General features: G+C 45.9%; 18 protein-coding genes and 1 long non-coding RNA gene across 26 annotated transcripts; 8 read left to right on the forward strand and 11 right to left on the reverse strand.

Moving 5' to 3' along the window:
* Positions 1 to 1,293: 1,293 nt before the first annotated feature.
* On the forward strand, positions 1,294 to 27,652 carry rst (irregular chiasm C-roughest). The gene is made up of 8 exons (XM_002133947.3): positions 1,294 to 2,063; positions 11,070 to 11,182; positions 21,942 to 22,498; positions 22,619 to 22,819; positions 23,610 to 23,807; positions 24,151 to 24,253; positions 24,339 to 24,887; positions 25,027 to 27,652. The coding sequence occupies exons 3-8, from the start codon at positions 21,950 to 21,952 to the stop codon at positions 25,767 to 25,769; spliced, it is 2,343 nt and encodes a 780-aa protein (XP_002133983.3). The 5' UTR covers positions 1,294 to 2,063; positions 11,070 to 11,182; positions 21,942 to 21,949; the 3' UTR covers positions 25,770 to 27,652.
* Positions 27,653 to 31,559: 3,907 nt separating this feature from the next.
* LOC4815300 (estradiol 17-beta-dehydrogenase 8) lies at positions 31,560 to 32,573 on the reverse strand. Its single transcript, XM_001354623.5, has 2 exons — positions 32,425 to 32,573; positions 31,560 to 32,364 (listed from the first exon to the last, which is right to left on the reverse strand). Exons 1-2 carry the CDS (start codon positions 32,465 to 32,467, stop codon positions 31,658 to 31,660), a joined length of 750 nt encoding a protein of 249 aa, XP_001354659.5. The 5' UTR covers positions 32,468 to 32,573; the 3' UTR covers positions 31,560 to 31,657.
* A 372-nt stretch (positions 32,574 to 32,945) lies between these two features.
* On the reverse strand, positions 32,946 to 33,498 carry LOC4814606 (uncharacterized). The gene has a single exon (XM_001354622.3). It carries the CDS (start codon positions 33,462 to 33,464, stop codon positions 32,946 to 32,948), a length of 519 nt encoding a protein of 172 aa, XP_001354658.3. The 5' UTR covers positions 33,465 to 33,498.
* A 42-nt stretch (positions 33,499 to 33,540) lies between these two features.
* On the reverse strand, positions 33,541 to 35,585 carry LOC4815060 (uncharacterized). The gene has a single exon (XM_033383611.1). It carries the CDS (start codon positions 34,722 to 34,724, stop codon positions 33,732 to 33,734), a length of 993 nt encoding a protein of 330 aa, XP_033239502.1. The 5' UTR covers positions 34,725 to 35,585; the 3' UTR covers positions 33,541 to 33,731.
* A 1,198-nt stretch (positions 35,586 to 36,783) lies between these two features.
* On the reverse strand, positions 36,784 to 38,509 carry LOC6901281 (transcription initiation factor TFIID subunit 11). The gene is made up of 2 exons (XM_002133946.3): positions 37,735 to 38,509; positions 36,784 to 37,658 (listed from the first exon to the last, which is right to left on the reverse strand). The coding sequence occupies exons 1-2, from the start codon at positions 37,793 to 37,795 to the stop codon at positions 36,853 to 36,855; spliced, it is 867 nt and encodes a 288-aa protein (XP_002133982.1). The 5' UTR covers positions 37,796 to 38,509; the 3' UTR covers positions 36,784 to 36,852.
* A 103-nt stretch (positions 38,510 to 38,612) lies between these two features.
* LOC4815100 (GRB10-interacting GYF protein 2) lies at positions 38,613 to 40,076 on the reverse strand. The gene is made up of 2 exons (XM_033384479.1): positions 40,041 to 40,076; positions 38,613 to 39,404 (listed from the first exon to the last, which is right to left on the reverse strand). Exons 1-2 carry the CDS (start codon positions 40,074 to 40,076, stop codon positions 38,652 to 38,654), a joined length of 789 nt encoding a protein of 262 aa, XP_033240370.1. The 3' UTR covers positions 38,613 to 38,651.
* Positions 40,077 to 40,458: 382 nt separating this feature from the next.
* On the reverse strand, positions 40,459 to 41,535 carry LOC6901280 (PH domain-containing protein DDB_G0287875). The gene is made up of 2 exons (XM_002133945.2): positions 41,366 to 41,535; positions 40,459 to 41,309 (listed from the first exon to the last, which is right to left on the reverse strand). Exons 1-2 carry the CDS (start codon positions 41,433 to 41,435, stop codon positions 40,459 to 40,461), a joined length of 921 nt encoding a protein of 306 aa, XP_002133981.2. The 5' UTR covers positions 41,436 to 41,535.
* A 2,252-nt stretch (positions 41,536 to 43,787) lies between these two features.
* LOC6901279 (uncharacterized) lies at positions 43,788 to 45,009 on the reverse strand. Its single transcript, XM_033383311.1, has one exon. It carries the CDS (start codon positions 44,896 to 44,898, stop codon positions 43,921 to 43,923), a length of 978 nt encoding a protein of 325 aa, XP_033239202.1. The 5' UTR covers positions 44,899 to 45,009; the 3' UTR covers positions 43,788 to 43,920.
* A 4,408-nt stretch (positions 45,010 to 49,417) lies between these two features.
* On the reverse strand, positions 49,418 to 52,270 carry LOC6901278 (probable serine/threonine-protein kinase kinX). The gene is made up of 2 exons (XM_002133943.3): positions 52,112 to 52,270; positions 49,418 to 51,933 (listed from the first exon to the last, which is right to left on the reverse strand). The coding sequence occupies exons 1-2, from the start codon at positions 52,263 to 52,265 to the stop codon at positions 49,484 to 49,486; spliced, it is 2,604 nt and encodes an 867-aa protein (XP_002133979.3). The 5' UTR covers positions 52,266 to 52,270; the 3' UTR covers positions 49,418 to 49,483.
* Positions 52,271 to 57,727: 5,457 nt separating this feature from the next.
* LOC4814967 (uncharacterized) lies at positions 57,728 to 58,827 on the forward strand. The gene is made up of 2 exons (XM_001354619.4): positions 57,728 to 57,816; positions 57,949 to 58,827. The coding sequence occupies exons 1-2, from the start codon at positions 57,756 to 57,758 to the stop codon at positions 58,719 to 58,721; spliced, it is 834 nt and encodes a 277-aa protein (XP_001354655.2). The 5' UTR covers positions 57,728 to 57,755; the 3' UTR covers positions 58,722 to 58,827.
* Positions 58,828 to 60,955: 2,128 nt separating this feature from the next.
* LOC6901277 (glycine, alanine and asparagine-rich protein) lies at positions 60,956 to 64,917 on the reverse strand. Its single transcript, XM_033383614.1, has 2 exons — positions 64,400 to 64,917; positions 60,956 to 62,989 (listed from the first exon to the last, which is right to left on the reverse strand). Exons 1-2 carry the CDS (start codon positions 64,470 to 64,472, stop codon positions 61,107 to 61,109), a joined length of 1,956 nt encoding a protein of 651 aa, XP_033239505.1. The 5' UTR covers positions 64,473 to 64,917; the 3' UTR covers positions 60,956 to 61,106.
* Positions 64,918 to 94,812: 29,895 nt separating this feature from the next.
* LOC6901276 (E3 ubiquitin-protein ligase KCMF1) lies at positions 94,813 to 96,310 on the reverse strand. The gene is made up of 2 exons (XM_002133941.3): positions 96,174 to 96,310; positions 94,813 to 96,117 (listed from the first exon to the last, which is right to left on the reverse strand). Exon 2 carries the CDS (start codon positions 96,095 to 96,097, stop codon positions 95,498 to 95,500), a length of 600 nt encoding a protein of 199 aa, XP_002133977.2. The 5' UTR covers positions 96,098 to 96,117; positions 96,174 to 96,310; the 3' UTR covers positions 94,813 to 95,497.
* An 8,943-nt stretch (positions 96,311 to 105,253) lies between these two features.
* On the forward strand, positions 105,254 to 106,245 carry LOC6901274 (salivary glue protein Sgs-3). The gene has a single exon (XM_002133939.3). It carries the CDS (start codon positions 105,337 to 105,339, stop codon positions 106,015 to 106,017), a length of 681 nt encoding a protein of 226 aa, XP_002133975.2. The 5' UTR covers positions 105,254 to 105,336; the 3' UTR covers positions 106,018 to 106,245.
* Positions 106,246 to 107,426: 1,181 nt separating this feature from the next.
* LOC6901273 (involucrin) lies at positions 107,427 to 108,671 on the forward strand. Its single transcript, XM_033384019.1, has 2 exons — positions 107,427 to 107,541; positions 107,636 to 108,671. Exons 1-2 carry the CDS (start codon positions 107,460 to 107,462, stop codon positions 108,571 to 108,573), a joined length of 1,020 nt encoding a protein of 339 aa, XP_033239910.1. The 5' UTR covers positions 107,427 to 107,459; the 3' UTR covers positions 108,574 to 108,671.
* An 8,427-nt stretch (positions 108,672 to 117,098) lies between these two features.
* On the forward strand, positions 117,099 to 118,385 carry LOC4814940 (uncharacterized). The gene has a single exon (XM_033383104.1). The coding sequence runs from the start codon at positions 117,156 to 117,158 to the stop codon at positions 118,227 to 118,229; it is 1,074 nt and encodes a 357-aa protein (XP_033238995.1). The 5' UTR covers positions 117,099 to 117,155; the 3' UTR covers positions 118,230 to 118,385.
* Positions 118,386 to 121,063: 2,678 nt separating this feature from the next.
* Positions 121,064 to 122,088, forward strand: LOC4814751 (anaphase-promoting complex subunit cdh1). Its single transcript, XM_001354617.3, has 2 exons — positions 121,064 to 121,288; positions 121,349 to 122,088. Exons 1-2 carry the CDS (start codon positions 121,210 to 121,212, stop codon positions 122,083 to 122,085), a joined length of 816 nt encoding a protein of 271 aa, XP_001354653.3. The 5' UTR covers positions 121,064 to 121,209; the 3' UTR covers positions 122,086 to 122,088.
* A 1,872-nt stretch (positions 122,089 to 123,960) lies between these two features.
* Positions 123,961 to 125,325, forward strand: LOC6901272 (mediator of RNA polymerase II transcription subunit 19-like). Of its 2 annotated transcripts, none has more exons than XM_002133937.3 (2): positions 123,961 to 124,117; positions 124,180 to 125,325. In XM_002133937.3, the coding sequence occupies exons 1-2, from the start codon at positions 124,052 to 124,054 to the stop codon at positions 124,570 to 124,572; spliced, it is 459 nt and encodes a 152-aa protein (XP_002133973.2). In that variant the 5' UTR covers positions 123,961 to 124,051; the 3' UTR covers positions 124,573 to 125,325. The 2 variants fall into 2 exon arrangements, with proteins under 2 accessions (XP_002133973.2, XP_015041540.1); XM_015186054.2 differs by having other exon boundaries at positions 123,974 to 124,105.
* Positions 125,326 to 125,744: 419 nt separating this feature from the next.
* On the forward strand, positions 125,745 to 127,031 carry LOC6901271 (mediator of RNA polymerase II transcription subunit 19-like). Its single transcript, XM_002133936.3, has 2 exons — positions 125,745 to 125,900; positions 125,977 to 127,031. Exons 1-2 carry the CDS (start codon positions 125,859 to 125,861, stop codon positions 126,793 to 126,795), a joined length of 861 nt encoding a protein of 286 aa, XP_002133972.3. The 5' UTR covers positions 125,745 to 125,858; the 3' UTR covers positions 126,796 to 127,031.
* Positions 127,032 to 133,170: 6,139 nt separating this feature from the next.
* Positions 133,171 to 134,596, reverse strand: LOC26533644 (uncharacterized). 7 transcript variants are annotated; one of them, XR_004470498.1, is made up of 5 exons: positions 134,450 to 134,587; positions 134,363 to 134,386; positions 134,105 to 134,275; positions 133,960 to 134,046; positions 133,176 to 133,901 (listed from the first exon to the last, which is right to left on the reverse strand). It is a non-coding gene; the product is annotated as an uncharacterized lncRNA (long non-coding RNA). The 7 variants fall into 7 exon arrangements; XR_004470500.1 differs by having other exon boundaries at positions 133,171 to 133,901; positions 133,985 to 134,046; positions 134,101 to 134,275; positions 134,363 to 134,593; XR_001452715.2 differs by having other exon boundaries at positions 133,173 to 133,901; positions 133,985 to 134,046; positions 134,363 to 134,589.
* Positions 134,597 to 138,013: the final 3,417 nt, after the last annotated feature.

Below are 138,013 nucleotides of genomic sequence, written 5' to 3' on the forward strand. Positions count from 1 at the left end.
AGATTCTACCGTCTCCCGCTCTCACACCCGCCCTCACACGCGTAGTTTAAATTGCGCTCACAGCAATCGTGCCATAAATTCCCCCCCATCCACGCCTTTCCGAAAAGTTGTTTATTTTTGGGTCTAGGAAAATGTCTCTGCTACTGCTGCTGCTGCAATCTTCTCATCTTTCCATCTTCCAGTCTGCCTATACATGTGTAGCTTCTACCCCACCAGAGAGACTCTGTGTTTGTGTATCGATTCAATTATGGAACATTTCCGAATCGACTCATCATGCAGTCGATTGATTAACAAGTATACTGGGAAACCTTCTTTGGCTCCCACAGCGCCAGATCAAATGGGATATGTTTGTACATTTGTATATATGTATATGTTTGATCGGCTTTGGACCTGTCAAGGAAAATCAAAGCTCTACTTCCCACAAAACTGGAAAGCTGGACCATATGTTGTTGGGATCGCACTCTGCAATCCACACAGTCCAGAGGTTAGGCCAAAAGGAGAGCACACTGCTTACCTGCGAAGAGGAGCACTGCTTACCTGAGGGGGAGGAGCACTGATTGCGCCAACAGAAGGGATAGACTGATGTGGGTGATTTGCCAAAAAGGAGAACAGCTGCTGCTGATGCCGCAGTGGAGGTGTCATGACAGCATTGACCTCTGAAGCTCCTCCAGTTGTTGGTGGTCCACACTCAGTCGCGGCGGAAAGTGGCGCATCTAACAGCAAATCAGTTGGCAATTAGGGTACAACCCCTGCCAGATGGCCAGCGAAAGGAGAGAGAGCGAGAGGGAGAGCAAAGCCCCAACTTGAGTTTCATCCACTTCCCCCCTCCCCCGACTACGATTCCTTATCAATAGCGCCAAGATCTCTTGCACCAGAATAGCCATCGAACCTCAAACGAACCTCGAACGAACCCCTGTTGCGCTTAACAGTGGCCTAACAGTCGTCTAACAGCTGTCGAACCGAAGCCTCTGCCATGCAACATGTGTTTTGTGTCAAGCATGTTGGCATCAAACCCCTGTACTGATTGCAACGCAATTATGAGCCCAGCCGAACAAATGGGCTATGGAAAGGTATGGGCAACGAGGAAAAACGGCACAGCAACATTTAAGAGTCCCACGAACTCCACCTCACCGTGTTTGATCAACAATGTGCTGTGATGGCCTACAAGTATGTTGAACAAGAGGGTGAGCTCAGCCTTGCATGCGTTGTATTTTCTGGGTCGCTTGGCCTGTGGTCCATACCCTTTTCGTCATCAGCAACACGCGCTTGTTGCCGAGCAACATTTCCGAGCAACAGCAACATTTGCAGGCGGGCGGTTTTGAAAGCCGGCCTTGCCGCCCCAATGTATTTCGTATCTCAGAAATTTTTTGTTAGTGACATGGTCGAGACACGTCCATTCACGTTGTGGGCTGCGGGTGTATTCGAAATATATTCGTCGTGTTTATCGTGAAGCGTGAATTCTTTGCATGGAAACATTCGTGAATGAATATTCTTTTTTTGGAATAATAAATAAAAACCTAAGAAATAAATAAAAACAAGGGACAGCAGTGAGCAAAAGAACAAAAAAAACTTCCTACTTGGATCAATGTGTGAAATTTTCAAAATATATTTGAATAAAAGTGGAAAGATTTCAACGAAAGAACGAACCTACAAAAGAGTTTGAGTGGCATAAACAAATGTGGCAAATGCAAATGTCAGTTCAGTTCAGTGCAAAAAATAATTGAGTTTTTTTTATAATTTTTTTATTTTTCTGGAAAAATTCAAATACACCCCAAAATAATACAAAGAAAAGAAGAAAAAAAAATAAACAAGTGCAAAGCCAAAAAACGATTTTTTTTGGTGTGGATTACCAGTGAAGGAAAGTGAAGTGATGGCTTAAATGGATTAAACATAAATAAGAAAACACACTGAGAGAAAGAAAGAGAGAGAGAGAGAGAGGGAGAGATATTATGCAGTGTCCAGATGTGTGCGCGATTGTTCCGGCACTAAGATCTATATAGTACTAATCGTAGATTGAAAAAACCGAATATCATTCGGTGAAAGGAACCCGTAATACGGCCACTGTGAGTAGCAATTGTGTTTTGTCTTTTATTTATGGTAATAGTATCCCAAAACCCCTACCCGGAATAAGCCGCACAATTTTTGGATATTTTATTTCTGTTCTTTTTTGTTTTTTGCTTGGGAAAATGCTCTGGAAAATGCACTAATCCCCCCACCAGTAGCTGCACCTCAACTTTGACCTTCTTGTGTTTGGTTTGGTTTTGTTGATTAAATACGGTTAGGGGTCCCAGCCCACCCACAGTTTCGGGCCTCTGACATTTTCCAGGTTTCGGTGGGTGGTGCACGAATGGATTGGGATTGGATGTTCCTTAGAATATTCGAAGAGATCCATTAATTACGAGATCCATGGTGTGCCAGGGATCGTGGCAGATATTTCTTTCCTTATGAGTGGATTCAAATCCAAATATAGGTAGATTCTGTGCGAAAAAGATCGCAGATTAATTGGAGAGTAACAATTTCTGGCAATGAAAAATAAACATTTACAATATTCCCTTTAAGAATTTTCAATAACAAAAAATGTACACGTTGTAGTCTCATTTGTTGTATTTTTAAATATTCAGCGATAATTGAAAATTGGGATCTGATTTCCTATTCACGTTTTACACTTTCCTCTGGGATAGATCTGGTTCTGGCCAGACCCTAATTGACTTTTTGTCCGTCTCTACCATTCCATCAGAGCATCAGAGCACCCCCCTCCCTCCCTTTTTCGTGGGGAAAAGCAAATGCTCTGCTTAGCTCTGCTCCAATCTGTTCATCTTTTGCTCTTCTGGCTTTTGCATGATTTATGATTGCCTCAAAACGATTATCATTCGTAGGCCATTTAGTAGAAAAAAAGAATTATATAAATATATTAGAGCTTGGGGGGAAAAACAAGTTTTCCTCACTTAGTATTGTGTGCCTTCGATTTGCCTGGAGGCTGCAGTGTCAATGATGCCACTGCCACAGCCAGGGCCCAGAAGCACACTCCACACACACACAGATAGACGGATGTACAGATACACAGATGCACAGAGGCTCGGATCTGTATCTCACAGATACACCGAAGCACACGCACCTGTCCCTTGTCATTACAAAAAAGGCAAGAAAAGTTTCATCTCTGGCTCTGGGCCTCGGTTCCGGGCTTCTGGGCTAACCTTTTCCTTGGCTCCAGCTCCAGCTCCGGCTCCAGCTTCTGATTCTTCACCTTTTTGCTGCTGCTGCTGCTTCTCGTTATACCCTGCACTCGCTGGGGTACAAGGGCCTCTTCAGTCAGGAGAACCCTTTCGAGCTTGGCATCGCATTGTATATATTTCATAATTTGCAACAGGGTATCCCCACAGTCGGGAGTCCAGCTGCCATTTATGGGTATATGGGTGTGTGTGTTGGGGTTTTTTGGATTTTATAATTTGCCCCAATTTGCTGGCATTGCAAATTGCTGAAAACGTCTGAAACAATCGACAGGCTGAGCGGGGGGTGGGGGCAGGCGCAGGGGCAGAGGCAGGCTCAGTCGGCAGGCCGACGGAAGTGCAACATGCTCATGTCGCAACTTGCTGTGGCTCTTGTTGTTGTTGTTGTTTTTGCTGTAGATATTGATTGCCGGTGCAGAGGCAGAGGCAGGGGCAGTGGCAGGGACCTCCGCGTCCTTTTGCCTCCTCGATGGCAGTGGGGCATCGGCACCCAACATTTGTTGGATCGTTTTGACGCGTCCTCGTCAGCATGTCGAAACTTATTTTTCCTTTTCAATTTCAGCTTTCTTTCTTTTTGATTTTTGCTGCTGCTGTTGTTGCTGCTGCTGCGGCTGTCGCTTTGTTAGTTCTTTGCATGCCACAAATTATGTTTCGGTGCTGCCGCTCGCCGCCTCACCTTGAGAGCTGTCAGCCTTTTTGACAGTTTCTGCTGTGGCGTTGCCACTGATTTGACTGGCGAAGGAGGCGCCCCATCATCCCCATTCCCCACTCCCCATTCCTCCTGGAGCCCTTTAGGTTGGGGCTTTTTTTTTGGCTTGAGCACAAAGCCATGATTGGCTGTCTTTTTATACAGTTTGCAACATTTTCTTTTTAATAAATAATAAACACGATTTTTCCATTAAATTCAAGAAATCCTGTAGGACTAGTCCGAATCCATTCAAGCCCCTCAAAGTCCGCTACAGATGGGTCCTCCATCGATCAGCATCCAACAGCTGTTTGGCCATTCATTTCTCAAGTCATTTCCAGCCAGAGACGATGCGAGACAGAGGCCGAGTGAAGAATGGAAAACAATTTATCCCTTGGTTAATTTGGTTAATTGAAGACAATTGAAAGCCGCTTTGCAGTTCATTAAGCCTCATCAGGCGATGAAAAGCGACTTGCAGCCTCCCAGCCTCCCAGTCCCCAGCCATCAGCCTCCAGCCATCAGCCTTAGATCCATTCAGCCATCAGCTTCTTGTTTCTTCATTCTTTTCCATGACCTCCGTCCGTCCGTCCGTCCGCTCTTCCATGCTGCTTGTTGTCTTGTCGCCAGACTAATTAAAATATTTGCACTCAAATGCTTAAGCAATAAATATTTGTCAAGCTATCATCATTAGGAGCCCAGAGAGGGGGAGGTTGGAGCGGCTCTGATGGGGCATGCGGCCTGACCCCAAAAAATAAGTGGAGGCAAAAGAAGAAGCAGCAGCTGAAGAGCTCCACCACTTTGCACCAGGACGGGGTGGGGTACAAAATGGAAATGGAAAATGAAAATCTATGAGAGCGGCATTTTTAAAGTGCCTCCTCCCTCGTCCGACCCCGCACCCCGCACCCCGCACCAGCCCCCAGCCTGCTGCCTGCCGCCCCACTCTCCATCCCCCCCATTCGGTTTGGCCTGCATTTTTGATGAGCTTTAATGGCGCCGCCTTAATGCAAGTGAAGCATACCGCACACACAGCCTTGCCCCTGCCCCTGCCCCTGCCCCTTCCACTGCTCCAGCCGCTCATCGATACGTAGAGAGATCCCATCGAGAATGCCAATTAATAGTCATTGATGGGAAAAGTTGTACCAGAGCTCCAGGGCCAAGAGCCAAAGGAGATGGAGGAGGAGGACGAGGAGGAGGAGAAGTGTGCCGCCGGGTACCTCCTCAAGTCAATAAGTGACTCGAGGGGGGGGGGAGGAAGATTGCTCTTACGGCCCCGGCCATGTGTGATTCCGTTCCGGGCTTTTGATGGCCTCCCTTCCGCACCCGTCCGCTCCCTTCTCCCCTTCGCAGTTCCCTTTTCGGGGGTTGGCAGACGGCCCAAAAAAGAACAGGCCACGCGGAATGGGGACAAACATCAAATTAGTCTAAAAATCGCAGCGGTACAGGGCAAAGGGGGCGCCGGGGGGAGGATAGAAGAGATCCAGAAATACTGGACTCAAATGGGCATAAAATTTCCTTATTGTCGGTCATTGAATGCCGCACAATAGTTTTTGAATGAGAGTCGAAGGCGAAAATTTATGCCATATGGCCTAGAAATTGGAATAGAAAGAGGATTGTGGACAGGGACAGAGGGTGGGGGAGGGGAAGGGGGAGGGAAGATGGCAAAGGGAGGCAAGATTTGGGGAAGAATTGTTTGAAATGTGATATCAGGACCAGGGGACTCTGGAATAAGAGATCTCATCGCCCCTCATTCCCCTCACGGGATCTGTTTTCGCATCTTCCACCATGTGGCAGCCGTTTTCATGCGGCAATTGAACTCTGAGTCAAGCCGAAAGAAAAGAAATTGAAAGAACTTATGAAAATGTTTTACAATATCCTTTTCATGTTATTACAAGTGTATGTCCTTGTCGTCAGCTTTGTCAAAATGTCTGGCAACGCTTCTACTTCCTGCGCTCTTCCTTCTTGCCCTATGCCACCCTGCCACATGCCCCCCCGCACCCGCACCAATCCAAGAAGCTTCTTGGTGTGGAACATCTCTACTCCTCTGGGGCGTCGTCAAGTTCGCGCTGCGTTTGAATATGTCATTATACCCTGCCAGCGGGTGGGTATTATGATTTCCATCCGATGTTTGTCACAAGCAGCCAAAAGCCAAAGAGCTGTGGAAATAAACACACCAAAGTCGATAGCCTATAGTTTTTCCATCATTGTTCTATCATAATCGGATAGATTTGAGAATCGATCCCAAAAGACTTCATGAAAATATTTAATACATGCACAATTTATATTTTAAATCTTTATTTGTACATACAACAAATGGAATAGATTATTAAATTATTTATGGTATGAAACATGAATCCGAGAGAGTATCAGAGTACTCGACCCTTTTTGTGGCTGGTCTGCTCTCCCTCTCTCTCTCTGTCTCTGTCTCTCTGTCTCCACTTTCAGGAACAACAATGTTGACGCGTTGTCGTCGTTGTTGTTGCTGTTGCTGTTGCCGCGTGCAACCCTTCGCTCCTTTCCTTTCATTTTCCTCCTCCTTGGAATGAAAGAACGAAAGGAATGTATGCTGATGTGTGTGTGTGTGTGTGTGTGTGTGTGTGTGTGTGGGTGGATTGCCCGCCTGACGGAAGTGACAGTTGAACATTCATTCATTCATTCGCTCATTCATTCAGCAACCACTCACTCCTCCCCATCCCATCCCATCCTGTCCTGTCCCTCCCTCCCTCGCCCGCTCGCTCGGGGAAAGGGGAAAAATCAAGCCAAAGCAGCGACCGAACAGTAACCATAAAGGAAAAGCTTGACGGGCCAGAAGTAAAGTGAAGCAGGCAACACACAGCACAAAAAAAAAACGAAAACGAAACGAAGCGAAAGAAGAAAATATCTACAAAAAATTTCTATGGCAATTTGGCTTCCGAATTTCAAGAGGGTGAAGGGTGGGGGTTCGAGATGAGCGCGTGATCGTACCGAAAAAAACCTCATTAAAGATATATATATACAAAAAAAACCCTCTAAATCTCTAGGAAATATCTGTAAATATTATTTAAAAATTTCTAAAGTAATGTAACAAATAAACGAATCAATTAATTAATTTTTCAATATTTTTTTAGTCAATATTTTTTCATAAATGTGTCATAAATGCTATGGCAACGTTTTTTTCACCAATCTCAGGCTTTATCCCTATCCTTAAGAAAAGGTTTCTATTTAGAAAATTTCGAGGGCAGGACCCTATCTTTTCCATCATTCTATGGCTCGTGAGTTATGTCTGGCTGCCATCTCTAAGCGCATCTCTCAAAATAGGAGCCGGAGCCGGAGCAGGAGCAGAAGGAGGGGCAGGAGGAGGAGCAGGAGTTGGAGTCAACCATGTGCGATGTCTTCGCCTTCGTCCGTCGCGCGACTCCCCGGCGGAAACACAACGCAATGACTGAACGGAAGTTTTTTGGAAGCGCATAAAATTATTATGGAGTCGTCTTCCACTTTTTTGCTCCTTTTTGTACGTTCTGCGCCTTCGTGGACGTGGACGCGGACGCGGACGTGGCGCGTCAATTGCGGGTCCGAGAGTCCGGGGCTAGGAGAGACAGGACCTTCGTTGCGGCTCTGCTGGCACTTCATAGTCCCTGGCAGTCGCAGTCAGCTTTTTATGGCTCGACGAGCTCATGTCCTCCCCTTGGATCCGCCGGCTGCCCCTCGCCTGCTGCCGGCGGAGACCTTTGTGAGAATTCACTTTAGTTTTTGGCAGTTACTGGGCGATTGGTTTAGTTTGTCTATCTGCCGTCCATGTCCGTGTCCATGTCCAGCCCTCCCTCACTCCATTTTTCCATCGTTCCTTCCCGCAGTCCCCTCTGCCCCTGGTTCATACTATTATTTTTATGCGCAAATTTAATATTTACATTTAGCCAAAGTGGATTTTGGTCTTCCACTTCCACTTCTTCCTCCACTTGTCTATCGTTGACTCTATTTTCTTCGTCTCCGTCGCCGTCTCCGTCTCCGGCTACAGCATTTTTATCAACTGACAACTTCTGACCGCAGAATGTTCCCTCTAGCTCTGCTCCGTCAAAGATGTATCTACAAGATAAACAAGAACAAGCCCAGAAGAAGAAGCAGAAGAAAAAAATATAAAATGGCATTTAGATAAGCCGAAAAACTTTTCCCTCCGCCGCCTGCCGCCTGCCCTCCAGGATAGGGGCTATACGAATGTAGGGATGGGGAAGGGGAAGGGGGAGGGGCCTGCCTGCATATGAAATATTTGTGGTCTTGTGTGGGGCCAAACAACTCTCACGAGAGGCCAGAGACCGACCGAGTATAGCCGGACACTCCGTTCCGGACGGAGGAATGAGATCGAATTTGCCGGAAAAGATCCCAGGCATGCTGGAAGCAAGGGCAGGCCGAAGAGCAAATCCCATTGAATTTCCCAGGAAAATCTTTCAATCTGATTGCAACAAAATTCCTTCATTGATTAGAGGAAACTTTTGTGGCTCCCCCCATCACATTTTACATGTGCATCCGAAACAAAAACAAAAACAAACAAAATGTACAACAATGTTTTGCAAAAATAATCCCGATGATTGTTTTTGCACAGACAATCAATCAATTTAACCATCAATTATCGCCTCGATGGCAGGGCAGCCCATCGATATTAATTTTCAATAACAATAAATGGAGAACTGTAATTATATTTTTACTTTTATTTTATTTTAGGCTGTCTTTTTTCTTTCTCTTGGGAATGCTTTAAAGCCTACAGTTTTTGGTTACATATTTTATTTATTCCACTTGGAATTTTCGAAACATTTATTTTTATTTAATTATTTTTTATTTTATTATTTAATATTTTTATTGTTTTTTTATCATAATTTTTTTTTTCTATTAGTATTTAATTGTTATTTATATAAATTCGTTTCTGTGTTTATTATTTTTATTTTTTATATGAATTTATTTATTAATTTTAGAATTATGTATACAAATTTTAATTCGTTTTATTATTATTTTTCCTGTGTTCCCAAGAATTCTTTCATTTCATTTTGGTTTATTATTTTGTATTAATATTTATTTAATTTATAATTTTGTTTCCTAAAATATAAAAAGGAAACGAAGCGCACTCTGTCCAGGGGGTACGTGGGGAGGAGGGGTTTCTAATGTCTCTAATAAATAATTCATCTATTTTTGTTTGTTTTTTTTTTTTTGGGCTATGAGTCACTATGCAGCCACCCCTGTAGCCCCCCCACGCCCACGCCCACCCACCTCTCAAGGGTTCCAGCTGCCTTTGTGCTCTAGTTTAAGTTTCGATTTTGTTTGCTGTTCAGTTTTTACGAGTAAAACCGTATAGCCCGCCCTCGGACAACCCCCAAAAAAGCGGAAAAGCGAGCCCAATCGCAGTCCACCCTCTCCCGTATGAGTCATGCAATTGTCTACCATCTGGAGGAACCCCCTCCTGGCTATCCCAATCCCCCGTTGTGGAGGATTTTCCCTGGGTAAATCGTTAAATTAGCGCATTTTCGACAGCAGCTGACTCGGGATCTGGATCTGCCCCGCGGCTGAGGGCGGGGGGTTTAGGAAACAGCTGACGTGGCAGCTAGGGGAGTCGTGCGGGGGTGGTTGGTTTCCCCCCGCTCTGTGTTGATTTCGATATTTTTATTTATTCCCATTTTGATACCCGCCCCCTGCCACCGCTCCCGCTCCCGCTCCGGCTGCCGTTGAATTTGTAAAACATTTCCAAGTACACGAGCGACAAACAGGCAACCACTTAACGCTTGTTGCCACGTTCATCCATTTTGTAGCCCTGTCCTGCCATGTCCTGGAGTGCGTTTGCACCACCTCCTGCCCCACCAGCAGCGGGGGCAGCAGCTGGAAAAAGAGACAATCGCCTGATTCGGCTTTGGCTTTCCGTGCCACACACGTTTTGTACTTTTGTTTTTTTCTTTTTTCATTCATTCTGCTCCTGCTCGACTCGCTGGCTCTCTGTATATTTACTTTTATTGTGTTGCATGTTGTCCCTGTGTGTGTGTGTCGGAGACACAGACACACACACACATACCTAGCTACATATATCTTTTCTAACCCTCGCACTGGCACTGCCACTCCTGCTGCCTCCTTGGAAGGGCATGCAAAGGGAATAATCGGAGAGAACGTTCCATGAATCATGGCCTGCAGTCGGTCGCTCGGTCGCTCGGTCGGTCGCTCAGGTGTGTGACGAACAGGGTGGGGGTGGGGGTGAGGGTTAAAATAGGGGGGAACTAGCAACACACATATGTGCGGTTACACGGGGGGTTTGGGGTCTCATGCATGAATCAATTTCTCAATTTGTTGCAGGCCTTTGCAGGGCATCGGTAGTATGCACATGATACAGTGCGTACCGAAACTATCAGGCAGTTGCTACACTCCGATATTTGATAAATTGTTTTCTTCATTCGGTTGCCATCGTCTGCCCATTCGTAATTCGCATCTCATTCGGATACCTTTTCAATAAAAAAAAAAACCGATAGCCCTGGAGCACCATCGGAGCACTTCCCAAGTCCCACAGCCATTTCCTCTGTAATATATTTTCATTGCAACAATTACCGAAGATCATAATAGAAAATTAAGTAGAGGAAAGGACAGAGACAGAGACAGAGACAAAGGTCCTTTCTCCAAAGAGAAACGACTGGCGTGGGGTAAAAGTTGCATAAAAATGTCGATTGTTGACTTTTTATGCGAAATATGCGTGATTCCCGACAAGTTTTTTGGGGCAGGATGAATGAATGGATGGGTGGAAGGATGGATGGGTGTACGGGGGTATGTACTGTGGGCAGGGGTACATTATGTCTAATAAACATTTTGTGCCCTATAAAAGAGCAATGAATGCGGAAGCCCATCGCTGCCAAACACGGGACCGTGCGTGTTTATGGCCGAAAGATGAAGACGAACGAACAGAGCAGCCATCAGCCAGAGGCCAAGCGGAACAAAAGCAAAAACATAGCCAAAAACAAGTAGCAATAGGAACAACAATTAATATGTACACACACACACACACACACATACATGAGAATCCAGCTATGAAAACAAAAAATAGCCAGAAGTCGAAACACACACACAGACAGAGACACGGCCAGAGACACAGACACATCAGGAATCCGGAATCAGGAATTAAACTAATAATCTGACTTTTCCGCCTTGTGTTTTCCTTGCAGATCTCCAACGGAACGGCAGACGAAGCCCCAAAGAGAAAACAAAACAGAGAGAAAAACACCCAGAGAGGGGCAACCGCAACCCCAACCCCCGCCCCAGCCCCCTTTGCACAAAGGTAAATCCATCTATAAGAATCCCAAAAGCTGCAAAAATGTTTAATAATGAGAGCATTTTTAGCTTCAGACAAAACATATTTTCCAAAAGTTAATGAAAGAAAATGAGTGAGGAAACCATACACTCAGAGAAATACAGCCATATTTAGGTTAAATTAAATTTGAATATTAAATAGAATTCACTTTGACTTCAATATAAATATTTTTAAAAGTATTTTGACTACGTCCCATATTTAATCTAATATTAAAACTAAAAAATAATTATATTTCATAATATTAGGAAATATATTTCAATTAAATATGAAATTTAATGTAATATATTTTATTTAAATCAGTTATTTTCCCATAATTCTTTTAGTAATTTTCACTGGCAATTACTCGCTGCAAAATCTTTTCGATTCTCAGAGCTTTTACAACAAATACTCTTTAAATCTTTCAAAATTCTTCTACGTGGATGATTTCTTGCTGGAGATTTCTCATTACAAATATGGGGGTTGTAGCATTTTTGCTACGGTCATACGTGTGGCATTACACAATGTCGAAGCGAAGGCTTCGAGTCGAATAATAGTAGTAAAAAATACGAAAAAGAAGAAAAAAACAATTGTAAAACAAACTGCGAGAAAATAAAGACACAAAGAATAGCCCACGCCAAGCCCTTGACGAACCGAAATCAGTGTGGCAACCCTGTCCCCTGCTCCGCCTCGAGTTTCGCGTCCATAATAATTAGTTATAATCGGATTTGGTCGACATAGACATAGCCATAGACATAGACACAGGCTGAAGGTGTCGCCAGTGGAAGTTGTTGTCGTCGTGGTGGCAGCAGCTTGTGGTGCATGTGTTGCAGCACACACAGAAAGATAGATACGGAGAGGTATAGAGGAGTGCGGAGTGCGGAGTGGGGAGTGGGGAGTGGGGAAGGAACGCCCACACAACCCACCAATATAACGGTCGACCACAAAGCAATCAAACGAAAAGAAAAGCCTGACAACTCTGAGTGGGTCGCTGGAACCGAAATCGGATTCGGAATCGGGAAAACTGTATCTGTATCTGTATCTCAGACACTGCAACGGGTGGGTCTCTGTCTCTGTCTCTGTCGCTGCACCTTTTCCCTGTCTCTGTCTCTGGCTCTGTGTTCATTATTATTGCTCTTTTCTAACACGTTTCAATACGATGCGATTCGAGTCGAATCGAGTAGAGTCGCGTAGCGTCGCATCGCATCGCATCGCGTCGCGTCTCTAACTGAATGCACTAACTAAACCAAGTCGAAGTTTTTTTGTGGGGCCCCACACAGCAGAATGACAGAATGGGGGGAATCGAATGGAGTGGAGTGGGGAAACCCACCTGTATCTGTACGGTGAAAAAGGTCTCTTTTTTTTTCTGGCATCTCGCATCTGGCTCTTATTTATTGAATTGATTTGTATTTGTGGATATTTCTTGTACGATTTAAAATAGGTTGTTTCTCCTCTCTCTTTCCTTCTCTTCTGTTGTGTTATCTTTCCTTTTCTGCTGTCCCGGGCCCTGCACTTGCTGCAGTGTCATGTGGCTGGGTCTCTGGATGGATGGGGGATACTCGTATAACTCAATTAGCCGCTGGAAGGCAGGGCCCCCAAAAACGGACAAAAGAATAACCCATTCAGAGCCACGGCCACAGTCACAGCCACAGCCACAGATGAGGTAGCAGCCGGCCAAGATTGTTTATTCTTCTCGTTACGTTACGTTGCCCTGCTCGTTCTTTCGGCTTTTGGGGTACCCAAACAGGTACCAGGGTACGCCAAAAACAACAAAAACAAATAACACCAGTGACAGCTGTCAAGTGAAGATTTTACAGATTTCTGGTCAGGCAATTGTCGTTGTCGCAACGTTTGCTGCAGCATTTTGGGGCAGGCTTAGGTGGTTGATAATTTGAAAGGAAAACACTAAGCATTTGAGCGTTAAACTATGGGAACTTTGTCAATGATCTCAAAGATATGGATTGGGTATCGTCTAAGGAACGGTATTTTATTGGTTTCTCGGGATAATTGAAGGAATAATCTTCTTAATCTAGTAATACTAATTTCATCTTCTTACATTTTACTATTTGGAGTTTATTTTGGAAGGTCGTACAACTCCTTTTCCCAGTTAGTTTGTCTCAGATCATCCTCAGCTGTGGGCCCCGTTCCAGAAACACCTTTCGAGCTCGTGCTGGTCCGAAACTACTATTTCGACATCGACATTTTTCACTCTGTTTGCCAATCGCCTGGCTTTGACTTCGACTTTGACTCCGACTCCGAGCCTAGCTCCGGCTTGGATTGGATCCATCTATGTCAAAGCGTCGGCCCACACGCTCCTCTCCGTCCGCTACGAATGGAAATAAAACGAAACGAAACGAAACGCAACGGAATGAAGTGAAATAATAATAAAAGAAAAAAAACACGCTTGGATGTGTGTGGGCGAGCTTGGACTTGGAATGGAGCTCGAATAGAGCATAAAATATGTTAATAAGGCTTAAAGTTATACAAATCTCTGACTCTCGACCAAAAGTCGCCGGAACAGGCATAGGCACAGGCAGAGCCACAGGCACAGGCACAGGCATAGGCACAGATCGCTTGTAATACAAAACCATAAACATGAATTTGAAAAAAATGCTAAAATAAAGTGGAGAAGCCGAAGTCGAAGTCGAAGTCGAACGGGGAACCCAAAACCAAAACCCAAAACCCAAAACCGAACCTGTAGCTGATGCCGATGCCGAACCCAATCACAAGACAGACCCCAAATACTGTTCAAGAGACGACAGCTGCTGGCCTGGTCTGGCCTGACTGCCCCTCTTCTGAGAGCCGCTTCTCTTTGTCATTGTTGCAGTGACAGTGTATCTTAGAGCATCAGAGTATCTTTTCTTGGCCTGGCTTAATTTCCTGCTGCCGCCGCCGCTGCCCGACCTCAACTTGTTCTGCCCTTGCCTTTTGTTGCTGTCGCGGCACACAGCACACAGCACACACATCTTCTTCGGGCCCGAAACCCCGGACACCCAAAAAAAAAAAAGAACAACACAAAAAACCAACCACGAAATCAGTTAAGTTCAGGTGTTCAATTTACTGATTGAAATTCAGCTTCGATGTGGCCAAGCAACTTTCATTGTGGCTCTGACTCTCCCCAATCTCCGAGCCCCAATCCACAGTCCCCCCTCCACAGACCCCCTCCACAGACCCCGTGATACAACCACCACTCGCACGAGTGTACATATAGACCTTTTCCTGCTCGTCTGTCATCATTTTCTCTTATGATTTTATTTGGAGTTTGGGCTGCTGCTGGGCACTGCGACTGCCACTGGGAGCGATGGCTGTCCGTCCGTTTGTCTGGCTGTCTTCTACATCTATGGGTTCGTTTCATAATTTTATGCCCGGCCATGTCAGGAATTATGTTAGAATTATGCTAATGAGAGTCAGATCGATTCCAGATGCTTTAATTATACACGGTTAACAAGTTTTTCTTAGTTTCTTCAGCCTTCCGTCGTCGTCTTATCCCCTGTCCGAGCTGAAGCTGCAAGACTTGATGAATAACTTAACTGGTCGTCGCCGGGCAATGCTCGGTCATGATATGATAGCCATGCTAACCGTGTTAGCCAACACTGGTGGGGGGTTCGGGAGACGGAGGGCCTTGTCTCGAATTGATTCAAAATTAAATTGATTAAACTTATGAAATCTGAGCTGCGATCGAGTCTTGTTTTGCCATCATTAATCTTTTATGCGTTTTTGGAACGGAGTTTCCGAGAGACTGTTGAAAAGAGTGTTTAACAGTGCTGTAAAACAACTAATTACAAAAATCTTCAACATCCATGCATGTTTAAATTATGACCCAAGTTAAGAGTTACCATCCAGATGTATAGTGTTGATTATGTGATGACTGTTATAAGGTGTTAGCCAACACTGGAAAACATAACTCTTTAAATTCCTTACAAAGTCCATACCTTAATCAAAGAAAGATTATCTACTACATTTCATTTCCTGCATTATCCAACACTCTTCCGTTTACAACCAGAAGAGCTCTTAATTTATAGATCAACTTATTTATCAACTGTGATTGTATTCTGTATATTTGACTAAAAAAATATAGTCATTATATTATAGTCATTATAGTTAGTCAACACTGGAAAACATAATTGCTTAAACTCAATCCTTAACCACTCTTCGTATCTCTTACTTCAGTCCTTGAGAGATTATTTAATACAAAACTATTTTTTTTTAAATTCCCGCCTTAACCAACACTGTCAAACTTGTTTCTGTGGAATAGTGACTCGCCTCTCTCCTTTTTATTTGTGTTGGCGCCCCACATTGATTGAGTTCCTCGGGAAGGATGAGAGCGATGACCTTTTTATCTGGCGTTTACTGTTGTGTTAACTTTTGCTGACTTTGTAGTCCTTGTAAGGACTTCGGCCCCGAGGTTCCTCTGAATGGCTCTGAGTGTGCGTGTGTGTGTGGGTCATTAATAGGCGATTTAAGTTTATTTTTTGGCCGTTGCCTTTTTATTGACACTGGACCCGGGCTCGGGCTCGGTCTCGGGCTCTCTGTGATCCCGGTACTCCATTTAGCCGGGCTTTTGCCTTGGGGCCCACACATACACACAAACAAACACACATACACACAGACGCACTTGGGCTCCTTTTGGCCTCTTAATCAGTCGGGGATGCAGAAGAGGCCGATGCGCCCCAAATTGAATCCCTCGCAGCCATCATTGTTCGGCCTCATCCTCTTTGGCTGCTCTTCGTCCGTTTCCTCTTCCTTTGGATCTGCCTTTGGCTTTGGCTTGGCTTTCTCCTTTTGCCACTTAGCCGTTGCCTTTTAGTTGATTTGTTCGAGCAAACAAATTGTCAACAGAATCACCGAGAAGGGGGTCCCTCTCCTTGGAGCAGGGCCCCAAAAGGAGATACGGTCAAAAGGCGAGAGGCCGGGAGGCCGGGAGGCAGGAAGACTGGGCAGACACAGACTAACGCACAAATTGATTTTAATTGTTAGGCATTCCCTTTTTTAATTGTCCTAATCTCTGCCGAACTCTGGGTCCCGGCCGACCAATATCCTTTATGCCGTTTCCCTTCCCCTCCGCACTCCCCCCTCCCCACTCGCTGTATCCCTTTCGGCTCTTCTGTTTGTTGCCATTTTCATTTTGTCAGCACAAGTCCTTTAAGTAGCCTTGCACGTACTTCTCCCCAATTTTTTCTGCCCCGCTTCCTCTTTCTTTTTGGTGAAGGGTTAACCGGTCCCCGAAGAGCAGTCCAGCCATGGCTGTTGCATGTGTGTGTGTGTGTGTGCGAGGGAAAGAGAAAGGAAGTGGCATTTAGAGTGAGACAGATTGAGGCATCCTCGTTGCGGCTTTCAAGTACAGTCGACACTTTAACTGGCAGTTAAAGTTGGAGCCTGCAGAGCCAGATGGGAGCATCGAATACACATACAGTATGTGTGTATATGACGGTATCTGACCGACTTACCTGTTGGCTAAAAACAGACAGTGGCCTCTGATAGGTGGACCATAAGTTCAGCTAAGTTGAGAGTTCAAATCTACTGCTATGACACTCTCGGTTCGATTCGATACTCACGACTTTTCGAATAGGATTCGCACACGCACACTTCAACACTGTGCTGTGCCTGCTGTCTGTGACACACACACTCGTATGCGTACAGCTTTCGTCAATCGTCAATCGTTAATCGTCAACAAAGATTGATCGTTATCCCGCCGGCAAGCAACTGTTTTGCAGACAAAAGCTGATTGCTTCGCCTTTTCCCAAGATAATACCCGCTTGATGCCGCAATCCGGCACTTTAGAGGCGCCCCCCTTCCTCTGGTCTGGGCTCCGAGCAGCCGCCAAATGCCAATCACTGGGAAAACAACAAGCAACAAAAAAGAAGAAATATAACAAAAAAAAAAAAAAAAACATTTCCGTTCCATGCGCTTTCCGCTCCAGTTTTCAATTTTCGCTGGCGTTCGGTTCGCCCGTCGCCCGTCGCTCGATGTTCGATGCTGGATACTGGCTGGCAGACCAGACCCAGATACAGATACAGTAATTATTTTCAGGCGACGCTTATCACACATAAATCTCGGGGCCGTGGCTGAAGCTCTGTAGCTCTGTAGCTCTGTAGCTGTGGCTCTGCTCGAAATCCAATCGATACGGCAGCCCCAGCAGGGGGACCGGGCACAGCGCTTCAGGAGATTGTTGCTTGTTTTGTCAGGCAGACAGCGGCGGCGGCGGCGGCGACGGCGGCAGCAACTTCCCTCGGCCAGTGGGCTTCCTTTTGCGAGCATGCAACTCTTGGCAGCTGCCTCAGAGGGGCAGCCATCGCTCCCCATCTCCATCTCCATCGCCATCTCCATCTCTGTCCATTGCCGACGCTGACCACAAGAAGCTGTGGGGCAGCTGTGCAGCTGCAGCATGCGTGGCATGGCAGCATCCTTTAATGCCAGTCTGAGGCATCTGTTGTGATATTTATAGTTGCAACTGGAAAATGGAAACTGGAAACTGGAAACTGGGGAACAGGTGCTAAGGCAACGCCCGACTGCACCATCTAGAGACGGTCCAGCGATCCCAGTCAGGGCATGGATCGTGTCACGCAGAGAGCCACTCCTGCTCATGCAGCATCTCTGCAGCCACCGATCCGATCCGATCCGATAGCTGGGGCTAATGACGATACTTCCCCTTCTCCAAACCAGTTTCCACGATACATCCATCCATCCGCACTTATTATCGTCAGCTCTGTTCGGTTCGGTTCGGCTCGATTCGGCTCGCTTCGCCTTGACGCGCCTCGGACTGCAGTGATCTTCGGGTGGGTTCGGTTCGGTTTGGTTCGGTTTATTAGATGCAAGCTGCAGCGGATGTTCAGCTTCCTTCGACGACCAGAGAAGACTTTTGTCATTTACAGTTTATCTTGTGCTTTCGCCGCCTCTCCCTCTCCCTCTCCCTATGCCTACCTCCCTCTCTCTCTCCACGTTAGTCGCACTCCTAGGCACGTCGAGAGTGGCTCTCATAAATCAATAAAGAAAGGCCCACCTGGTACAAATAACTTTGAAAAATTTATATTGAACTGAACACTCGTCCACTCCCCTCCCCTCCCCTCCCTCCATCCACCATCCTCCCCGACTTGGACTTGGGCAAAAGTTTTTCGGCATTTGCCGACCACTCCCCAGCCCCAGCCTCAGCCTCAGCCTCAGCCACAGCAGGTGGGCCGAGGCCCAGAGAGGAGAGGCCCCCTCACAACTTGAGTTTCAGTTTTTTGTTTGAGTTTTAGAGAGAGAAAAGCGGGGAGGGGCCAGGCGATAGGGGTGGGGGGAGGGGGCCAATTGCAGCTGCTACTGCTTTGGCTTCCAGGCTTGGCTTCATCTCTCTTTCCAGCTACTGTGCATGGACCTGGCCAATGAGTGGAGTGATTTGTTTTGTTAGCCAGGGCCCACTCACAGTCCTTCTGCAGACCACACCGAGCCCCTGTCGGACGGTGACCTATATGAAATGGCCTGGAAAGAGCAAAAGGAGTGAAAGGATGGAGCACTTTTGCCCAAAAGTCTCCAAATGTTTCTGGCCCTGGCCAGAGATGGCTCTTTAAAGCAGACAGCCACTGCCTTGAAAAATCACCCAGCACCCAATCATCATTCGGTGGTAATTTCCATCGAAAAAAAGATAATCAATTTCCCCCCGCCGCCGACGGCTAAGAGCCGATAGTTGAGCCGCTTTCCCAGCCACAGCCTACTCCCTCTCCCTCTGCCCCTCTTCAAGCCCAAGTCCAAGCCCAAGAGCCGATGAAACCGAATCTTTATCGCCCATAAAGAGGAGTGAGAGAGCAGCAAAAAGAAAACTCTGCACCGATGGACCTAGCGTGTCTATAATCGCCTTTAATTACCTAACCAAACGCAGCGTCATCAGTCCACCCCAGCCACAGCCCCAAACCCAATCTCAATCCCGATCCCAGCAACAGCAACAGCATCGGATGGATCCCTAGAATCAACTGCCCCGGCACCTGGCATCTGGCATCTGGCACCACCATTTCCATCTTTCCATCATCATCATCATCACCATCATCTTCTCCAGTCGGGGTTTCTCTCCCACAGCCTCATGTGGATTTGGATGCCAGCTCTAATTTCGAGTCATTTCCAGGCCCCTCCCTTTAGGTTCCGTTTTGTGGGGCTCTATGCCGGAGCGGAAGCTCGCTAATCTTTTGCCTCCGTTTGCATCTTTTTTGGGTTATTTTTTACGGACCTTCGCCCTGTGCACCTTCAATGCTGCTCTTCTTCTCTTCTGCTTCTTCTTCTTTTTATTTTCTGTTATAATTTCGTTTAATTTCTGTGCATGTGTGTGTTTGTGTGTGTGCGTGTGAGGGGCGCCAATTTCCGTATAAATGCAATAAAAAGAAATAATAGCGTACAAGAAAACGAAATTAGTCGAAAGGCCCAACCACTGACGGAAGCGAACCACAAAGAAACGAAATAGAAAAACCTAAACTCCACAGAATATACAGAAATAAAGAAATACAGAGCGAAAATAAACTACAAAAAAAAAAGAAACAGAAACAGAAATAGAAATAGTAAAATAGTAGTTACAGGAAAACAACAGCAACAGCCACAACGAAAGAAAAAATGCGTGAGAAAATTCAAGTGGAGCCAGCACCTGTAGAGAAGACGACGACAGCTACCGAAAGGGACGCACTACTTGTACACTCAGAGAAAAATTGCATACTAAAAAGTCACAAAATTTAAATTTCATAATCGGTTTCTAAAAATACAAAAATAAATACGACTTAAACATAAATATATTCAAGATTTATTTATTTGAAATTATTATAAACTTCGATTAAATTATTTGAAATATGAAATATATTTATATTATCTATTGTGCATACATTTTTAAATCCAAGTCGATTCTCAGGGCTTTTTTCTCTGCGTGTACTGGCAGGTGTGGGGGCGGGTCTTCCCCGGTCTCCTCGGGCTTAAATAAATACGGTAGGGCAGGGCAGGGCTGGGCAGGGCACGGTAGTGCCGGTTGATTGGTTGAGATTGTGCTTCATACGATATATTGTAGCTGCAATTTATTAAGCAAATCTCCCAAATGGCACTCGAGTAGAGCTCAGCGTTTTGCTGGAGCTAAAGGTGGAGCTGTATGTGGAGCGGTGGAGCTCTAGTCAGTGGAAGTGGAAGTGGAAATGGAAGTGAGTGGCAGAATGGTGAGAACATGCTCTCAGATTGAGTTACGGACAGGGCGATGAAACAGAGTGGTGTGGATAGATGTTACTGGGATTATGGATAGACAAATATATAGTATAAGCCTGTCAGCACAAGGCTCTATATTTTTGCTTTCGCTTTCCATTGGCTTTCCCCCCCTCAACCACTTTCCAGGCCTCTTCTTGGAGTGTCCCTTGGAGTGGTTCAGCCGCAGAGACCAAACCAGAACCCTTAGCCTCTATTCGGCACCCCCGTGGCCTGGAGTACCTACCCTCCCCACCGCCCTCTTCCTGCCATCGTTTTCCCCCCCACTTTCGGTTCGTTAGAACATTTTCATATCTGTGTTTTTGTGTGGTTTTAATACTCGTGTTTTACATACCATACATAGCCATTCTTTGCTGAATATTTACCAAGATTTTTACACATCGTAAACCCGTTTTCCTCTCGGCTTGAGCCTTCTTGCGGTGGCGTCCGCTCTGAAGGAGCACTCCTGCTCCTATTTCTTTGCTCTCCCCTCCGAGCAGCTGCTTTGACTAATTTGAATGTAATTCGCTTTGGCGCTCACGTACTCCGGGGCGGGCCCTGCCCTGTCGAGAGCCGAGTCCGCCGGATGGCTTGAAGAAACATGAATAAAACCAAATAAAATGCGAATGAAAATAAAAATGAGTATTAAAAAAGACACGCGCGCTAACAGCAAACCGAACCAAACCGAAAACATAAACAGAAAACAGCAAAAACAGCAAACGGCGCACACAATAAACGCAATAATAAGTAATAAGACCCTGAAGCAATTGTTCCGTTTCCCCAACAAATTTGTCCAACAAAACGCGCGAAACGCGATAAAAAAAAAACATACAGAAAGAAACCCCCAACAAAGGGGTATAAAAAGGCACAACAAACAAACAAATAAATAGATATGTGAACAAGAAGAAAAGACAATTTTGTGTGTGTTTTGTTTGTGTTTGTGGTGGGTCTTAAAGGCGCCAGCTCAAGGCCCGAGCAAACTGGGTTCCGGTTTTCATAATAATAATCGCTTGATGATTGCCAAAAATGCAACAAAATCAAGCGATTCGCTTCAAGCTGCAAGCCCAATCCGCTACAGAGATATCAAGGCTAAATGAAAGCAACAGTCCCCCCCATCCATCGGCATCCATCCATCCGCCATGAATCCAAGCGATAGAGAATGCATTGCAGATCTGGCCATCTGGCGTACCGTATACGTTATAGATCGTTCGAAAAAAAAATAGAAAAAAAGAATGTTGTATTCCTGCACGTGGAGAAAAAAGCCCTGAAATTTTTAATATTTCTGCCATTAATTTATTTTACATAAATATTCAAATAATTGATTTAAATATATTTGATTTATAAAAACAATTATAAAAACCATTAAAATACAGGACAAATTTCGAAATGAATGAATATGATTTAAGCAGAATTATGTATGTACATATATTTTGACATGCAATGGTGAAAGTTTCTATGGAAATCGCCATACAGCACCTTAAAACTCCATAGTAAACTTTAAGGAGAAAACCCAGTGAACCCTAACTAAACCGCAATCGCATTTGTGCCTCCCTTCTGTCTATTGCAGCCACTCGGATGACGCAACGGAGGAGACATCAGCCGCCCACGATGCAGACACTCGCGATGATGCTGCCGGTGCTGCTGCTGCTGGTGTTGACGTCAGTGACGGTCCTGCCGGCCCATGCCTCGCCTTTTACGAGCTATCAGAATCAGCGATTCGCCATGGAGCCGCAGGACCAGACGGCCGTGGTGGGGGCACGCGTTACGTTGCCCTGCCGCGTCATCAACAAGCAGGGCACCCTCCAATGGACCAAGGACGACTTCGGGCTGGGCACCTCCCGCGATCTGAGCGGCTTCGAGCGGTACGCGATGGTAGGCAGCGACGAGGAGGGCGACTACTCGCTGGACATATACCCGGTGATGCTGGACGATGATGCCCGGTACCAGTGTCAAGTGAGTCCCGGCCCCGAGGGACAGCCGGCCATCCGGTCGACATTTGCGGGCCTGACAGTGTTGGTGCCGCCGGAGGCACCGAAAATTACCCAGGGCGATGTCATCTATGCCACCGAGGATCGGAAGGTGGAGATTGAGTGCATCTCTGTGGGCGGGAAGCCCGCAGCTGAGGTGAGTCGTCCTGCTGTTCGGGTGGCAGCAGAAGTCAAGCCGCATATGTGCATAGTCGAAACGTTGCTCTAACCTGCCGCACACACCTTCCGCTTTCTATTCCTGCCTCGTTCCCCGCAGATTACATGGATTGATGGCCTGGGCAACGTGCTAACGGATAACATTGAGTACACGGTGATACCGCTGCCCGATCTGCGCCGCTACACGGCCAAGTCGGTGCTCCGGCTCACACCGAAAAAGGAGCACCACAACACGAATTTCACGTGCCAGGCACAGAACACGGCCGACCGCACCTATCGCTCGGCGAAAATACGTGTCGAGGTAAGCGAAAACCAAACGAACCCCGAATCCCAGACCCAGACCCAGCCCCAGACCCAAACCAAACCAAAGCAAAGCAATGCTGTCCACACAGACAGACAGGGGAGGCCAGGCCACCTCTCCGCCCACCCCAGGACATTGCAGTTTTCTGCATGTCCGAGAGGGGGAGAGACCTGCACCTGCACCTGCACCTGAGCCTGAACCTGGGCCTGGGCCTGGTGATGAGGCTGCCTTATCTATGGACGCTGACGCGTCGCAGTCAACGCTCTGACTGGGCTATGGGTATGGCTATGGCTATGGCTCTTTGGCTCTGAGCCTACTATCAATTTTACGTGATGCGGAGGCCGATTTATGCAGCCCGAACCCAGGAGCACAGAATGGCACACTGAATGGGGCTTTTGTGTTGGACATGGACATGGACACTGACGGGCTAATTCATGCTCAAGCATAAAGGCGAAGGCCATCAGGCCATCCAGCCATCCAGTCATCCAGTCATCATCTCGCATCTCCCATCTTCCATCTCCCATCAGGGTGTGAAATTGAGGCATGGCATGGTCCAGGCCAAACAAAAGGCCCCATCAGCAGGCCCCCAACTTGTCGTTGTGTTGAGTGTCAGGTGTGTGCACAGCTGACAAATCCCTGACGAAGATGTCAAACCCAAAAGAAGGGACATCAGTGCAAGCCCTCGAGCCCTCGAGCTCTCGAGCCCTCAAGTGTGTGTGGGATTGATTGACTTAACCCCAAAAACTAACGTCATCTTCGATTTTCTCTCGTTTCTTTCTGTCCATCACAGGTTAAGTACGCGCCCAAAGTCAAGGTGAATGTGTTGGGAGGAGGCCCGACTGGGGGCTCCTCTATGGGAACCCACCAACGGATTGTGGAGCATGCCCAGGTGCGACTCGAGTGCCGGGCAGATGCCAATCCCAGCGATGTCCGTTATCGCTGGTACATCAACGACGAACCAATTATAGGCGGTCAAAAAACTGAGATGGTAAGTGGCGCTCCCATGGTTCCTCGGTGACCGGTGACGGTGCCTGGTCTTGGTCTTGGTCAACATTCCAGAAGCGAGGCGCATAATTAGAGCAACTATTGCGATAAAAATGCCTACCTGTTGCCTGCTGCCTGCTGCTGTGTTGTATAATGTTACTCAAGACCAGGACGGGGACGGGAACGGGAACGGGGACGGATGGCAATTATAGGAACCAGTTAGGCCTGGACCGGAAAGGCCTAACGTTCCCACAATTTGCTAGCCAGCTAGCCAGCTAGATGGCTGCCTGTGGAGCTCTCTATTAACCAGATCTCCCCCCCTTCTCGTATTCCGTTTCACTTTGCAGATCATACGCAATGTGACGCGCAAGTTCCACGATGCCATTGTCAAGTGCGAGGTGCAGAATTCCGTGGGCAAGAGCGAGGATAGCGAGACCCTGGACATAAGCTGTAAGTAGAGCTTTATATCAGACAGAGGCCCACATGAAACCTCATCATCCCCATCCCCATCCCCATCGCCATACACCAACAACAGATGCCCCCAGCTTCCGGCAACGTCCCCAATCCCTGGAGGCGGACATCGGCAGCGTTGTGTCCCTCAGCTGCGAGGTGGACAGCAATCCCCAGCCGGACATTGTCTGGATCCAGCATCCCAGCGACCGCGTTGTCGGCACCAGCACCAACCTCACCTTCAGCGTGAGCAACGAGACGGCCGGACGCTACTACTGCAAGGTGAATGTGCCCGGCTATGCGGAGATCTCAGCGGATGCCTATGTCTACCTGAAGGGATCCCCATCGATCGGCTCCCAGCGGACGCAGTACGGCCTGGTGGGGGACACCGCACGCATCGAGTGCTTTGCCAGCAGTGTGCCCCGGGCCCGTCATGTCTCGTGGACGTTCAACGGACAGGAGATCAGCTCAGAGTCTGGCCATGACTACTCCATTCTGGTGGACGCCGTGCCCGGCGGGGTCAAGAGCACGCTCATCATCCGGGACAGCCAGGCCTACCACTACGGGAAGTACAACTGCACTGTCGTCAACGACTACGGCAACGACGTGGCCGAGATACAGCTGCAAGCCAAGAGTGAGTACCAAGACCTTTGCCTCTTTGCCTGTCCAACAAATTATAATTACCATAAATCAGAAATAATACCATATTTATTCCGTTACTCATGTTGCATCTGTTTCCCCTTTCCGCTGATTCTCTTCCCTTTCCATCACAGAGAGCGTTTCCCTTTTAGTGACAATTGTAGGTGGAGCATCGGCCTTGGTCTTCCTGGTGGTCCTCATTATCCTCCTGGTGATGTACTTGAAGTGCAAGAATCGCACCAAACTGCCGCCCGCCGATGTGATCAGCGAGCATCAGATCACCAAGAACGGAGGAGTCAGCTGCAAGATGGAGCCAGGCGATCGCACCTCCAACTACAGCGACCTCAAGGTGGACATCTCCGGCGGATATGTGCCCTATGGCGACTACACCACCCACTACAGCCCACCGCCCCAGTATCTGACAACGTGCTCCACCAAGTCCAATGGCAGCTCCACCATCCTTCAGAACAATCACCAGAACCAGCTGCAGCTGCAGCAGCAGCAGAGCCACCAGCAACACCAGCACCACCAGCAGCAGCAGAGCCACCAGGCACCGCACCACCAGCAACCACCCGGCCAGAGCCTGCCCATGACCTTCCTCACCAACAGCAGCGGGGGCAGTCTGACGGGTAGCATCATCGGATCCCGGGAGATACGCCAGGAGAATGGTCTGCCCAGTCTGCAGTCGACGACGGCCTCTGTGGTGAGCTCCTCGCCCAATGGCAGCTGCAGCAACCAGAGCACTGCCACCACCACCCACGTGGTGGTGCCCAGCTCGATGGCCTTGAGCGTGGATCCGCGGTACAGCGCCATCTACGGTAATCCCTATTTGCGCTCCTCCAACTCCTCGCTGCTGCCGCCCCCCACAGCGGTCTAAGCGATCGAGTAGTTCGATCGAGCAGCCCACTCGAAGACTGATCTCAAGGGACACGGGACACGGGACAAGGGCTACGCTCTGCACTGCTCCTGGCCTGTCCTGGATCGTTCAATGGGGTAAGATTGGGGCGTCCGCGCCATTGGAAGATTTTCAGCAACCAAAAATTCGAATCGAGTAACGAGTAACTTAAAGATTTAGCTTAGAAAGAGCTCACACACACACACATCTGATCGTAATTGTATGACTAGGCTTAGGTAAACCAAACCCCCCCCCCCCCACCACCCGGCATCCAGATCCTTCGTTTTCTAATCGTTATCCTGCCTAGCCCACTGGAAAATAATGGAATGTACTTTAGCTTTAGCAGAGGGAATGATCTTTTTCGAAACCGTAGTGTGCTTTCTGCTTCGGTTTTCCAATCTAGGCTAAGCGCAGTTCTATCTAAACAGAGACTAAGCTTCAAAGAATCAGTGTTAGGCATTTACAACTATCGAAGGAAAGAGAGAGAGAGGGAGAGTGTTAAGAAACGCCTTAAAAAAATACATTAACTGTTGGCTGCAGGGGCACCTGTTGAGTTTTCCGCGCAGCGAAGGGATTAACGGCACTGCGAGGGCATTTGTTAAGGGTTCATCATTTAATGCCATTTGGAACTGAAGATGGAATAATAATCAAACACACATCTTTTATATATACCTACCGATCAATTTATCTTTGTGTTTTTTCATACTAATTTTTACCAGCTTTCACTTCAATCTTTCACTTTTTTACCTATATATTCTACTTCATATGATCTAACTTGTATCTATTAGCTTTAGCATGAAATTATCTCAGTTGGTTTCTATCTGGCTACTCCTTCGACCCAATAATAATAGTCTTAACCATTTTCCATGCCTTAAACAAATGCCCACGAAGTGCCACAAAAAAAAATCAACAATATATACGAGTATATATAAAAATGTAGAGAAGCAAAAACAAAATTCAATTATATATGTTTAAATGGATTTATATAATCTAAATATATATAGAAATACAGACAGACAGTAATTCAGTTGAATGGATAGTATTTAAGGGAAAAAATATGCCAAAGTACCTGATAGTATTTAAGTCGAGAGCCAGCCGAGACCCTGACACGGCGCTCTCATCAATTACATTTAAAAAAAAAAAAAAAACAATTTAAATTTATTAATATAATTTGTAATATTTTTTTTTTTGAGCTATAACTAAACGTATGAAGATAAGTATTTCGATATAAGGATATGCCGATAGAGAATATACAAATGATAGATGTTAGATCTTCGACAGTCGCCTTAACTTATGACACGCCCACACACTCTCGAGACAGCGCCCATGCTAGCAGCCACTAAGAGATAGAGGATAGAACATGTATTCAATTCGTCAGTTCAATTGTTCTAAGTGTACTTCTAAGTGTATAACGGTCTAATTATCCTAGTTGTAGCCTAAAGAAACACACACACCCACACACATCTACATAATGATATACCTAAATATATATATATATATATATATATACATAGATATAGCTATACATACATAGTATTTACATTCATACATACTATATATACAAACAATTTTTTTGCATAGACCCTAAGCATTATATTTTGATAAATGAACAATTCGAAGTAATCATCCAGCAGACGTGTATAATTCTTGTATTTCTTGTAATTCCTGCAATTCCTGTAATTCCCGTTGCCCCAAGTTCAGTTTAGTTTCTCTATATTTATCATAGATCCGTGTATTTGTGGATATCGCGCTTGTCAATTAAGCGACAAACAAATATAAGTGTTTTTACCTATACAGAATGCAAATTATAAAAACAAATAAGCTAAAAACAACAAAACAAAAACAATAAAACACACACACACAAAGTTAAACACGAAAAAAATTAAATAAAATGTATTGAAAAAAAAAAAAAACAGAACCAAGTGGGGAAAATCATTCGGAATTTGACATCAAAGCGCGCGGCCAACAGCAACAAATGGCTGCCGGGTAGTCCCCAAGTCCAAAGACAAATAAGCGGGGAAAAACATTTTTAATTTGAACCAGGACATGGGCAGGGATATAGACAGGACACACAGGCCGGACCGGACCGGACCGGACTTGGCCGGAAAGGGAGTTGAGTTGGCCTGGCCATGGCCAACTGTCGAGCAAACTGCAAAAAGCCAAAAATCAAACAAACAAAAGTGAAATTAAAATGTTGGCAGGCCACCAGCAGCACCACCACCACCGCACCATGTGTGTTAATTTATGGCCAGTCGGAGTCGAACTTCCAGCTCTCTCTCTCTCGCTCGGAGTTGGTGGGTCAGAGTTGACAATGCAAACAAACGGCTCGCTAAGCTCGACTAAAAATGCTTAATGAGAGTGCGTAAGGGTGGCTCTGTGCCACCCGGCGCCACCCACAGAGCCACCCCACTTGGCCACCAAGCCACCCGCTCTCGGGGCCGAGAGTTGGCCGCAAGAAATTCTGCGGCTGTGGCAACAAAGTCGCGCACGACGCCCATTAAACTAAATTAGTTGCCCTTTGTCACAGAGCGACCCTCGAAGCTGTCACACATGTTGGGGTGCTGGGGGTGTTGGGGGTGCTGGGGTGCTGGGGGTGGGCCTGGAAAAGGTTGGGAATTGAGTGGCATGGAGTGGGGGGGTGGGTCATACGTGCACTTAGTCAGAAGGAAGTTGCAATTGCGGTTAGCTGTGTTAATTAGCATTTCTTTGTTGCTGGAATGCTGTTCGGGGGAGAACACCTGAAACCTGGGCTGGACGCACACACGTGAGATCGCAGGCCGCCCAATACTCATGAAGAAAGGCCGAAAAGAATGGGCCACAGTGAAAGCTCTCAGGGCAGAACCATCCATGAAAATTCGCCTTCGAAATAAAAGACATTTTCCTGCAAAAGGGAGACGCTCTTGAGATCGCACACAAGAAAAGAGATGGATGTGTGCTGCAGTGAAAGCTATCCAGGGGGGACTACCATGATTCTTCTCCTCGTTTTTACAAAACTGTCTCAGAGCTGTACAGATATTTGTGCTTATCAATCCGTACACCTTCAGAGTATTTACTGTTCGAAGCGTTGACAGGCGGGTTTCTTTTGTGGCACCTTTTGTTCGCACACGACTTCCTGCCTGCTCCTCCTCCATAGCCCTACTGCTTTTCAGTGGGAAGAACTCTCTCTGCTCCCCAACCAATCCCAAAGCAATCCCCAACCAATCCCAGACCTCTCCCCTCTCCCCTCTTCCATTGTCCGGTGAATTCGTGCGATCTGAGGAGCCATCCTTCTCGGAGCCACCTCAGCTTTTCTTTTTGTATCTTTTTAGGGGAGTCATCCTTGGGCTGGGCGACAGAAAAGAGGGGACAAAAAACGGACACGAGGCGCACGAAGAGTTACGATTTCATTAACATGAGATATGGCAAGTGCCAGGGCTCCAACTATGGAGTGGGTCTGGTCCTGGTCTTGGGTCTTGGGTCGGTAGTCGGTTGTGTTGAATGTGGGCCTGGTGTGTGCTGTGGTGTGGTAAGGTGGGCGGATTGTGGGGTCCTTCCTGGGGTCGTGTGGGGCTGGTTTACGGCTCAAGTGTTGGCTTGTCGTCGCTACTTGTGTCGCACTGCGTTGTTAATTGCTGGAAAGAGACGGCTACAGCGTGGTGGAAAGAGACGGCCTCAGCTTGGCGGAACGAGACAGAGAGAGAGAGGGAGAGGGAGAGAGGTTGAGGCTTTGCTAGAACTTTTCCCCCCTTCATATGATTAGCAAATGTTTTGTTTTTCACTATGCACTAAAAACGAAGCAGGGAAGTGGGAAATGGGAAGCGCACTAGAAAGCCATTCAGAAATAAGGGGTGTGTGGGCTGCTGGGTGCTGCTTGGGCGGTTTGCCTGGTGGCTGGGTGGTTGCTATGTTGAGGCCATAGCCCCAAATGCCTGGAAAGTTTTCTGTGGTGGGAGGTTGCTTAATGTTGGGCTGCCGCTGTAATTGCTACTCTACGCGTGTGTGGCTATGTGTGTGTGTGGTGTGTGTATGTGTGTCTATGAATATGTCAATGTTTGTGTACGGAAGTATCTATGGGTGTGCGGGCCTGGGCCGTATTCAAGTATGGGCGAGTTGAATTTCTTGAATTAATAAAATGTCTTCATTATTTAAATTGCACGCACGACCACAGCCCAGGATCCCCTCTGCAGCTACCCCTCATCACTCACCCCTGCCCCTCCACCACCTTCCACAAACATATGTGTCGGTTGACAGCCTTGTATTTATGTATGTGTGGGTATTTTGTATCTGTGTGCATGTGTGTGCATGTGTACGCTTCCAACTGAGTTAATTAGCAGCTGGGGAATTGTGAAATATATTAATATTGTACATTTCGGTGGTTCCACACACCCCACAACCCACAACCCACACCCCATTCGAGAACCCTCCGCAAAAGGACCCCGTGCCACCCCAATGACCACAACAAGCCGTGTCACGAATTCCATTTCCCACTTCGATGGTCCTTTTGTGGTTGAATGGTCGCTCGGTCGGGTCGGGTCGGGGTCGCGTTTTTCGATGGATACGGGGGCCCGACCGAAACAATCAAGGTGGTTTCAAGGCTCCCAGAGACAGAGACAAAGAGAGAGGGAGTGAGAGTGAGAGAGAGAGAGTTCGGCTTCAGACGTCTAATAGGAATGCTTCTCGTGCAATAAGGACAACAGTCCTAGCCCATCGCGTGGTAAGTAGATCCTCAATCACTAGGTCCTGGAATTAGGCTTGAACCATTCAAATAAGAGGTTAAGTATTCAGAAATAGCCACCCTTCCTCCTCTTCACTTACTAAAACTAGCACACCCTTCCCGTAATTAGTATGTATTAGTATTTGTATTTAGAATGCATGCTTATCTCTTTTAGTTCAATTTAGCTAAAATTTCGAATCCTCAAATATTGGTCTAACATTTATACATATATCTTTCCTGGTTGAACTCGACCAGTTCGGTTATACGCGTCGCGCGTCAAGCAGCAGCGCCCCTCGGTCGGTTGGGCGGAAAGAGGACTGCGTTTTGGCCTGGTATCCGATCTGCCAACCTTATTATGATTCTCATTCCAAGCGAATAAATACTATTATTACATATTAAATACATACATTTACATATGTATGTACTGCAGGTCTACATATGTACAAATATTTCCTTTTATTTTCAATGTAGCCTAAAAGTATGCAAGATTCATGAAATTGTTCAAAAACGAACGAAAAAATATATTTTATATTATTATTATTAATATATTATTTATTATATATTAATATATTATTATAATAATAATAAATACAATTGCAACATAGTAATTAAGTTTATTGATTAAAAAAAACAGCATGGTGTCCTCTGCGTACCCATCCTGGAGTATTCAGTAGACTATTATAGGTAAGACTATTATAGGTAGAACTAACGTCAAACATCCTATTTTTTAAAAGTCTGCACTGGGGGAAATTTGACCCCCCCTTTCCGGCTTAAGCCCATGTTTCAAAAGTAGTTAAAATAATACATTTTAGTCGCCAAACATTGATCTTTCATGCTACGCAGTCAAAAATTCAACAGAACGCACCACTGTTAAGATGCAAGTTGTTTAACAGTGCTGTTCGCTAGAGAGAAGCATGCGCTGTTAACCGCCTGTCTGTAGTTTGAAAAGCTCTACAATTAACACAGAAGCTCGCCCATAGGTGGCGATGCAACGATCATGTTCGTTCCAATTGGAGCAGGGCCGCAACAGGTGGCAGGTGGTACGTGGGAGCTCAACCTATTAAGAGATTACACCCTTGTTAGGTCATCACAAGATCAGTTCTATTAAGAATACAACTTCTGAATGATGTTATAACAAATAAATGCAAAGTTCTAGCTCTACCCCCTAGCTCTTGGATCACTTGAGGCCGCCAGTGACCTCAATGGCTGCGCCATTGACATAGGCTGCCTTCTGGGAGGCCAAAAAGGCAATAACCTCAGCGATTTCCTCAGGCCTGCCCATGCGCCCGAGCGGACAGCGCTGTACCACCTCCTGCTTGATCGGCTCCGGAACTACGGCCACCATGGGAGTGTCAATGTAGCCGGGAAGGATGCAGTTGACGCGGATGCCGAACTTGCCGAACTCCTTGGAGGCCACCTCCGTGAAGGAGATCACTCCAGCCTTGGTGGCCGCATAGTTGGCCTGTCCCACATTGTTCATGCGAGCCACAATGCTCGAGAGGTTAACAATGCTGCCGCCCTCCAGCTTCTGTTCGATCATGGCCTTGGCAAAGTATTGGGTGACGAAAAAAGTGCCCTTCAAGTTGACGCTGTACACGTCGTCGAAGTCCCTTTCCGGCATCTTCAACAGGTAGCCGTCCCGTGTTATGCCCGCCGAGTTGACCACGATGCTGGGGGCCTGATCAAACTTCAGCAGCGCCTCGGCAACGGCTCCCTGGACACTCTTGGCGGAGGAGACATCCACCTCCAGAGCCGCAGATCGTCCTGCTCCCAGCTCCTTGGCTGTCTCTTGGGCAGACTGCAAATTGCGATCGGCGGCGATTACCTTGGCACCATCGCGGGCCAGCAGACGGCAGGTGGCCCGCCCAATACCAGATCCGGCGCCTGCAATTCACGGGGTAAGAATCATAGAATAAATTTGTTGCAAAGCTGAGCGACACGCACCTGTGACCAATGCCACCTTTCCCGCAAGTATTCCGCCGGTCATTATGCCACGAGCTTCAATTAGATTCAAAATCCAGCACAAAACAACACGCCACTCTGAACTCTGATTTCTGGCTGAATGTGACTCTGTGGAAGTAATAGTTATCGTTCACGCAGCGCTGATCAGCTGGTTGGATTAGATAACAGATGGATGGGGAGCTTCTGTGAAAGCTTAACTACAGCTTTATTTGACACAAAGCTTATGCTGAAAGCTTTATCATAGCCCAATGTTAGCCGAACAGTTCGAATGATAATATTTCTTATAGAAAAAGGTCCACTCTACGAACGCTAAATGATCAGCGAGAGACAACTTTGCGACAGTGAGAAGCCTGAAAAACTATGGGGACATTTTATGAAAGCTAATGCCTCAAAATTAATTCAAAGACTTCCCAAAAATTCCCGAAAATGTCCCAGTCGGAAGCAACCCCAAAACTGAAAAAATGTAGGAAAATATTCAGTTATGAATAGTCGTATCATTTATTTCACTCCAGCGGTATAAGATAGTACTCATCAGCCCGAGGAGCCAAGTCCACAGCCCTTACATTACTGCCACCGATGTTTCGAGCCAATCCAAACTGGCGGAGTAGTTTCTTGAGATAACGCTTCGGTATGCGCACCAACTGGCGACGAATTATGCGCTGGATCTTGTTCCAGGGTCGACTGCTGCCCCGATGGTCGTCCTCATCCTGCTGTAGGTCCTCAAAGTCCTGATCCTCAAGCGATTCTTCTTCTTGTTTGGTCTGTAGAACGGCCAACTGTTGGACCAACTGCTGCAATTGCTTCTCGCTCAGTTGACTGAGATCAATTTGGGCCTCTGCCTTGGCCACATCGCTGGCTCTCAATCGGAGCCTACCACTGCAGCCGGCGGCTGTACTGCCGTCGAAAGAAGCGACGAAGAAGATCGACAAGATCATCAAGTAGTAGAACGGCAAGCAATCCATGTTTGTTCTCGGCCCGAGGCGGGCCACTGTCTTAAATACGAAAACTGCCTGCGGGGGCATATTTTCCGCCCCATCATGGCGATCACCATCACCATTTGCGATCTATCCAAATTTACATAAATGTGGGTCAAGTACATACTTTTCAAAAAGAATTCATTTATTCTGTGTATGCCCAAATAGAGTGGGGCCTCAAATCAAAAATTAGCTACAATAAATTAGAAAAAAAAATCTGTGTGTTGTTCGTGTGGAAGGGATCAACGATCTCCGATCGAGCCTGGGGGTGGGGGTGGGGGGAGTAGCTCACCCTTTCTCTCTGTGTGTCACCGCCTAGACGGCTGTGACGCGACGCTTGTTGCCCTTGTTCCTGTTCCTGTTCTTCCTGTTGTTCTTCTTGTTGCCGCCTCCGTTCACACGGCGACGGTTCTGCAGCTTCTTGTTCTGGACGCGCTTCCTTACCACACGGCGCTTGTTGGGGCGGCGGTTGGTGTTGAGCATCACCTTCTGGCCGTTCTTGAAGTAGCGACGGTAGCGAGGAGGAATGCGGACGCTTATCTGCTGGCCGCGACGAGCTCCCTTGCGGCGCAGATTTATAAGGTTGTTCTGGGTGGCCTTGCTCTCGGTGGCGCCGGTGCCCTGGACCTCCGCATCGGTCACAACCTCGTATTCCTGGGCTCCGGCGGCAAGGGCTGCCTCCAAGGCTTGCTCGTCGAGCATCTCGGCATTGGCTGCCAGGGCGCCGGGATAGGCCTGGGCCTGAGGCTCATCGGCATCCGCTGGATCGTCTTCTTCCGCATTGGCTCCATAGGGTAGGGCATCGCCTTGGCGAGCTGTGGTTGTGCCTGTTGTCGTGGGTGAGGTGGTGATGGTTCCCGTGGCCGAAGGAATGGTACCCGTGGAAGTGACGGTCACAGTGGGACTGGCGGTGCCGGTGGTGCCGGTGGTGCCAGTGCCAGCTCCAGTGATAATGATGGGGATCACGGGCTGGCTGTTGCTGCTAAACATGTTCTTGAACATGAGGAACTTCTTCAGGAAGAGGCGTCCACTTGAAGCGTCTTTGGTGCCTGTCGAGCTGCTGCTGCCCTGAGCCGCCGCACCACCAACGGTCAGCTTATCCTGGTCGGCCTTCTGGTCCAGGGCCACGGCGAGATCGGCGTCGTTCGATCTGAATTTGGCCAGGGCCGGCTCATTGAAGTAGGAACTGCGTCGGGCCTTTAGCAGCTGGGCCGCCGACTTGGGCTTCTCCTGACCGGGGCTGGCCTGGACGAGGCAAGCAGCCAGCAGGCAACCCAGCAGGACCAGGGACACTTGGTGCTTCATCATTGACTGTGCGGCGAAGTTGCGGCTGAGTTGGAAACTACTCTGAGGCAGAGAACTTTTCTAGCAACCCGAATGGTGGTGGAGGCGGCGGCGGTGGCGGAGATGGAGTCGTGTGTTCTCGCCCGGATGGGTAATGAATGTTTGATACATTACCGCCCCAACTGGATGCCTTTTATACCCGAGACCCGATCCGACCAAATGCAAATGACTTTAAAGTACCTCACACTTCTGGCTCTGGGCAACGGTAAATTGCCAAGGGAGTCAACGGTTCGCTCGGCACTCTGTGTACTTTTGCCTATATACACATACACCAGCACCACCACCGAGACCCCAGACCCCAGACCAAAGACCTATACCCAGGCCCAGGCCCAGGCCCATCATTCGCGCAGATTCATTCAATTCACAATTGAATTGAATTGAATTTCGGTATTCATTTTGGAATTTTGCCTGAAAAAAAAAAAAAAAACGCTTGCAGCTATTTGGACCCCGTTCAGCAAAGTTCTTCACCGTCATCGTCTTCGTCGTCAACCTCTTGTTCTGCTTATCATCTTTGCGGACAGTCCGGCCACAGTTCCAGTCCCAGTCCCCTGTCCGTTGAGGCGGAACGGCTCGGAGAGGTTCGGAGGTTCGGAGGTTCGGAGGTTCGCTTTCTAAACAGAGGCGGCTGGCAGGCAAATGTTACATACCCGTACGCCATGGTCGAAAAGTGAAAACAAATTTGGCCAAAAAACGAATTTCTAATTGAAACAACCGGGTCAAAGGGTGTACGATCCCGGCCAGAGGCTCCATGACCTCCATGGCTTAGAAAATAGCTATCCCAAGTTAAGTAAAATCGGATGACTACTAGATGTCTTGGAGCTCGAAGTCAGGCCTACTGGTTTGTTTACTCAGTTGTATATTTGTAAGTTGTGGAATAATTCTCATAAGTCTTTCCATAATTCTAACTTTCGATTAGCTTTTGTCTGGAAAGTCGCTGTATATTTTCTACAATCGCAATCTTATTGAATTGGTCCAGGGTAAAGCTTGTCAGCTGCCGCATCCAGATCGATTGTGAAAAATATTCCGCACCACTGGACAGAATTGAAGCCGATTATTCAACGCAGCACCCTACTGGGTGCGAGGGCCTTAAGGGTGCACTTCGACTTTGCCAAGGTGGCTATCGATGTGGTCCTGCTTATCTTTTTCCACGTTTTTCATTTTGAGACTTTGAGGAAATTGGAGCTCCCTTCCGAGACTTGGAATATCCAAATGTTGGTTTCCTTTTTTTTTAGTACATCGTTTGTTGGTCGCCATCGATGGTCGTCATTCTCAGGCAATGAGGCGGCGTTTGATAAACTTTGCTGATGTAAATTATGCATCTAATTCAAAAGTTTTTTCCTATTGCGGAGCTCATCAGATGTCGAATCGTAAATGGAGATGCATCATCGGAGAAACCTGTTTCAGATAATGATGAAACCCGATTTCTGTAAATGCATAAAGGATGCAACTTAACGAGGAGTCAAGGTTCGAATCATTACCGGCACTCCGATGATCTCGCTCTATGGCCCGCTGATCCTGAAGCTCTGGAAGCCTATACCTTGAATTTGAATTTTCTATATTTCGATCTAAAACGGGTCCAAACAGCGTTTAGAGAGCACATTTCGTCAGACTCTGTGGGTCGAAGTGTCCATAAGTCGAACGTTTTCTTTGGATAATAGTGTTTCGAGTTATGGAAGTTATGATGGGTGGTGTACAAAGAAAAGATAATGTTGCAGGTTTTTGAGGATGATTGGATCTCTTTTAAATAAAAAAGTTTTAAGTCGTCGTCCTGGCCCGATATTTGACTCATATCGGTGCAAGCTACCGAAGCGGAAAAAGTGAGGCGGGAGCTCGCTGTGGGCTTGCCCTCTAGTGTTTTATATTCGTTGACCCAGAAAGATCTATACAGAGGCCACTTAGTGGACGTCATCTCTGAGAATTTTCAGTGGATCAATGAATGTTTCGGATACATGCGGGATTCAAAGTCACCGAGTTCAGAGTGTTCCTCTGTTCCTCCTGGGATAAAATTGGACAACAGTGAGTGTTTCTGTATATTCGGTTTATTCATCACTGATTCATTTGGGGTCTACAAGGCCAAATATCCGATGTGGATCTAGTTGCGGCGGTTGCGTCTGCGGTTGCGACGGATACGACGTTTGGCGTTCTGGCGCTGGCGGCGGCGGGCCGCACGGTGGCGACGGTTGGCACGGCTGCGGTTGCGACGGCTGCGGCGACCCTGACTACGGCGCTTCTTGTTGAGGCGGCGGCGAACGCGGCGTCGCTTGGCCTGGGCGCGGCGTCGGTTCTGGGCGTTGCGCCGGCGCATGGCCTGAAGGCGCCTACGAAGGGCTTTGTTCTGATCCTGCTGGCGGCGGAACTCGAACTCCTTCAAGATGGCGCTGCTAGAAGCCTGGGAGCCGGATCCGGAGCCGGGGCGGCTGCCGCCTCGACGGAGGCCAGATTCGGCGCGATTGTGCTGGTAACCGACCAGGTCGAAGCTGTCCTCCTCGCTGTCCAGATTGTCCTCGTCGTTTTTGGCACTGGCCCTGTAGGCGCCCACATACTTCTCGTCCTCGCTGTTGTCGTCATCCTCGCCGTCGTCGTCATCGTTATCTTCTTGGCTGTAGTCGGTAAGGGCACGTCTGGACGGTGCTGCTGTTGATGTTCCTGTTGGTGATGCTGTCGCTGTTGGTGTTGTTGGGGAGCTGGTGGATGTTGAAGTAGTTGGTCCCGTAGTAGTAGCAGTTGTGGTTGGGGTGACGGTAGGGGAAGTAGTGCCAGTGGTTGCTGTGGGGGGACATGGGGGAGTGCCGTTCTTCAAGGCCAGCAGCTGGCTAAGACTCCGGGCCTCCAACTGGTTTGGTTGCTTTAAGAGGCGGTATCTCAGCCGGGCGACGCTCTCCTCATCGCTGCGTTCCGCTGTAAAAAGGAACCGAAAAGTAGTGTCGGCCAGGGATAAGTGGTCCCCGATAATCAGGGGTAAAGGGTCACTCACCGGCAGCCTGGGCCACGGCTGTTGCGGCTACCAATAGCAAAGCGCAACATAAGAACTTCATGGCTCGACTTGGGGCTTATCCTTCTCCGCTGGTACTGTTTGAATCTCAGTCTCTGTCTATAGCTCTGGATCGGGGCTGTTGCTCTGCCTTAGGGAAGGTCGCTGTTTGACTGTGCCATTGCCAGCGGCCACTCTGGATTATATACCCAACCCGGGCTCAACGCTTCAGTTACTGTTGACTCTACAGAAGCAACAAAAATTTGCCGAAAATGTCTCATTATCATTTCTTTTCGCAAATTTGCAAATTTAAAAAAGTTTTTGCATAAATTTCGGTGACACCACCAGCGTCTTCATCGCCACAGGTCTATCGCCCATCGCCCATCGCCCCTTTGCGGTTGAACTAGTTTGACCCTCGTTCTAGTATCTAGCATCTAGAATTGATTCTGGTACAGATTCTCGCTACAGTGCAGACTAATGATTCGAAACGGTATTCTATATTGGACCTAGCCATTATTTTTCTCCAAGAACTATTGCATATCCATTCATCCCATGCTGAATCAAAGAAATCACAAATTTTTCTGCTGTTTTAGGAGCTATTCCATAGCGAACCAATTTTCTACAGATGGATGGCATGCCTTCATGTTCTCCATAAGAACTTATGTGGGGACAAGCGTTTTGGGCAGCAAACAGAGTGGTGCTTAGTAGTCCTCCCAAGCAAGTTTGCACTGAAAATGTTTTTTGTTTTGTTTTCGGGGCCTTTTTTTTTGATCAAATCAATATTGTGGAAAGATTCCTGAGCTTACGATAAGGGCCTCTATTTTGAGGACAGTAGTAGTTCGTGTCATATGTAGGTTTTCTTTATTTGTGCTCATGGATGGTGGTCACATGGACTGTTCAGGGAGTCTGGGCTTTTGGGATTAGTTACGCACGCGGATACGGCGGTTCCTGTTGGGCGTGGCCTGGCGGAAGCGCTTGATCAGGCGTTGGTTCCGGCGACGGGTGCGACGCTGGCGCTGGCGATTCAACTGCTGCTTGCGACGGCGCTGCTGCTGCTGACGGCGCTTCTGGCGACGGCGCTGCTGCTTCTGCTGCTGGCGACGGCGGCGCTGGTTTAGCTTGCGACGTTGCTGGCGGCGCTGGCGACGGAGACGGTTCTGGCGACGGCGGCTTGAGTTGTTGCGGGTGGCCCGGGCGGCGGAGGCAGCCACGGCATGGGAATCGTCCCCCTCCGCATCCTCATCATCGTCATGCTCGAAACCGGCCAACTGGTGCTCATTGAACTCCTCCTCCTCTTCGTCATCATTGCTGTCCAACTGACGGGACCCGGTGCCGGTGCCGGTGCCGGTGCCAGTGCCAGTTCCAGTGGCAGTTGGGCTGGCGGTGGTGGGGCTGGTGGTGCTCGTGCCAGTGCTTGTTGTGGGTGATGTGGGTGTGACACTGGTGGTTGTCGTGCCGGTACCGGTGGTGGTTGGCGCCACCGTAGTGGTGGTGGTCGTGCCCTTCAGGCTGTTGATGATGTCCGTCAGCTGAGTGGCACTCAGGCGACCCTGTGCGTTGGGCTCATCGCGCTGCCGGCCAAAGAGCTGATAGTTCTGGCCACTGTTGGCCTGGTGGGGCTTTGCTGCAAGTGTTTTGGGTTCAGATTTGGCGGTTCGTTGTCTTGGCTCAAGCTGTGAGCACTACTTACCGCTGGCAATGGCTGCCAGGCAGACCACTACGAGTAATCCCTTGAGCATATGCATGTCCTAGACGATATGATTCTACTGGGCTTGGCTAGGGCGGAATCTGGCTGCTTGCGAATCTCTCTCGATGGCTGGGCTCGGTGTGACTGACTTCGAAGGGCCCAGCCTGGCATATTTATACATATGTCACCAACTTACAACGCCAAGGCCCTTCGTGGCCCTCAAAGATGTAACACTTACGAACGCTTACGCTTACAACAACAAAAATCGCACTCGCTCAGGAAGAGGAAAAGAGATAGATGGATGGATGCCATAGAGTGGGTCCATGGTTTGGTCCAAGTGTGGTCCGAAGAAAGGGCACAAGAAAGCGCTGACCAAGATGTAAGTCGTTTTGCATAAAGCCATAAATAATCAAAGCCAGAGCCAAAGCCAAGCCGAATCCGCTGACCCCTCGCAAGAACCTCGTAACCTCAGCAGCGATCGCTCCCCATTTGCATAGCTCGCGAATCGATCCATCGATTAGCATTAGCATATTCATACATGGAGTCAGGCCAGAATCTCCTCAGACTTCTACCTAAGGGCGAAAGTGTAGTCGATGTCAATGAACCGCTGTCTGAGCCCAACATAACCGTACAGATCCAGTTCATTAATGATTCGCATGGGGAACAATCAGCTCTGTTGTACAGAGGAATAGTGGATCCAATGAAAGCTTAATTAGTTCCTGGAATTGGTCTCCAAGAACAATTAGATATGGAATATAAATCCTTCCATAAGATGGCACTATGCATACTTTTATACTAGTAGTATCCCCTGATCTCTGCTTGGAAGATCTTCAGGATGTTCAGGAATACGCAATTAATACAAGATCTTTAAAGATTTCTGCCATTTCTTCACTAGATCACCAATATTTTTGAATCAATTCCAACACTCTTAATAGATCTCAGAAAATCTGGAGATGGAGATAAACGTTTGATTCGCATACAATATTATTTTATTTCAGGCGCTTGGTCAAAGTCGAATTGGGGATCGGATTTCGAGGGTCCTAGAAACGGACGACACGGCGACCGCCACGACGACGGCGCATCAGCTGGCGCAGGCGGCGACGCTGGTTCAGGCGCTGACGGCGACGCTGGCGCTGGCTCTGCTGACGGCGTCGGCGGCTCTGGTTGTTGCGACGGCGGCGCTGGCGCTGGGCCTTGCTGCGGCTCCGATTGCGACGGTCGCGGCGCGTCGAGCGACGGCGGTTCTGCTTCTGGATGCGGCGCACGCGCTGCGAGTTGCGACGGTCGGCACGGCGCTGGCGGCGCAGAAGGGCCCGCAGTCGCTGGTTGTGCTCCTGCTGCAGACGCTGGATGCGACGACGGTTGCGCTGATCCGCCTGGAACTGGCGCCACTGCAGCTCGGTGGGGCGCGCCACGGCCGCGTTGGAGTTGGATTCCACCTGTTGGACGGCATTGCCTCCGGATCCAGCGGCAAGCAGATAGTACTCGTCATCATCATCGTCGGTCTCATCGTCGTCTTCTATGTTGCCGCTGCCCGCCTGCTCCTCATCGTCCTCCTCGTCGTCGTAGGCACGGGCCAGCTCCTCGTCGGAGTCCCCATCATTGTCATTGCCAAAGGCCCGACGTGTAGTCGCGGTTGGACTAGTAGTCGGCGAGGTCGTCGCGGTCGATGTACCTGACGTTGTGGTGGGAGAAGTAGTAGGGGACGTGGTTGTGGGCGTTGTCGGCGAGGTTGTGGTCGTTGTCGCAGCCGCCGTGGTGGTTGTGGTTGTGGTGCCCTTCAGGGAGCTGAACTTGTTGGCTATGGAGGAGGTGAATCTGCCCTCCGGCTGGCCATCCTCGAGGCGGCCCGCGGAGCGCAGGCCCAGGCGATAGCTCTGCCGGCGTTCGGCTGCAAATTGGAGGTTGTAGTATCCCATGGACCAGGAGTGCTCTGGGAGGACTTACCAAGAGTGGCTGACGGGGCTAGAACGGCGCAGAAGGCCAGCGCCAAGCACAGCTGTAGCAGGCAGTGCATTCTGGGTCGGATTGGATGTTGGATATTGGATATTGGATGGATGAAAGGACCTGGAAAGGATTGGATTCAGCTACTTGTTGTCTCTGAGCTGGCACTCGCAACTGACTGACAACTGACGAGAGTCCGGCGATTATATAGCCCGTCAAAGTCAAAGTTCTGGTCAGAACCGTTGATCGATTGCCATCACTCCACCTCGTCCACCCCTCTCTCTGGCAGTGCTATTAGCTGGGCCGAGAAGCGCCCCAGGCGGGTCAAAGTGAACAGGGGCCATGGTTCAGCAGACGAGTGTTATGCTAATTCTCCACACATTTCTCTTGCTTGCCAAAACATTCTCTCCAGTTGAACCAATGATTGATTGACGTCAGATTTGAGAACTCAACTTGGAACTGGGAGAGCTTCGTAGAATGGCACAACAAGAAGAGCTTGACCCCTACCATCGGTCACAAACTATTTCGCACTTGACTCAGTTGGTTTCTTCGTTGCGGCCACTGTGGACACAGCGGACACATCCAAAGAAATGCCAGTAGTGGCATCCCCCTTCATTGCAAGTGTTTCTTCGTAAGGATATGTATGGAATTGTATACGTATCATGTCTGGAATTGTGTTGGGTTCTAGTTATACTGTCCCAATCGTCAGACTGATCCTAGCTCTGCTCCTGATCATACCATAAATTTTTCCAGTCCTATAAAAAGACAGTTATTGCCTAATTTTGATGTTCAAAGGTAAAAGTAAGGTGATGAATATGGTTCGTGTTATTCGATTGTTAATCGATTAATTAATAAATATTTTGCTCCACTGAACAGATTAGTAAACAGTAAATGTTCAATAAGTGTAATGCATGGAGATCTACTATCATATGAATTCAGTAGAATTGAAGTTCTGAGATGACATGAATTGAGAATAAAAAGCTTGGTAATACGTCAACATTATTATAAAACAAAATTAGTGCAATCTTATAGTCATTTCAGTAATATCCATTAGGTTAAAGTGCATTTCCAGTATACTTCTACAGCTACTTACTTAGAAAATGCGGTGTCCAAGGAGATTTTCTATGTATCTTCTTCCGAAATTATGAAATATGTAATGCAAATATTTGTAACATCAAATGAATAAAATTAGAAAAGGTCCATAGATTGAAGTATCAGGACAAATTTAGTCGAGTATATAAGTGCATACATGTATAATAAATATATAAAATATACAGTTGTTTATTATGTAATTTTGTGCCAAGCTATTCTTGAATTCCCACATATCTGAAAGGTCGATTAAAGCCAAGGAAGTCCTTGGTTTCATTAAAAGCCGGTCTATGGCATTCCTGGATCATATTACCCCAATTTTACCACAATATGTCCCTCCTGTTCCTGCTGATTGGTCTCCTCTGTGCCTTAAATGTTTCAAAATGGGCTTCTCTTGAAACCCTTTCTTGGGTCTTATTAACATTCACTCTCTTGAAAGCCGAGTAATGTGCCACGGAATGCCTTTTCTCTACAAACTTCTCTCCGTTTTGGAGCCCTCAATTGCCCTCATCGGTCCACTTAGTAGGCTTTACTTTCCTCTGCATCTTCTAACTACACGGAACATTATTTTTTTGTCCATAGTCTTTGCCATAATTATAATAAATTTCTCTATTTGCTTTTCTTTGTGCACTTTTGCTTTGAAGGTCACAAACACGTTACTGATTTACAGAATTTAATTGAACTTAACTTTAAACTTATTTTGTTAGGCTTTGGGCTTTCCCCTGACCATAATTGTCTCTCAGTTAGGGCCAATAAATCTGTGCCACCGGGTCAGAGTTTTTGCCACAGTCTTTCTTAACTTGAAATTTAAAATGCATATACATATACATATGTAAGAACCACTATTATCCAAAAAATAGTGCGGCTAATGGGGACTTCGACTTAAAGAGTTGGACGTAATGTGCTCCCCAAATGCTGTTGCCACCCATTTTAGTTGGAAATCTATCAAATTCCAGTCACAGACGTTCGAGTTATAGAAGTTCAACTGTGGCTTTGTTCAATAATTGTTCCCTATCATTTTCTAAAAAAAAAACCCAGACCTTAATGGGGAATAAATGGGAACGCCATTAATAAATTCAATAAGTTGGAAATCGGAGAATAATCTTTACCAGAATATGGCGATTTTTTGGGATCTGTTGTCAAAATATTCTAAGAGGTGTATATGAATATACGTAAACGCCCTATAGCTTAGTCACGGGTATAAGCCATGGGTACAATGCCAAAAATAAATATGTAACTTTGAAAATTTGTGAGCTCTACCTGCAAGCAGTCATTCCCCAAATGGAAGGCAAATAATAAAAATAGATTATTTTCATATCACATTTTATTTCGTCATCAAATCGTTATCAATTTTTCGCAGATTTCTTGTCAGGTGCAGAGGTTCGGCTTAGCTCTTAACTATAATACTATGGAAATGGGATCGTCAGAGAAAGGACCTCTCTCCTTAATCCTCCTGGTAAAAGGCGTCGTTAGCCCTGCAGGACGACTTGACCCCCGCGGCGTCGCTGGCCGCGTTGCCGGTTGCTGGTGGGTCGGATTACGCGTACGTTGCGCCGACGGTTGCCACCGACGCGGCGTCTCCTGTTACCGGAGGCACCACCACGACGACGACGACGACGTCCGTTTGAGCCGCGACGGCGAATATTGCGACGGCCGTTATTCTTGCGGCGGCGGACAACGACGCGGTTGGCGCGCTCCTCCTCAACGGCATCGGAGTCGGCGGCGGAGGCCGAGCGCTCCATGAGGGCGACGACGGCGCCGTCGGGAATGGCATCAAGAGCGGCACGGGGTACGAGAAGGGCAGCCTTGCCAGTTTTCTCATCGACGACGCTCTGGCCCTCGATCTCAATGATGCCGTCGGGCACCATGATGGCACCAGCCTGATCCCTGGGGATCACCATTTGGGTGGGCTTTGCGTTCTTCAGAAGCTGCTGGCCGCTGGGCTGGCCGTTGGCCTGGTTCAGATTGAGGTTGAGGTTGGGGGTCTTGCGGAGGTTAACCAAGGCCTGGGCTGGCTCATCGTCCTCATCATCATCATCCTCGATATCCTCGTCCTCCTGGAAGTTGTTCTTGTTCTGGTTGTTAAGCAGAACCAACTGGCCGTGGCGGGCAAAGTTGAGGCCCAGCTGGTGCTCTAGCTCATCCTCATCATCGTCGTTGAGCTCCTCACCATTGTCATCATCATTATCATCATCATCCTGAGGATGGACAGGCTGCGCCACATCGTCGTCGTCATCATCATCGGCCTCCTCAACAATCTCAAAGCCTTGGACAACGGCACCAGCATTGGGTAGACCCCTGGGTATGGACAGGAAGAGATACGGGTGCTGCTGCTGGAGCTGCTGCTGCTGCTGATGGCGGAGGAGCTGGCGCTGCTGAAGGCGTGGCTCGGCCAAGGCCAATGCCAGCAGGCAGCTCAGGGCGAAGAGAGCACCGAGCTTGGACATGTTGCGTGGAAGGCGTGGGCGATCCTCAGAACAGCAATTGCACAAACTGGAATCAGTCGGTGAGTGTATGGATGGGTCCTAATTGTAAGCAAAGTTCCAGAGAACTGTACAGCTCGCTGCGATGGCATTAGGTTTTTATGCGAAAAAGCTCTAGCCGCCGCAGAATGGAAGAAAGAACTCTTCTGGACCCGAACGAGGGAGAAGAAAGATGGAATCAGATGGAATATTCAGAATTGGGCTTAATTGCGGTCGATGTCGGCATAATTTCAAGTGGCGAAATTTGACCGGCACAAAAAAAAAATGGAAAAATAGAATAGAGAAAGAAAAGAACCGAAATATTTCGTGGATGGGTATAAATGTGGTTCAGTGACCCCAAAAAAACAAAAGAAAGAGCTGGGACTCGAGTTGAATAAATAAGCAAAAGTTTAAGTCAAATGACCAGAGCCCAAAAGGCAAACCCGAATCAGCTCCGTTGAACCCACGGGCAACGCCACAGCCACAGCCTCAGCCACAACGCAACTCCAGCGTCATGCTAATGACAAAACAATCAGAGACACGCACCAGAGCCGATAGAAGAAGCCCATCATCCAACTTTCAGCCTCCAACATCCAAGAATAGCCAAGAATAGATGCCCAAAGCCACAATAGCCTCCCAATCAATGGGCCGCCGAGTCATGGACCTGCTGCCCAAGTCAGCGACGCATGCGAAACTGCTGGGGCACCAGCCTAGGCCCCCGATCATATACTGCTCAAGAGTGCTCTCGCTGATACCACTCCATAAATCGCACAGGTCGAAGCCACACGAAGCCAAGATGGCCAAGATGGCCAACTATTCGCACGCTGCTCGTGTGCCTTCAGTGACCCCCTTCCGACTCGGCTCCAAGAAGAAACCTTTGCTGATTGATTGCCCATGGTATAGGGCCCTCATTGTGATTTGAAATATGACTTTTTCTCAAAGCAGGCCCAGCCCCAGCTGGCTGTAGCAATGGGCTTGAAGGAGGAGCTACGATCATAGATTATAGAATAAGAGAAATTGCCCAAAATTGCCCAAAATTGCCCAAAATTGCCAGTAATTTCCATAGTGGCACAAAGCAGAGAGGATGTGTCCTTGGACCAGGTATTTCCTGGCCAAGCTTGAAATGATTGGCAATGCATTATCTTACAGAGCTAATCATCTGTAGAGGGAATGGCGACCTCTGCTCCGGCCACAGAGCAAGTTTGATTTCTCAAAGGTAGAATTGAAGATTCGTGATTTGTTAGATACAAGTTTTGGGGAAATGTCATTCAGTGCCTCGTGTTTTGTATATGGTTCTATTCTATGGTACAAGTTTTGTTTTTGTTTTCACAGACGATTATTTGATAAATTCTTGTAGATAAGCCACATTTTCTTTCAGTCTCTATTAAGTCTCTCTATTATTATAAGCTTGAAAGAAAACTTTCCAAAATATAATAGAAGCCAGAAATCTATTAAAACTAATTTAATATACTTGTAAATCAATTTTTGAAATCAATTAAATACACCAGGCCTATGTTTGTATACCCTTGAAGCCCCACCAATAATATCACCAATAAATCAGCATCTTAAGCTGACAGGCTGACAGACCTAGGTTGACCCTTCCCACGCAATATACGCCATCATTTATGCTTCTTTACTGTGCCAGATTTTGACAAAATTTTAATGAGTTATATAAAAACATGATGGTTTGATGTTATATAATGTTCACAGAACGAAAGAGAAATACTCGTTTATTTATTCGCGCTCTAACACCAGAAGTACATGGTCTCAGAATCCTTATCCTTATCCAATTATGATACTTAGCTTGTTTCATATTTATTTTGGAAATATTATAATAAGAATTACTTTAAAGACTACACAGTACATATTAAAGGCTTTGCAAGGTACTCATTCAATTCAATCCGCCTTGGTCATTATCGGTCAGGGCGCTGTAACCCCAAACCTGATGACCCTCTCCGTAACCGTGGGATGCTGCCAAAATTCAACCATACGTTCGAGCTACAGAGCCTGGCATCTGTAACAACTGTCTCCAACTGGCCCTAATGGATGTCATCTGGGGCTCAGCCCACTCTGAGACAGAACCTAGACAGGGGATGTGATGTTAGTACCTTCGTTCATCCCCATTACCCAATGATTCACTTAATTATATTTTTTTTAATTTTTTATTTTTTCCACTCGAATTTTTCAGTCTGTGCAAAATATGGCATTTTCTCTTAGCAAAAAATATCTTAATTCAATAAAGATGAGTTCTATGAATGGTTTATTTAATATTTGCACTCAAAATTAGTTCATGTTGCTTTTCCACTTTAAAAAATATATTTGCCACCCAGTCTGTAAGTTTATCGCCAATTTTCATGCGACCCCCCCTCAGCAAAAATTAAACCGCAAAAGGAGAATATTTGATCCAAGCAGACATATTTTATTAAGCATGCAATTGAAAGACATTCCTGAAATGGTATTTATCGAAGTAGTTTCGAAGCCGGGGCCGAATCCGCTTGGCAACAGGCGTCGGAGAAAACTGCAAAAAATTTCTAATACGAACAAGAAACGGAGAGGTGAATTAGGGTTCATTTCCATAAGAATGTGTGGGGTCAAGAAGCGTTTGTCAAAGCGGCAAAAGTCATCTTCGGGACGGGCGAAAACATAGGCAAAAGAAACGGCACAAAGAAAGCTGCTGTCCAGCTCTGCCAAATGGCTAATAAATTGATTAAAGCCTTAGTTATGGGCCGGGCAGAAAAGATCACAACATTTTGGGCAGGGCAAGTCTGGGTCGGGGCTGCGGACCGCGCAGAAAGTTGAAAGTTCAATGGACGCCGTCCGGGCCAGAGCCAGAGCCAGGCAGGGCCAAAGCGGCATCTTTTTGCACAGAATCGAGAATTAATTATGGAAAACCAATTTGGAAGGTGCCCGATGGCTCATGGCCGGTGGCCGGTGGCCGGTGGCCGGTGGCAGGTGGCCGGTGACCTCTTCGTTGGGGAATTTATCCGAGCATCTATCTGCATATCTGCACATGTGTAAATATGAATATGAATTAGAATGAATGTTTACGGTTAGGCGGCTCGCTGAATTTCTTTATGAGATTCGAAATTATGTTCCAGCAACGAGCGAGCCACAGACCGACCGACCGACCACTTGGCTGATCATTCACCCCGTTTTTGTTGGATAGAATTATTAATTTTCCGATCGGTAATGACCCCCTCCTTCCCCCTTTGTGACGAATGGAACAATGTTGTCAACGCTCTTTTGTGGGCTCCGCTTCGGTGTCGGCGATCGATGCTCTGGCGTCCACTTCAAGCACTCGCATGTTGGCCTAATACTGTCCCAAATAATTGCTGCTTCAACCGGCATGGAGCATGATTATGCAAATTCCGATAGACCAGTGTCCAATGAAGGGTCCGACGCGTAGTGCCAGGGGCCATGCCCAAGCCTCAGATCTCAGATCTACGGGGGAGGAGAGTGTTGGCAGCGCTTGACTGGCTAAATGGTCCCCTCGGGGGGTCATCGTTGGCGTGAACAAAGCTGTAAGAGAATTTCTTATACGAGTATATTCGATGCGTGTGAGTATGGCCTGATATTCCACTTCGATATTGCCCTTGTCGTACTTCCAAAAGTATTCCTCGATTAAAGCTCTTTTGAATGATTTCAGAGCTTTTCCTACGATCTTGATGGCCATATATATCCTTTCTATAAAGCTCAAAGCTTTTCATTCTCAGAAACACTCCTGCTTTCATGTAAATAGATGGCTGATATGACACTCCACTGAAGGTAAAACTTTTCTTCATGCTATAAGAAGCTGCTGGCTATGAAAGGCAGAAACTCAGGGTTGCTGTGATCGATGCTATCAAGCAATTGCACCTACATTGAATACCTTTCAATCAAGCAATCAATCAACTAGCTAACGGCTTTAGTCTGAGCATGAATCGCAAAATGAATCTATCTATCGGTTGCCGTTTAACAGTCCCCAGATTATCTAGATTAATTATGCATGACCTCGGCGCTGGCTTTCTTTCGTTCCAGGCCAATATTAATTATGGAATTAATTAGGAATCTGTTCAAGAAAGAATGAGCAAAACAAGAAAAAGAATGAAAGAAATATAAATCGGTCAAAGCGCACGGGCCCCATTAATATGCCATCGTTATGGGTTATTTTTGTCTATTTGCGGCTTCTCCTCATCTTCTTCCATGCGAAGGGTCAACGCACTTGACACGACACGAAAATCTCACATCGGAATTCATTATCAAGGTTCGAAATAGCAACAACACAATGCTCCCGATTTGGCTTGAACTTTCAACTGGCAAAAAACAAAGGAAATACCTGAAATTATGCTAATACATTTCTCTCAATCGTTCTCTCTTCTCAGATCTCTTTCGGGGCTTCGACTTGGGCTTTTTCATCTCAGGCAACAACACACGCAGAAAAAAAACATAAAAAAAATTTATTTCTTTAGTTTTGTTGTTTTTGTTTTGAAGTTTCACGTGGATTGAAAATCGCTTTTTTGGTTGATTATTTTTGTTCATTATTCATTTCTTCATTCATTCTTCGGTCTTTTCGTTTCTCGTAACTCTAAAATTATTCGGAGACCTTATCGGATGCAGTATTTTCCTGTTCCTCCTTTGGGAGCTGCTCTTCAATCTTCTGCACTATTTGTTCTTCCTTTGGAGGTTGTTCTTGCTCCTTCTTTGGAGGCTGGTCTTGCTCCTTGGTTGGCTCCTCCTTGGCAGCATCCTTGGTCGGCTCCTCCTTGGTCGGCTCCTCCTTGGTCGGCTCCTCCTTGGTCGGCTCCTCCTTGGTCGGCTCCTTCTTGGTCGGCTCCTCCTTGGTCGGCTCCTCCTTGGTCGGCTCCTCCTTTATTGGCTCCTCCTTGATCTGCTCCTCCTTGGCAGGCTGCTCTTTGGCAGCCTGATCCTCCATCAGCTTCTCTTCGGTCTGGGGTTCTAGAGATCGTCCGCTCTTGCGCAGGGCAAAACGACGGTTCTGGTGGAGGAGATCGAAGTAGGGATGGAAGTCACCGTAGGACACATAGCGGGCATCTCCGTAGGCGGGCTGAACATGACGCGACAGTCCCGGCTCATCGTCATCGCCGACGAGGATGAATTCCTGATCCTGGTTGGCCTGGGGCACCTCAGTGGAGACGGCTATCGGCATCGGTATCATCTCCTTCTCTTTCATTTCGCTGGGCTGGTCCATCGGCTGCATCTCGCTGGCCATGGCCTCGACGGCGGGAGCCTTCTCAACGATTGTGCCTGGACGGATCCGGGTGGGCAGGAGAGCGGCTCCAGAGCCGCCTGCTTTCACGGGCTTGGCGGCAATGAGAACGGGCTGGGCGGAGTTGGGCTTGTTGGTCGAGTCGGTGCGGGAGGGCGGGATCTGGGGTGGCTGGAAGATGTCCATCAGCGAGGCTTCGGCCAGCAGGGGCACCGCCGAGGCCGTCAGCTGGGGACGCTTCTTCTTCTTCTGCTGCTGCTGTTGGGTGGCGGATCCTGATCCACGCACCGGGTTGATGGCGCTCTGGGGAATGTTAAGGATCAGGGGCTGGGCCTGGATGCCCTCGGCCAGAGAGACCATCGACTGCTGCTCGGGCGGAGACAGACCAAGCTGACTCCAGGGGATGGTGATGTACTGCGTGGGTCGTCCCTGCCGACGAATGGGCACGGTGAGCGGGGGCTGGGGGTAGGGTCCTACGGGGTGGCGCTGCTGCTTCTTGGACTGGCTGGGCACGTAGGCGTAGGGGTAGGCGGGGCCGAGGTTCAGCAGTTCGGGAGCCACATAAAGGGTCTGTCCGTTGCGATTGACGAGGAGTGTGGTCTGCTGGGGACGACGCGCCTTCAGAGAGCTGGAGGATCCGGATCCCGACTGGGAGGTGCGGCGGATATTGGTACCCAGCTCGGCAGGGCTCTGGCCACGGGTGAACTGCCGGATCTGGCTGATCAGGCTCTGCTGGCCGCGCTGGATGAAGTTGGGCTGGTTCTGAGAGCGACGCGTTCCCGACTGCCCGAAGAAGGTCGGCTCTGGCGCCTGAGCCGCAAACTGCTCATCGCTATCATCGTCCACGCTCTCGTTCTCTTCCTCGTCATCATCATCCTCGACATCCTCATCGTCATCGTCGTCCTGGTGCTGCTGGGGCTTGTTTTGGGTCACCTGTTGGCGACGCTTTGTTGGGGCAGGAGCCACTGCCTCCTGCTGGGTGGTGACCTTCTTGCGCTGGGAGCTGGACTGCTGGGCCTGCTGCTTGCGGCGCGGCTTCTGCTGGGGGCGGGGCTTCTGCTGCTGCTGCTCCACGGACTGCTCGTCATCGTCCTCGAATTGCTCCAGGGACTGCTCGTCGTTCAGAGCCAGATCATCGGCCTCCTCGTCATCGAATTCCTCGTCGAAGCGGTTGCCCTGGAAATAGTCATCCTCGTCGTAGTAGTCATCATCCTCGAAGGAGTCGTCCAACCGATTGTTGTTGCTGTTGTTGGGGCGATCGTTGAAGCGATTGGGACGCTGGCGACGACGATTGCCGTTGCCATTGCCATTGCCATTGCCGTTTCCGTTGCGGTTGCTGTTACCCTGCGCTGGACGCTGTCCCCTCTGCGGGCGCTGCTGGACTCGGACCACAATATCCGGACGCTGCGTCGTCGTAGAGCTGGTGGTGCTAGTCGTGGTAGTGGACTCCCTCACGGGTGTGTCGACAAGACCAGGAAGCTGCTGGCCGGCGGCGGCCAGGCGATCGTTGAACCAGCCGGACACGGAGCCAGCCAGCGTTGAGAAGGAGGAGCCCAGGCCTTGGGCGGGATTCATGCCGAACAGCCAAGTGCCCGGCGAGGCGGGGGTGGGGCTGGAGCCGCCATTTGCCTGTTTACCTTGGAGCTCGTCGAGAGCCGCCTGGCGGGGCTTGAAGGCGATCAGTGGGTGGATGATGAAATCGGCCACGGTGTGGGGCTGAGGGTCGGCTTTCTCCTCGGCCTTGGGCTGCTCCATGGCCTCCATAACCACTGGTGGCTTCTCCGTGGGGCTCTTTGGAGCCATGGGGGCATCCTCTACACCATCCAAATTCACATTTTCGTAATCACAGCAAAAAAATATTCGAAAGAAAAAACATTCACAAAGTTGTTTGGCACATGAAAAAAATTGGAAGAAAAAAGCGCAAGGCAAAAAATTAGTGGTTTTTTTTTGGGATCTGAAAGCGGCTCTAAGGCCGGGCATTGCATTGCCTACCAATTAGGGCCATATCCGCTATGGGGGACTCGGTGGACTGCTCCACCATCACGGGCGACTCGGTGACGGCCTGAACCGGAACCGGAGCCTGGGGCTGGGCCTGGGACATAGCCAGGGCCAGGGCCAGGCACAGGCACAGCACGATTTTGGCCATGTCTCTGTCTGTGTGTCTGTCTAGCTGTCGTTGTTGTTGTTGTTATTGTTGTCGTTGCGTTTGTTCTTGTTCTTGTTCTTGCAGTCACATACACACACTCGCACACACACACACCAACACACACACACTTGATATTGAATTTGTATCTTTCGGTTCGTTCGATCGCCTCGTCGGTCGGGGTCCACAGACAGACGTATCTTTTGCTGAACTGTTTAAGCGTGCGCGCCGACCCGAGCTTTTTATGTGCCGTCTAGAATCACTTTTTGGCAAAAGAGCCAAAAAGCGCTAACAGCCAACAGCCAACAGCTGCTGGCGAGCGGCAGAGTGGGAGAGCCAAAGCTCTTGGTCTTGGACGGTTAGCCTAACTCTCTCTCTCTCTCTCTCTCTCTGTGGGGCAGCTGGGGGCTGTAAATCAATTTGTCGTTTGTTGACCGCCGATCGGTGCTCGAAGACCCCCAGGTCGCAGGTCGGTCGGACCACCTTTTCAGCCTCGGATGATCATCTGGAGACATTGATTAGATTCAAGAAAGTTTCAAAGAACTAGTTCGTGGTGGGAACGTACGCATCCATATTCATACATGTATCAAACTCGATTTCTGCATATTTTCTACTATCTTTGTTCACTTGTAATAGAGTAAGTACAGTAATCGGGGCTCTATCAAATGTATTTTAAACCAAGCCCATCGACTATTACCTCTTGTGAAGCATTCGATTAGAACCAAATTATGACAGAAAACTGGCTCGATTCTATTGAGTAAATACGGCTAATAAGCTCCATATTCCAATATTTTTTATATTCTATATTCCACGAATTCAAACTGTATAAATAACGTGACGTAATAACGTAACCGCAATGGTAATAAATACTTTAAAAAATTCTATATTAAAGTTTTTAAGCCGAAACTAATAAAATGGTTTATTTTCAGTCGAACTTATCATAATTAATCTTGAAAAAGCCTTAAAATAGAACTCAGGGAAGAATGGTACATATATTAAAGGAATACACACCTACGTTTCAATGAAATAATCGGTTTTTTAAGTACAAACATATTGCAATTAATATAGTTCACACTTATTTAAACATAAATCTATTTATTTAATATATTAAATAATATTTAATCAAAAATCACTTCAAAGCTAATATTTGATTTGTAGGATATATATTAAATCTAAATAAGAAATATATTTAATTAAAATATACAAATATATTGATATCAAATATTTTCATATTTATGCTAAAATATAAGTGAAAACACTTTCTTTTTACATTTTCCACTCTCGGTGCAAATACATTTTTATTATTTATTATATCTAAATGAAACTTTTAAAATTTCTGGTCTATTTTCTCGAAGCTTAAAGAAATGTTTATTATTTTTTTTAGTAAAGTTTAGTAAAATATAGTGAATATTTATTAAAAAAAAGATTTTCTTGCAAAACTTCGTTTTGTTGAACAATTGCTACCATGGAAGCTATATGAAATACCTGGTCGATTTGAACAAAGGTTTTGCGTATTCGTAAAAGAAGAATATGTGTATAAAAAAACATCATTCAAATTAAAAACTGTGAGACTGATTTGCTATAAAAGCCCGCATATTCATGCTAATCAAGAATATAAAATACACATATACATATATATATTTTTTTATTGGGTTTAAAATGATCCCTTCTATACGCTGCAAGCTTCTGCCCAATTTTCATAGCCTCTTCAAGGGTTTAATTATATGTAGTAAAAAAGCGACAGTAAAGGCACAATAGTACATTTTTTAACTATTTTTATAGTCATGTTTTATTTTATTACTATTTTATAAAAGAAAGATGATTACTAATAAAAGTTTTCAACTCTCTTTTACACAGTCCACCATCTAGACAAAATCCCAGAAAACTGTGCGTTTTTTTTCGGAATCAAAAGCAATTTAATTACTTTTTTATTCCTAACGCCAGAATGAATATGCATCTATTTCTTTTCCACGCAAAAGATACATGCAATTTTTGGCAGAGGTAAAATGAATATTGATTGTATGGGCCTCCGAGGAAGAACTTGTTGAGTCCTAATGTTTATAATTTTTACTTCCATTACTTCCAGGTATGTAACTATTGGACATCTGAGACTTGGGTTTGAGTACATAAAATCGTGGTGTTTGGTAGGTTTTTTACTATCTTGAACCTATATACATAGGTATAGTAAAATGGAACTGCTGGTCTTCTAGAATCTAGATGAGGTTGAGCCGAAAAGTATATCATTTTTCACACATCTGAGCTCTGTCCGTCGGTTCGGAACTAGTTCCTGCGAATTTCCCAGCGTGTCTCACGCAGAGAGAAAGAGATAATTATAGTGCATTTGCAGCGATTTCTATTTTCTTCAAGTGGAACATTGTGCCAATTCCGGGAACACATTTTTTAGACATGCTCCAAAATAGAACTTTCCCTAGTAACTTTCTAATAGATAGACCCCGGAGGTGAGTTGAAATTAAATAAGATGAGATGAGATGACCTCGGCATGTCGCAGGGTAGCTTTCTTCGTAAGGGCCTTTCCCCCCCGTACAGACCCACTATGGGCCCATTCTCACACACGGGACCTAATGAGTATTTATGTATTTTTTATGCATTTCCATTAGCATGAAATAACTTGGGCCACGTTCACCGCAGATTTTTTGTTGGCTTCTTTTTCGCGCTTACCGCCTTCGCCTCCGCCTTCGAGCTAATGAATACATTGCGTTCTTGAGCCGATGCGATGGTGATGGTGGTGGTGGTGCTGCTGATGTTCCCTTCTGCTTCTGCTTCTACTTCTGCTCTTTGAATAATTTGGATATTAAAACATTTGTTTATGTCGCCCATAATGGGCCGCAAATATGTTGGACCGAAGCTGGACCTGGACCACGTAGCCGCGATGGATGCGGCCGAGTTTTGAGGCCTCGCGCCCTGGGAGTTACATCGGGAACGGTAGCTTTGGGAAATTTAAATAATTGACGCAAACATAACATAAATTAGATTAGTCAACAGAGAGAGATAGAAAGAGGGGGAAAAAATAGTAGAAAACATAAATTAATCACAACCCCCCGGAGGCCGCCAACGCTCGATGGGCAGACGAAGGAAGTCAGTGAAAGCGGCCCATGGGATACATAGATGCCCTGAATGACATCGGATTTGGTTGGGGCTATCTATATATAAATATAAATATTTATTTATATATATATATAAATTTATAAATAAATATTAAATTTTTATAGTGAAAGCTCAGCTTCAGCTTTGGCATGAAATATACGAAGCAGAGATACTTTTCCAGATCGATCCAAGGAAGGATATCGAAGGATAATCATCCCATTTTAATAAAATATTGCCAAGCCACTAAGAAAAATATGAAACTACAACTCTTTGAGTCAAAAGTACAAATTATAATCTCACAAATTCTGTCCGGCCGCCCCTATCTAGTCTTTCTAAAGGATGCTCTGTTGAGCACTATGGCAAAAAATACCCTTATTTTTTGGATAAATCAAATTTTATTGTTTTTCAGATTCTTAGAATTGGATTTTGTTCTGAATTGAAAATATTTCAAAACTCCTAAATAGTATATTAACACATTATTAGGGATCTACCCTGCATATTTTTATTAACGGTCAAATTCAACAAATTTAGTGTGGAAATCTTTCCACAGCAAGCAAATTTAATAAATGAAAGGCTTTCAACTGCAAAGGGGTTTAAAATAAATTTTCAGTAATTGTGTTTTATTCTCAAAAAATGTTCTCTTTGTTTTTTATGTGCTCTCTCTTAAAGAATAATTTGATGTAGTTGCAAATAGTTATATTCTAAAAGTAACAAAACTTTTGAATATGATCCTATCAGTCCTACCCAAAGCAATTAAATCGAATTTGAAGGACAGATATAAGGAAATCAGCTATAATGACATAACAGCATCCGGTGTTTAATAATTAAAATTAAAAGTTATATTTAAAACATAAGCAAATTTAAAATTTAACTTTATTTTAACGGATATTCGTGCAAGTTTTCAAGTCGCTACCCTTAAAATTAGCATCAATACAAAAAATATCAGTGTATTTTTTTTAATAGTGCACAGGCTGAACAAAATTACTTTCAAAGTTGTAATTTTCTTTGATATCATACATAACAGGCTCAACAACTGGGCTCCTTTTCATGGGGTATTGTAATTCCTAATTGGATGGTTTTTTTCTATTAACAAATTAATTTAAATTATTTAATTATATATAACAGAGTTTTTGTGTAATTTTTGTAACATTTTAAAGCTACCAAAGTACTACCACTAAAGTTTACGTATTATGATTGAGACTGTACTGAATGCACAGCAAAGACCATCTTAGGGTTAAAGAAATCGAACCATTTCCCGTATATTCAGTGGAGCCAAGCTCAATAGATAGAAAGAAAGGCGAAGAAAAGAATATCTTTCCATTGATTTGATCCAATTGATTGATTTAAATACCCGTTGTCTGTTTGTGGCCACTAATGGGATGCGATGTGGATGTAGTTCGAATTGGGAACACATGCTGTCTCCGAATGGTTTTTGGCCCAAATGCTGGGCTGACCATATTAGGAACAAGTTTCTTTTGAACTTTGACACTGCTCGGAAGAGAGATGGAGAGAAAAAGGGCCTCGCCCTCCGTGGACAGTGACAAATGTGTTCCACAAGGCCCACCCATTATGGATGCTCGCCGCTTGACTTATTGAAAATCTCACTTTTGACCTCAAAATTGGCTCAAGAATCGGACACATTTTTTGGAACGGGGGGGAACTTTTACGACAGAGCAACGTCACCGACGACCCAAAATGCAAATTTCGATTTTAGATTTGGCCAAATGCTCTCTCTCTCCCTCTCTCTCTCTCTTTCTCTCTGCCGACTGGCGGGCAGGGCCAAATTAACCCAAAGCTGGCCTAAGATGCGGGGGGCGTTTGAGGTTTACTGCATCTGAAATCGAATTGGGAATTGGAATCGGAATCGGAGTCAGCCATAAAATCGGAAAAAGAACAGTCTCCGAGCCCGAGTCTGAGTCGGTCAACGACTCGGCTACATGTGTGCAGCGAGCGGTCTGGGGTCCAGGGGTGATGGCGGGGCGGGGGGTTTCTAGTTTTTTCTGGAGATACGGGGATTCGAATATACATAAATCAAGTGACTAGTCTGGTACATTTGCATACTTTAATAATTTGCCAATCGGCGTGCAGACGTCTTTGGCTGTGGCTTTGGCTCTGGTTCTGGCTGGGCCATTCTTCTTTCGCCCCTTTCCAATAGAATTTCGCATCGTTATGTTTTCGGTTGCTAATGTCTTTTGTTTCCACTCGTTATACGAGCGATTTTTATGTGTCTCTCTGGCTTCGAGGCAGGCGAACGTTCCTCCCAATATAAAATGTCTTTGCTGGGGCACTTGTTGAACCATTTAATAGAGCCGCTCGTCCAGCGACACACCAAGAAGACACACCTGACTTGGTCCAAACAGCAGCAGCAGCAGCAACATCCACATCATAATGGCAATTAAGTTGGTCGCCCTTTTGGCCATTGGCCTGGCTCTGTTAGCCATCAGCGAAGGTATGTCTAAGAGGAGTCAAAGTAAGGATCTCTGCGATCGTAGAGATCGTAGAATGCATTCCCTGGCAGCCTTCTTAAGGATATACTCGTATCTTTAAAGATTGATAATCCAGCTTCATCTCCAACTTTCAGCTCGTCATGTTCCCGGCCATCGCTACCATCATCGGCAGCAATTTGAGCAGCGGGCCCTGATCTCGAAACCTCATGCTGGTCCCCAGGGCCGCGTTTTCCCCGGCGCTGTGGCCATTAAGAAGCTGGTGCTGCTGAAGTTCAAGAAGATCGTGCCCATCTCCTTGATCCTACTCAAGTCGACTAACGAGAACGAGGCCGAGCTGGTGCCCGTCTACCCCACCGACCAGATCCCCGAGAACGTTCAGTTCATTCCCACGCCCAATGGCATCTCCGGCCACAAGGACGTCCAGGCCATAGCCATTCCCAGCGAGCTGCACGATCAACTGCAGATCAACGGCCTGACCAACCTCGAGAACATCGAGGCCCTGCTCCAGAGCAGCTCCATCTCGTCCGCGGACGCCGAGGAAGAGTCCGCTGCCGTAGGCAACAGCATTGCCGTCGCCCAGCCTGAGGATCTGGTGCTCGATCAGCCCGAGAACGATGAGGATCAGGTGCTCGATGGTGCAGCAGCTGCCCCAGCGGCAGTCACCCCAGTGGCAGTCTCAGCCGCCGCTCCTGGCCTGCGTCGCCTCTCCGCCGATGAGCTGTTACGCTCTGGTGTCCGCAACTCGGCCCACCTTCAGCAGACCAGCGTAGAGGAGATCCCCCTGCTGCTGTACTCCGCCAACGATGGCGGATCCTCTAGCTCCAGCTCTTCCTCCCCGGGCCAGGGACGCCGCTATGTGGCCGCCACTCCAGCGCGTCGTCGCCAGCAGCAGCAGTTCTACAACTAAGCAGAGAGGGCCCTGCCTCTTCCTTCTCGTTGCCCACTTTCCCTAGGCGTAAGCACTTTCCCCGGCTTGGATCCTCCGCCTCTTCGCCTCCTTACTGGCTGTCACATGGGTTTCATTGTACTACTACTGGAATTTTTTTTTTAGACTGAACTGAATATAAATTAACGTTATGAGCGAAATGACAAAAGGGGCGCGATGTGCCGGTCTCTGCTTCCGGGTTTGGCTGGTCCCTCTCCCTCCTGTGGGCTGCCGGCTGCCGGCTGCCGGCTGTGGGCTGTGGGTGGTTGTTGGCCTTGTTTTCTGGCGCTTATCAGGCGAGTGCAGTTATCAGGGCTTTTGTGCTGTGCTTTGTGCCGCTGACGTGACATGTCCTGTCGTGTGTTCTCGTGTGTGTCTGGGCCTAAGAGTGTCCTCGTATGTGGCAGCTTGCCAGCTGCCAGCACCCAAGACTCTGAGCCCTAGACTGTGTCTTTGCCTCTGGCTCGTGCTTGGGTCTGTTATAAATTTGCAGCCTGCCCCGTGCCACAAACAAAGCAGCAGCAACAAAAAATGCAAGCACACATAAACACATGGCACATTTTGCTTGGGCGAAAAGTCAACGGCACAACGGAGGCTCAAAGAAAGGAAGCCCTACAACAAAAGGCGACAAAGATAGGCCAAGTTAACCTGGTGTTCTGGCCAAACGAGCAACGAATATGGGATGTTCTTACCACAAACCGATATCAAACCAGAATTGAATATGAATGATCGTTGAGCCTTTCTAAAGGGAAATTTGTATGCTTCTTTGGTGGACAGCATTGTACCTCGCACAGAGAGATCCTCAGAGATCCAAAATGTTTGTGATATGATACCCTTAGCAGCTACTCCTTCTCAGTTAGTGTGTGGCAACTTCATGCCTTTTTATAGGTGCAGTCAACTCCTGGTTCCCCCACTCGCGCCCCCCTTTCCTTCTTCTCGTTTGTCTTGTCGTATGTCTTATTTGCCGCATTTTTGACAGCCCCACAGAGGCAGAGGCAGGGGCAGGGGCGCCTGCCACAAAGCTTTGCCCCACCGTGTGCCCCCAACACTCTCTTGGAGATTATGCAAGCGTTTTTGGAATTAGCAAAGCCGAGAGAGAACAAACAAAGAGATATTACAACCACATAGTATATTGTGTGAGACAGAGGAGGAGGGATTGGGGACTGGGACTTGGTGCTTGGGGATCTCTAGCGGCCGTAGTAGGGCGGCGGCACATAGATGGTCACCCGCTTGCCATCCCCCCCACTGCTGTTGTACCGCCCACATGGCGGTGGTCCGTAGTAGGTGTAGGTGCAGACGGTGCAGCAGTTGATTGGCGTGGCCACCACCACCACGGGGGTCTTCTTGTTGGGTGGATAGGGCGGCGGGTAGGGAGGCGGATAGGCAGGCGGATACCAAGGACGCGGTGGTGGTGGCGGCGGAGGCGGAAGTGGCCGTGGTGGAAGTCCCACTGGAGTGCAGCAAGTCTGTGGCGGAGGGGGTGGTGGCGGCAGCGGCGGTGGGTATGAGGGATTCACAACATAGGTCTCGCAACACCGCTGCTCCTGGAACGCCTCCAGAGTGCAGGGCGACACACAGGAGTTGAAGAGTCCACTAATCCAGTCATAGATAACGCCGAAGGTACGTCCCTGTCGCTGGGTGGTATCGAACGGCCCGAACGCATCTACAGATGTATTCAGAGATCCCGATCCCGAACCAGATAGTAGGGGCGGAATATCACTTGGCTTCGTGGCGGAAGGCTCCTCCAGGTCCTCCATTCGCGAGGAGTGATTGATGTACACATACTCAAAGTTATCGTTGATACTCGTGGAGCTGCTCGAGGCGGAGGAGCTGCTGCCGGAGCTGGTTCTGCTGCCATTGAAAAGAGACGGACGCCAGCGTTGGAGTCGCACCTGTTGCTGGGCTCGATGTCTTACTGGTACGATTGAAATGGGGAAGGAAGGAAGGAAAGGTTTTTCCATCAGAAATGTATGATTTGATTTAGATTTTAGCCTAAAAGCAGGCAACACTATTTGAGGAACACAAACAACACTGATACATATGTAGGTGCTCGAAGGAAGATCAGTGGGGGGCCCCCATTCCGGGTCTGGGAATCTTTTGGTGTGTGTTTTGCAAACAGCTTCCTGTGCTCCAAAACAAGTACACATAAAATTGAGTAACAAAAGTGCAGAGTGATGCTCTAACGCCAAGCCCAAACTCAGTGCTCTAGTGCTCAGTGCTGTTGGTGATGTAACATAAACAAATGCATTTTTATTCCAGAGTGCCTTGAGTGAGTGACTTATGGGGCAGACGAAGACGACAAAAAGAAAGAAGTACATGTTAAAAAAAAAATGTAATGAGAACTCTCTTTCGAGGAGAGATCTTCAACTAACGGCCAAAGAAGCCAAAGCCGCCGAAGGCGTTGCTGTTGGCATTGGCCCCACCGCCGCCGAAGGCGTTGCTGTTGGCATTGGCCCCACCGCCGCCACCGAAGCCACCGAAGCCACCGAAGCCATTGAAGCCACCGCCATTGGCGCCGGCATTTGCTCCACTGCCACCCGGACCGCCGGCACTGGCATTGGCATCGGCATTGGCCGACTGTCCGTTTTGGCTGGTGGCCGAGGCGCTGCTCGAGGCCGAGTTGCTGACGAAACCGTTGGGGCCGGTCTGGGAGCTCGTCTGGGCATTGGTATTGGCCTCGGCGTTGCCCTGGCCGCCATTGCCATTGCCCTGGCCGCCATTTCCATTGCCCTGGAAGATCGACTGGCTGCTGGCGTCGCTCGTGACGTCCTGCCGATTGCCCTCCCGCACCACCTGGGAGTTGGTCTGGGCCGTGTTCGTGGAGGAGCCAAACTGGTTGTTGTTGGTGGCTGTGGAGCCGCTGTTGGAGTCTACGGTTTCCCGGTTGCCCTGCTGCGTGTGCTTTGTGTTGGCATTGGCGCTGGACGCCTGCTGCTCCCCGGGTTTGAAGTTGAGGGCCTGGCTCTGCGAGTTCTGGGTGTTGTCGAAGCCATCGGCAGTCTGAGTGTTCATCTGGTTCGTGTTGGCGGAGCTCACCTGGCCGCTACTGCCGTCCTGGGCCAGGTTCGAGCCGATGCTGCTGGAGCCCGTGCTACCAGGACTGGCGTGGTTGTTCGTCGAGGCTTGCTGATTGAAGCCGGGTCCACCCTGGGCATTGGCGTGGCCTTGAGCCTGCTGTTGCTGCTCATTCCTGTTGTTCTTCTTATTGTGATGATGCTGCTCATTCTCGAACTCCGGCTGGCCAAAGTTGTTGAAGCCACCGCCAAACTGGGGCGGCCCAAAGCCAAAGCCGGGACCAGCGCCAAACTGACGACGTGGACGATCAAATCCCAAGGGTCCCAGGCCGGCCCCAAAGCCGGGACCGTAACCGCCGCCAGGATAGCCGAAGGGCACGTACTGGGCCCGCCTCTTGGGCCGCCTAAAAGCCACCGGCTGCGGCTGTCGCACCACACGCTGCTGGAAGGGACCGCCGTAGGTCTGGCCATTGGTCGCGGCAGTTCCGCCAAAGCCGGCAGTGTTGGCCGAGGTCTGGCCCCGCCGTGCCTTGCCCACGGCATTCGAGTTTGAGCGGGTGTCAGTGACGGTAACGCCGCCATATTGCTGGGTATTCGTCTGGGCGTTGCTGTTCGACTTGGCGCGGGCTCCCTTGCCCTGAGCATTCACCTGGGCCTGCGACAGTGTGTTCGAGTTGGCCACATTCCGATCCAGATCCAGGCTGAGGAGTCCGAGACCCAAACGCAGGTCCCCGTCCGCTCCGCGCTGCAGTCCCAGTCCCTGCTGGAGGTTTGTGGGCGAGAGCGAGGCTCCCAGTCCCAGGTTGCCGATCCTGAACTGATCCGAAATACCCTGGGAGACGGCGCCATTGGCATTGGTCTTGGTGCGGGTCAGGGTGTTGCCGATCTGCAGGCCTCCAATATCCACGTCGCGGTTCTGGGCCTGGCTTCTGGTCACCGTGCGCTGTCCGTTCTGCTTGGTCACGGCCCGCGAGTTCGACAGTCCCTGGGTGTACTCCAAATTGTTGCCGAAGTCCACCTGCCGCTCATAGGCGTTCGTATTGGCCTTGGATACGGATCCCTGACGCTGGCGGGGCTGCTGCTGGTAGGGCTGCTGGTAGGGCTGTTGGTAGACGAGCTGCTGGCGGGGCTGCTGCTGGTAGGGCTGTTGGTAGACGAGCTGCTGGCGGGGCTGCTGCTGGTAGACCAACTGCTGGGGCTGTGGCTGGAAGCCGAATCCAGCGAACTGCGCCTTGGCTGTGAAGAGAGAAGGAGGAACGTCAGCATCAGTATCAGAATGAGCGGAAAGTTTCATAATTCCCCCTGACAGCTATCAAAAGTAAATAGATCCCTCCCTGGCTCTATGCATTCGTAATATCTGGAACCCTCCCCTCCACGGGAGAAAAAAAAAAACTCTCCCAAACTTGCTCCACACGCGTCTGTTTTTTTTTTGTTTTTTCTTCTTTGTCTCTCGTCTGGTTTCTTCTTTTCTACTTTTTGGCTTAATGTTTCTAATTTGAATATCATTTGGTTTGTTTGATTTTTGCCCAGATTGTTATTCTGTTTTTTTCCAGTTTCTGCTTCGAGTTGGACAGAGGCTCGGTTCGGGGACAATGGACTCACTGTTCAGCGAAAAGACTATGAGAATGTTCCCTTCTCATAGAACAGAAAGAGATGGCTAGAGTGTTGGCTAGAGAGACTCCAAAACTGGGGAACGTTCAACTGAAATTGAAACTGGTTCTCTTTATGCTCTCAAGCGTCTCTTCATATAACAGCTTAGATGTCTGCTTAGAAGAGAGTTGGACTATCTCTCTATTTCTAAGAAATTTTGGTATTAATCTCAATCTCAAGCTACAATCTCAAAGAAATATATTACTATATGCCCCAATTGCCTGCAGATATACGAGTAGACATCCGAGCTTCACTCATTATGATCTTAAACATTCAGAAATCCAGTAATATACCTAACTATTTATAGATCTATAGTAGCAACAGCTTTCCATTCATTTAAAGTAATTTCTTTAGCTATTTCTCTGCATCTCCCCATCTCCAATTGTAAGCATCTCAAAATTGAAAAGCATTTGTTTCAATAACCTATTGATATAACTAATGGACTTACTTGTGGATCTATAGCCTTGTTTCATATTATTATTTGAATTTTTTCCACCTATCTATGGATCTATATGTTCTAGGATCTATGTTCAAAACAGATCTACAAATACAGATTTATGTATGTATCACACTTTCTGCTCTACCTTCAGGCTCTGTCCCTGTCCTCTCCCAATAATTATATCTCATAACGAAGGTTCCACAAACATTGGATAGCCGTTAAGCTGGGTAGACATAAGCCTACCCCTTTCTGCCCCTCTTCTTCTGGGGCTTCTTTTTTGGTGGCACTTTCCTCTGGCCGCACTTATGTGTTGCTGTTGACAATGCATCGCACGTACGCGCAAAATCCAGCGATAATTTTGCAATTATTGCTGTAATAACAAAGCCCAAAGCCCCCAGTCTGTGTATGTGTCTGTGTGTCAGCATGTCAGTCTCGCCAATCCGTCAGTATGTGTATGTGTGTAGGTGTGTATGTGCGTATCCTGTCATTATCCTGCCTATGGCCGATGCCAATGCCGTTCTGCTGTTCTGCCTTTCGCCTTTTCCAAAAATATTTACCTTGCGGTTGACAAACTGCCAGCCAGCACACAATTAATCCAACAAATGCGTGTCGCATCCTCATCCTGGCCATGTATCTCCTCGTGTCCGTATCTTGTATCTCTCTATGGTATGGGTAAGAGGCCGTCTCTCCCTCACTCTCCAACACTGGCTGGCTAATTTTCCGTTGCCGTTACGAAAACAGCGCACGCAATGAGCGCGTTTTTGGCCGCTGGCCGACTTTTATTGTGTCTCTGCCGAGTGTTTTTGCGGTCTTGTCGTTGTTGAAACGGGTATATGCTCTCCATTCGCTTCAGTATTCGTTGGTGTGTTTGTTGTTAAGTATCTACATACACACACAGCGTGCGGAGATACATGTAGTATCCGTGTATGAGTGCTGTTTTTATTCGGGGATTTTTTTTTTTTCGTTGTTGGTTCACTTGGAGCAGAGCCGATGGAGCGCGTGGGGCGACTGTTGCTCGGCGTCGAACGTTTGATAGCGTTCTAAACTCGCTGCCGGTTTGGTAATCGGGCTTTAAACTAATCAACAATTAGCGCCAGCGTCCGAGTCGTCAACGAATATTGCTTATATGTACATATATTCAATATTCCACAAATTCACGTTTAACTCGTTTCCCCCCCGTTTCAAAAAGACATCGAGGGGATGCTATTATAAACAAACATTTTCGATAATCAACTTTATTATTACTATTTTTTTTTTTTTCAAGCTCTTTTTTCCCCCTGAATTTCAATCAGCTCTGAAGTTTTTGAACCAATATCCAAAATGGATAAATATTCTGTCACTTTTCCATCGAAATTATCATTATTTTAGGGGGGATTTTTGGCTAAGAGAAAGGCTGTTATCTATTCGAATATATTTGAATCACTTAACAGCCTTGGGGCTGGGAGAAAATTAAATGTCTGCTGAGAATGTCCAGTAAAAAACACAGCATACAATCATGAGTGGAGTGAATACCCCAATCATTCACTTACGCGTATATCGTTTTAAAATACATAAGTATTATGTGTTTGGAGATGCTCAACAGCTGATGAATGTCATCATTTGGGTAGTTCCCATAATCGATTCCCCCACCACATCACCCACCGCCTGCTCACCATCTAAGCGCTGGTTTCGTTTCAGGTAGCTTCCACTTCATGGTCAAGATTTTTAAAGTTCGAATTGGCACTGCCCTTGGCGCCGCCTAAAATGCCGCCTAAAATGCCTCCAATGCCTCCAACGCCTCAACGTCAATGTACGCCCTGTAGGTCAGTTGAAGCATGAGTTGTGGACCAAACCCGTATGAGGAGCATACCCTATCGCCAATCGCCAGTCGCCAATCTCCAGACCCCCATCTTCGTTTTGTCAGCTAACAGACAAACAAATAGAAGACCGACCAAAAACCTGCTCAAACTTCGAGCTTATATTTTATTTTTTTATCTATTGACAATAGTGATTAGCGTTTTTTTTTTTTCGTGAAAGGGGAGGGGGGGGGACTAGCGGGGGAGAATCCACCAAACCTGTCTTCACCAGAACAATTTCTGTGAGCCAAGCAGTTTCGAACGAATCAGCTCTGTGGATACTTGTTGTGTCTTTAATGGCCCCCCGATGTGTGGATTCCCTTTCATGAATTAATTGAGATTCTAAGACGGAAAAACATCAATATGGGATGTTCAGTCATTATTGCTAATGATGTGAGAGATCCCTTCGATCCGTAGCCCCTTCTGTTCGAGGTAGTTTTTGAGTTTGCAATTCAAATATTTTTGCTTGTACACTGAAAGAAAACTCCAGCCAACGGTAACAGCAACAAGGCCAACAAATTGGGTCAATACCCACACACACACACACACACACACGCACCGACACAGCACAGCACAGACACTCGCGCAGTCAGGAAAACTTTCGCCAGAGACTGAGAGAGAAGGAGAGATAGACGACGGCGGGGTTCAGTTTGGTGTTCGATATAAAAAATTGGTTTTTATTGTTATTTCATTTCTACCGTTTATCGGTCTGGCGGCATCTTTACGCTGACGATTCTCTCTCTCTCTATATATATGTATATGGATATATACATCTCTTTCTCTCTTTTTCTGCTCCTCCTTTACCACTGAGTGATTTTCCCCCATTTTGGTACTCGCTCTGCTCTGTGGCGCTGCCTTGAACGCGTGAAATGGAGTAGAAAAATTGTTTTTCTATCAAAGGCAAAATATCGCAGCAAACTCTCCAACATTTTCCCCGTAACCTCATACCACCATCCCCCCCGCCTCCCTCCAACCCACTATTCCAATCTCTGTCTCTCTCTCTCTCACTCTCCACCAAGTACCATTCCCCCCCCCTATGGCAGTAACAATCGTTGGTTGTTTGTTGTTGTTGTTGTTTTTTTTTTTTGGTGATATAGTAGCGACTTTTCTCTATCAATTTAATGCCCACAACTTTGCTGGACACGCGGCTTTAACTTTTTGTGAACTTTGTTGCTGTTGTTGGATGAAGAGGTCACTAGAGTGGGGAAAAAATAGCTGAAGGGCGGAATAGGGTCTGCTGGTTTGGTATTTGGTTTTTGGCCCGAGATTCGAGATTCGAGGTTTTCTCTACTGCCACTGACGCCACTTGTCCTCTCCAACGATACTGTCTGCTGCTGGCTACCGACTGTGATTTGTGCTGCTAATTGGAGTTTCATTCGCTCAAGAGAGAGGTACCAGTAGGATTCAGTGCACAGTTAAAGGCACACATATAGCAGAGAGCATACTAGAGGAATTTGTCAACTACACGGCGCTGCATGTGGCCCACCAGTGTAGTGGAACTTTTGGCAGCGATACGCAAAACTTAAACCCAATTCAATTAAAAGAAAATAAATCACCCTCCCTGGAGCACCCTGAATCAACTCCTTACACAGAAAGATTCCGATCCGAAGCAGTCCAAGGGCTCGGGCGCACTGCAGCGTCTAGACGTTACCTTTTTGACCACCAAAGAGTTGGATCGTCTTGCAACGGCATGCACAGATATTCTCTAGCATCGCCTTTTATTGAATTAAATAGATAATGATCTAGAAATCTAGAAATGATCCACACTGCCATCTGTTTAGATTTACTTACTTTTTCACTACATTCTCCTACTACCCTGCTTTTGAAACTACCCCGTTCGGTTCCCTTATAGATCGCGGATAGCTGTATTGGAATATTGGAACGAGTTGTTATCCAAATATAGCATTTCTTTATTATTTTCCAAGGTTTCAGAGTCCCTGTTTCAAGTCTTTGAATTGCTTGGAGGTCCCTTGTTTGAACAGATGTAAGATTGCTGCATATCTCAGACCTCAAAGCGTTTAACTTTAGAATTTCTTCGTGTTGTACTGCTAGAATCCTGTTGCCAGTTTGCGGCTCCATTTCCTTGCTCATTGTTTTCTTACTTTTGTATCTCTCAGATACTTTCCTTTGTCGGCAGCTCTTTTTTGGTTGATGAACATTTTATGATAATTTGTTTTGACAAATTTTTTAAGTTGTAAATTTTGTTTGCACACAAGCACAGAAGATACTCGTACAATTATACTTGCAGACGGAGACACAGATACAGACACAGCTACAGACACAGATACAGACACAGATACGTTGTGCATTCAGTGAGCCATATGTTTGTCTAGAGTTGCCACACTTGCATGCAGACACAACAGGCACACTCACATATGCTTCCGCTCAGTGTGCTTCCTTGTTCTTGTTCTTGTTCTTCGGGCTGTGAGTGTGTTTGTTTCCAGTTTACTTTTGCCGCGTCTGCATTGCGTCTTTTGTTATTATTACATTTTCATAAATGCAAAAGATACAGATACACACACACACACACACACAAACACAGACACACAAGAACTCGTTGATAAATTTTGTAAAGTTTTGTCTGCCATGCGGCTCGTTAGCTGCCTCTGTCTCTGTCTCTGTCTGTGCCCCTGGAGCTGGAGGACGAGCTGAGGAGCTTCTCCACCATGGGTGTCCTTTCTGTGGCTTCACTTGTCCCTCTATCTGTATGCTTGGTTACACAATCACCCTGCGCACCACCACCACTGCAAACCACTCCTCACTCCGCACTGCTCACCCTAGCCGCTGTCTCTGTTTTATACGCATGAAAAATTGCTTCCCAGTGCAACGTTGAAATAAGATATTTCAATTTTGTATTGTAATTTCAGAACTTAAAATGTAATTTTTGAACACATAAGGGAGTCCATTGTGTGTAACCCTGCTCTTCCATATCCCTTATCCTCCTTTTTTGTTTGTGGAAGTAAGCTCTTCCTGCCCGTCCGCCTGCCCGCCTGCCTTCCTGCCTGCCTTTTTTTCTGCCATTTTCTTTCACCATTTTCAACTTGTTCTTCTAACTTCTTCGCAACTGAAACTGAACTGAACTGAACTGAACGTGGCAACCCTTGCGCAATTGTGTCTGCTCTGTGCGGATAGACGGTTCAATATATAAGCCAGACAGAGACATCCCTCCCAGAAAGCCTCCGCTGCTCTACCTCCACCCGGTTGTGGGGGGGGGGGGGGGGGGGGGCTCTCTTCCGCCGGCCGCTCAATTGTTGCTTCTCTTTGGGAAATTATGCAAACAGGCTAAAAACGTTGGTCGGGGTTGACAGGAATGAGATGTCTTCCGCTTGGCTCAGTTTTTGCCTTGTAATAAAGTAGCAACTGCACCCTCCACCCCACCCATACACCATACAGCACCTTACCCACCTCGTTATAACTGCATAGGCGGCACTTTTTTATGCTGTCGCTACCCTGGGATCTATCTATTGGATCTGTATGGGGGTCACCTGACCTGACGGTGGTGTAGACGCAAAAAATCTGGATACAAAATCGAAAATGCACATACAAAATTGTATTAATCTATTCATCAATGTACAGATAAGCAATCGAAAGTTCTTCATCTCAGAGAATATCTATATAAAATAAATTGGGAGTAACTTTCCACCTAACCAATAATTGGGACCATCAAGAATCTGCATCTGGATCATCTGAAAGTCTCAATTCTTCAAGCGCCTCCGTGAGAATAATTTATAATCAGTTTGTAGATACATTAAGGTATAGCACAATCATCTTATATTTCCCAATCCATACAAGAAATATTCGTCCGAGTGCCGATGCTTCTGTTGATTGTGAAACTAACAGCATTCTATTAGAATAGAATGCTTATAGGAATTGTCTATCTATCCTGCAAGAGCTCTATGGAATTCCATCACTTCGGGTGTCTCCGTTGGCTGCCAAGGGTGACCCCGATGTCGACTCTTCGACGCAGTTACACTTTAACTATTTTATGTCGGTGTGGGTGGGGGGCGGAGGGCAAGCATTTCTGGGGCTGCCGCCTTAGGGCTGGCTGCTTCGGCTCAAGTTTTTGGCAGCGCTTAAGAACTTAACACACAATGCCAAAATGTGCAAGCGGGGAAGAGAAAGCAGGGAGCAGCAGGAGCAGAAGCAACTTGCCACGCCCCCTGGCATAGCACACGGAAAAGTTTCAGTAGTCAGGTCCCACTCCACATCGGTAGCACCACCGGGGAGCCCAAGACCTAGCACCACCGCACCGCCTTCTTCAATTCCAGTGCCAGTGCCAGTGCCCTGGCAAGTGACAAAGCTGGCTGGCAACGTCGTGTGTAGTAGGAAATGAGCCAAATTATGGCAAATTGTTGGCAAAAGTATTTAAAATGAGTTTATTTTCGAAATAAAAACTTCTGGTTGAGAACTTGCGTCTCCGGGGTAAGATGGTCTCTGTGTGTGTTTTGCAGTGCCTGTGCACGCATCGTGCATACTCGTACGATGTCGATGTCAATGCTGATGATGACGATGGGACAATAATGACAGAAACATTACCAAACTCACATGAGACAATTAAAATGCCATTAGACAAGCAACTGAATGTACGAGTGAATCAGTTGAGTCGCTCTGCCCTAAGCTGAGTTCGAGTTGAGTGGAGCTGAGTAGAGTTGAACGAGTAAATGGATGGCAAACTCTAAGATGGTTAATCATACATATGTTGATTAATACGCAACCACATAACACACACACACCTATATGTACATATAGGAAAAGTCCACGAGGCCAAAAGATCAAAACTCAATAAAAACACATTATCATATAATTTTGTGCAGATATTATTTTTTTCTCGTTATTGGAACTTAACTTATTTAACAAATTGAAAGATCATTTTATTAACTTTATTTATTTATTATTTTTTTAGCCATATTATCAGATGACTTATTATTATACATATTTTGCAGTATCAAACGCATTTTTTAGTGCATCAGTGGAACAAATGGCTCAGGTTTCACTTGCGTTTTTGCCCCGTTTCAATTGCCTTGAAAATAATAAATTACCAAAAATCAACCTTAGTGCCCGATACCCAAGCACTTTGCTGATAAGAAGATGAGTAATATATGAAAGATTGTTGGTTCGGATTTGATATCCCAATCATCGTTTGGTGGTCAATTTAATGATACCCAATATATTTTATATTTAACTTTATTTGTGTCTCTGAATCTGGTTCTATTTTTCGAAACTAGTTCGGTTATTTCATTATAGGCCAAAGTATACCCAAAATGTTTTCTGAGGAGGTATTCAGAAGTATAGAGAATAAGCCCATCTATAAAGGGAAATAGGAGAAACGGGATCAGGCATCAGGCCTCAGTAGCTCTCAGCACCCAATTCTCAAGTTTTCGCCGACCGGATTCGGCCACATAGATGCACACGCAAACTGCATTTGGTGAGAAGAACTACTTAACGCTCATTAATACATTTTAGTACATTTACGGGCATACATATACTCAAACCCACACAATGGAAAGGAGCAACTCGTTGACAAGTGACTCACTCGCCATAACACCCACACATGGAGGGAGACCAAAACCAAGACCAGACCAGACCAGACCATCACCAGACCAGGCCAGACTGAACACAAGCAGGGAAAACCGCACAATTATGACTTGTCTTGGGCTTGGTCCTATGTGTGTCTGTCTCCCTGTGCGATGGGGCGTATGGGGTAGGACGGAGATGGAGGGACGGAGAGCAGGCGACCTTAACTGTAAAACAAAAATGTTGAAAACCTAACAACAAAATGTAAATCCTTTCAATTGAAATGTAACATCCCAGCCAGGAAGCACCCACAAGGGGCATTTGGACGGGAGTGGAGTGGGGAACGAAGGGAAGGGAAGTGTGGCTCGAAGGAACTTTGGCTCGTCAGCAGCTTTTGCTTGTTTGCGCTCCTAAGTTATTGTTACTGGTGCCAACTGGCTTAGCGACTCGACTCCACTCGACTTCGTCTTCAGAGTGCTCCCTCCGAGTCCTCTAGCCTTGGCCACAGCCACCCCTCCTCGGGTTGAGTAGATAGTCGTTGGTTAGTCCTTTGTCGAGTGCGTATGCTTCATATTTTCTATTTGTGTGAGTGGCCCGGTCTCTTTCCGCTATCCCTGCTCGATCCCACTCCCTTTCCCTTTGAGTCTCGAGGAGTAGAACTCCTTCGGGTGTGCGTGTGTCAACTGGCTTAAAGTTGCGCGTGGATTTGTTTGCTAATTCCATGGCAACCCATTAGCATAAAATTGTGCACATAAAATGCCACTTCTGGCTCTTCTGCTCAGCTCTCGTCTGTTCTCATCTGATTCGCATTCGCACTCGCATTCCCTGACACTTATTTTGCTTGTTCTGCTTCATCATCATCATCATCGTCCTGTTCTTGGTTTATTATCACCAAAATCTCTCGTTGTTTGCCAAATCTCACTTGTAGCCCATCAACAGGTGCAGAGTCCAGAGGGCAGGACACAAAGAGCCAAAAGTAGGCGAAATTGGTGGGCAAACAACGAAAGGAAAGTCGAACAAAATCTCCGAGTTTCGACTTCGGCATGGAGTAAAGTTTCATCCACTTCCTTATTGTGTTACAATATTTCTTCCCATGTATGATCGCCCTCAGACCCTTCCATCTTGGTGGAATCTGTCTTTGAAAATTACATAAAAATATACATATATTTTCACATCCGAATCCGAAGAAACAAAAAGAGTACCTCTTCAATAGTCAAATATGAACTATTATATACTATTGCTTTGGCCTGGAGGAGTAAGGCTTGCTTGTAATCTGTAAAGTATACATATTTGTGCTATGATTGTAGAGGGCTTCAATGATGTACGATTAATTTGTGGTTTGGTTTTGGTTACCAGCTTAAGGTGTCGTTGTGATATCTCCTGACTGACAGCTCTGTTGACTGTTTCGGGCTTTTCCGACTGCTTCTTTGTCTTTTTTTTTTTGGTTTTGATGTTTTTTTTGCTTTTTTGTTTAGGGTAATGCTGAATCAACAAAGTTGTCAACTTGGACAATCCTTGGAGCCTTTTTGTCGAGTGTTTGCTTGAGCCTAGCGATTGCTTCTCCTTTGTCTACTGCTTGCTACACTTTCCCATTCTCCCTCTTGTTCTCTCTCTGTCTATCGCTTTCTCCTTTCCTGTTTCAGAGCTACAAAAACTCAGCGTGAGATAGTTAATTTGTTTTCACTTCAGCAACAAGAATATCATCGTCATCCAACGTTCTCTTACTCAGTGAACCCCCACTTTCCACTCCCATACCCATTCCCACTCCCTGTCCCTGTCCCTGTCCCAATTTCTCCGTGTTCCGTGCATCCCTTCTCCCCGTCACTTTCTCTGTGCCTCTACCACTTTTGGCTCATTTATTTTCAGTTTGACGCCTGAGCGCTGCTTATTTGCACAACAATAGACAGCAGGAGAGAGAGAGAGTGGAGAAAGCTGGGTGCTTGGATGATGGCTGCTGGCTGAAAGGAGGAGGTGCGCTGGTCGGCCAAAGCGAGGAGCAGTGTTGGCTGGCTGGCCGGAGCGTTGTATGAGAAGTAGCCGCTGTCAAACTTATCAAATGGCGACGCGAAGTAGAAAGAAAAGATTGCACAAATGAAGACAACACAAGGGTGTTGCCAGAGAGGCGTAGTGATTGTAAGAGGGAGCGGTAAGACGGTGGGGCGGTGGGGCGGTGGTAAAGGCAGTTGACAACTGCGAAAAAAATACAGAAAATGGCAATGGGTAAGATGGGTAGGACGGGTAGGACGCGTACGACGGAAGGGTAGGCAAATTGTCACAAAGAAAAATTAAAAACGCAAAAACAAAAGACAACCACCAGCAGAAAGAGACACAGAGGAAGGAGTAGGAGCAGCTGGAGAATCCTCCAAGGGGAGGAGGCAGCGTCTATTGGGAGGTGCAGGTCTATACGAGGGAAGAAGTCACACCGAGAAAAGAGATGTATAATACATATTTATGTGCACATATCCGGTACCTATTTTTAGATGATTACTGTCTTAAAAAGGCCGTGATGAATATTTACATGGGATATTGAAAAATTTCAAAATTGTTCTGTCAATATCCACGGAAATGCATAGCATTTTTCCTGCAGTGCACCAAGGGATGAAGGGATAATGGTGTTGGAGGCGGGTCTCAACGGTACATCAACTCAAAAATGTGGAGCAAGTGGCAAGCAAAGTTGTATGGCAACGACAGCGACAACGACAACGACAACGAGAGTCCTGTCCAATCCTGTCCAGCGGCAGGAGAACTCCCAAAAAATTGTCACCCGTTGCCTGTAATGCTGGTGGTGCCTGCCTGTCACGGCTGCACAATGTTTCAATTTGGCATTTTATCCCAGCGACAATTGTTGTTCGTTGTTTGTCACTGTGGGCGGTGCGGTGCTGCCACGTGGCGGGTTGTAGGCTGACATATTTTAATTAAATTGTTTGCGGAGCCACTTGGGCTCGGCTTGGGGCAAGTGCTGGCTGAAGGACGATCCCCCAAAAACCCATCAGCACTTTATGAAATGGATTTATTATCCAGGAAACGGCCTTCAAGGGAGACTACTTACAAGAAAGGTGAAGGATTCAGGGTGGATGGGCTGTTTGTGTTTAGCCTAAGTTATGATAAGTCGTAAGGCATTACCCAAGGTAAAGAGGGGTCAGCGGGTAGCTGGGAATGGCGAAGACTAAATATGATTATTTTTAATAAGTTACTTTAGGCCAGGTAATGCTTGTTGGGCTAGTTCGGGGGGGTGGCTTAAATAAAGTTGCAATGGAAGCTCTTTGGAATGTACCCACGGGTCTACTACGAGTACTATCTATATTTCGTTTCAATATTTGTTAATAGATATGTTGATGTATGTATACATATGTATTTGGGGCTGTGCTATGATTATTTATTGGTCTATAATGTTATTATTTACCAAAAAGAGTGAATGACTGGTGTACAAATGGGATCGGTTCTGTGGTTAACCTTGGAGTATATGGGAAAGACGATTAGACGATTAGAAAGAAGATTACTTAGAGTTGCGCTTCTCACTCTCTTGCTTTCCTATAACGAAAGCCAACCCCTGGCTCACTCGCCTCGCTCGCTCGAGCCAATATGAGTGAAATATCGGATCCAAAACTTGTTTTTATATAGCAATAAAATTTCTCTCGCTTCTTTTGTGAGTTCCTTATATGGAATTCGATTCACGCTCTTTCAACTTTTGATCTTCTTTACGCTCTCTTCTCTTTTACCCCATACTACCGTTCCTCGCCCGTCTGGCGTTAATTCTTCTCCATGAACACCTGTGCCTGTATTCTCATTTTTGCCGTTATGGTACAGACCCCGCCATTGTTACCATACCATCTGTCTCTTTTGCTCATTTCGCACAGCAGTCACCTCAACCTCTACCTCTCCCTCTCTCTAACATGTCTCTGCACTGCTTGTGGCCTCCTCTCTCAGTCTATATTTTGTCCTCTTTGTGTGCTTTTGCAGTTTGTAACCTTTGTCCTGCACACGGACTGTTTAGCCGCTGCCTCACCTCCTGTTTTCCATTGTCTGTGTGTGGTAATAGATCAATGAGATAACATATATTTTATTATGCACACAACAAAACAAAAGCCGAGCAGCGCCAACCAACATTCGACCAAATATTATGAGAATTATGAGAGGTCCTAGTCGCTCGTTTCCAGCTGGGTCCAGTGCCTCCTCCGCGGCTCTCAATTTTAATTATGCACTCGCATTCAGTGCTAAATTCGGACTATTCAAACATTTGGCCGTTGGCCACTTGCCACTTTTGGCCAGCGAACAATTAAAAAGCTCCGCTGGCCAGGAGGCCAGGAGGCCACGAGACGGGGGCTGGGGGTTGGGGGCTGGGAAAGGGGTGCTGTTAAATTTGTTGGCTTTTGCGATTATTTGATGGGCAAAAATGTAATAAACAGCTGAAATCTGAAAATTCCCTCAATTGCATTTGCCAATTTTTGTATTTGCCTCCTCCAATCCACTCCCTCTTCCATCCACTGCGGCCCTAAGCCTGATTTGTTGAAATTGAATGAAATTCAAATTTTCAAATAGATTAAATCAGATACGACCAAAGTACTGCACATAAAACAGCATAGTGGCAATGGGGAAAGTGTTGAGCTCTCGAAGCATGAATTTCTTGGAGCATGAATTTTCCTAAAACCTTCCTCTATCGACAGCCAATCGTAAAGATATTACTTTATGTTATTTCATCTATCTTTGTATACCCAGTACTCAACATGAGTATTGGGGTATATTAGATTTGTGGTGACATTGAATGTGCGTGTAACACCCAGATGGAACCCAGATCGGATTATTCTTCCACGCTCTTACTCATTTTGTGTCTCTATCCCACACACTCTACGTCGTGCAATGTGTGCGCCTTATTGCGGAGGAGAGCCCTACTGACTGAGAATCGGGTATAAGAGAGTAGAGTCGCGGCCTTAGCTGCTACTCAGAACATTCTCGCTCGTTATATACTGGAAGATTAAATCTGTTGGAAATATATTTAATCGAAATTTATTTAAATAAAATATTTGCATATTGGTGTGAAAATGTAAATGAAAACACTTGCTTTTTACATATGTACATATGCAAATAAATATTAAAATTTCAGTGGTTCACAGTATAGTGTATAGGATCTGGTTGGCTATAGCTGTGCTCGTACCACCTCATTCTAATGTCACCACACTAGCTCTACCTCCGTTGCGGAGATTACTACAGAAACATGTTTCTAATGCCAAAAAAATACGAGCAATAAAATTTGGTTAAATACCAAAGTCTCAACTTAATTGGTTCCTCAAAGACACAACTTTGATGGAGCTCAAGAATATATATACTGGAAGCAGTTAAGATAAATCAACAATGAAAAATACAGCAACAAAATACAACAACAAAACGAATAAAGAAGAGACCATAAGCTGAAGCGAAATGATTTTCTAAGTAAGTGCAAATTGCGTTTTAATTAAAATGTAAAAATAAAATACACAGATCCAGGACTCACAAAGACACTGCCGGGAGCCGAGACGGACACCCAGTGGATGGATGGGGGTGCCAACACTCAAAAATATAAAAATAAATAAAATCAAGCAAAAACAAAAAAAAAACAAAAAAGCGGAGAAGAAAAATAATTAAAATTTCGAAAAGTAAGTTGGAAAGTGTTTTCTCGCCTCTCGTCCTGTGACATCTGCTCGACAGTCGCTAACTGTTTGAGAGTTCCCTGTGATGTACCGCTCGCTGCCACCAACTGCTCCCTCATCCTTGCTGGCTCTGCTGGAGGACTTTCCCCAATTTTCTAGCAGCCGCTTCTCCGGAGGAGGGTGCTCCCCGTTACGTGCCACAGTATTAACACTCTCTAAGCTCGCAGAAAGCGTAAATGTCACAATTCCATTTATTTTTCGTATTTATATTTTCTTCGACTGGCCATGCCCACTTAATGGCCGCCCAACTGGCACGCTGTCTCCCTTTTCCCGGGCCCTCTATCATTTGCTTGCCTTATCAGCATATCGCACATCCCCATCCCCATCCCCATACCCTGGTCTCGCCGGAAAGTCCTCGTCGCCCGGCATTTTCTCTATTGCCTTGTGAAAAATTATTTGACAAACAGTTTTCCGCACGCGTTTTCTTCGCTTTACACCCAGCAGTATTCGCCACCCACTCATCCCACTTCTTTGGCAGCCTCTTCCCTTTGGTTCGACATCTTTTTTTCGTGGCTTGGCATAAAAATGCAAACTTTTTAATTGGGTTTTTGTGTGATCGCATTTGGGTAAAGCTATCACTGAGGAGGTGGCGGCCAAAGGGAGGCATTTGGTAGCCTGGAGGAGGGATGGCGGGGCTGGATATGGGGATTGAATTGGTAGTCCCCGGGTCCGACGCCATGGGCCCAACACCGCCGAAAATCCGCGTTGATGGCAGCCATTTGACGTCGCTGACTGCTGTGCTCAAAATTTTAAGCCGCTTAGCTTGACCAAAACTTCCTCACACTAAACACGACCAACCATTCCCGTGTGTACCTCCCATTATCCTGCCGGACAGCCGCCTCCCACCCATCTAATGAATTCATGGACAAAAAGGGCAACAATGAAAGAAATGTTGACCAAAATTGAAGGGAACACGCTCGCGGCACAAATTAGGCGGGCTCAGCAAATTTTTTGACAGCTTCAGAGCAGGATAACGGGAACGTGAACGGGAAAGGGATCGTGAACGTGAACGACGGGATAATCCTAGGTCAAATGGTCTTTCAACTTTTTGTGGATACTATAATCCTGCAGTTACCTTCGAAAATATAGGGGCTTTTCGATGCGATTCTCCAAAAAGTATCAATTGGTGAAGCCCTCTTCAACGTGTCCATAGCTGGAGGTAAAGCTGAAAGGCACAGGTAGGGATTATATTCCATAGCCTAGCACAAGACATTCTATATTAAATCTCACAAAAATCAAGTTGAAATGGACGATCTTGTAACTGCAGTACAGCGGCAAACAATATCCAATTTCCCTGGAGATACCCGTACACCTGCTTCATTGGCATTCGGAGTAAAAGAAAATAAAATCAACCTCTTGGCTGGCCGTCATAAAGTAATTGAACTATGTATTTATTGATTAAGCAATTAGTGGAAATTACACTAAGCACACAAAAGATACATCTCCACGCAGCTCACAATTTGTGCGGCGTGTGTACACAGTACGAGTAACTGTGGCAGTGGCAGTGGCAGTTGCAACAGTAGCTGCGACTCCACTAGCCAAACTATCAACATCATTGGGCGTCCCACACCCACTCTCACTCTCTCTCTCTTTGTCTCTCCCTTTGCAAACATCGCACGCCACATACGCAATATCTACACAGAGAGATAACCATAGACATAGTCGTGGCTATAGCTTTAGCTATGTCTATGGCTATGGCTATGGCTATGGCCCTGGCTCCGGGTCTGGCTGTGGCTGTGGCGGCTCTGACTCTGGCTATAGCCATGTGCTATTTATGCCTGGCACACATCGCAAACAGCCGACAGACTAACAGACTAAACCAGACCAGACCAGACCAGACCATGCCAAAGCCTCAATGCCAGCGGGTGTCAAATAACTTACTCGGAGTCCACATATTTTTCCGGATAGCGCATAACAAAGGGTTTATGAGTCAAATTTATCGCAAGCTAAACGATCTTTTAATGGAATATGTACTATTTGTCAAATAACACCCAACCCAATGGATTCCATTACCTGATTACCTTTCTTTATCAACGTACTGGGTGCTTCTACATCAATCCACTTAATCACTAAACGATTTTCAGTCATTTATACATTATAGACTCTGAGATGCTATTCATTCATCCATGTATGCTGATGAGTCCATTAAGCTCTTCATATTTTATCTTTTCCTTTAGGGATAGATACTCTATTATTCAGCTAAATTCAGCTAAAATATTTGTATTCATCGATTCATTGAAAAGTTATATTCTTGTATTTGTTTAGCTATCAATCGTAATCAACTTAGAGTATCCGTGATTCGCTTCTGAATCCAGTTGGGAGCTCTCGGTTTCGTTGTTTGCATTCGCTTTGTCGGCTTTAACTGGCGGCGCTTTAATTGCAGCCCCTGGCAGTGGGGCAGAGCAGCGGGAGGCCACCCAAACCGGGCGAAGGAAAGTCAAGCCAAGGAAGGCGCTGAATCCTGGAGGTAGAGAGCTCTCCTGTAGTCGTACTTCTCCTGGAGCTCTGGCTTTGGCTCTGGCTCTGGCTCGCATGTGTTGCCATCGATTTGGCCGTTTAACATTTATCGCCTCGTGCTCTGCAAATGACTGCAAAAAGCGGGCAAGCGGAGGAAGCGGGGCAAGCAGGAGGAGATCAATATATATGTCCAGCAATTTTGCACATTTTCCACTGCGTGTCACCTGCGCAGCGCAGATAAATGGCCAAAGACTACGGCAGGCAGTCGGGGGGCACTGGAGAAGCAAAGTGTTGCCAGTTGAGAAGGATACTTAGGGCTTAGGTTGGGGCAAGTGCGACTGCGAGTGGCTGTGGGTGTAGGTGTGGGAGGGACAAGGGAAATGCCGCAAAAGTTTGTCCCAGCCAACGGCGATTTGTCGATTTATGTGCTGTGAATTGAAATGCAGCCAAGAAAATTTCTCATCCAACGAGCTAATGCAAAACAAATCGCTTAAAGAGTGCGGAGAAGACAGGAAGAAGACTGTACAGGTGGTGTCACCTGTGTGTGCCTTTCTTTCACTGAGAGTATACATACGTGTGTGTGTGTGTGTGTGTGTGTGTGTGTGTGTGTGTGTGTGCTAAGCCAGTGTCCTTTCGGTTATTAGAGCCCGCTCTCCCATCGATCTCATCTGCTTGTTTTATTATCTCAAAGTGAAACAAAAACGGGGAAAAAAAACAAAAACAAAACCGGGCAGGAGGGAAAAAATGAAAATGGCGAAGCGCTGAAGCGTTAGCGACATTGTTGACCGTTAGCCGTTAGCCAAGAGTATCACCAACACCAACACCAACACTAGCAACAGGACCAATACCAACACCAACACCAGCACCAACACCAATTACAACAACAACAAAACGGCAGCAACGGCAATGGCCAACAACAACCAGAAGAAGAACAGTGTTTGACCCCAGCTGGTCCGTTGGCTGTCCAACTTGTCGCTGCGATGATTAATGGCCACCAAACTGATAAATCAACTTTGTCGCTGTTGCTGTCACTGCACAAACACGCCGCAAAATGCTGCGCCCCTCCAATACTAACACACATACACACACATATAGCTTTAGATAGATAGAGGAGGCTCCTTGTGGGCACATTCCTTGCAAAGCGCTTGCCCCCTCCCCCCCGTCCGCTTCGCTTCGCTCAAGGCTGGCTAGAAATTCGATTCGTTTCAATTCGTTGCGGCTCACTTGAGTTTTAGCTAATGTTCAATATGCCACGCCCCTGGCATTCAACCAAACCAGACACTCCGCCCTCCACCAAGCTCAGGCAGGAGAACACAAGCTACATATGCAAACATGACCATTTTGGGCCACGCCACAGCTTGCCCCTTTTCTGCGTTAACCTCTTGCTCCACCACGTCCACATCAACGTATACGTCCATGCCATGTCCATGTCCACGTCGTGACGCTCCGAAAAATTCGATTCTCAACTGTCCATAGTCTACCGGAAATTATTTTGCAGCTAAGCAAAGAATAAAGCGGAACCATCGGATCAAAATGACGAACTTTAAGGGTCATGGTCATTGTGTGTTGGCTGTGTGTTTAGGGGTTGGAAGATGGAACAAAGAGAACCAAATGGAGCCTGATCGAGTTGAATAGATTTAGGTTGAGTTAAATGGAGCCTGAATCGCATTCAATCGATGGAATGATTCGAAGCTAGGTGGAAACATATGGAATGTGTTATTAAATAGCATATGTACATGATTGAAGCAGGTCCCCGATACATACAGAACTAAAGCAGAATCATAGAAGATACCAGAAGATAATTTAACCAAGAAATGCGCCAATTTACAGTAGTAAAGCAAGGTTCCAAATATTCCTAGGGACATTTTGATCACTGCATCGTCAATCACCAAAGCCTCAATATCTACAAACATTTGCATGTACATGCATGGTATGTACCTGCGTGTGTGTGCGTGTGTACCTACTTCTGGATGGGTAATCCTTTGTGCCATTCCACAGTGCTTCGCATTGCCATTCATTGCATTTTGCCATTTGGCTCATTAGACACATTTCGTTGGCAATTAAGTAAATAATTTGTAAGCCGCAGAACGTTGCAGTGGCTGCCGCGGCGGCTCGTCTGCGGTGCCACCACCACCACCACCACCCACTGGCAACCACCGACCACCATGGACTCCTACTCTTCCTCCCTCTTTCTCTGCCCCTCCTGTTCTGGTCACGACCTGTCCCGTTTATTATGTTGTATCTGTATGGGAGTGTGACTGTGAGTGTGAGTGCCTCTGTGGTCGCTGTCTGTGGTAATTTATGTTACTGCACCAAGTAAATGCCGCCAAAGCACAACTCACAGGACACACAAGCACACAAAGCAGTCGCAGGACAGTCACACATACTCACATACTCACATACCCACGGACAAACAGTGTGTGTTTGCGCTTTTGTTGTTCTGTTTGCCAATTGATTTGAAAATCGCAGCAGCAATAGCAAAAACGTTGCCGTTTGGCTAATGCCAAAAACATTACGTTCCGCTCATCCAGCTCCTACCTGCAGCCCTAGCCGATTCCCAGGGAATGCCGAGGCCGAGTGCTCAGCAACCCTTTCTGCGGCCATTTATTTCTAGCACGCACTGTTTTCCTGCCCCCAAAAGTATGCAACGCGAATATATAAAATTTTCGCAAGCACTTGAATCGTTGGGGCTCTCTCTCTCTCTCTCTCTCTCTCTCTCTGTCTGTCTCTTCGCGTAGATATTTTGGGACGTATCCCTCCCACTTCTTCTCCTCCTCCTCAAAGTTCCGATTGAATTTCATGCGAGCCGAAGGACTCTTCCTCCCTGTCCTGTCCAACTTGCGTGCGTGAATTGAAAGTTTCCTGCGATTGCAATGAGCTGAGTACTGGGAGGGAATTGAATGGAATAGGGATCGGGATTGGATGGGAGATAGAAATGTGATGGAAAAGATACAAAGGTACAAACAGTGAACAATCCATTAACGCAGAATTAGTTCCTTCGTGTGTAAGTACAAGTCTCACTTGTGCTATCATTAAATCATAGTAAAAACAATTTAATTTACGTGTGAAAAAATTCAAAAGAAATATACATGCAAGTGAGGGCTGATTGAAAGTCCACGCAGTAAGGCAAAAACAATTAGCTGTAGCCCAATAGCAGGCACCAGGATTGCGAACAAAAGTGAAAAATGAATTCAATTGATGGCTCTCTTCCCGTCCTTGCGAGTGCGAGTGGGAGTATCTGCCCCCAGCAGTCAGCAGCACTCTCAAATCAGGAATCATGTGTGCCCCAGCAGCCATCATTCATCCAGCTAATCGTGGGATGGGAGGCGGAGGCGGACAGGGTGGACAGGGGCAGCATCTGATAGGCCCCACGTTGTTGGCCCAAGGCAAATCTATGGCCGGTCCATGAATGCTCGTTAAGGTCGTGAGAGATGCGAAAGGCTGTCCTGTTCTGTGACTTGCACTGTGATCACAGTTCAGCAGACAGTACAACCAAAGACAGTGTAAACAGTTGGAGGTGCAGTGCACACATATTTATTTGGTACACGATTTTGTCAGGGTGGATTTTCTTCCATCAGATTATAAAAATGGAAAATTCTTCTTATAATGTGCCCAATATCAGTGAAATGATCTTGCCATCTCCATCTTGCCAGTCACTCTGATTTCACAGAGGCGTAAAAAAATCGCCATAGGCTTGATTGCCGTTACCACATAACCTTCCCATACCTGGCTGTCTGGCCAAAAGGACAATGGCCGATATGCAATGCAGACGCTTTCATGCAGCCACCCAGTTCATATCCCAATCCTCCTCCTTCTTTGGCGTGTCCGAGCGTGGCTCCTCCGCTATGACGATGTCGCCATCATCATCGCCATCGTCATCGTTTGCCTCTGAATCAGAATCTGCCTCTGACTCTTCTCCTTCTGCTCTTTCGCTCCTGATGTTGCTGTTGTTTTGGGGCTACTTGTTTATGCATGTCATTGTTTGCATGCAAATTTTGAGCAGCCTACAACCTGGAGCCCATCTCCGTCGCCGTCGCCGTCTCCTCACCTGAACCTGAACCAGATTTCCCCCGCATTCGACTCGATTCTCATTCCACTGCCACAACTTCTTTAAAGACTTAAAGCCAAAACGTCTGAGACGAAACAATGTACTCGGAGTCGGAGTCGTAGTCGTAGTCGTAGTCGGTGCCGATGCCGATGCCAGAGCAGGAGTTGTCGTCGTCGTTGACGTGCTGGGAGATCGCTGGTCGGTCGACGGCTGGGCTGCCATTTTAATTGAATTATGGCGGGGCAGGCAACTTCAAAGGAGCGCTGCCTGCCTGATAAGAACAAAAGTATGTTTGCAGCATGGAATTTCCCTTGCCCTGCTCTGGAGTTCAGGGTGAGGGTCTTTCAAATTAGAAAATGTCTACACAGTGACTCTAGAGCTGAGAAATGGGAAACGTGATACGTACGTGGTAATATGGAGACTTGCGATTGATGGTATACCAATTTGGACATACTCGAAGGTTGGATCATGGCTGATAAAGGACACAGAAATCATTAAATCATTATTTTAAAAATGAAGGAAGTCAAAGGATTCAAGTCAGGAATTATTAAAGTGTGTGTTCCAAGAAGAAGTTCCAGTTTTTCATCGCATTTCGCTTCATTATACTCCAACATTCCTTGCAACATTTTCGCATTGTCTTGATGCCACTGTGGCAGCATTTTTTGAGCGCTAGCCTCGCATTTCAGGCGTGTTTGGCTACGTGAGCGGCTAGCCGAGGCGTGGCCCAGGCCCAAGCCCAAGCCCTGGCTCCGAGGATGTGGGTCTTGTTCTGGACCTGTTGCAGGCACACGCCAGCTCTGGCTATGGCGCCCCCCGGCGTGGGGCGTGGAGTGCAATGGAGGAAGTAGTAGATGAGCAGCAAACGAAGAAGAAGGAGCACCGCAAATTATGCCAAGAAACTTGTTAAACTTATTAAAACGAAACCTCGGCGTTAAGTTGCCAAGTGCAAATACACATGCTGGGATAGAACACTGGAGCTGGAGCTGGAGCTGGTGCTGGTACTGGGTCTCCGCCCACCGCCAACACCCCCTATGATAGCGCCTCATGAGCCAACAAAGTGGCGAATGAGAATGGAGGAGCAGCAACAGGAGTCTGGGGACTGGAGAACCGGAAAGAGAAAAAGGGAACCGGAAGTAAGTGCTAGATTTGCCAGGCCGACGCACAGCGAGCGGTAAACAAGTGGGCGTTTTGGCATTACATGTGTGTGGGCGTGGCACGTGGGCGGATATATTTATTTATATATGAATGTGTGTGTGTGTGTATATGTATTTGTGACAATTAAAACACAAGCGGAAGAATATACTTGAAAGGAGGAGAGCGGGAGAGTGAGAGACCGGGAGAGTGAGAGACAACTTGCGGTTTGGCGGCTGCGTTGCTGGGTTTTTGTTGCAGTAGCTATCATTTACTTTGTAGCCGCAACAGCAGCAACAACAAATGCAGCAACAGCCAGCAGCCAGCAACAGCAACAATCGGTGCAAAGAAGTTTTGCGGCGAAACTTTTCACCCAAGTTGAAATCTCAGCCATGTCGTAAATATCGAGGGAGACACTCAAACAGCAAAGACGAGAGCTGCATTTCCCCTCCACCCGAAGGCCCCCTGACTTCAGCCCCAGTAGCCGCCACCTAACACCCAGGTTTCCCTGCCTAACACCACCCCAAGTATATCCATCTTGGCTGGCATCTTGAAGCTGAATTTTATGAGAGACCCAAACAAAATGGGAAAACAAACGAAATTCTCGAGATGAGTGGAGCCTTACAGAGAGAGAGAGACAGATTCTCTCTCTCTCTTTCTCTCTACTGACACTTGACGAAGTTCATTTGCTGCAAGCTGAAGAAGCAGTATAATTAGCCATGAGATAAAAGTCAAGCACAAATTAAATGGGAGCCCCTTCCACTGTCACTTCCCCTTGCCGAGCAGCGGGAGATGCTGAGAGATCTGTGCAGACAGCAGACATCACAGAGAGAGCAGAAAATTATGGTCGGATTAAGCTGCGGGAGAAAACTGTTGAAGGAAGAGACTTCCCTGCTGAAGAGACACGGCAGTATCTTACTGACTGAGTGGCACCGTCTTCGTGCTGGAATTTATTGCGTGCACTTGGAAAATCTATCTATGAAAATGTCAGCCTCAAGCTTAACCTTTTAAAGGTGTATTCTCCTGATGGGAAAACTTTCTTCAGAGGTCCCCTTATTATTATCATTATCATTGAATTTCATTCAAAATCAATTAACCCAAAATGTATTGTCTTTGGTCCAAAAGCAAGAGCACTTTCTCTGACCACAAGGAACCAAACTACGAGCCAAAGAAGTTTCTCAAACTTTGACCACAAAAATTTGTGACTAATTTCCCAAAAACAAGAAAAAATAAATGAAAACTAAAGGGAAATGAAAGGGGGGAAATTCCAAATTGAATCGGAATCAGCAGAGGAGGAACCGCATCACCAACTTTACACAATTTATCATTGCAATCAGGGGAGGGAGTCCCGAATGATTTGCCAACTCATCGAGGAGCAGGCTCCGCTGCAGGCTAGCACCTTCGTGATGCCTTGGCCAAAAATTGCATTACGCATACGCCACGTGACCCGCCTCTCGTCACGTGCCTGGCCACAGAAAGATTTGTTGCACAATGTGGTTTCTGGCCCTTCTTGGCCCTGCCCTGCTCCGCCCTGCCCTCCTGGCATTCCATTCCACTCGAGTCTAATGGGGTGGATTCCATTCCGTTCTATTCTTTTCCGCCTTCTGGTCTTTGTCTTTGTTTTTGCCTCTGCATCTGGCCCTGGATCTGCCGAGGCAAGTGTTGCAAATAATTGCCAGACGAAATGAATGTCCATATGCAGACAGAGCCGAGCAGAGCAGCAGGGCTGAGGCAATGGCAGAATCAGAGGCAGCAGACGGAGTGTGGCAGCCGAGAGTCAAGTGGCAAGGCATTAAGTTGCCAGGGGGGTGCAGGAGGTGAAATGGTGCGATCCGAAGGCGTTGTTGAGCAGCAGCAGATGTCATTGTGTTTGTTGACTTTTAATGCCGTCTGGATGGGTTTCCGTCGGCTTTTCCTTTTTCGCCGTGCTTTTCCCTCATTCCTTCCGTCATTTGGTTTTTGTCACATTACGTAAAACCGCAGACCGAGCGGACGAGCGAGCGTCCCAGGAATCGATGCCATCGCTGGCTGTCGCCACATTCATTAATCAACCGGCGTCTGCGACGAAGAAGGCCGTTTGGTTGGGTGGATGGGTGGTTGGGTGGTTGGGGCATGGTGTCATCATCTACTATACGGGAGTATCCATGGCAGAACAAATGAATGTTGGACATTGATGGTGACAGCTTCGTGTTTATAATTACAAAACCCCGAAAACCAGCAACCGAATGCCGACAAACTTTGATTCCCGAGAGCTTGATGACATTAATGAGCAGCAACTGCCTCCATTGAACCCGGCTCACACTCGTAGTCGTACTTCTTTCGCTGTGACTTATTGCCGTGCTGCCAGAAGTATTCTTGAAGGGTTTCCTCCTTCTGGACATTCCTTCTTCGTTGGCTACGTAATTAATACGCCCCAGTCGCAGCCCCAGTCGCAGCCCAGAAGGATTGCGGAGGAGAGTAAAAGTGTGGACACTCATACGCCCCGTTGACGCCCGCTCACGTGCCCAGCCCTTAACCAAACGGAAATTTCAATCACGCCTTTAACCCTTGCACAATTGCAAACTGCACCGAAATAATGACAGGCAGAATGGAATGGATTTTTGCTACTCACTTTTGTTCTTGTTTTTGTTTTTGTTTTTGGCCTCCTCTTGCGTGACTCACGAATTCTCGAATCGTAAAGGAAACAGAACGGACCGGACCAGACCGGACCGAAAGCGTGCTGGAAATTGAGTAAAGTGAAAAAATATTTTTGCGGATGTATGGACAGAAAACAGTTAAAGCGGAATGCAGACGCTGGCATGAGACGATTACAGGTTTGAGACTTTTTCTATTCAAATATCAATGCACTTGCTGGCGTTTAAGTAAGGGCTATCCAATTGAGATCGAAAATAACTGTGGGTAATAACTTTCTTTCAACTGAACACCTTACATACTCTTATATTTTTTGCGTTTTCATTAACCTTCACACTGTGCAACCAATGAACAATTTTTGAGGGAAAACTATAAAACTCATTGTATTTTATATTGTTCCCCCCTTTGCTCAACTCTTCTGCCCGGCCATTAGGTGGAACAAATTTTGCAGAGGAAAATGGTGGGGGAAAGAAAGAGAAAAATGTGAAAGGGAGCCGCACAACAATAAGAACGAAAAAGAAAACCCCCAGAAGGAAACACGACAGAAGCCGACAAAAAGTTGAAGTTGAAGCTTGAACACCGAACACCAAAGAGAAAAGAGAGGGTCAGAGAGGGGTGGGGGAGGGGGAGTAGGCCCTAAAGGGGGTCTGAAACGGAGGTTTAGGAAGCACAAGTTGTACGACTAAACTTTGCACTAAACATCCGGCAGCCAAAGAGGAAGGCAGCTCAGCCAGCTCTGACGTTGGCAGGCATTTTCATAAAATTAAACACAAAAATGTTGCTCTGCAACGGATTCGAAATGGTGATCGAAGTTCGTCGGAGGGGGCTGCGCTTTGGGGTACCAGAGCCTCAATAATAGAAAAATATTCAACAAGAGTTTACAATGTTGCGGTGATGTATGTGCATCGTTCAACGTTGAACGCCATGAGCCATGAGCCATCAGCCAGGAGTCGGCTCTACTCGGTGGTAAAACGAGTAAGAGCAGTATAAGGAGGCGTAGGACAAGACTGAGAAAAGGTTCTACAAAATGTTTTAACACGCACATCCAGCAGATGTACAGCAGGGTGATGGTGAGGCGTAGATGAGTGGAATGCAGGTATGGTGAAAGGGCGTTCTTTTAAAGTTTTGCACCTATTGGCAAGCATAACCCCCGACATCTTAACCCAAAAGCTGGATCTGGTTCATCCGTTTTCTGTTCTCTTCTGTTTTTTCCTGTATATATTTTCCCAGTCAGGCATTTCTCTATCCCCAAGATTCTTTGGATCTCTTATCCAATGGCTACTTTTTGTATCATTAATGTTTTAGTCATTGATCTTTCTGATCTTTTGATATATCAGGTATCTATGATATTTGATATGATCAAATATTCCATTTGATTTTTAAATTTAAATTTATTAAAGCTAATTCATTATTTTTCTGGTCTGCCAAACAGTTGTCCTTCTGGGTCCTGGGGCCACCGACGATGTCAAGGCCAACAACTGGAACAGGGCGAGGCAGGGAACGCACATTTTTTCTGAGAGCTTCACATGTGTATGTGTGTGTGCCCATAACCCGCTTCTGTGGCAAGTTGTTAAATGGTACTGACACTCGACCCGCCCCCTAACACATTTATAAATATTTATATGCTCTGTGTGTGGGTGTTTGTGGGTGTGTGTGTGTGTGTCGGCTCCTACATCATTTTTTTTTCGGTGGCTGTCCTTCAGCTCATAATCCTTTTTTATTGCAAATGACCACGCTAACTCGACATCGTGCGAGCGGCGGGGGTGTGGCACTTTGGTCTGCTCATGAGGCTCATCAACAAGTTCATTTTACGGTCAATTCATTAAAAACAAAAAAAGAGCACAGCGGTGGAGAGAACAAGCTTTTTCACTTGTTATATGTTTTCTCTCCTCATTATACCCTTCACACACCCTGGGGTATGCAGATGTTTGCTACTGCCATCAACAGTCGTGTGCGGATGGGGCGGCTGTTTCCATCTGTCTGAAGTGGGTTCGTGTGGCTAGGATACTGTGTTCCACTCGGAGGTTCATTTTGTACAGCCTATTGGTCAAAATCGGACTATTATCCTATATATATCGAAGATAAATCCACAAACAGATAGTATCCGGGGTGCAACATATCATATGAGGTTCCACGACATTGAGAATTTATTTATTTATTTTTTTGAAATAGCTTACAGAACTATATTGTCTGCAGAATGACCACGATCGGTTGCTATTTCAAATATGTTTATTTATCATTATAGGTATCGATTAATAATCAATCGAAATCTCTCGAATCTGGGATCCATTGGTTACGGTATGGTCTCATTGGTACCCCTGAAGGGTGTCGCTGGCTTCTATCATGTGAGGCTGAAGCTTTCGATGTTGACTTTTTATTACAATATTTAGTTGGGGTCAGGGGAGGTTGGGCTGGTGGAGTGTCGTCGGGGTTGGAGTCTTGTAGGTGTGGCACATGTGTGTGTTGACCCTGTGCTCGGTTGTGCGTGTGTGGGTGTGCGTTGACCCTCATTTGCTGACATTTAGTGGCAGTTTCCAGAAACAGTGTCAACGTTTCTCGTCCATGTGTGTGTGCGTCATGCTAAACATGTCAACCTCTCGGGCCTCACCTCAAAGAAAAGTTTTTTATTATTATTATTAGTATACCCTCACAGAGGGCTTTATGATTTTGACCAGATGTTTGAAAAAAGCCTTCAAATCGTGTCATCATTTCAACAAATGCCAGCAGCTGTCACAGGGCGTTGATCGGTGGAATAAAGACTCGGAGTGAAATACTTATTACAAAAATCATTAGACATATCCATTAGCAGTTTTTGCATTGAAACGGTGCGATTCAAAAGGGCAAAAAAAGATACCATTTTTACGTTTAGTTTTTTCCCTTTGGTTTTTTTATTTATTTATTTATTTAATTTTCGCCTTCCCCCTTGACTGCTGTTTGGCTTCTGTTTGGCTTGGCTTTAATTTTATGATTATTGTTTTCCCCCTCCCCTCTCCCCCCTTTCCGCTCTCCAGCTCTCTCTTGCCGTCCTCTCCGTCCTCCCTGTCGCACACCTTTTTGGCCTTGTCTTTGTGGCTGGCTTTTGTTCATTTCTTAAGTGGCGCTTTATAATGTTGACAGTTTTATTGAGGCGCAAAATGTGTTGGTCATTTTTCGCCTTTCTCTTGTTATTGCTTCTTCAATCTGCCCCCAAGGACCCCCCTGCAGAAATTCATTCAGATAGGTATGACAGAGGATTCCGAGGCTCTCGTGTTCTCGGGCTTTCGGGCTCAGGTTGGATAGCTCTTTGGGCGAGGCCCTGTTGAGGTTGAGGTTGAGGTTTCCGTTTGGCTGCGGCGGAATGGTCTTATTTGCTCAAGCCCCAAGTCCCAAACGATCTGGGGTAAGCTATAGCCCCGGCTTATATCCCTTCATTTGGCAAATAACAGATTTCATAGCATACTTTCGAGGCCAAATTGCTTGGCTAACAGGGCTCTTGAATCGCTTGAACCGCTTGAGGCTGCACTGTAAGCGGCTCCTGGTAAGCGTTCTCTGAACGGCTTAAATACGTGCATACAATGGCCCATCTGCGGGCTTATTTCGGTTTATCTTTAATATATATATTAATGTTTTTATTTTTCACCTTTTTTCGATTTTGTAAGTGGTTCCTCGACCAGAGTTGCAGCAATTTTGAGCTGAAATAAAAATCATCACATACATTTCCGCTTATTAGCTCTCTCTCATTCTTTCGCTCCTTGATTACCTGTGTGGGTGAAGGAAACCAGCAGCCTCTCCCTACTCCGGGTAATGACAAAGTTTCCACATTAGCAAACAGAAACTGTGGCATATATTTTGGGGGCTTCATTATCCACCTCTTCCTTCCACCCACGCTCCGCCTTCCTGCCACCACCGATTATTACTGTTGTTGTTGTTATCCTTCTTCCTTATTTTTTGTATGATTTTACGGCTCATTTGGTTTTATTAAAATTTGCACGTTTTTCACGCTTATCAAACGAGAAGCGAACCGCTCTTACAAGCTTTGATTGTGCCAAAAACCCACAAGACCCCAAAGACCCCAGCACCCCAAGACCCAAGGCTCAGCACAGACCCCTCCTCACACATACACACATACACTCCCTATGTGTGAAAGGGGGGAGAGGCAGACAGCATCCCTTATGTGAGCTTTTGCTTTTATGCTAATTTCTAAAACTGAAATGAATAAATGTCTTTCGTTCTGGGGTTTCGGTTGGGGTTCTCTATCTCTCTTTCTCTTTTTCCTTTGCCTTTATTATTGTTATGGAAATTTTTATAGTTTCCCCATCATTTAGTCGGTGGAAGCCACCATCACCCCCCCTCCACCACGCACACATAAAAGACAGACACGGAACAGACACACACGTACACAAAAGCGAACAATGTCTAAACGCTTTTTCAATTCAAAAGTTGGCAACAATTTTTTCATGTTTGGAACCTTTTCTGTGGCCGAAGTTGAACATTTAATTTTCATTGTGGATGGGTGTTGACGGAGAACGAACGACGAAGGACGGCACCGAGTTGAATATATTATGGGTCTAAAAAATTGAAGGGGGAGAGGAAAAGAGGTGAACCCTTCCTTTTTTTCTGTCATTTGTTCTAAGAGAATTGTATGCAATAAATAAAAATTACACGTTCAACAATTTCTATCTCGCCTCTGTGATCTCGCTCTCTCTCCCTCTCTCTCTTCGAACCCATAGACCATCGCCTGCCCCGTCATTTTCTATGGGAAAAAACCCCTTTGTTGCCCTGTCTTGTAGCCTTCTAATTGGATATGTTCGACGTCGTCTTTGACTTTGGCGTTTGACTTGAGTTTACGGCAAACAACGATGGGAAATTCCTTCGACCGGGACAGGGGGTTAGCCGACCGATGTAGGATTCCCAGATAACGGAGGATACTGGGGGATACCGTAAGAAAAATGTCGCTGCTGGCAACTCTTTCGTTTTTTTTTTTTCTGTTTTTCTGATACCATCTCCCTTTCTCCTTTGTTGGGGCAACCCTGATGGGGCAATCAGAACTTATGTTTACCCCAATTAAGGTGAACACGAGACCGTTTTTGCGATCCAATGAGTTAGAAACAAGATAAAGGACCAAAAGCCTGAACAATAAACCCAAAGAGCTCCAGCCGAGCTCTCTGCCCACACTCGATCCCCGGGCACTGTTCCTCTGTCCTCGGCCCTCGGCCCGGGCTCCGGCTTCAGCTCCTGGCCATATTCCCGCTGAGTCGTTACCCGCCTGCTGTCATGCATGTTTATGTGTCCTCATCCTTATCCCCATACTCTCCCTCGTCCTCGTCCTGGTCGGCGTTGCGTCGCAGCAGGCACAACAATGCCCCAAGAGCTGAAACCCGGGAGAGGGTTAAGGGCTGCAGGAGGGAGTAGGACCAGAAGGACCAGCCCTGAATGCCGAAGCAATGATTAAAAATTGTGCAAGCGTGTGGCGGCCAGCGATGTCGATTGTGGTTCAACTTTCAGCTGGAAACTGTGGCATCTCACGAGGGGAACGGCGCGGCGCACTGCCTGGATGTGAATGGGAATGGGGATGGGCATGGGCATGCGAAGCCAAGAGAGCTTTCATGGTATGGTGACACGGGATGGTAGATGGCATGGCGCGTGGGCCAACATTTTCGATGGCAAAGTCGCAAAATCCAAAAACCAAAGTCGTTCGCTTTTATTGTCATTTGTATGCGTGTGGGCCAGCTAGCCAGCCAGCCAGTCAGTCAGCCAGCCAGCGCCATTGAGTTGCCCCGAAATGGAGCCGAGCCAATTCTGGCGGAGCGGCAGCTGCCAAGCCGCCTAAGCCGGCGGCCACTCGAGATGCGAGCGTGAGGTGAGGCGATCGTGATTGGGCTTACGGGAGGCTATTGCAACTTACAGAAGATGGGGGAATATATTATTCTGAATAAGCCCATGGGAAAACACTTTATCAACGCCCAGGAAAGAGTCGATATCGGGCTTGGATTCAAGCGGAGATGAGGCTGTGATCTTAATTGGAAATAACTTGGAAAATTACAGCAACTGAGCTGGACAAAATATTGATATAGATAGTTGTCGTTCAGCTTAAGGATGGCTGCTTTAGAAAAAGATATAAGGATCCTATGCACTCACAATCCTAAACGCTGGACGATTTGATCCGAATCAAAGATCTATGAGCTGCGAAAGTAATTCAGCTTTCATCTGAAGGTAGCCCCAAATCTTAGGTCAATATCTTTTGAAGCTAATTTGTATCCATTTGGATCTGCTCGTGACTCACGTGCCTTGTGAGCCGTGTGCATTGGCCAGCCTAAAGGCTGAAGGCTGAAAGCCATTACCTCTTTCGTTCTGCAGAAAACTTGCAGCGAACATGAGCCGCTCCTGCCTCGAAATACTCATTAGCAATAACGACCCACCACCACATTGGGGCGAGTCAGGATACGGATACCATACCATACCATACCAGCTGTGTCCATGTCGATGTTTGTGTCGATGTCTATCTATTGTCAACCATCAGCCACGCATGCAGCCCACAGATCAAAGCCCCATCGAGTAGAATAGAGATGGGGGGAAGATGCTGAAGCATTTGCCAGGCTCCTGTTTGGTTTTAACCGGACGATGGAGTGGGGGACGATGGTGTCCCCGATTGGGGCTGGGGCTGGGGCTGGGTATGGTACGATGCCTACGACGGCCTATCTGCGTCTTTCCACTATTTACACAGCTCATTTTATCTAGTTCGATTGGCAATTTATCTGAAAATGTTTTGTCTGCCACACGGGGCCTCGCATCGGTGTTTACCTCAGGCTTCCTGAGCAACCTTCCCTCACCCTCAACGCATCTGCTTGTTTGGCCCTATAATTGGACCTTGTTGAGGAGAGATTGACGGAGAAAGTTGTGCCAGACGGTGGGGGTAAATATCGGTTTTTGAATCTTAATTTCTTTGAACGAACGAACGCAAAATCAAAGAGGCTGCCAGCTAAAAGTTAACTAAGCAGAGGCTACCCCCACTGGCACCCACTGGCACCCACTGGCACCCACTGGCGCCCAGTGGGCTCACCTTTCCCTCTTCCGTCTTCCTCCTACATGAATGTACGGAGAGCGAGGGAAACTCGCTACAAATGGAAATTTTGTCAAGCTCGAAATCCTTTTATAATGACAAAAGGTTTCCACCTCTAAGCCGATTACACCAAAAGCAATAGGGCCTACTCCAGCACCAAGGACAGGGCATACTTACAGACACCGGGTCTTACCAGGGGAACGGAACCCAGAGGAAAACGGAAAGTGGAAACTGGAAACTGGAAAGTGGCAAGGGTTAAGAAGAAACTTACCCGGTTGCGGTGCCTACTTACGTAATTAGTTTGAGCGGGCCGCAGGGAAGGTCTGCCTCTGCTCCACTCAGGCAGAAGGAAAAGAAATTCGAAAATGAATCTTTAATTGCAACTGGCAATCGGACAGAGTCTTTATCTTGGGAAGTTTTGAAGTTGTGAAGTTTTTGAAGAGCCAAGCCAAGGCACTTTTAGATCGGTTTGCATAGTGATCGGCTATATTCCTTGATGCTTTTCCAGGAAAACACATACCAAGGATAATTGAAACCAGTCGGGACGTTGTGTGTCGTGCCCCTGTGGCTGTTTTATTTGTATGTACATTTTACAATATATTTCAAATTTAATGATAATATTAAATATATGTAAAGGCCGCAACATTCTCTTTTTATTTGTCTCTTTGTGCGCTTGTCGCAAAAGTGCCAGAAATATCTCTACCTTTTGACTTGAAAGATCCTGCGAAATGAAAGATCTTTCAAAGGGTTACATTTTCTGGTTTTAATGTGTTTTTTTCTGTAATTTATTTCTTGTATTTAACAAAATGTATGTCTGTTTGTGTGCGTAGGTGTCGTAGTGCTCCAATACATGGGGTAAAAAAAAAAAAAAAAAAATACATATCTCAAACGAAAGTTTTCGATCATTATTTTTTTTTACTACCACTAACGCAAGCCCTCATGTGAAGTACAAAGCATCTGTGGCACAGTGTAATAATTTTCGAGTGATACAATTGTTTACTGAATGTCTAAACATGAATTTTGTGAGTTCTTTTGTGGCCTTTTGGGTCAGTGTATCTCCTGGTATGTGTATGTGTATGTGTATGTGTGTAGCAGCAAAAATGTCCAAGAAAATGCATTCAAATAGAACGAAAACTTTCCATCACAGTTGCGGCGTTCATTTGTATGCATATTTAGTGTTCGTGTATGTGTATTAATGTGTGCGTGGAGACAGTGGATCCGTACACATATGCATAGTGTGTGTGTAGGTGGTGTGCGTTGATCTCTGTAGGCGTAGATCCTCCACATCTTTGGCGGAACAGATTTGCTTAGGCAGCTTAGTCCTCCTCGCTGCTAGTATCGGGGGGCAAGCGATTGGCTGGCCGAGTGACACGGACGAGCAGATGACGTATTGGCAGTCCGGAGCGCGCAGCCTCTGCTAAAGAGAGACGGGAGAAGCGATCGGCCATGTCGGATGCTCTCGACTCCTCCTCGGCAACGGCATCGCGAATGTTCGACGACTCGCGATGCTGACGGCGAAAGTGCTGCGAAATTTTGAGCAAGCGGTCGGGTGGGGCCATGGGCAAGGCCACGCACAGTGGACAGATGGCGTCGCTGCGGTCGTCTTTGTGCTGGGCAACCACATGCTTCACAAGTTCGTGGTACGAATGGCCCATGGTGCCGCAGATGGGGCAAGTGAAGCTATCGGCGTTCAGATAGGGAATTGGCTCCCCGGCAAAGTACAGCTTCTTAGCATCCTCGTCCAGCAGGCACTGCACTGGATGCTCCGACTTGTGCCGCCCACTCACCACCTTGGCGTCATAGCAGCTCTTACACAAATCAAAGTCGGCGCACTTCAGGCACTTGTAGCGGCAGCCAGTTATTCCGTTGCCCCAAAGGTCGCAGCCGTCACAAGTTGCGCCGTGCTGACGGTCCATTATGATTCCAGTTGCTTAACCTTGTGTAGAGATGATGAGTCGACAAAAAGAATTACAATTTCTCCAAAGGACTTACCTTTTTTCGAGGTTGGATGTTGAAATGCAAATTGACTTGCAAATTTTACCAGAGAGAAATAAGTGGATGACGTTGCCAGGCGTCGATAATTATTGAGAGCAACTCTGTACCGATTCAAAATACTTCGAAAAGAGTTGCCATACTGTTCGAAAGAAGTCGTTAAGCTATAATTTAATTGTAATTCAATTCAAAGCTGATTTTGCAGCTTTATAATAAAAAACATACATTTCTTGCCTTTGGAAAAGATTATTTTTACCGACAGCTTTCAAAATGCTTGTTCTTGATAATTTTTAACGATTTCTCTGATTAATTTGATAATATTTCCCTGCTGCTGATTGAAGTTGATTGAAAGTGAGTTAAAACTTTATATTTCCCAGACGAAAGGCTGGGAAGGCCGGAAGATCGGAAGGCCGATCGATGGCTGCATACATTATCTTTCATACATTCATTAAACAAATTTTAGAGCCCCAGTCTATCTCCGTACGTGACGCGTCTTCAGGGTTCAGACTCCAATTTGGCAAATCGTTGCATGCTATCTCTGTCCTTCAAATAAATCAGATCGCTAGGTCTAATGTCATACTAATCCCTTTTTTTCAGTTATGGTTTTTACCCCAAAAATGGCTCAAACCAAAAGCCAAAGTCTGGTGCTCGGTCTTCCTTTTTAACCCACTCATTTTCGTTTCGTTTGTTCGCGCTTTGTACATAAATTTCATGCAAATTGACTAATTAATTTCTGCGCAATGGATTCTTATCGTGCTATGCACTGGCCCATATAATATTTGCATAATGCATGTGTATTGGCTCAGTCTCAGTTCAGCGGAGTTCAGTTCAGTTCGGAGCCCCAGACCCGGACCCGGACCCGGCCCGGACCCCGACCGACCCACGCACTCGCCATGGCCCATGTCCCGGCTGAAGCTCCTACTATTCCAGAGCTTCGGCTACGGTTTCAGTTCCTCTTTCAACAGAGGAGAAAAAAAACAAAAATTTTAATGACGGATATTAAGCATAACCACACAACTAAACGAAGAGTGGGTAGAGGGTATGGGTAGGAAACGGCTGGAGGGGGTACGACAGGGACTGCGGCTGCGGCTGGGGCTGGGAAAATTTATAATGCTTCCGTGTTTTCCCGCAGGACAGAAGGAGGGCGAGCGGCAGGCAGACTGACTCGGAACAGGACCTTTAAGCCTGCCAAATATGCTGATTGCAGCAATAATGATGATTATGTTTGCCTGGCCTGCATGCGCGACGCAAATTTGTTGGCCAAAGCGGAAGGAAGTCGAAAGCATTGACAATGCCAGCGACACGAAACAAACCCAGAGGCTAACACACACACACACAAACACACACAAAGGGGGGAAGGACAGGGTTAGATACACATATACTCGTAGAGCAAAAGAGTGGTAAGGGGCGAACAAGTGCAGCCACAATGCCAACGACAATGACGAGCTGCAAAAGCATTTAACGACTTGAAAATGCGACTCCCGAACGTAGCGAACGTCCAACTTGACTGACATACTGACTAACTGACAGACCGACTGACTGACATTCAACAAATGCGAAAAAGAAACATTGAAAAGGGGTGGCACGGGTATAGAGGGGGTAGGCGGCAGCTTATGGAAATATCACAAGGCATCAAACAGCCCCAAGTCGAAGTGAAAAATACACTCATTACCCCCCAAGGAGAGACACTCGAATCACTATTGGTTTTTTCCAGAACTTCCAGAAACATAGATATTCCAAAATAAGTACTTAATTTCTGGGCTGAGCACTGAGTTCTCCTTTTATAGAAAATTTCACAAGACAAAACACACAAAAGTTTTATCCAAATTGATTCCTACGAATTTTAACAGATTTCAATGTTTTCTGCAACTTGGTATGGAATAAATCCCCAAGTGTAAGCTAAAAAGGATTTGATTTCTGATTAAACCATTCTGGATGGTAGTTTTTCAATGACAGACAGACTACCGGGGGGAAACAGATGATTAAAATCAATTGGCTTTTCGGCTTAAAATATTTCAAACATCACCAAAGAAGAACGTGGCCCTTTGATAGGGTAAATACGAGCGTGTATATTGTGCAACAAAATGATTGCATTGCGTGCAGAAAGTTTTGTTGGGGCCCTGCGTACACCCCCCCAAACGCAGTTCCGTGCCCCCGATCGTCCACCATCATTGGCTGCCTGCCTACTCCGGCATTCCGGATGAGTCCTCACTGTGGCCATATTAGCAAAGTGAATTGGTTTTTATTTGTAGCGGAAATGTGGAAAATTATTTTTCAGTTGTTGGTCGGTGATTTGCATAAGTCGCAGGTGACAGTCATCGTTGCTCGTTCCCCGGCAAGCGCTGCCCAACCCGGCTCACCCTTTCCCGACCCATATCCGAAGTCCCTACGAGGAGTTCTTCTTAGAGCCCGCTTTGGGAGTGGCCCGACAGTGCAAGAGCAGCTGTGGTTAGGCCCGGTTTTCCCTTACTCGTACCATGCATGCTCAAAGCGGCTTAAGTAAGAAGCAGCAATAGGACGATGACCAAGAGCAGGACAAGGACAAGGAACAGGACAACGACGAGTAGCAGGAACGGAACCAGGAAAAGGACCAACAGAACTCATCTCCAACTCCATGTCTCTCTGCTTCGCCCATCCTCTGGGACAGACTAACGGCGATAAGAATACTCTGACAGATTTTGAGGTTCTTGGGCATGGATCTGGACACAAGCACCCCCTCTACACTCCCTCTACTGTAAAGAAAAGACTCTTGAGCCGCAACTTGGATTGGGCTTGGCTTTGGGCGCTGAGTGCCGCTTTGTTACGGATTTGTTTTCGTTTGGATGTGGTGTGGTTGTGGATGCATTGGAGAAAGGGAACCTTCTTTGGGGACGCACGACGAAGGCGATCACTGGTTAGTGGGAAAAACCAACTAAAAGTCTCCCATCAGAAGCCTGTACTACGACTATTGCTTCTAGCTTTGGCATTGATTAGAATAGAGCTGATCTTCAAGGCCAGCGGCTTCCTCTCAAAGGAAATGCAATGACAGAAAGCTGCAATATTTGGCCGACTTGACAGTTGGGCTTTTAGCCTCGTGAGCACTTTTAGCTGTTGATTTATTTATATGGGGCTGGGCCAATCGTCTTTGCACAGTTGGTATTTAATTCAATTTATTTTTCATTTGGAGCTGTAGCCGGACTTGAGAATCTCGACTTCGGTCGGGGTCCCTGGAGACGGCTGTGATGCTGTGATGGCTGTGGAATGGATGGATAAAATGTTGCATATACTGCATACACGGACTCGCTCTCGTGCTGTGTCCTCCATTCGGCTGTGTCCTCTTTCTGTTTCCGTTTGGCCGTTGGTCTGGGGGAAAGTTTTTATGCATGTGGCCATTAACTGGTGGCTTTGCCGCATACTCCCCTGATCTCCGGCCTCCTCCGCCTTTGAGGCAGCTGCCGCGACAAGTCAGGCTCCAGCCTCCGGCCTCCAGTCTCCCAAAATGTCGAACGGTGTGGCGGTGCAGCTGGAGCTGGAGGCAGAGGAACACTGCAACATTTGCTGGCTTGACTTGCACTTACCCGTGGGAAATCAGTTTAATGGAAATTATAGCATTCGATTACTTTTCGAACTAAACTCAAAGCAAGCTTTCTCCCCACCCCTTCAGCTCGTTTAAGTGGCTCAGATTGCAGCTCATCAGGCCGTCCATCCGAATGCCTCCGGATTTTGTCGAAAAAACGTGTTTCAGGCAGTTGATGCAGGCAGGGCCTAGAACCATGACCAGCCCCGAACCAGAACCAGAAGGCCACAAAGAGGCGCTGGCATGGAAAATGGATCTTCTGGAGCAGTCAGGTGAGGCCTTTCCTCTTGCCATTTGCCATTTAAGTGACAAACCAATGGACAGTACAAATGTCGGAATGCCCACGGCAATACGCAGTGGGAAAAGTGTATTGTGGACTGAGAGAGAGCAAGGTGAATTCTTTGCAAAATTACATTATCTAATCACATTCTTTTTGTTTTTTTTTAGGCACATTTTCCTGTCTGCCTGCGGTGCTGATTAAAATGGACAAATGCAGAGAGACTCGTCACGAAAAACCGAAACAGAAAACGATTTTACCAGTGCAACGCTTCGTTAAGATTAGGAAAAAATTTGGAAAAATGTTCCATTAGGGGAAATTCGCTCGGAAATCGTCAGTGGGAATGGAGTATTTCGAGCATCGTTTGAATAATTTTTTGAGTTTTGGGACTCCTAGTGCTTGGATTTTGTGTGTTCTCGGACTGAGGCCATGTCGAAAAAAATCAGTTATAGGATTTCTCGGCGGCCCCACTGCCATATGGGCATCTGAAAATCAAGCGAAAGCATTTCCTGGAATGTTAACAACAACAAAAGATGATATACTCGAAGTTTTAGCGAAAATTTTGCTGTTGTTGTGGTCTTCATTCTTTTGGCTACGTGATGCGGCCTCTCGATGGAGCGGCGTCGGTCCCTCTCGTGCCACAGGCAGTGCGTACATGAGTCTGTCTCTGGCTCCATCGCTTCCTCCTTCTCTGTGTGAAGGTCACGTGGCACAGCACTGACAAGGCAGGTCAGGCCTGCCTCTTGGTCCCCGGTCCCCGGTCCCAAGGCCCCCAGGCCCCCAGGCGCAAGTACCCCGTCCCGATCCACATGCGCCACACGCTCCACATGGTCCTTTTTCGGCTGCTGTCGAATGTCGACATTGAGTTTAATGAAGTGCAACGAGAATTGGAAGCAATTGAAATGCATTTGCCATGTTGGATGCATTTGGACAGGGGGAGAGGCAGGTGAGAGTGGGGGCTTGGGTGCACCTGTACTGCTGCTGCTTTCCTGCTGTTGTTGCATCATCAAGTGCCGTTAAACATGCCACACGCATCAAAGTGAAAATGCCGCAAAAACCCCCAAAAAAAGGTGGAATGAAAGAAAAACAACTAAAGTTAGAGCCAGGTCTTTATGCCCCCTTCGCTCCCTCTGGGTCGTGCTCTTTCCGGCACACAACGCCGCACAAAGACCTGAGGCCTGAGCAAAACTGTTCCCACTCTGACAAGCTGCTGTTAGGCCTCTGTTAACGGCTCTGCCGCTGTCCGGGACGACGTCGCTGCCCGCTCCCAGCGCCTGCGCCTGCCTTCCGAGGCACTTCGGCTGTGGTTCGTCTCCGTTCGGCTCCCTCAGCCTCGTCAGCGTCTAAAATTTGGATCGTCTTCGGCTCGCTTTTTAGGCCATGGCCCAGCTGTCCTTCGGTTTTAGTTCATATGGCGGCCATTCAGCGGCCTGCACTGCCCAGGAGCGGTTCTGTGCGACGTGGCGTATGCGCGATATTTGCCCGGCCTGACAGAGCACTCTAGTTTTACGAGAACTTTGGTGAACTACTGGTGCTCCGCTCCGCTCCGCTCCTCTCATTCTCACTTGAAGAGCCCTGAAATATTATCTTTATGAAAATGCACTTGTCAGCGAAAATTTTCCGCAAGTCAAGGTACGCCGAGGGGGATGGGAGGGATTGGGGGTGAGAATAGATCTGAGGAATAAGATGGAAATGCACTTGAAGAAGTTGACTTGACTGGGCGGCTGCGAGTCGGATTCGGTTCGTTTGGGCCGTGTCAACTTTCTTTTGCCCATCATCGCCGTAGGAAAGTTCTTCTGCGCGCTCATTACTGAAACGCTTATGATGATGCTTTTTGCCCGAGCGGGCTGTGAGCCTGATCTGTGTATCTGAATTTGAACGAATTTGAGCGAAATAGAGCAACGGGAAGAGGGTCTCGCCGGGGCTCGGAAAGAGGTTTGACATGCAACTGCAGTTTTGGCCATTGTAAACATTCAGCAAGGAGCAGCACCGAAGTTATCCCCAATTTAAATGACGGACATTTAACAGGAACGAGGCTTCTGCAAGTGGGGATTATGCAACTAAAAGGGCAGAATATTCCAGCAGCCAAGAATGAAATGCTTCTAGCATTGAAGAGCCATTACTAAAATCCTCGAATGAATAGAAATTCGTTTCATATAGCTACAGCTGAAGTGATTTCTAAGCATTTAATGGGAGAGTCATTGAGAACTGAAGAACATAAATATAAGCCCAGTTTTCAATATACAAATTTAAGGATGCTGCTAATTTAAAGCAATTACAAAGCAATTCTCTATGGTATAGTACATACTTATATATATAAAAGATATTCGGTTGTCCGATTTTACCGTAATTCAGCGCAAACCTACATAAATATCTGAACTTTTTAAATTTTGTATGGAAAATAATAATAATATGAAATATAAAAAAGTACTCACCGCATGTCGGTCTAATATAATCATTTAATTAACAATTATACATAATTATTATAATTAATAGCTAGGGCGCTTCACCCGCAAGCCCCCGCTTCGTTCGAGCGCCCCCAGAAAATAATTTATAATTATTTATTAAGTATTATTAAGTAACTGTCTTGGAATTTTGCATTTATTTATGAATATTCGAAATAAAGAGCTGCAGTCGCTGAGGAGAGCTTGGATCCAGTTGTAACAAAAGTTGTATGTTGTAAATTAATTCAGAGCTTCCCTGGGCAGATGGTCCAGCGTCGTTTAGTTCTGGCTTGGGCTTTGTCCTGCACTCTCTTCCCTTTCTGTTCCCAGATCCAGCGAAGGATTTGGTGGATCCTCCGGCATTGGTCCTGCCGGGGCAGCACAAGGTGCTGCTGCATTTTTCAGGTTCCCTGGGCTCTCTCCGCGTCCTGCAGGTCGCATGCAGAGCAGTTTTAGCGGCTTTGGTTCAGGCATCACAGGGGCAGGAGGAGCCGCCTCCTGAGTAAATGCTAGCATTTGCTGCTCCAAGGTCAGCATTGACTTCTCCCGGGGTGGCGGAGGCAGCGGCAGCGACAAGATTGACGCCTTCAGCTGCATCACCATCTCGGTCAGATCGTGACAAGCCATTTTGCCCCCTCCCGAAGATTCGGTGGACATCGGTGCAACGTCATGGCTCTGCTTATTGGACATAATTCAATTTTGACTGCTTCGAATTTCGATACAAAAGTAAAAAAAAAAAGTAAAAATAAAAAAGTCTAAAATTTGTAATTTAGTTTCCGAATCGACTCCGCCCCAACGACTGACTGGAGAGAATTTGTGTCTGGATAAGGGCAAGAAAACAAAATAAGCGCCAACTAGATTGGGCAACATTTCTTTTCGTAGGAGAAACATTTGAATTCCAATTCATAGCACAACTCGGAACTTTCCCCGACGAACAACTGCAGTCTGGGAGCCCAGGACAAGCGGAACAGTAGCCTAGACTCGTACGTACGGCATGGCATGGCTTCCTGGAAAGAGAATGCAAATAAAAATAAATTATAATTATAATAAGTAATAAATAAGAGTAAATATCGCGAGTGGCGGGGTGGCGGAGTGGCAGGGACGGACTCGCTGAAGCGGTTTCACACGCAATTAACATATTCTCTCTACTCCGCTGAAATGCTGAAAACGCTTCCATATGGATTACGTGGTGCTGCCTGATCCCACCCACTGGAACCACGTTTTCTCCTGCTCTCAGCTGCGTCGCAGTGCGCGCGGGGATTTAATTTTTCGTTCTTTGTCTTTTTGCGCTTTTTAATTACTTGTTTTTTTTTTGTGGCACGTTTTTTATTCAATTACTTGTACAAATTGCAAACAGACAACAAATGTGCAGCGCACAAAAAAGAGCAAGTAATCGTGGGAGCTGGTTGTGTGTCGGCGCGGGGGGAGGGTAAGGGTAAGGGGAAGGCAAAGGGACAGGGGTCATGATATCCATGGACCCATCTGTGCAAACTCTGAATAAATGTGGCAGTTTGTATGATATTCCAGTCACATCCTGCCCCCCCGCCCCGCCGCATATGCCGATTCCAGTATCCAGCCCAGTCGCGAATCGTCACTTTTCAGTCGAATTAAACAATTAACAAGTGTAATTGATAAACAATTAGTGGCATTATGAGCGAGCCGCAAAAACGCATGCTACAAAAAAAAAACAAAAAAAACAAAAACCAATAATAATAAAAAAGAAGACCCATCCAATATGTACGTACGTTCATATAAAACAAAAGAAACCTGAAGCCGAAGAAAAAAAGCCTCAAGACCGCAGATGGCAATACCCAACAAATTTCAATTCATATTTGATCGTATTTAATTCTATTTTATATTCTATTATTATATTACCATTTTGTAATAAAATAAATCAGTCCAGATTAATAAAGTGTTTAGTGTAAAATTCAAATAATTTTGTTAGTAGGGCCTTAAATATAAATATACATCTTGTAGCCCCAGGGATTGTATGTGAAATAGAAAAAAAAACATTTTTGATTTCATTATTGAAGTTCAAAATATTTATCTTCGATTTAAAAGTAATATGTACATGAGACTATTGAAACTACGAAAGCTATCGACTTTCAGCCTACAAACGATCCAGAAAGATGTATTGTCATCGGGTAAGGGTATAGTTATGCAAAATATACATAAATAGCTCGAGTATGTAAATATTAAGCATGTAGGAAAGCAGTGTACATATGTACATACATATATACACGAGTATATGGCTGATAAGCAGCGCTGGCGAGAGGGATAAGAAGGCGAGAACTATTTATTTATGGCAGCAGACAATTCTCAGAAGCGTTAATGACCAACGCAAGCTGAAAACAGAAAAGCTGCCGTTGCGGCAAAAAAAAAAATCTTATATATTGACATTATTTTTGGACACTGTACATATGTACTCACACATATGTTTATAAACACAATGTATATCATTCGATATGTGTTGAGGGGTGGAGTGAGGCATAGACAGTTCTGCCAACATTTTGCCAGCTGCCACAGCTTATGGCCAACTCCTATGGACTTGGCTAATTCGTCTGTAGGGTGCTGATAGCAAAGAAAAAATCCCCGAAGTATAAAAAAATTGTTCATAAAATTTCAATGTATAATGACAATTTATAGACGCTTTTCTAATCGTATCCCAAAAACCAGTCGGACGGCGCGGCGCGTACGTCTCTCGGCATCTGATGCTCTCTGCTCGAAGGCAAGGCCCCCATGGCATCTGATGGCGTGGCAGGGTGGAGGGAGACCCGCTAAGTGCCGCATATATAAGCAAATGGCTAGACTTGATCTCTATTTAGTTGTGGTCGACTACTGTGCGCTACTTGGACCGAGGAAATACGAGTTTTTACTTGCTAGAAAATGCGTGCGGCTACGTTGATAATATTTGGCCTGCTGATGGTCGGCTGCTGTCTGGCCCGTCCCCAGGACAGCTCCCCGTCGTCGACGACGACGACGACGACGACAAGCACCACAACCACTCCCAAGCCCGTGGAGGATAAGGCGAGTTCCACGACAACGACCAGCAGCACAACCACAACGACAACGACGACAACTCCGAAACCAGACCCCAAAACTGCATCTCCCAGTACAACAACCACCAGCACTACTCCGAGCACAACCACCAGCACTACAACACCCAGTCCCAGCACAACTACCTCTAGTACTACTCCCAGTACCACCAGCACCACTACAACCACTACAACCACCCCCAAGCCCAAGGACGCTGGCGATGAGGAGGCCGAGAAGCTGCTGCAGCAATGCGCCGAGCTGAGCAGACGCAAGAAGCGCGGCGGATCCTCCTCCGAGGAGGACAGCGGCGAGGGAAAGTCCTCCAAGTCGGGCAGGAAGGAGCGCAAGCAGCTGAAGAAGATGTGCAAGGAGCTCAAGAGGCAGCAGGAGCGCAAGCAGGAGAAGACCCAGAAGGGATCCCTCTCAGAGCTGGCCCAGGCATTGCGCACCTATGCTCAGCGCCACGGCCAGGAAGACCGCCACGAGCACCGCCAGGACCAGCGCCATCACCACGGCCATCGCAGGCACTAAAAAGATTCAAAACTCCTGATGGATCATCTCCATTTCAACACCTAAGGCAGTTATTTTTTTATATATGTGTGTATATATTTTTTTAATTTGTGAAAGTTTTTGATTGGAAATAAACGTGAAAAAATGCATACCATTTCTGTTTGTGGGAGAAAGTGCAAATATCTCAGGATGGCGGTATTTGTTCTTTCGATCAACAATTGGTATCATTTTTTTTCTCTTCACTGATTATACATATGTTCATAAGAACAGTACAAAAAGTTTTCCTAACTTCCGGAGAAAATGTTCCACTGGATGGCAAATCAAAGCAATGACATGATATGGGATATTTTTCATACATACATTTCGTGCAAACGAGACAATAATAAGGTTGTATGTGGGCCTGAAAAGTAGATAGATAGATCGCTTCCTCATACAGCGAATTGCCATACATTCCCATAATTTTGTACCTTGCACTCCTTTATTATTATTATTTCAACAAATTTGTTGTGTGTTTTTCCACTACGATATTAAAAAACGACATAAAACTTTATCGCTTTTTGATATTCTCAACCTCCGTCTTTGATTTATGATTTTTCTATAAATACTTCCGCTGTTCGTACGTATATCGAAAACAACAACAATATCAAACAAAATCCAAGATCCAAACCCGTTTTTGGGCACGCAATAATTTTTTTTTATTTGTATATGTAATAAAAATATTAGAATAAAAAAAGCTAATAACTTTCAAATGTATCAACAATACAGAATATATGTTTATTATTTTATGTGGAAATCATTGGAGCTACTCTTACACGCATTGTAAATTCCTCGACCTTCTTCGAGTGGTAGTTCGAGGGTATTGGTTGGCGAGTTTAGTTTTTGTCTTTGGGCTACGACTGGCCTAAGGTCAAATTTGAAAATGCCCACTGGGTGCCAAGAACAGCTATCGGTTGAAAGCAATTTGCATAATCAACATGTGAGAAAATGAAGCGAAAAGAGAATTTAGACAGCGGCAAAAATCGTGTGCGTATACGTATACGTATACTCGTATCGAAAAATATGAATGTTAATGAGCTGTCCGGTTGTCCAGTTGTCCATATGTCCAGAGTTCGTCGCTGAGCCGTTGAACTCTGCCCGGCATGGGGGTAGAACGAGCGGGAGATGGCGATGGGGCGGTGGAGGATGGAGGATGGACGCTACTCTATTGGTAAATGGGTCGCCCCTTGGCCGTTTCTTGTTGTTTTTTCTTGGTTTTTCGACACGCTCTGAGCCCCGATAGTTAATTATGCTAGATCTCTGGGCTGGCAAAAAGAAAAATTAAAAAGAACAACCATCTAAATTGGCTGGAGAAATGCCGTTAGGGAATGATTTATGCGCAAGTTGGCCAAGAAGTTGATATAAGTTTCAGTTGGGGAACGGAACGCGACTCAGTTGAGATAGTTGAGGCAAACGAAGACGTTGATATGCTATGCAATAAGGGATTCTGGACGATCCTGGTCCTGGTCTGGGCCATCGCCCTTTCCAGCGACCTCTCGCTGGTGAGCGGTAAATTTTTTTTTAATCCTAGCCCCCGCATTTTATCAGAAATGAACGTGACTATTATTTTTTGTTTTGTATTGTTTTTGTTTCCACCACAAAGGCCAAACGGTGGCGCCCCGAACGAGCTCCACGGTGAAGCCCACCAGTGCCCCCAAGCTGGATGTGAGGCCCACCAAGCCCATGATGATTGTGAATGCCCCGCCCAACAAGCAGAAGCATCTCGTTCCCGTTCCGGTTCCGGTTCCGGTCCCGGTCCAGGTGGAGATGCCGGCCGAGCCGATGCAGCTGAAGTCGGGAATGCAGGTGAAGGACACCAAGCCGCTGCAGGTGACTGGATTCATCACGAAGTCTGGGAACATCTACGAGATCGAGGACAAGCGCGGCATGGGGTCCATCGAGGGGCGACAGGCGGATGATGGCCAGGACCAGATCGTGTGTAACTACGGCAATGTGGTCATCTACAGTGATGTGCCCTGTGACCAGGTGACCAATGTCCGGGTTGGCGAGATCAAGCCCATCAAGGCAGGCGGCAGCGGAGGCGGTGGCGAGCAGCCCGCGGAGGTCAGCACCGAGAAGCCTCAGTCGCAGTCGCAAGAGGAGGAGCAGGCCCCCGAGAAGCAGGAGCAGGAGCAAGAGGATGGGGAGAAGGAGCAGGAACAGGAGAGCAACCATCCGCGCGGTCAGCAGAATCAGGGGGCGAATCGTCGCCGTCGCCGTCGTCCCCAGCAGCAGCAGAAGCGCCGCCGCGGCCAAGGCGGCAATGTGGTGCGCCGCCGCCGCATACGCAACGGCAATGGCAATCAGAACACGCGTCGTGGCGTTCAGCAACAGCGACGTCGCCCCAACCAGCGCCGTGGCAGCGGCAACAGCAACGGCAACAGACAGAAGCAGCAGCAGCAGAAGCGCCGCCGACAGCAGCAGCGTCGTCGTCAGCAGCAGCAGAGGCAGAAGCAGCAGCGTCGACGTCGCCAGCAGCCCAAAAGGCAGCGTCAGCAGCAGCAGCGTCTTCGCGTTCGCGAGGACAACAACGAGGTCTAGGGGGGCAAGGGGAAGTGGTATTCCCCACTAAACGCACTCCATCCAGGCCCAGATCTTACCAGTGACACAGTAGTCGAATAAAGAGCAAGCGAGCAAATAAACAGAACGAAACCAAGCCAAGTCGACGACTTCCATCTATGGGCAGTGTCCGGGTCCGGATCCGGGTTGGGGTCCAGTCAGAGGTCTGCCAGTCAGGGGGGTTGCATGGAAAAATTGAAAATTCACTTTATGTCGGTCGTTTTGGTCCTGGGGAATCAACACGGAACAGTAATTAAAACAAGTGCAGTTCACGGAGGACAGGCAGGGCCGGCCAGGCCAGGGCAGGGCTCGAGCAAAATACTCGAAGGTAGTGCTTGCGCGACTCTTGAATGCCCTAAAGAAGCCGAATATTTTATGAACACACTTATAGCTCGGGAAGAAAGGAACTTCCATTCAACATTTTCATTGCAATCTTATAGAGAAGATAACAAATATTTGAGTTTGAATGTGGGAGATAGATGGGTTATGGATTAAACGCTAGTAGTTTCTGTATGAGCAGCTTTAATATGCCTTGAAAGAATTTATTCAGTTTGCAGTCTATGCTTCAGTTTGGCCTCTATTATACGAGCATAAATGGTACACATCTATACTTAAAATCCCAAGATTTCCATTCCATTCAGGTCACTTGGTATAGAACTGTAAGGTTCTGTTTTCCAGCAACTTTTGATCCCCCTTCCGCTGCATCCAGTCCATCTATTGTGCATTTTTTAATCACTCCAAAGCCTCCGCTGCTCCATTCTTATCTTGCAAAAAGGAGCAAAGTTCAAAGGGAATGCAATTTCTATGATTTTGGTCTGTTGCCGTGGCCAGCCTGTCACTTTAATTGTAACTAGATTTTCGACTCGTCTGTGCACACACAGACACATACACTTTTTTGGGAGCCTGGACTGGGCAAGATGCTGTTGAGGAGGTCGCTTGGGGGTGCGATGTCAACGTCAGCATCAGTTACAAGAAGAAATTTGCGCGCTTGGGCCCAGCGCACTTAACACATAAAACAAACAACAACAGCAGCAGTAGAGCAGACCAGACCCGAGCAGAGCAGAGGCAGGGGCAGGGCAGGGGGCTGGGGTGGGACAGAGTTGGGGCCAGCAGGAGCCGAAGGGGTTTGGGGACGGGGCAGATGGGGCAAAAGCTTGAGGCGGAATAGGAATAGGGTGCCTGCGAGCCAAGCGCGCGCCAAGAAAGTCATTCAAAAGTCAACCAACTTTCTTTTGAAACACGTTAAAGAGCTGGAAGCAACAAAAAAAAAACGTATACGTATAGATGTACAGGGATGTTGGTGGGTAGAGGAAGGGGAAGTGGAAGGGCAGCGACAGGGAGTAGGAGGGGCATAGCTGGGGTACAGTGGGCTAAGGGTTGAAAGCGGGGCACAGTGCATAAGGGACCACGGAGGACTGTGACATCGCCCCCAACCAAAGACGCTGCTGATTTTCCTTTGTTGTTTGCATGCACACAACGAGCAGCAAGGGGATGGCTGCACTTTCTCCCCCTATCCGCCGCAGTGGGAGTGGCCGTGGATGGTGGGTGGTAGGAGGTGACCCCAACCAGTGGGCTTCTACTCTCCAAGGAGCCATCAAAATGTGACGTCGTCGTCGTTGTTGGGTATCGTTGTCATGCGTTGAGCCTGCAAGTTTATCACCTCATTGTTCTTGCACGCCAAGATTCTCCCTGTCGTCGCTGTAGCTACGGCCCCATACCCCATACCCCACCTCCCAGATCCCACATCCTGTTCCCAGTCCAGCTCCTGCTCCAGCTCCAGCTCCTACTGCAGCTCTTCGTCTTCATCCTTCTTCTGCTACTGCTATTCAACCTTCTTCCACTTTTGCTGTTGCTGTTTTGTGGTTTTATCGCTGACTGTGCCCATGCTGGGAGAGGGAACCGCAGCTGCAACTGCAGCATTAACTGCAACAACATCAGCAATAGGATTTCGAACCGGAGCAGTATTCACCACCGCAGGATGCCACGGGACCCTTCGAAGCCACTCTCTTACAGGGAGCAGTCAGGGCAGAGGAAATGCTTGCGGTGGCCCAGGACAATGGCCAACTCATAAACTGTTCCAGCTGAATCAACTGGAACGAGAGCTGCGGGAGCAGACTGTACTAGTGGAACCTGGCTAACAGCGAAACAATTTTCGGTCAATTAGCATTGATTAACACTAAGTGGAAGTGCAGACCCCTTTTTTGAAAGCTGTGCTGGAAAATCGATCAATGTGTCCAATCAGAGTTTAAATAAGTACCATTTATCGTGGCTGTCCTATTCACTGTTCCTTGTTTTTACAGAAGGGTATCAATAATAGTTTGCAAAAGGGCTGACGGAAAAGAAAGACCAAAACGGCTTACCGAATGACAGACTATCTATTATATTTATATTAATATTTTGTTGTCGCACTTGTCAAGAGAAAAAAACAAAACGGTGATGAGAGAAGAACAAAGAAAGTATGACAAATATTCTAGCTCTCTTTCACTCTCTCTTACCACCAGCAAATTAGCATCCTGATGTTACATCACGCTCACTCCGCTAGGGGCGCTCACTGATCGGGGAAGTGTGTGACGGAGAGAGAGAGAATAGCACTCCTCGTGCAAGGCTATTCCCCTGGTTGTTTCATAAGAAAGCCTAATCATCTCTTCTAAAACTGCATAAAAAGAGTTCGATAAAATTCAATAGTTGGCTCAGAAATGTGGTGAACGGCTTAAATCAGTCCCAGTGACCACCCAGCCTCTGGTCGATGTGCAACATAAATATTTAATATAAATCTGAGGTATATATATAAATATAGTATGACTGGTAAGCATATTTCTAAGGATTCCAAACTACACATGTGTGTGGAAGACATGCATAGAATGTATAGAGGAGTTCCAGCAATGCCTTGCCAAACACTTCGGGCATTAATAAATTGACAGCACTTACGAGCAATCTCTCTGACATTCTCCAGGGCTTCCATCTGCATGTTTGAGTGCATTTCTTTTACCTAACATTCATGTAGCTGACATTTCTCATTAGCCAATGCAGCTTCTTGCCCCTTCTTGGGGTCTGTCTCGACATTTTGGGGAGGCCAAATGGGAGTGGGAATGAGAATGGGAGTGGCAGTGGTAGTGGTAGTGATAGTGTTAGTGGGATTTGGGGAAACTCGAGCACTTCCCGTTGACCCTCATCTACTTTCGAGGGAGGCTATGGCAAAGTGAGTTGCAACTAATTTCAGTTTAATTTGTGTCAGTCTCCCGCTTCCTTACTGCTGCTTCCTTGCTGCTGCTTCCTTGCTGCTTCTTCTTGGTTCTTTTCACACTTTCCCCGTTACTTATTATCCTTGAGCGACGTGTAAATGCTGCTAATGACGACGTCAAAAGAAGCCGCCATAAGCAGGAGATACAAAAGACTTCCTTGAGACCCGCTCCCACATTTTCATTCCCATCCATTTTCGGCGAGAAGAAGCAGGACGAAGAGCAGGAGGAGGAGCAGGAGGAGGAGCATCTTTAACGAGTTCCGTGTTTAATTTGGCGGATTTATTATTTTAATTTGCGCACATTTCACGTTTCGTTTCATTCCGTTTCGTATCTTTTCTGACGAAGAGCCGGATGAATTTCGATTTCGATTCCATAATTAGAGGGGCCTACGGACCAAGCGACCTTCGACCTTGGCGCACATTTTAAATTTGCAAGTTGCCAATGGCAACCCAGCTCCTCTCCTCTGGCTCGAGACCCCTGGCATTAATGACATTAATGCGCTTATTTTCATGTTAATTACCAGCAGACACAGACCAGGACCAGGACCAGGACCAGGACCCGACTTATCAAAGTATATGTATCCCTATATAGATATATATATTTTTTTGAGGCACCCCCCGTTGAGCCGCCAGCGGGTTTTTGGCTCAGGCTCAGGCCTGACCCGAGACCTGGCACTTGGTAAGATTTTTGCGTGGTGATTTAAATAATTGACAGATTTTTGCGTCGAGCGCCGTTGGGTGTCTTTGTGTACATAGCAGCATCCCCGCAGCATCCGCAGGAGGTCAATTGAATGATACTCCTCCGTGCCAGATGTGCTTCTGCCCTGTCCTGCCCAGCCGAAAACCATCAGCCGCAAGTTCCTTTTGTTCATTGCGACTGTTAAACAGTTTTATCTTTATGCGATTATGTCTGCTTGTCCCCGACTCCCGGCTCCCGAATCTCACTCTACGGCCTCATCTCCGCCCTCGAATCTAATGCGTGGTCGTGCCCCAGCGAGGGGCAACGAACGACCAACTCTTTGCCCAAAGGATTTGTGTTTAACAAAGTTAAGTAGAAGACGTGCTCAGGCACGTTCCACACCCCCACCGTAGTCCCAGTCCCAGTGCCAGTGCCAGTGCCAGCCCAAGTCGCATCCCACTTGCCCAGTGTTCTACATTTGTGCGCTGTCAATATTGGTGGATGCCACTCGAAACTTTATACAATGGCTGGGTATATTTGAAAAACTGACAGATTCATTTGATAGAACAGCAGGGACGAGATGAGCTATGGAATGCATCCCTTTCAGACCGAGATGCCTCGATTGTGCGGTTGGTTTCTGCTCTCAATATTTCCATTTCCAGTTAACGAATTTTTATGAGACCAATTTCCATTAATTGTTCTTTTCATTTTTCAATTATGTCTCTCCCATTGTTCCGCTGTTCAAATGATTCTTTGAGCCCTTAGAATTTAGAAAAATAACAAAACTATTTTGCTTTGCCAACTCAGAAAGTGCATCCATATTTTTCGGGTATTCCCACACTTGGAATATTTTGCTCGTTTAAGTTCCCATTCTCGTTCCCATTCACATTCTTATTCGTTATTCACTTTCCGCCTCCAACATGTGGGAGCATCCCATCCCATCCCATACAAACACACTCAACCATCATAATCTTTGACCCTCTTGTCCCCAGCTCCGTCCAGCATCCGTGGACTGCCTATTTCTTTCTCAGGTGAATCTTTCAATCTTACTGCGGGGTTGTCAAGCCCTAAAATTGGCTTTTTAGAGGGAGTTGAGAGTCGTGGCTGACTGCGGACCGGAAATAAAATATCTTGTGCTAATTTTGTCACGACCTCGGCACCGTTCGGATTCATGATTCAAGCATCCCCTGCCACTGGGAGGCAAGCAACTTTTTGTCAGTTGTTTTAACATGGCCGTGGGGCAAGAAGAGACGTCGCAGCATCAGTCGATGTGGCAAGCAGCCAGGAAGCAAGGGGACTTTTGTTTTATCAGAAGTCAGTTAGTAGCGAAAAACTTTTTAAACGTTTTCGAAACAAGTTGAAATTTAAATAAACCTTTCCAATTTTTTGACGATGCCATTAGCCCAGCAACTTTCCTACCCTTCCTCCTGCCAACATCCTGCACTTCTCATTCCACGGTATGAAAGCCAAGTTTAGACAACAAAATCGCCAGAGAAGAAGCAAACTTTTCCGGCTCTATCCCTTTTCTCTCGTGCCAGAGAGAATCGTAAGAAAGTCGGTGAGAGACTGAAGAAAAAACTGAGAAATATATCCCTACCCCTAGCCCTAGCCACCCACTCACCCATTCATGTCCCTTCAGCCCCATAAAATCGACTTAAATTTTTATTGCGACAAAGAACTCTTCGGGCGAAAAGTGAAAAGAAAATCGTCAGGGCCAAAGTGCAGTCACTGGATGGGCGATGGGAGGCACTGGAGTGCGGAAGTGGTGTCAGGGGTTAGGGCGGTGGTTCAGCGGTTTCTAAGTGCAGTCGAAGTCGAAAGCGCCGAAATCGCATTATGGCATAACATTTTTTCCGCCATATTCGCTATTTGCTCTCACTCTCTATCTATGTACTATACATACGTTGGTTTTTTATCTCATCTTTCCTGAAAATCGTTCCATTTGTTCGTGTAATATACATTTTTTGTATACCCTTGCAAAAGTTGCTTAAATTATGATGAAATGCTTCCAATATATACCTCCAAAGAGTTGCCTGTGCGTCCAGACCATTCCTCTGGTTCCACGCAATATAAGAACCACGTAGGTTTAGGTCAGATCACTTCATCAATGTTTTTATGAAGTAGACCTCATCAAAAGAGGTCTTTCCAAAGATTCTCCTACTATAGGACTCTCTTCGCTCGTGAACCAACCCCCGGCTCACTCGCTTCGCTCGCTGGCGTCGATATGAGTAAAATATCGAACTACTACCAAACACTTTTTTATAAAATAGACCAATAGTAGCAATAGCGTATCAAAGGCTGAGTTTCTTGAAGATTGCTGCATCTGTCCCTGCCCAAAACACCCATTTGTTTCTTTATTGGCCTAGCGCCGGAAAGTATGCAGTTCTAAAATATTTTCTATAATATTTTCGCTGGCTCTAGTCTCAATCGTTTCCCCCTCATTCTGAAAGCTGCACAAAGAAGTGGAGAAAAAACATGGAGATAGAGAAAATAAAGAAGCAGAATCAAAGGCTAGAAAGATAGATACACACATACATACATACGTGTAGAGACAGAGAAAAGCCAAAAAGCGGCAAGCGGCAAGTTCAAAAAGAGCCCAACAACGACAACGACGACGGCGACGAACCGAACGAGCAACGAACGACAGACAGCAACAAAATAATAAAAAAGCTAACTTTTTTGCCAAGTTGACTTTGACACATTGGGCCAACACAAACACACGGGGGCTAAGACAGCCACAAACAGTCTGACAAAGACAGAGACAGAAATGGAGACAGAGTCGGGGACGGAGACGGAAATGGTCATACGGAAAGAGAGAGAGAGAGAGAGAGAGAGAGAGAGAGAGAGAGAGATCGAGAGAGACTCAGTTTGAACTCTTCTACCATGAAAATGGCATAACAAAATTGCCAACTCTCGCAAGAAGTGCAACAAAATACTTATTTGTCTTGCACGAAATAAAATGAAATGAAATGAATAAGAAATTCTAGAAAATTCATAGAAATATGAACGGGTCTATATGCATATGGCTTATACAAGTATTGCCTCCGATTTAGGCCAAACTGCCAAAGAGTATATTTGCAGATTGGGAAGCAGAGCAGAAGAGTATGAGATGGTAACGCCAGAAGTGAGACATATGGAAATATTTTCTTAGTGGAAGTCATGGCTACTTGCACAAAAACTTTTAGAGGAATCTGTGAGACATGGGAATGACAAAATTATGAATATTTGACGCACTTTCGGCTCAAAGTTCACACTGTATGAACTAAATGGTAGTTGAGTTTAATATTTGAATACTTTCATTGCTATATTCAAATTAATCAGAACGTCCTTTCGCATCAAATCGGATAAACTAGAAAATCTTCTAGAAAATAATTCTCTCAAGGTGTAATAAATGCAGTAATTCAAAAAGCTTTCATGACTATTTGATCTACTTAGCGTAGGTCTCTCATTCAATCTTCTAATTTGTAGCGCAAATCCCGGATATGTAGAGGACATTTCTCCAACAACTCATTTGGAAGAATACAGCGAATGGGAACTCCATTTATACTTCCGTTTGAAATCCGTTTTAATGGTGCACACAAGCAGTTGAATAATAACCAGCAGAATACATAATTTGAATTAAAAAAACGAAATCCGATTAGGTACTGGTAAATACGATATCTGCAAAAAATCTTCGCTTTTTTTATATAATTAAAGCCTTGTCAGAAAAACATAGCTCTCAGGAGATCCAGTAACGACAAGAGACAAAGGAAAACATTGAAATAGATAGAAAAGACTTCGACACTGCTAGTAAATATGGTGTAGATTTACATTCCAAAGCAATAAGGTAAAGAAAAGTTAACTTTTGATTATCGATTTGCAAAAAGACAACAAATATTTTCCCTTCATTAATGTATAAATAATAACCGCCTCCTGTTACTGTGTCATAGAGTTCCAGTCATATCTGCAGAGGCTGAAAGATTATTAAAAATATTATACAAAATAATGGGAAACTTTTTAAGGGAAAAATAAACAAAAAAATCAGCATCAGATTTAGATTAAAAAAAATCCTTGCAATCGGTAAATACTGTCACAGTGGATCTCAGAAACTGGGCAGAATTTGAACCAGAATTAGGTGGTGGGACACACATACGAGTATGTATACATAAATGGAATGAATACTGCTTAAGTGATTCCACTCACACCCAACGAAAAAGAGAATATCCCCTCCAAACTGATCCCATTAATTTGGCTTATCCGAGGCACGTGTAATTAACATCAGCTCGAGCCAAACTAATAAGCCAGCCAGTCAGCCAAGGAAGAAGGCCAGTAAAAAAAAGAAGTAGTAGAAGCCCAGCCCACAGTCAAGGCAGAAGCGAAAAGAGCCAAGAACAAGTCGAAGCGAAGCGAGATTAATGGATTTAATCGCGATGAAAGCGCGAAATTTTCTGCAAACTGTGATAAGCGGCAGCGATAACCGACGGATAAATTGAGGCTCATTAGGGCTGGGCGCTGGTCGCTGGCCGCTGGTTGCTGGTCGAACTGGAGCAGCCGCTGTTAGCCTATAAAAGCGCCACCCTGTCCACCGAACGTGCACAGTCACTTGAAAGACAAACTCTTCACTTCAAGCACAGACAATTCAGTCAGAAGGTTCCCTCAACGAATATGTATCTCCAGAAGAGTCTTCTTCTGCTCGTGGCGACTGTGCTGAGTGCGCACAGCATATGGGCCAGGAGCGCAGCACCCAGGCAGGCATATGGCTACAACATGCCTCTGTGGCAGTTGCAGTTCCCCGAGAAGCCTCCGACCAGCCAGGACCATCCCAACGAAGCCCCGGAGCCCCGACTCATTGGAAATGTGGATGTGGGCTTTGAGGATGATTTGGTGGCTGATCAACAGCTGCAACAGCTACTTCTTCTGTCGCCCGGCCTGAGTCCAGCCCAGTTCCTGCAACGCTATCAGCCCCGGAGTCAGAGCGACGTTGATGGCGGCCGCTCATGGCTGGGCCACTTTAATGGGAAAAATGGTGGCAGCAGCGGTGGCAATAGCGGTGGCACCACATTCGTTGTAATAACACCTGGTTCTATTCCAAATATCACCAATACCAATAACAACGTCATAAACAACACGGCTACCAATCCGGCCGCTGCTACAACGGGGGGCACCCGCATTGGAGAGTTCATTCGCAGCCCGATCGCATATCCGGCCAGCACGTACTTCCGCACGCGCCAGGACGAGGCGTCCTCTCTGCCATACTCCTCCGGCCTGTATGGCTGGAATGAGGCTGCTCTCTATGGGTCAGCCCTGGATGGACGTCTAGGAGGAGGCTTGGACGGAGGATTGGCTGGAGGTTTCAGCGGTTTGTCTACTGGATTTGGCAGTGGCGTTCCACTAGTGCCCATTACCATTGGCAACGAGGTGCGCTACGTGCCTCTCAACCTGCGCATGTTCCGCCAGCTGGCCAGCATCCCCATCAGAGAGAACGAGGAGCGGGAGCAGGACCGAGAGCGGGAGCAGGAGCAGGAGCGGCCTATCGTAGAGGATCTATCCGTGCCAATGGCTGACGATTCCGAGCCCGAGGACCTCATTGAGACTCTGACCAATGGCGCTGGTGACACCCCATCGATGGCACCACCGGGCTTTGGCCGCTTGGGCCAGCGGCTGAGGCAGCGTCCCATAATGAGGAGGAAGCAGCTGCAGAGCTTTGCCCAGAATATTCGTCGAGTGCAGTATCTTTGAGGCGGAACTCGGAACTTGGCACTCGGACCCCGGAACTCTGGAAATGACTTTTACTATCTAAGCACTTTTTTTTATATACTCTAAAGCAAATGTAAAAGAATACGTAATCGAAATAAAACTAGATCATCTTCTTCTGGACTACACAGAAAATGGTATTTATAATAGCAGAACTTTAATTGGAATTACAGCAGCTCTACGGATAGTTTATTTATCATAGCTGCCAAAATCTATAATCAGTTTTAGATAACTATATCTCGTTCGAACAAGCTCCGTCTTAATTTAAATAAAAAAAGAGCAAGCGAAAAATAAAGAAGTGCAATGCAAAACTTTTTTATACAAACGAAACTCTTCATCTTTATCTTCGGCTACGTCTATGTCTTTTTCTACTCCTGCGCCCAATAATATTAAGTTGATAAGTTTTTCCATTGCCCGGATGGAAAACTTTTCAATTTGTGAGGAGTTTTGCTTATTAGCCATAAACATTTTACATGCTCCCAGGCTAAAACTTTCAGCCAACAGCCAAAGTCAGACGCCAAGGCCCAGACCCAGACCCCGACCTAGACTCAGACTCAGACTCAGACTCAGACTCAGAAAAAGTGGAAGCCTTCTTCCAAGCGATTGTCCAATGAAATAGATGCGTAAAGTAGATCAACTTTAATTTGCTCTAAAAACAATTCAATCACTCAACAAAGCTAAAGGGAGATTGAGAGAGAGCGGGAGCGGGAGATGGAGGGACGAGTGCATTCGAGTGCTAGACTGTCAAATTATCTGGCAAATGTTTGCGGGGAGATTGAGGAGGCCTGGGCAAATGAAGAATTTCCAAATAGAAAATAGCAAATGGAAATGAAAATGGGAAAATGGCAAACGAAGGCAGGCGGCTGCTTCCACTTAGTTTTCCACTCCTGGGTGTACCTCTGGGTCGCCCCCTGACTGACCCCCTTTTGGGGATGTGTCTAATTGATGGCAACATTCTTACGCAATGCCTGGTTTCTAAGCTGTCTGTCTCTGCCTCTGTCTCTGGTCCTGTCCCTGTGTCAATAATACAAACAGAGAGATCCCTCCAGCCGCTATAGTCGTTATGCTCCTGCGGCAGGCAACAACCAAACCAAAGTGAGACACAATAACAAATTAAATAAATATAAGAAGCTTTTAAGTTAATAGAAAATTCTATAATTGAATTTTGTGCCAAACATCGGCATCCTCTGACCCACAAGAAGAGCAGAACCAGGACACTCGTAGATATATTTAATCAGAAATGCAAGCAAAATAATAACTGAAGATTGAACTGAATTGCTCAAAAATAACAGACACAAAGACACATTTTAACAGAGTAGAGCATATTAAATTATTGATTACATTTGGGTTGGGATATGGTGAAGAAACTTACGAATACATACGTATGTTATGTATATCAAAAGGAAAATGGAAAATATGCTAAATATACATAAACATTTGAGTGCAATTTTAATTGGCATTTTAAATTTCTTTTAAGCTTACTTTTGCTTGTAAATGTATTTTAAAAACTGTCTCTATCGAATAGCTTATATAAGCATTACATCTTCCAAAGCAAAAGTTAATCTGATAATTGAAAAGAGCCACTTTATGCCCTTTTCGTCAAATCAAAATACATTCAGGGAACATATGCAAATTTCAGTTAATTACAAGTTGAAGAAGAAAGCGGAAGGCGGAAGGCGGCGACAACTGGAGCCTTTTAGGTGAAATAATAAAAGCATTTTCCGATGGCAATTGAAAATCGTACCCCACAGACGCACTTGACCCATAGATACTCCTACTCGGACGAGTAAGTATACTTATTCCGACTGTGGCAGACCGCAAGTGTTAAAGCAAAAATAATAATAATGATAACAGCAAATATCCGACGAGGAGTTTAAGGAACGTCGAGCTATTGACACAACACTTTGGATGATTACAGAAAAACATTTTGCGACTTGGGTGTTAAAGTTGAAAGCAGCTCGACACGAACAGACAGATACAGACACACGTAGTAGTAGTGGTAGTAGTAGAAGTAGTAGTAGTAGTAGTCGGAGCCCCCAAGTATCTGAGTATCTCAGGGATCTTTATACTTGTCAGAACTGTATTTGTGCGAGTGCGTGCGAGTTTGAGTGTGAGAGAGTGTGGGAGAGTAAGAGTAAGTTCTGTGGGAAACACTTTTCAAGATTAAAACAAAAAGATTTAAGTGAATTATGTTAAAGTTATTTGCCTTGTGCGTCTCACGCACTCAGCTCCACACTCAGCAGTATGCGAGAGCCACATTGCCACAGATACGGATACTCAAGCTCATTCTCGTACTCGGTGCTGGGCCTCAGATACAGATACTGCCACGGATACAGTAAGTGAGATTGTGAGACCGAAACTCGGACAGAGACTGAGACTGGTCATGTAATATAAATATGTGCATAAAAATATATATGTAGATAGCTCTTGTCAGGCTACAGCCAGGCTATAGCCTGGCAGGGGTCTGCTATGGAGGCTGGAACACAAATTCGTTTATTTATTTATACAGTACGAATATACAGAGCAATGTTTTCCTCCCTGCTGCCCTGCTGCCCTGCTGCCCTGCTGCCCTGCCTGTCCCGAGTAGTATCTTTGAGATACGCTTGCACGAGTTTTTCCATTTGCCCGCCACAGATTTATGTGAAAACGCATGTTTATTGTCGAGTTTATTAGATTTGATTTACTACACACACACACAAGCAAAAAATATATAGATATTCGTAAATAATTCTACCAGAGAGAACTTTCACTTCGGCATCTGATAGATACATGACAGGCAGGCCCAACCTAGACACTGATACCGACTTCCCGTTCTATCTTTTATAATGATTGCATGTCAGCATCATCATCGTCATCATCATCACGCAAGGCGGGTGAAATTTTTTAATTGCACTCTGAGGTTCCAACTTATAAGAGGAGACGTCTCCATAGATGGGGCAAACATTGTGCCAGGAAATCTCGCAGCATGAAGATCCCTCAAAGAGGTATTTCCCTGCTGTTCGGCCTCACAATTCTGGCTGCCAGCAGCGATGCCCGACGAAGCGGTGAGTCAATGTCCAGACATAATCTTGCACCTTAATCTGTCTCCTTTTTGCCCCCCAAAGGCTATCGCCTGCCCCAAATGCAGGGACGAAGTGCTGGCTCCACCTCAGCCGCGACTCTACCTCCAGTCCCAGCTCCAGAGAGTGTGGGCAGTGGTCGAGATTTTCTGAAGAAATTCATGCTCTTGCGGGGCATGTTCCAGCAGCCGCCCAGCGACAATGTTATTGTGATCACTCAGCCCAGCTCGACCACAACCACAACTGCCACGCCCACGCCCACAACCACCACTACAACGACAACCACAACTACGACGAACAATAATGCCAGATCCCTGGATCGATCGCAGAACAGAAAGTCGGAAGATGAGCAAGTCTTAGAGCTTCCAGTGCCCACAATGACCGGACTAGACGTCCAAAATGGCTTTGACTTGCCACCAGACGAAGCCCATTTAGCCGGAACTCTGCCACAGCGAAAGCAATCGCTTCCCAAAACATACAAGCAGAAGATCAAGCTAAAGAAGAACTTTCAGGCACAGCAGCAGCATCAGCTCCGCTCCAAGAAGACCCATCATCATCGTCACGTCCACAAGAACCAGCAGATGAAAAAGGTGAAGCGACAGCTAAAGAAGAGTCCAAAGAACCAGCATCAGAGAAACTCAAATTCAGGCAACGAGCAGAGGCAATCAGCAGTCAATTTCATCGAGCCCTACCACAATGAGCTCTCCCCTGGGGCTGGGACTCAGTCTGTCTCCGACTCGCGTTTGCAGCGCATCTGGCGACGTCTGCAGCTGACCAACTAAAGAATCCACCAATTGAAACATACATATATAAACATATATTTTTTTTTGTCTTCTAGCGCATAAGTGATGAATCGATAGGTGTAAGCAGAGAACATAGAAATCATATATATAAATAAATAAATAAAAAAAATAAAGTAGAAATTTCTTGTTACTTTTTAAATGATTTTAATTATAAAAAATATCTTGGGAGAACTTAGATCGAATTTTTGGACTTAGAAAATGTTGTGAAGTTTTTTTACAATTATTCTATGAAATTAGAAAACAGGTTTCTGCTCCCGGGGATTTTTATACAGATTTTATACACAATTCTCGCAGCATTTGAACGGGTTTTCAGGTAGTTCTTTCTTAATAGCTTTGCAGAATTAAGTTAAGCAGGATGTTGAATATTCTATGAAAGATATTTCAAGTTTTGCTCATCTTTGAAATTTGTTGTCTGATCTGACCTTTGTGAAACATTGAGAAAAACTCCTCAGACACAGGTTTGGGAAAACCCCTTAGATACAAGAAAAATGTAGGCTTTCATGTGGTAAAAAGGCATGTGGAAAATGAAATCCACTCTTGTCATGTTTAAGAAGTTTTAAATTTCACTTTGAATATTTGAGTATGTCTATGTATATGCATATAAAAAGTACTGTAAATAGAATGTTGTTGACCCTGAAAGTTTTCGCGTCGAACTGAAAAAAAGACAGCGGACGCCGAAAATCCCTTTTCTCCTTGAAGAACAATTGTTAAAACAGAGGGAGATGTAGCTCTGGCAACGGCTTGGATTAGGCCAAGTCAACGACTTGGCGCAGCAGTCTAAGTATATACGTTATACATATACTTACATATACATACAGTATATATACAAAGAAAGGGGGAAAAGGGCAGACAAAATATGCGAACACGATATCCTGGCTGTGGCAAGTTCAAGGATGTCTGGCACGCTCATGAACTCGTGACGCGGCGCGAAGCCGGACCCAAGGTGCCATGGCACTCAAGGGAAAGGAGTGAAATAAAGGACCTGTCCCAGGCCGTGGCCCTGGCACGGACCGATTGTTCGTTTGTCTGCCTTTGTGCCTCTTCAGGGCAGCAGACTTTGCCCCCCTCTGCAAATACTTATACTCCTTTTCAATGCAAGAAATTTGTGAAAATTGGCAAATTACGCATAAATAGCGAGAAGCCGAAACAATAAAGAGAAAGGACAGCATCGGGGGATTTGAACCCGCGTCTACTGCTTGACTTGGTGATGTGGGGCTTGGTTCTGTCGGGTTAGATGAAATCAGATACCGCGTGGGTCGAGTGGGTCGAGCGGGGCGGCAGACCAAGAACTGGTTTCCGTCGATTGATTCGCTCTGATGAACCTTCTTCGGGTTAGAGGTCAGTGCACATCGGCTGGTCAGAATTGGATCGAACTGGACAGACAAGATCTTCGACAGGTCGATCGCCCCAAAAAGAGCCTAAGGAAACAAGAAAGCTTGAACCCTCAGGCCCGCAGAATAACAAACAAGCAAAATAGAATTGATTGAAGGGAAACGGAAGGAAAACATAGCATTTCCGACGATGTAGAAGGCAAGATTCTGGGCACACTTCATATAATGCTGTTTCCCGGCCCAGCAGCGTCGACAAAAGACTCCCGTTTGGCGTCAGAAAATATACTTCCTTGCTCTGTAATTTACTCTTGTCCTAATAAATTTAAGTGACTTCGGGGATTTTTTTTCGAGCTCCGTGAATAGCCCACTTGATTTTAGGGACTCTACAGGGATCTGTAACAATAATAATAATAATAGCGAAATGTTTTTGATTTGATTATATCAAACTCAATGTTAATTACAAATGCCCCTACTATTTTTTACACAGTGTTGCCAGACCATAAGTCTGAAAAAAAAAAATACCATAAAGCCTAAGAACAGCTGTCATATGAGCAGAACATAAATAGCATATTGAAGTTATTTGCAATCGCTTGTCTCCGTGAAAAAAATCCGTAATGAACCCATCGAGAGATTTCTTTTCTCTTATTGAGCAGATTAGTGATATTTTGGTAATGTTGCATGTAAGCGCTCTAGTGGTCGATATCTTTGCCATAATACACAAATTTCACCTTTTTCAATGTAGCCCGCACCAGCATCTTTAGTAGACTCCGACGATTCGGAGGGTGAGCCGCCACGAAAAGTGAGATGCGTTTCCTTCAATCCTTTGCCGAAGCCAAAACACAAGGAGCACACCTCAATGGAGACCGTCGACAATTTATCTAAGGCATCGCCAGCCTCTTTTCTGCCAAAAATCAAGGATGTCGATATGCTCAGTACTAGACCCGTCGATAACGGTACCCTGGGAAGCGTGGTGCTCAATCCGCCTACTTTTAGCCACGTGCTTCGTCCGCTGACTGAACAGCAGCTGGCTGGCTTTCGCCTGCAACCCGGACCGCTGACGGGCCAATATCTGGAAAAGTCTTACTCTGACGGTGACGACGAGCCCAATCAGTCAAAGGAAAACATGGATCACTAAGTACAAACAGCGAACCAGCGCATATCTGAAGAAGTGGGATGACATATCGACATTGCTACAAGAACTATAAGAAATGTACACAAATAACGATAGGGCAACAGTTGATAAATAAATCATACATTTGATAGCAACGCTCATTGTAGGCGGTACAAAATTCAGAATAGAAATCAAATTGGGCTTAGCCCGAGCATGAGACAACGGCAGAGAAGCTCGTCATGGCCCAGGGGTCTTCTGCCCGAGTCCATGTTGGCAGTAGTGTAGTGCTTATGGTATTGCTGTACGGCTACTGCTAGATCGCTATAAGTTGTTGGACTGGTGCACCATGGTAATGGTGCATGAGTTTCAGTCTGCGCGAGTCCACGATGAGTGTAAGACCCCTACCGAAATTGAAACCCATCCAGCGCCATGTCTGGTATACCGGATCGAATCGCATGTGGCCAATGCGCATACAGTTGTCCAATAACTGGTCGTCGCTCAACTGCCGCAGACTCCTGTGGAAATACGGAAAATGGACAATCAAAATCCATCATCTTGAGACTTGCCAATGATCTTACCTCTCCTTTGAACTCCTTGGGTATTATTTTATCGTTCTAAAGAGTCCTCAATTCGATGTAGTGATTCGGGAGGAATTACTTGCGAAACTTCTGGAACACTGCCAGTGTAAACAGCTGACAGGGCTGCCGCTCAAAGTAAATTACTTTTATCGGCGACTCAGCGAAATTAAACTTTAATAAAAACAGATTTGCACATTAATATATGATTTTCTTGAATTATTTAACGCATTCAACAACAGAAAATGAAAAATATGCACATAATTCTTAAACAAACATATCTTTTTATTTTGATTTATTAAGTTGCTATAAATTTACATTCAATAATACTTTAAACTAATTTGACCATTAAATGTTTTTCATGGCGTGAGAAAGAACTCCAGAAAATTCTAAAATAGAAAGGGCTGAAAGTAATACATATATAAAAGTATAAAAACTCTCTTCCCTCCATTTTCATGTTGATTTACACATTTTTTTGGCTTTCCCCTCCAGCTGTGGCAGTGTTAAAAGGCTACAGTATATATACACAGTATATACTGTATGGCTAGTGCTTTTAATATCGAATTTATGACATATTTGATCGCTTTCCTACCCTAGAGTATACTGCACCTGCAGTGTACGGTCACCTTGTCCTTAGCGAACCTGGTCACTCTGTCTTTTTGTGGTTATGTGAGAATTTTTCATTCAGTTTTCTTTGTAGGAAAATAAAATTAAGCTCGTCGAAATCATTTTCTGATGGCGTCCATTGATCCGAATTTGGAAATCACTGATTCAACGGTAAAGTTAAAGACCACCCTCGCTTTGGGAAATACACCGGCCTTTATCATCAAAGTCTTTTTACTTTTCAATGCAGAGTTCACCAAAATCAACGGCCCCCTGCAGCCGAGATAAAACCTCGCCGACGATGACGTCAATTTTTGGGCCCAATAGACCGAACAACGAGCAGTCGCAGCCGTTCTACTTGGTCAGGGAGCCACCAACCAGGGCTAAACTTACAGGTGACAGGGACTTGCTGACCGAATTCGGCCTCGAACAGGCGCTTCACGAGCTCAGGAAAGAGAATATTCAGGAATCGCTAAGCTCTTTTCTGCCCAACATTCCTGAAGTACTGCAGCTCAGTACTCATCCGGTGAGGAACGGTACACTGGGAAGCGTGGTGAAGAATCCGCCAACGCACAAAAAGGCGATTCGTCCATTGAATAAACAGTTGGATGGCTTTCGACTGCATACAGGTAAACTGCCTTCCTGCTGGAAGGAGAAAAGCGTACATTGCTCCCAAGGAGATGGTCCCATTTCAACTACAGGGCAGCCAACAACGCTGCCAAACTATGTGGTACTGGACACTAAAGAGAAGAACGATAATTCAAATAAAAACCAGAAGATCATGGGGAAACAGCATGGAGGCGGTAAAGCCACGAAACAGGCTGCAGACCTGTGCAAGGAGTCCATAAAGAGTATTGCTATGAAGCGTAAGCAGAATAATGCCAACGGTGGCCAAGGCAAAAAAAAAGAGAAGAAAGAATCCAAGGAATACATTGTCAAAACTTCCCAGAAGAACAAGCGTGGGAAAAGTGCGACCCAGCAATCCCTCCGAGCGATTTCACCAACAAAACTGTTGCAGTATTGCGTGCAGGCTCTCGGAAAGACGCGAAAGAATTTCAAGAGACAATGATGAGAGAGCAGCCGATGGCAAACGATCATAGTGGCCGATGCCGCTATATTCTATGGTCCTTTGAATTCTCATCAGATGAACCAGTAACTAGCAGACAGACTTATCAGGAGCTGCAATTTGAAACTAGAAATTAAACTGTTAATAATATGCAAATGCTTTTCAAATATTCAGGTCACATTTTCTATAGTTCCTATAATATGTTTACAAATAAAAACAATAGCTTCACATTCAGTCCAGCAAATGTATTTCCCTCAAAACTCATGCACCTTGGACACAAATTCTCTGCCTAAGCGAGTTCTCAAGTTTCAGACCAAAATCACAATCAATACGTTGAGCCGTCGTCATGGCTCCACGGACACGTCATGACTCCATGTGCTCCCGCTCCCGCTCGCACTCCATCTCTATCCTCGTCTTTGTATGCTTTTTGTGGTAAAACAGTGGGAGCGGAAAAAGCAGAGGCAATGGAGTGGGGAAAAGGATATTGAAAAAGGCGCCGCATAGAAGAAACTTTTTTCATTTTTAGTTTGTCAAGTTGGCACAAAAGGCGGCGGGGCCGCTCCAAGTTTCTCCACCAAAAGCTTCTGGCATGGGAGGGGACAACTTAACATTTGCACGCTCAAATTTGCAACGCCACAAGACGAGCCAAGGGTAAAGGGGCGGGGTCCGTCGAGGGAAGTACCAAAGTTGGTCCCGACTCCCCTTTGCTTTGATAGGCGGCCAGACGTATGTACTAGGCTGACGGAAGCGTTTCCGATCCCATAAAGTACATCTCCCGCAAACAATGATTATTTTTTTTTATTAGATACCATACATTAGGTACCATATGTACATTATATGAGCCTATAAACTTTGACGCAACTTAAAAAATTCAAAAAGCCCTATACATATTTGTTGGTTAAATTGTTTCAAGTTGGAAGGATACCTTGCACATAAACAAAGACGAAATTCTGATCAAGAATATCTACAAGTAGACACTGCGTAATTTTAAATCTTTTTTGAACATTTTAGGAACAATTATTATATCATTCAATTCATGATTTATTATAATGGAGGAATTTCTCCCTACTATAATATCGTATAGAAAGTGGGCAAGAAATTAAGAAACTATTATTCAAAGAGAATTACATATGGAAATTTGGTCAGAGACTGCCCCAAATATGCCCCAAAACTAATCACGATAAACGAATTTCGTTTCGGGTAAAAATTACTGGAGTTGAGATTGAGTGGAAAATTTGGCACAGGATCAAATTTTAATTGAATATCACTGACCACCAACTGGACTACAAAAAACCTCTATTTTCACGTACATATGTATATGTGCATACATATGTATATGTTATATATACGTACATGCATATATTTACGAGTATTTTACAGAATTAATAAGAACTAAAAATATGCATTTTATGAATTAAATTATAAATTCAAAATCAAATTATCATACTGACTATTAAACGTTCTTTATCGATTCAAAAAATATATAAAAACAACAAAGTCCAAATTTCAGAGCACCATGTGCATTCACTCGACTCAAAATGTTTTCTTTCCAATGTATTTTATGGAAATATCTCTATTGGTTCAGTAGTTATGGTTTTTACCAGAGGCCCCACTGTGCCACAGAGATGAATGAATGCGTATCGTTTATGAGCCAAAGCACACACAGATACACAACCTTCTATAGGAGGCGTGGCAGTAGGCGTGACAGTGGGCGTGTGCATATATATCTATATGTATAAATTGGTAGAAATTATGCGCGAGTGCGACAAAAATGAAAGACCCGGAAACGAGGCAATTCAAAGGGGTTGCGGCAGGTGCGGTTTCATTTCGAGGGCGAGCCGCAGTGGGAGATGTGGCCATACAAAAGCCATTGTATAATTGCATTTTAATATGATGACTGCTGCAGTTTTACTGCCTGCAGCATCAGCAATGCCCGTAATAGACGGAAGAAGTTGCAACTGCAAATCCGCAATAGAGAAACCATTCTGTGTGTGTGTGTGCCCCTTTTTTTATTTCATGAACAAATATTAAATACCATGAAATATCTTAAAGTGGAACAAAACTTATATCTGTATAAATTAAATTTATGATTACACTCCAAACAAAAATTGAAAAAATTAAATTTTCAAAATCGAAGGCACATAAAAAGTGGTAGGTTTTCGGGGTTTACTGCAAATTCGAAGTATGGAGATGTGATCTACTCAACCCGGCCAACAAGCTAAGTTTTGTTTCGTGCATAGTACATTCTAAGAGCATGAGAATTGACAATCAATTTTGTCCATTTACCCAATTTTTTTCTAATTTCAAAACTATTATCAAGTTCTGTAGGTACATAGGTGAGGCTTTGGAGCTGAATGTTTTGAGATGGCTCGGATAAAGTGTAATTCAACCCCCTTAATATTTCACTGAGCTAAGGATATATGTAAGCATATATAAGTAAGGATATATATGTAAGTATGAAGGAAGTATAGTCTGGAAATATTAGAGAGATGGAGGAGGAATTGTCGAGCAACATCAGTGAGATTATAAATATCAAGGTGTTTTAATGAAATGGCAATTGCCATTGTATGTGTATCTTTCGGTGGGTATAAGGGCGATTCCGATGCATCCAACATTATTTATTTATAATGCCAGGGCAATTTTGCTTATGCAATGGGCTGCCTGTGTGGGCGTTGGAGTCTATGTATAGGGAAGTTGTGAGTGTGTGGGCCATGCTGCTTGCAGGTTGAAAGGTAAAGAGCAGGAACGAATGTTCCAGCCATATCTAAATGAATGCCTGCAATTAAAATGCTTAACACTCGTTGGCTTCCAACCCGATCTACTCAGTTGGCTGGTCAATGTGCATCCTGCCTTTTACAGTGTACAAGTCTGGGTGTGTATCTGCTCGTATACATTCATATGTACTCGCACATACGAGTATGTGTGTTGGCATTTGCTCTGCTGGGCAAACCTTGCTGCCGACAGCTTGCGGCCATTTCAAGTAGCTGCTGCTGCGGAATGCATTTTCAGGCCAGCAGCCGTCTTGCTGCAGTCCGAAGGCCCGAAGTCCGTCTGGTGCATTGTCTGGAACTGTTCAGATGCTGGCAGCATCTGCTTTTGTGGCACTCTTTATTGTTCCTGCTTCTCTGCACAGTGTGGCCAACCCTGATGGCAACTGCACCACCGCAAAGCGATTTAAATAGAGCCCGAAGGGCTCACTGTGCCAAGGCGTGGAGCGTTTGGGAATTACGAGTGCTGCTGATAATTATCATGCTGATGATGCATTGAAAATCTACTCAGTTCCCCCTTGCTCTCGGCCAGACAAATATTGCTGACTGATTCGGCCACTACTGCGGAGAAAGCCAAGCCACCGAGTGAATGACATCGGTTCAAGTAGTGCTACCACAGTGGACTGCCAGACAACTGGCCAGCCAGATGAAGTAATTTCCATCATCATTATGCATACGTACGAGAGACTCAAGTGAAAGTACACACACATGAAAATACTTTTGGCTTACTTGTTGACGGATGTCATGAATTAAGTACGAGTGTCTCAAAAATGACAGAAAGTCGAAAGAAAATATCGTACTTCAGTCGCGACCAAAAACAGTAGCTACCAAAACTTGCAAAAACAAATTAAACAAAAAAAAAAAAAATAAACTAAAAATTAAATGTAATAAAAATTCAACTAAATAATAACCAAGCTTGCAATTGCTACCATTCTATTTCGAATAAATTACAAAGTAAAAAATCAAATTTCTTCCCATAGTTCAGTGGGTAAAATGGGTTTTCGGAGGCGTCACGCCTGCACATTTCCATACCGCCATAGGAATGCGGTAAATCAGTTATTAATTTACCAATTTCCGATCTGCTTTTCGTACATCTTTTCCTATATTATTTGCCCCATTTATTTGCATTCTCTCGTTACTCGCGCAGGAAAGAGTTTTATGGGCCAAGAAGAATACACCCCATACATATAGCGAACGATCGAGCGGTGTATGTTATAATCTTCACAGTGCAATATCTGCTGTCTCTTCACACAATTTTGGTATGCTCTATGGGCTTAAAGTGTGCGGGTGGGTTCAGGACATGAGGGTGTGTGGGCGTGAAAGCCGTGGACTCGAACAAAGGGAAAAGCTGCAATTTAATTACCGCTGCACAATGGCGTGGGGCGGCACGAAGGGGAAATGGGGAAGGCATTGCCATATGGACTCGTGGCTTTAGCTATAGTTTTGAAATATAGCTGCATATTGCTAGCTGGTAGGTACCTTAGCACCCACCCATCTACCAGACTACCAGGCTGCCTCTTTCGCCATCTCTTTCCCGCCCATCGTTCGGTCTTTTTTGGGCCGAGGCAATCGAGTGGCGGTTACTCGTCCGCTGGCGCTGCAGCTGCTGTTGTTGCTGCGATTATTGTGGAAATAAAAGCAAATAGGATAAAAATTGTACTGCCATGACGCTCCTCTGTCCCAGCCCCAGCCCCGGCCCAGTCCCAGCCCCGGCCCAGCGCCAAACAGTGCACTGCTGTTGCTGTTGCTGTGGCAACGTGAAAACCGCTCAGATTCTAACAAAAGATGCAACCGCTGGTACGCTACCACCGCACGGGCTTGTCCCCCATTCTCCCTCCCCATCTCTCATCACTACTTATTCATCACCCGCTCCATGCTCAACCACCACCCATCCGTCCGCCCAGCTATGACCATGCCCCCACGCTTCGCTTAACTAATTAGAGCGTGTGAGAAAATGCGCAAAAAGTGAAGTCCAGAAGACAGGGAGGTGCTGGGTGGTAGCTGGTAGGTGGTGGCTGCCACTTCCTCTAACACCCACACCCATCCACACTGTGAATCCCACATCCACTCCCCCCCTCCTTCCCTCCTCCTCAGTGAAATGTTGTTGCATTGCCCAACAGATTCACCGTTGGAATTGTGTTTGAATTATGTATAATTAAATTTCAACATTATTCATGTTTCAAGGAAAAAATCAGCAGCTGCCCAGCGCTCGATGGGTGTAAAAAACCAAAGGGTACTAACGGAAGATAGTTACGAAGGACAGGGCGCTGAGGGGAGGGGAGGGGAGGGAGCTCCACCAATCTTCCCCATTGAAGAGCAGTTAAAAATCAACAGAGCGCAATAATTCCCGGAATTCTGTTTCCACTTTTTATGGCATGGTCGTTAATTGTACTTTTTCCAGATTCGAACTGGAGAGGATCCTCAAAAGGTATTTGGATTCAATAAACCCTTAAAAAGTGGTTGGGAATTTCGCTGTAAATAAAACTTGACACACAAATATTTAAGCAGGACAAGTATTAAAACAGATAAGATACAATATTAAGCAAAGATAAATTGAATTTTTTCCAGTTAATACTCATACAAATTGAAATGGAAAATTTAAAAATATGTTTCTGTTTAATACAATAATATGTGTAGCATAACAAGCATTTCATATTTTTTAGCTTTCCTATCTGTATTGGTATATAAGTTCTTTACAAAACTATAGCTTATATAATGGGCGTACCTATTTGGGTGTGATTTCTTTTGGCAACTTCTTCAATTATATTCAGATGGGAAACACAACAAACACTTTTAATTAATGTATGGATTCCGAAAGAATGGAAAGAGTCATATGAGGAAATGTCTGGCCATATGCCATATGGTAATAAATATTTACTGTTTCCATTTCGCTGTGTGCATATAGCAAATATCAATTACAGTTCTTTTTGGTTCGCCTTTCGTTGTTTTTCCCCGCTCGTTTCCTTTTCGCACACCCTACAAGGCATTAAGCCAATTTATTTATTTATATTTTTCTCTGGAATAACCATTCAGGCTTATGCTTCATCGAAGATCATCCAAAAGATTAAATGTCAAACAGGTCAACATTTTAATCGGTCAGGTTTCGTACCTTGTTAGCATGTATTACGAAAGTACATGCGAAAATTGAGAGATGAGGAATCCTTAGATCCCTCAGATCCTTAGTCGCCTTGACGACCCGCTCCACCCGACAGTCCCGCAGGAATATAGGCATTCTTCCCTTCTTCCTTATAATCTAATATGTATGTATCTAAAAGATAATAATTAATATATGTACATAGGTGCATGCGAACAATACACAAGAAAACATTCCACATCGTCAAAATGGGCAAACTTACAAACTTTTTTAATTAAATCAATATAGACATATATATTTTTTTGAATATTGGATAATTAATATTTTAGGAATTCAACTAATTGTTTTTGGGAAATAATACAGAATAAATTGCATTCAAACTTCAATTGCTGTTTGTTTGATGGTATCAAAAAAGTATAAAGGTATTTAGAATCAAAAGCCGCAAATTATATAAATAAGATAGAACAAAAAAAAACCTTTAAGAATGCTATTTCTTCAAAAAATGCATGTACAATAAGACCAATATTTGTTACAAAATATAGTATTTTCGTTAGTGAGTATTTGAATTTGTTTGATTTTGTTCGATTCTCGGGGAATTGTAGAGTATTTTGCAATTCCTTACTCAAGTTTGACACAAGCTCGTTTGTTTGTCTTTTTGTGCCGCTGTAGCCATTATTTGTTAAATTAATTAAAATTCAATAATAACAATTTTGAATGCATGGTTTTGGATTAAGGCCGCCCAGAGGAGACCAGTCGAGGGAGAGCGGTTCCAAATGCAAATTTCAAAGAGGATAATATTTATGGCCATAAATAAATAATTGCTCGCAAATGGTTCGCAATGGCAATTGATTTACAAATACTATTAATACAAATTATTAGGCCTCGTGATAACGTTTTTGGGCAGCGCATAGATATTTTTTATTTTCATTTGATTAATAGCACGGACCGTGTGCAGTACTCTTAAAATGCCCATCGCACCGTCCTATTGGCCATTAATATACATCCTACTGGTCACTGGGCTTAAAGCATTTTGTTCTCTATCCTAATAGATACATGGTTGGTTGTAATATTACTGCAATCGATTTCCAGATTAAAGTGAAAAGTTTATAAATGAAAAATGAATAAAGACACATCCGTATGCCCAGTAAATTCTTATGAAATAAAGGTCGAATGTTCATACTTATATGATAATAAGTCTTAAAGCGATGTCGAACTGATGAGGTCTGCCAAGAACAATTGATCTTCCACTGGAAGAATTAAATGGAAAATAAATTAGGTTGTGGAATGTATATACTCTCCTTATACCTCGTTATGGATATAGTAAACATACTTTCGTGTAGGCTCCTCCCGAACTCAACCGCAGCTCAAACCATTCGCATCTCAATTGGGCTCCTGGATAACAAAAATAGCACGAAAATAATTTGCGGCTCAGTTGATTTGTCGTACAAACTGTCTGGCAACTGGTCAGCCTTTTGGTTTCCGCCTGTAGATTCAGTTGAGTTGCTTTCGAAAATGCTCTCTTCCAACGAGACGTCCTAGGTTGGCTTGGTGAACCCATTTTCTTCTTGGGGCAAGTCCACTGGCCCACTGGGGCGCACTTTAGCCTTCACTTCCGCAACATCTGAAATGTTAAGCCATTGGATGGACAGGATTAGTTTAGATTATCGGATTTGTTATGTTAGTGTGAATAAATCGAACATTCTCCTACCACCGGAATACCGAAAGAAACAGGCTGCACACACCTTAGAACAGAATCACGCACACGTCTCAATTATGTCTGGCTATTTCTACTCACTCTTTCCTTTGGGATGTTCTATATTTGTTCACATTGAACTAGGACATCTCAGTTGTGATACAATTTAAGCTAGTTGTTGGATAAATCTGACAAAACTTTGTTAAAACTGATACAACTGCGACTCGAATCGAACCATTTGCGCGTGCTCTGTTCACAGCTGGGAAAAGTCGATGTCAACATCGATATAATCAACTGCGAAAGTATCGATTCCGATTTTGGGAACCCTGATGCCGCGAACTTCGAAATATGATTTCTCGAAGAGCGACCAACACACGACTCACAACAACAGACAGCAGAAATTATTTACCGAACGTCACTAAATGCAAAACATTTTCTTAATTTCTTAATAATTTAATAATTAATAATTCTTAATTCCATTATAATTAGCTTCCATTTTCTTAATAAGAACTAGTGCTTCTCTACTGAACAGCGTTCGGATCGGTTCATCATAGTGTTGCGAAACGTCGTAACCAGCTTTCTTAGAGTGATGGATAACTCCAAATTCGAGGCAGTGTATGATTTCATTTCATTTGGCATTTTGACCATTATCCAGAATCAAAGTGTATTTTCGGGGCAGAAAAATACTTCCCTGTGGCGCCACTTTAGGGCGTGCGTGTGCGTGTGTGTGTTCTGTTGTCTGTGTGAATTTGGCAAATAAACTGTAATTGTAAATAAACATAAATTTTAAAATTATTGCCAATAAGCTTTGCTTTATTTTATTTTAAACTTATTTATATGCGATTTTTTGCCCCCCGATGCCTTGTGCATGTGTGGACCGCACACTGAAGCAGATAAATACTCGCCCAGCGAAAGCATAATGGATACAGACTTGCGATGTGAATATTATACGCTCTAGCAATTTTTTCTTTGCATTCTATACTGCAAATCGAATTATGATCTGAATGAAAGTATGGCATTGACGAAACGATGAATTATTGGACGAGGCAAAACAACAATGCAAATGGAAAGAGATGAGAAATTTGGGAATGTATGCACATACATACTTACATATATTGTACACGTATTCTATTATTATTGCCTGACAGCAAAGAACCAGATTAACCTCTCTGGGAACTCAAATTTAATTAAACGAATTCAATTTAAGGTCGATTCTCCCAATGGATAGAAATCGATCGATGAAAATACTCGTACTTACTGTAGCGCATTGGAAATTCGCAATTATCTGACTTGGAACTTATTTTCCTTTACCCAATTGTTTTTATTACATATTTGCTGTCAACGTTTCCCTCCACTACACAGTCGTGTGGCGCTCAGAATTCGTTGTTTTTTTTTCTTTTTTTTTACCACTTTCGCGGATATCATAAATTGGTTCGGCGGGCGACGTTTCCCATGTGCAAAATTTAAATGTGTGTTTTTGGTTTCTTTTTAAGCCCAGAGCACTGCAACCAACGGCACGCCCCCAGGATGTACGCAAATGGAGAGGATGCCAGCTAAGGATGACGGACGGACTGAAGATGCTTCGGAGGCCGACGGAGACCCGGAAACGGCGTCAATCCAGCATTAAAGGGGAAAACAGGTAACAGGACCAGGACAGGGAAAAGATTATCCGTCTTTTCTATACTTAAACTATATACTAGATTGTGTATCATCTGAACGTGAAATTAACGTAGATAACATCTTCTATTGAATGGACTGCCACTGTCAGATTCTTTCAAGCTATCGCCTCTATAAGTAGTTGCTATTCTCCCACCTAACTACATATCCATGTTTGGCGCACTAACTCCTTCCAGTCCATACGATATCTACCTCTGCACACACTGACGTGAAATTCTAGTCCATTCGCCAATTCACTCTTTTGTAATCCGTATGCTCGGGATGGGGGGGGAGGAGGGAGGTGAGATAGTGTAAATTTAATTAATTTTATAATGCATTGGTGGTCACTTTTATTTATTTATTTCCATTGCGTTTGGCTGTATTTTTCTCGATTTGATGCCTGCTGTTTTGTTTTGTGTCGACTTGCGTTTGGTTCGACGGGTGGCAACCAATTTCACTCACTACGTCCACTTCGTTTTCCCTAAATTGACATAATGACCAAATAATTTTCCAGTTCGATGCGCCTTTATGGGCAGGCAGCAGGCAATTCAGTGACAGCGACCGATGGTGGCGGGGGCTGGGGAGTAGGGGAAGAGGGGGAGACAGGAAGGGTCTGAAACACGGCCAGATACAGCGGCGTTGGGGAAATTTTCAATTTTCGCATACGTTTGACAACCATCGAGTGACAACACATTTAATGCAAATGTTAAATTTCAAATGCTGTGGAAATTTATTACGACTGTCAATATTCATTTGCAAAATCCTATGCACACGACTGGGGAAAAGCTGGTGGGAATGGCTGGCACATGCCACACTCATGCTCGTAGTACATACACAGATATCGCGACAATTAATCAAGCAAATGAGGCAACAGAACAGATACATATATGGGGCCCAACAAGCTGAAACGATAATTTGGCACATAAAAAGGGTGAGCCGATTCAAAGGGTCGAAAGGAACCGTCTTCAAAACCATTGAAGGGTGTCGCCTAATGTCGTTGTCAAGTGACGACTAAGCAAAGTCCCATGCCATCCCTCCCCCCAATAGATTTTTTTTCTGGGTCGAGTTTTCCCTTGTCTTCTCGGACTTTTCGTGCGACTCATCCGTTCAGTCAGTCACTGTTGCTCTCTGTGGAGTCATTGGGGACGCGGTCACGGGACAGCGGACAGGGGACTTGGTAAGAGTTCCATTTATCAATTGATTGACTAGATAATTGCCAGCAAAGTGAAGAATAAGTAAGCGACAGGGCTCGTCCTGTAGCAGTTACTAATGATTCACAGCCTTGGGGCTAATCAGCTGTGTTCCATTTTCCATTTTCCACTTTGCATTTTCCTTCCTCTATTATCGGCAAAGTTTAAGCCACTCGGGTCTGGGGTCTCCTCTAGTATAAACAAACTGTTCGCACTACAAAAATGAATGTTTAAAGAATGTTAAACTCTGGAGTTCAGCAGGTCTGACAAACGCAGGCCATAAAGCCATAAATGTCCAGCCATAAATTATGCCGCTAAGGGCGGTGGGCCTGATAGAAACTGGGGTCGGCCCCGGTGGCATCCAGCGATTGGTGACATATGTGAAAATGCATTTAACTGTCACTTGAATGTTTGATGGGCACCGCACCCACTCGCCCACATGTAGAATCAACTCGATGTGTGCCATCATCGAAGGCCTGAGCTGCGACTTCATTAGTTCGCCATATATTGCAATTTGATGTGGAACAGAAGAGTGGGAAAAAGCAAAGACATTTCAGAAATATAGTATGTAAATATGGGCGAGACCAACAGAACTTTTAGCAACAGTGGAGACAGTTCCGGTCGTTTCCGTTTCCATTTCCGCCATCTTCAGTTGATCGTCTTCGGTTACAGAGTTCCGCAAGTCAATTGAAATGGTATTACTAGTGTGACATCAATATCTATTGCCAGATATGATCCTAATGTTATAAAAAGCTTTTAAAACCTCTGAGGATCATCAGTTGAAACGAGGTAAATACGGAAAAAAAACCCGGATGATTTC

This window comes from Drosophila pseudoobscura, chromosome X (genome assembly GCF_009870125.1).
Source record: "Drosophila pseudoobscura strain MV-25-SWS-2005 chromosome X, UCI_Dpse_MV25, whole genome shotgun sequence".
NCBI lineage: Eukaryota > Metazoa > Arthropoda > Insecta > Diptera > Drosophilidae > Drosophila > Drosophila pseudoobscura.

What these genes read in the sequence shown, in the direction of transcription:
- LOC6901278 (XM_002133943.3), bottom strand. Translation starts at nt 52,265, where the DNA reads ATGGCCAAAATCGTGCTGTGCCTGTGCCTGGCCCTGGCCCTGGCTATG. An exon ending in AGCGGATATGGCCCTAATTG is followed by an intron (nt 51,934 to 52,111) that starts GTAGGCAATGCA and finishes TGGATGGTGTAG; the next exon opens with AGGATGCCCCCATGGCTCCA.
- LOC4815300 (XM_001354623.5), bottom strand. Translation starts at nt 32,467, where the DNA reads ATGACCGGCGGAATACTTGCGGGAAAGGTGGCATTGGTCACAG. An exon ending in AAAGGTGGCATTGGTCACAG is followed by an intron (nt 32,365 to 32,424) that starts GTGCGTGTCGCT and finishes CGTGAATTGCAG; the next exon opens with GCGCCGGATCTGGTATTGGG.
- LOC6901279 (XM_033383311.1), bottom strand. Translation starts at nt 44,898, where the DNA reads ATGTCCAAGCTCGGTGCTCTCTTCGCCCTGAGCTGCCTGCTGGCATTG.
- LOC4815060 (XM_033383611.1), bottom strand. Translation starts at nt 34,724, where the DNA reads ATGATGAAGCACCAAGTGTCCCTGGTCCTGCTGGGTTGCCTGCTGGCT.
- LOC4814751 (XM_001354617.3), top strand. Translation starts at nt 121,210, where the DNA reads ATGAAGATCCCTCAAAGAGGTATTTCCCTGCTGTTCGGCCTCACAATT. An exon ending in CAGCGATGCCCGACGAAGCG is followed by an intron (nt 121,289 to 121,348) that starts GTGAGTCAATGT and finishes TGCCCCCCAAAG; the next exon opens with GCTATCGCCTGCCCCAAATG.
- LOC6901273 (XM_033384019.1), top strand. Translation starts at nt 107,460, where the DNA reads ATGCTATGCAATAAGGGATTCTGGACGATCCTGGTCCTGGTCTGGGCC. An exon ending in CGACCTCTCGCTGGTGAGCG is followed by an intron (nt 107,542 to 107,635) that starts GTAAATTTTTTT and finishes TCCACCACAAAG; the next exon opens with GCCAAACGGTGGCGCCCCGA.
- LOC6901272 (XM_002133937.3), top strand. Translation starts at nt 124,052, where the DNA reads ATGAACCCATCGAGAGATTTCTTTTCTCTTATTGAGCAGATTAGTGAT. An exon ending in ATATTTTGGTAATGTTGCAT is followed by an intron (nt 124,118 to 124,179) that starts GTAAGCGCTCTA and finishes TTTTCAATGTAG; the next exon opens with CCCGCACCAGCATCTTTAGT.
- LOC4814940 (XM_033383104.1), top strand. Translation starts at nt 117,156, where the DNA reads ATGTATCTCCAGAAGAGTCTTCTTCTGCTCGTGGCGACTGTGCTGAGT.
- LOC6901274 (XM_002133939.3), top strand. Translation starts at nt 105,337, where the DNA reads ATGCGTGCGGCTACGTTGATAATATTTGGCCTGCTGATGGTCGGCTGC.
- LOC6901281 (XM_002133946.3), bottom strand. Translation starts at nt 37,795, where the DNA reads ATGAAGTTCTTATGTTGCGCTTTGCTATTGGTAGCCGCAACAGCCGTG. An exon ending in AGCCGTGGCCCAGGCTGCCG is followed by an intron (nt 37,659 to 37,734) that starts GTGAGTGACCCT and finishes TCCTTTTTACAG; the next exon opens with CGGAACGCAGCGATGAGGAG.
- LOC6901276 (XM_002133941.3), bottom strand. Translation starts at nt 96,097, where the DNA reads ATGGACCGTCAGCACGGCGCAACTTGTGACGGCTGCGACCTTTGGGGC.
- LOC4814606 (XM_001354622.3), bottom strand. Translation starts at nt 33,464, where the DNA reads ATGCCCCCGCAGGCAGTTTTCGTATTTAAGACAGTGGCCCGCCTCGGG.
- LOC6901277 (XM_033383614.1), bottom strand. Translation starts at nt 64,472, where the DNA reads ATGGCCAGGATGAGGATGCGACACGCATTTGTTGGATTAATTGTGTGC. An exon ending in GGCAGTTTGTCAACCGCAAG is followed by an intron (nt 62,990 to 64,399) that starts GTAAATATTTTT and finishes CTCTCTTCACAG; the next exon opens with CCAAGGCGCAGTTCGCTGGA.
- LOC4815100 (XM_033384479.1), bottom strand. Translation starts at nt 40,076, where the DNA reads ATGCGAATCATTAATGAACTGGATCTGTACGGTTAT. An exon ending in AACTGGATCTGTACGGTTAT is followed by an intron (nt 39,405 to 40,040) that starts GTTGGGCTCAGA and finishes TAGTGCTCACAG; the next exon opens with CTTGAGCCAAGACAACGAAC.
- rst (XM_002133947.3), top strand. Translation starts at nt 21,950, where the DNA reads ATGACGCAACGGAGGAGACATCAGCCGCCCACGATGCAGACACTCGCG. An exon ending in GCGGGAAGCCCGCAGCTGAG is followed by an intron (nt 22,499 to 22,618) that starts GTGAGTCGTCCT and finishes CGTTCCCCGCAG; the next exon opens with ATTACATGGATTGATGGCCT. An exon ending in CGAGACCCTGGACATAAGCT is followed by an intron (nt 24,254 to 24,338) that starts GTAAGTAGAGCT and finishes CACCAACAACAG; the next exon opens with ATGCCCCCAGCTTCCGGCAA.
- LOC6901271 (XM_002133936.3), top strand. Translation starts at nt 125,859, where the DNA reads ATGGCGTCCATTGATCCGAATTTGGAAATCACTGATTCAACG. An exon ending in TGGAAATCACTGATTCAACG is followed by an intron (nt 125,901 to 125,976) that starts GTAAAGTTAAAG and finishes TTTTCAATGCAG; the next exon opens with AGTTCACCAAAATCAACGGC.
- LOC6901280 (XM_002133945.2), bottom strand. Translation starts at nt 41,435, where the DNA reads ATGCACTGCCTGCTACAGCTGTGCTTGGCGCTGGCCTTCTGCGCCGTT. An exon ending in AGCCCCGTCAGCCACTCTTG is followed by an intron (nt 41,310 to 41,365) that starts GTAAGTCCTCCC and finishes TCCAATTTGCAG; the next exon opens with CCGAACGCCGGCAGAGCTAT.
- LOC4814967 (XM_001354619.4), top strand. Translation starts at nt 57,756, where the DNA reads ATGGCAATTAAGTTGGTCGCCCTTTTGGCCATTGGCCTGGCTCTGTTA. An exon ending in TCTGTTAGCCATCAGCGAAG is followed by an intron (nt 57,817 to 57,948) that starts GTATGTCTAAGA and finishes TCCAACTTTCAG; the next exon opens with CTCGTCATGTTCCCGGCCAT.